The sequence below is a fragment of the Pituophis catenifer genome, unplaced genomic scaffold, assembly GCF_029215685.1.
Source record: "Pituophis catenifer annectens isolate HBS135680 unplaced genomic scaffold, rPitCat1.0.hap2 SCAF_1, whole genome shotgun sequence".
Taxonomy (NCBI): Eukaryota; Metazoa; Chordata; class Lepidosauria; order Squamata; family Colubridae; genus Pituophis; species Pituophis catenifer.
In genome coordinates this window covers 20,821,131-20,965,309 of record NW_027256881.1, presented here as the reverse complement: position 1 = coordinate 20,965,309, position 144,179 = coordinate 20,821,131, and the positions used below count along the sequence as shown (strand labels likewise).

At 41.1% G+C, this 144,179-nt stretch overlaps 4 protein-coding genes across 5 annotated transcripts; 3 read left to right on the top strand and 1 right to left on the bottom strand.

Moving 5' to 3' along the window:
* Positions 1-52,446: 52,446 nt before the first annotated feature.
* On the top strand, positions 52,447-86,762 carry HIP1 (huntingtin interacting protein 1). The gene is made up of 30 exons (XM_070932131.1): positions 52,447-52,527; positions 53,721-53,863; positions 55,214-55,270; positions 59,076-59,156; positions 60,925-61,001; positions 61,484-61,545; positions 63,493-63,633; positions 64,328-64,385; positions 70,083-70,158; positions 71,346-71,480; positions 72,067-72,164; positions 73,008-73,080; positions 73,814-73,997; positions 74,668-74,756; positions 75,665-75,781; positions 75,939-76,040; positions 76,329-76,523; positions 77,271-77,418; positions 77,604-77,690; positions 77,973-78,080; positions 78,597-78,733; positions 78,941-79,051; positions 79,421-79,479; positions 80,062-80,155; positions 80,648-80,748; positions 80,898-81,003; positions 83,032-83,155; positions 83,408-83,469; positions 83,591-83,702; positions 84,203-86,762. The coding sequence occupies exons 3-30, from the start codon at positions 55,256-55,258 to the stop codon at positions 84,211-84,213; spliced, it is 2,763 nt and encodes a 920-aa protein (XP_070788232.1). The 5' UTR covers positions 52,447-52,527; positions 53,721-53,863; positions 55,214-55,255; the 3' UTR covers positions 84,214-86,762.
* Positions 86,763-91,278: 4,516 nt separating this feature from the next.
* On the top strand, positions 91,279-109,677 carry POM121 (POM121 transmembrane nucleoporin). The gene is made up of 13 exons (XM_070932128.1): positions 91,279-91,709; positions 93,980-94,195; positions 94,677-94,844; positions 95,885-95,965; positions 98,491-98,665; positions 99,856-99,968; positions 100,946-101,016; positions 101,635-101,759; positions 102,123-102,225; positions 103,029-103,202; positions 104,411-106,120; positions 106,779-106,901; positions 107,274-109,677. The coding sequence occupies exons 1-13, from the start codon at positions 91,279-91,281 to the stop codon at positions 107,366-107,368; spliced, it is 3,585 nt and encodes a 1,194-aa protein (XP_070788229.1). The 3' UTR covers positions 107,369-109,677.
* A 342-nt stretch (positions 109,678-110,019) lies between these two features.
* On the bottom strand, positions 110,020-127,870 carry NSUN5 (NOP2/Sun RNA methyltransferase 5). 2 transcript variants are annotated; one of them, XM_070932129.1, is made up of 10 exons: positions 127,717-127,870; positions 125,516-125,638; positions 123,161-123,332; positions 122,491-122,599; positions 120,209-120,344; positions 119,233-119,348; positions 116,903-117,081; positions 116,219-116,423; positions 115,148-115,297; positions 110,020-110,215 (listed from the first exon to the last, which is right to left on the bottom strand). In XM_070932129.1, the coding sequence occupies exons 1-10, from the start codon at positions 127,840-127,842 to the stop codon at positions 110,110-110,112; spliced, it is 1,422 nt and encodes a 473-aa protein (XP_070788230.1). In that variant the 5' UTR covers positions 127,843-127,870; the 3' UTR covers positions 110,020-110,109. The 2 variants fall into 2 exon arrangements, with proteins under 2 accessions (XP_070788230.1, XP_070788231.1); XM_070932130.1 differs by lacking the exon at positions 110,020-110,215 and having other exon boundaries at positions 115,154-115,289.
* A 7,174-nt stretch (positions 127,871-135,044) lies between these two features.
* Positions 135,045-143,706, top strand: TRIM50 (tripartite motif containing 50). The gene is made up of 6 exons (XM_070931974.1): positions 135,045-135,449; positions 137,058-137,153; positions 140,421-140,651; positions 141,879-141,901; positions 142,625-142,749; positions 143,102-143,706. The coding sequence occupies exons 1-6, from the start codon at positions 135,045-135,047 to the stop codon at positions 143,704-143,706; spliced, it is 1,485 nt and encodes a 494-aa protein (XP_070788075.1).
* Positions 143,707-144,179: the final 473 nt, after the last annotated feature.

Sequence of the window (144,179 nt, the reverse complement as noted above, 5' to 3'; positions counted from 1 at the left end):
TTGCAATAATGTGACTGAAGGGGGGACAACTGTTAGAACTTTGAAACCAGGTCCTAAGTAGCTCTAGGGAGGTCTGTTGGAACTTCGAACAATTGCTGACTACCTGTAATTACTATGTGCTCATCTGGTTTTTCAGTCTGAGCTGGGGAGGGCATCATTCTTGACCCTTGGAACAGCATCTTGCTCTCCAGAAACTCAAAAACCACTGACTGTCATCTGGTGGCCGCTCATGGATGGTCTGTTCTTCAGCTTTGTTTACATGGTGGTGATTTGCCACATGATCAGAATTTTATTGTCATCTTTTTAATGAATAGTTTTATTGAATGTGTTTTTAATATATTCTTTTATGATGTATTTTTCTTTTACTGCCAACTGTTTCAAGAAGCTTCGGTCTTGTAGTTACTCATGTTGCAAAGAGCAGGAAATAATGTTGTGCTAGTCTCAAGACTTGGGCAATGATGTTTGATGTAGGAGATGCACACTCACTAATCCATGTCCCTCTCCTCAACTTTACCCTTGTATCCTTAACCAAGTCCCCATGAATCATCCAGAAAAGGAAGTTTCTTGCAAAGAACTAGTCCTCTTGATGCCACATCCTGATGCCCTCTGCTGCTATTAAGTCATTTCAGGGGAAACCATTTGCACAACTGATTAGTTGCTTTGGTGCATTCATCACCATAACAACAGAATAACATCAGAATAGCTCTGAGGGATGAGTCCAAGGCTCATCTTAGTCAGCATTTTGTTTCTCCAAGTGACCAAATTTTTCCAACGTGCTTCTGAGCAAAAGATGGAGACAAATGACACTCCCACTTATATTCCCCCTGCAACTGGCATTTTGCGGTCTACTATCTTCCAACAATTCGCAATATGTTCAGTCCAGTGGTGGGATTCAAATTTTTTTACTACCGGCTCTGTGGGCGTGGCTTTGTGGGTGTGGCGTTGTTTTGTGGGCATGGCAGGGGAAAGATACTGTAAAATCTCCATTCCCTCCTCACTCCAGGAGAAGGTTACTGCAAAATCCCCATTTTCTCCCGATCAGCTGGGACTCGGGAGGCAGAGAATAGATGGGGTTGGGGCCAGTCAGAGGTGGTATTTACTGGTTCTCCGAACTACTCAAAATTTCCACTACCGGGTCTCCAGAACCTGTCAGAACCTGCTGAATACCACTTCTGGTCCAGTCCCACCATTTGCTAACTTGGAATAGCAGGCCAAAGAGCAATTGTGTTTAACCAAAAGCAGGCATACCCAGGAAGAAATTAAATTCACATGGTCAGTCTGTTGTAGTAATTGACTTATTGTAGCTGAATCAAAGACCAATTACCAGGTAGTTATTCTGTTTTATATACCTAGTCCTCTAAGAAAAGCAGCTGGAGGAATGGAATCTGAAAAAGCAAGTTTTCCTGAAAGGTGTGGACTCTATTTACACCTAGGTGATTTTTTAAAAATTCATTCATTGCATTTCTGTGCTCCCAGAAGCACCAGTAAGTAGATTTTAGTTTATTAGCAGCAGACTGAATTGTGTTATGAGAAGTGAGTCAGAGTATGTACATTTAACAATATTCTACCAGCAGGTAAAATAACGTTTTGATCTCCATGTCCGTTTCACTCTATGACAGAAAGAGAGTATCCTTCCTAGAGAAGCATTTAAATGTAAGGCATATCAATTCACAGAGACGTTAATAAAGCAAGAGCAATTTGAGGGCATGAGATATATTTTTTTTTACCCTAGCCTGTACCAAGTTGGAATCTTCTTTACAGAATTTATATCCATTGACAATCATAATATCTCATTTTCACTTTAAAATGATGTCTACTTGCTTAGGCAAATAATTCTAGGAGTTACAGTAGGTTCTCAACTCCTGTGGAAGAGTTCAAGTTGAAAAGACCGCTCTAAGACCGGGGTTAGGAGTCTACTGTTTCGGACTGTTTCGGGCGAACTGGTACCTCCGACGATCAGCTGGGAGCGAACCAGTTCGTTCTGATGATCACATCGGCTCTCCCACCCGCCCGTGTGCTTTACTTACCTTTATCTTCTCAGCTGATTGGCATGGCAGAGCAGATTGCCGCGTCTCAGCTGTGTTACTCCCAAGCGGTTAGAAGGTTAGTATTTGTAAAATTGTGCATGTGTGCGCACGCACAAAGCGCATGATCACCAAACCAGTTGTTAAACCAGCAGCATCCCACCACTGTCTAAGACCCAGAGTACTGTATCATCAGAGTGTGATGTCATATCAGATGTGAGAACACATCTACTGAAGGGTTGGGAAAGCATCTTGCCCAGGGGTGGGTTCTATTTACCTTTACTACTGGTTCACAATGGGATGCGCAGATCGCCGATGATGACATCCGGGGTGGTGGGCGGGGCCTCCCACCAGTTTTACTACCTGTTCTTGCGAACCGGTCCAAACCAGGGGCAACCCACCACTGATCTTGCCTTATATCTTGGAGAGCTGTTGCAAGTCAGCAAGTACAGTCACATCAGGTTTTCCTGGCATATAGACACGACTCACTAGCATTACCCAGACATTGTTGTTAATATAAATTCTGTCCTCATTGCCACAGTGAATGTTGGATGATGACTGTTGGATTGTCTAGTAGATGCTATAAGCCGTTAGAGGAAAAGATTTCATCTCTTGTCTTTCTGCATATCAAAAATACACACACAGAGACTTGTGTAAGTTGGTATCATAACTTTAAATCCCTGAAGCAGAATACAGACGTTGGCCAATAAAAGCAAGATCTCTTTCTTATAGTTGCTGCAAATACCTAGAGCTGAAGGTTTAGTTCAGTAACTCAAAACTCTCCAAGCATTAATACATTACCAGTGCTGGGCTGCATAGTCAGCTAAGGGCATTTCCACCTCACTAATTTCTACACCCCAATCTGTCAAAAACGGTTTGAAGCTGACTTGCAACCTTCTTCACTGTCACTGACCTGGAAACACCGAGGACAGAATGAATCAATCAGTTTTTGCTTATAGCTGCTCCCAAGTAGGAGAACGCAAAGAACAGCATTCAGTCTGTGTATACTCCCCTTCTATATTTTAAATTCATATTTAATCCACCAAGACATTCTCCTTGTGTTGTGTATGCCAACCAAACCTCGGTGGGGAAGGGAGAGAATTTGGGTTGATCCCTAGAACTGTAGGTGGGGTGATACAATACTATGATGGCTTTATAAGCTCTGCAAATAGAAAGAATATAGACTTTTTGTGGTTCTAAATTCACTGTATCTGAATTACAAATAAATAAATTGGCTTTGCTTGTGATAACTAATACCCAGAAGGCAGAATTAAAATTAAAAATACATCAGCATATATGCATTACTTCATGCAGCATTACCCAAAGTCAGTAGCGGGTTTCAATGTAGTTTGCTACTGGTGTGCGCAACGCATCTGCACATGCTCAGAAGCTTTTGCATATGCGCAGAAGCCTCTGGGTGGGTGGGCGGAGCCTCCCGCCACTGCTACTGGTTCGCCCAATGTGGGGCGAACCAGTAGCAACCCACCACTGCCAGAAGTCAATTCACCAATAAATAGCAGCTGTAAAAACCAACCTTCTACTGTTAAAATCCAAAATGCTTTTGATATGCACAGAAAAAGGTAGAAGGTAATAGTGTGATTTATGACAGTGCAAAGTTCTCCATTTTAGGAAATAAAAATCAAATGTATCAGTGTAGGATGCTAGATACCTCAGTTGATAATAGTACTTTTTTAAAAAGTATGAAATAACAGTTGATTGTAACTGTTACAAGTCAGCAGTGTGATGAGATTGCAGCAAAGACAATTTTAGGTTGCATCAATGGAAGTATAATTTCCAAATCATAAAAAGCTCTTGTTCTACTTTATTTTGCTTTTGTAGTCTCCATTTTGAATAATGTTTGCAGTTCTAGGCACCACATATTTTAAATAAAGATTCAGAAAAAATAGGACCTATGAACTAGAAACTAAGACTTCTTTGTCTTATTGAGGACCTGGCTATGTTTAGCACTGAGAAAAGACTGAAGGACCTGGCTATGTTTAGCACTGAGAAAAGACAATTGACAGAGGATGCAATAGTACTCCTAAAATATCTGAAAAGATGTGACAGAAAAGGTCCGAACCTATTCTTTCTTGTTCTAAAGATGCAGGGAACACACACACACACAAATGGATTCCAGAGCCATGGTGGCGCAGTGGTTAGAATGCAGTACTGCAGGCTAACTCACCGCTCACTCCAGGATTTCGATTCTGAGCGGTTCAAGATGGACTCAGCCTTCCATCCTTCCGAGATCAGTAAAATGAGGACCCAGGTTATTGGGGGCAATATGCTGACCAGGAGCAGGTTTCAAAACCCTTCGCTACTGGTTTGCATGCGCAGAAACGTCCAGGCAGGTGGGTGGAGCCTTCCGCTGCCGCTGCCGCTACTGGTTCGCCCAATTCGAGGCGAACCGGTAGCAACCCAGCACTGATGCTGACTCTTCAAACTGCTTAGAGTGGGCTGTAAAGCACGGTGACGCAGTATATAAGTCTAAGTGCTACTGCTATTAAATTACAGGGAGAAAAAATCCAATTGAATGTTAGGAAAAAAATCCTAAACATAAAGGCAGTTTGATACTGGTACCAGTTATTCAAGAAGGTGCTGGGTTCCCCTTCTGTGGAATGTATTTACAGAGTAGAAAACCATCTGCTGGGAACTCTTTAATCTATATTCCAGGCTCATGAGGGGATTGACCAACTTCATTCCACATCACTAAAGCAGTGGGTGGTTGCCCCCGGTTCGCACCGGTTCTGTAGAACCAGTAGTAAAACTGGCAGGAGGCTCCGCCCACCAACCCCGACATCATCAAAATGCTTCTGCGCATGCGCAGAAGAGCGCGCATGTGCATGAGCGAAGCGCGCATGTATGTGTGGCCCCGTTGCAAACCGGTAGTAAAGGTAAGTAGAACCCACCCCTGCACTAAAGCCATTCAAATCTGTATATACCTCTAAATGGCACAGTTAGAACTAAACACATGGTATTCCAGGTGATGCCTTATCAGTAACAATAAGATGGATACATTCCTGTAAATTTATTTATTTATTTATTTATTTATTTATTCATTTATTGGTTCGATTTATATGCCGCCCTTCTCCGGAGACTCAGGGCGGCTTACAATGCGTTAAGTAATAGCCTTCATACTTTTGTATATACCTGCTTAGTAAGGCTTTTGGCCCCCCCTAAGCAGTGTTCTTTTTTATACAAAGTCAGCTTATTGCCCCCACAAACCGGGTCCTCATTTTACCTACCTCGAAAGGATGGAAAGCTGAGTCAACCTTGAGCCTGGTGAGATTTGAACTTGCAGTAATTGCAGGCAGCTGGTGCTACTTAACAGCACTTTAGTCTGCTGCGCCACCAAGGCTGTTAAATGCAGACAAATCTGCTGCTTACATTTTTTTTCTCCCTATATCATCCTATTGATTCAAGTTTAGCTTATGGTTAAAGATCCTTTTCATTTCTACCATTGAAAGATCAGATAACTGTTCTCATAGCTGTGTATTTCTTTTATCTCCAATGCAAAACTTTGTATTGACCTCTGTTGCATTTCATTTCATCCTTGGTTTTCATTCTACCAAAACCATTTTGAATTATCTTTTTCCCTCCTGAAGCATATCTCCCCTGTATGAGATGTCAAGATAATATCTAGCATCCATTTCTTCCAGGCATAATTCGGTACCTCAAGACTGGACACTAAATTAATTGCCAGTAGGAAATTTTACAGTTTACTAAAATGTTATATATACTGTGAAGACTGAATTATTGGGATGAAACTTAGAATATATATCCAGAATTCAGCTCTGCATTGTATATTTGAGTACCACTGGAGACATTAAAGCTCCTTTTAAGGGACTTAGATGTAAAACACTATTATTTTCTTCTGGCATTATACAAACCCAATATAGGTGTTTATGGCATTAAATCAATCTTTACATTTGAACACCTGCTCATACTAATCCTTCATGGTGCCAGGAAAGAATATACCAAATAATGTCCAAAATAAGTTTCTTCTCTGTGTAACTAGAGAAGCCATTTTACAGTAGTTAAATAATGTTTATGCTGAGCAAGAATCTCCATGAATTATTCACAAGCACTAGCTTAATAGTCATTTTCTGTACAACTATCTTTTGAAAAGTCCTTGTGAAGGTCAGATGCCCCCATTAGATGGCAGTATAAACTGATGTTATGTCTGGGTACCACTCTTTCTGATCACCCATTTTGCTATTCATTTCCTCTCCCTCTCCTAGAATGAGATAGTTTGCATTTTCAGAGAATGTGGAAACCTCTGAGAGCTATGTTTCATATTTCTCCTGAAGTTGTCAAAGCAGCAATCTCTAAATTGCTGAGCAACTGGATTGTTCTTCTGTCCTACAAGTCACCTAAGGAATTGCCATTTATAAATGGCACATGTTGTTATGAGATGTTTTATTTATTACTCTATTTTAAGTCACTCTGCCTCTTTTTTTAATCAGGAGCAGGTTGCAAATGATTATCTCTCTCCGGTTCTGACACTAAATTGCTATATATTTTATATAACTTAAGACCACTTTCTAATGAGAAAACACATTCCAAGCGGTGAACGATTAAAATGAAAACAAAACTTTCCATTGCATTCAGGGCAGAGGTGGGTTTCAGCAGGTTCTGACCAGTTCTGGAGAACCGGTAGCGGAAATTTTGAGTAGTTCGGAGAACTGGTAATAAAAATTCTGACTGGCCCCACCACCATCTATTTTCTGCTTCCCAAGTCCCAGCTGATCGGGAAGAAATGGGGATTTTGCAGTAACCTTCCCCTCGATTGGGGAGGGAATGGAGATTTTGCAGTATCCTTCCCCTGCCACGCCCACCAAGCTACACCCACCAAGCCACACCACGCCCAAGCCACGCCCACAGAAGGTAGTAAAAAAATTTGAAACCCACCACTGATGCAAAGGACATTAAAATAATGAAATCAAAACCAATTGAAAACTTTTTCATATTAAACCTAAATTTAAAAAAAGCTATGGTGGAGGGAGGGAAAAAAACCCATTCAACAAAGGGGCATAATTATTAAAGGTAAAGGTCCCCCTCACACATGGAATGCTGTAACCTTCCCACCAAAGGTGGTCCCTATTTTTCTACTTGCATTTTTTATGTGCTTTCGAACTGCTAGGTTGGCAGAAGCTGGGGCAAGTAACGGGAGCTCACCCCGTTATGCAGCACTAGGGATTTGAACTGCTGACCTTTCTGCTCCACAAACTCAGTGTCTTAGCCACTGAGCCACCGCCTCCCACTGCATAATTATTAGATGTCTCCTAAATATTAAGAGAGAAACCATTTCAAAACAGAGATGCCACTGCAGGCAAGAATGAAGGCGAAATTAAAACCTCATAGACTTTGAGGGATTGAAATGAGAAAAAGGCAGAGCTGTTCTGGCTAAAAGGGATCTGGCTTGGCAGCACAAATCCCCTGCTTTTGAAAAACCAAGACAGGATAACATCAAGAGGCTCAGGCAGACTTCCTCGCCCTGTTTTCCCTCATTTCTCTGGTACTTTCTATGATCTGAATTATTCAGCATCTACTTTTGTGCTGTGCCAGCTGTGGCTGCATTATTAATTCCATTAGCCCCACATGAAAGGGGCAACTTTCCAACAAACAAATTAAAGACAAGGGAATAGACAAGATGAGGAGAAGTGGAAGCACCATGCAGGTAAGTTGAGTGCCCTTGAGCCTTGAGCCATCTTTGCTGAGATGACCTGTACTGAGAAGAAGACTTTAGGATCAGTTTCCTCCTGTGCTAGGAACACGCTGCTTTTCACATAGTACATAAGCAATATTAATTCAGGTGAGTTTGGATACCCAAAAGAGTAGTTCAACAATAACTGCAGACAGGCACTGTATTTATTAGTTAATAATTATTTGCAACATACTTGTAAATTCTAGCAATAATGGGTTGATTTGTTCATAGAAGATATGGGAAAATGAGGAGGAAATCTTTCTTCTTCCAATTTGCAAAGCTCATTTTTTCACCTGCCGGAGAAAATATTCCATCACAGGTGATTAGAGAGGTTGGGGCTTCAATACTTAATAAATACTAGTTTTGGCTTGATTAAACTCAGCCTTCTTTGTGGGGCGGGCAGGGAGAGTGCTTCATGTCAATACGGACTCCTGGTTGACTGCCTGGACAAGTCCATACAAGAGTTCAGAAGTGGTCTGTCATTCCTCGGCTTCCAAAAAAAGTCCAACATTGGTTTCAAGACTATGGTCAGTGCTCCTCTCTCCAGATCCATCAGTGATGGCTAAATTTTTCTGGACTGAGTGCCCAAAGCACGCACGTGTGCACAAATGCATGCGTGGCAGAGACCCAAACAGCAGCTGGCTGGTGAGAGGCCCGCACGCATACGCAGCAGAGCTGAACTGGGGCAACGGCTTGTGTGCCATCAGAGAGGGCGCTGCGTGCCACCTCTGACACGCGTATCATAGGTTCACCATCACGGCATTAGATAATCACAGCTACTAGCTTTACCTCCTTTAGCAAAAGGATCCACAGCTGCTAATTGGGAAGACATGACCTTGGGGAAGAAATAATAGAGACTTTGCCAGTTTATAAGATTTAAGATGTCACCTCCAAAGGAGCTTATCAAAGATTTGTGTTGGTAAATTTTCCACCTGAATAAGGAGGCAAAGAGATTGGAGGCAGATGGAAGAAAATACCTTTTATCAGCATGCACAACTATAGTGATCATTGGGCTCCCAGACAAAAAGAATGCAAAAGAGATCTGAATAAAGAAGATTATAGGTTATATACCTTGGTTTTGTTACATAGGCATGATAAAGGAAATATTGTAAGCCATACAACTAGAACACAGCATCTGTTGATAATATGGAATGAGAGCCAGTTTGGTGCAGTAATTAAGGCACCAGGCTAGAAACTGGGAGACCAAGAGTTCTAGCCCTACCTTAGGCACAAAGTCAACTGGGTAACCTTGGACCAGACACTGGTCAATGGCAAACCACTTCTGAAAAAATGGAAAGGTTTGGAAAATGTGCTGTTACAGTAGACCTATACTATTTCAGACAAATGGTTGTCCAATCTCTTCTTTAAAACTTCCAGTGTTGGAGTACTCACAACTCCTGAAGGCAAGTGGTTCCACTGATTAATTGTTCTATCAGGAAATTTCTCCTTAGTTCTAAGTTGTTTTTCTCCTTGATTAGTTTCCATTGCTTGTCAATAAAACTCCAAATATTTGGCCAGGTAGTATCAGGAGTCATCACTGACTTGAAGGCACAGAAAGAACCTCTGCTCCCCACAACTTATAGGATCTTCTTACTACAGCGCCTCTATATTCCCCTAAACCAGAGCTCCTCAGTCTCAGCATGTTTAAGATGTTAAGATGTGTGGACTTCAGCTCCAGTCTTAAACTTGCTGAAGTTGAGAAATGCTTCTCTCAGTCAACCGGATTCTATTACTGTCCTGATTACAGATACCAACACCCTGTACCATAACAACAGCATATATACTGCCTCCCTTCACACCAAAGAAAAGACAAACAGTCTAGTTTCAGTTATCTGTCTCTTTTTCCTCCAAGGTCATCTCACACTGCCAGCTTGCTTCTACTCATCCTAGTGCCACATACAAAACCGCAGTACATGTTATTAAACCTCCACACATCAAAGAAGACTGACATAGCTATGTTTTCTTTCTTTTTAAAAGTAGCTGTCCATTCCAAATGTTGATTGTGCAAAAAGATTCTAGAGTGCTGCAAAGAAATTACCAAATATCCCAATAAAATCTAAACTAAATTCACAAATATATTTATTAGCTATGGTCCTAGAGAATATAAACGAAAAACAACACTATTTACAGGTAGTCCTCAACTTATGTCCACACTTAACCAAAATTTATGCTGTTAAGTGAGACATTTAAGTGAATTTTGCCCCATTTTATGACCTATCTTGCCTCAGTTGTTAAGTGAATCATTGCAGTTGATAAGTTAGTAACCTGATTGTTAAGCAAATACAGCTTCCACATTGACTTTGCTTATCAATTTATTTTATTTATTTTTTATTTTATTTTGAATTTGTATACCGCCCTTCTCCCTGAGGACTCAGGGCGGTGAACAGCCAAGTAAAAATCAAAAAGTTGCAGAAGATACCACATGATCTTGAGACACAACAATCATAAATATGAACCAATTGCCAAACATCTGAATTTTGATCACATGATCATGGGGATGCTAGAAAGTCGTAAGTGTGAAAAATGGTCATAAGACACTTTTTTTCAGTGCCGTTGTAACTTTGAATGGTCATTAAATGAACTGTTGTAAGCCGAGGACTACCTGTATTATGATATATGCTAAGAGCAGCACCAATCAGTTTGGCACAATATTGGAAAAGAGAAACCTTGCTATCAACACCAGATTGGGAGACTAAAATTATGCGGCTATGGAAAAATGTATTGGTTGGAGATACTACCTTTCACAATTGGGGTAGCCCAGGGATGAAATCCAGCAGGTTCTAACAGGTTCTGGAGAACCAGTAGCGGAAATTTTGAGTAGTTCGGAGAACGGCCAAATACCACCTCTGGCTGGCCCCCGAGTGGGGTGGGAATGGAGATTTTGCAGTATCCTTCCCCTGCCACGCCCACCAAGCCACGCCCACAGAACCGGTAGGGAACAAATTTGGATTTCACCCCTGGGGTAGCCCTATTATAAAATGCAGTGAAGTAGTGGAGCACATGCAAATTCCAGAAGGAAACAGAATTGTGCTGGAGAAGAAAACTTATCTTGCTTATTTATTTATATCCTGCCCTTATTTTTTTTTTTACAAATAACTCAAGGCAGGAACATATTCAATACACTTTCCTATTTTCCCCACAACAGCTCTGTGAGGTGAGTTGCGCTGAGAGACCATGCTGGCCCAATGTCACCCAGCTAGCTTTCATGGCTAAAGCAGAACTTGAACTCATAGTTTCCTGCTTTCTAACTACATAGATGAAATTGGATCTCCAAGTCTGCTGCCTTCAGCTGCAGTGGGAAAACTACAGCAGCCCTATTAACCCAAAAATGCTTTTCAAAAGGCAATTGGACTTCCTTGGGTTTCCCCCCCTGAAAATTTCATTCTCATCCAAGAAGCTTCTTCAGAACAGTTCTGAAGAAACTTCTTAGAGGAGAAATGAAACATTTTCAAGGGAAAACAAAACCAAGAAAGTGCAGTTGCCTTTTGAAAAGCACCTTTGGGACAATCATGACCTGGATGATTGAGAATCTCCATAGCAGCACTATCAATTACCTCAGGAAGTCAAATCAAGATGATTTTCCTAAGAGGGAGCCTTTTCAGCCTCCCATCCCTTGTGCAGAGTATAATTTAATTAATTGTTTAGCAATAGCATCGTTAGGAACTTTTTACAAGATGCTGCAACCTGATTTGAACGATCTGCTTAGAAAAAGGCTTGGCTTTTACTTTTCTTCTTTTGCCTCATAAGCGTCTCAGATAATCCATGTCTATCCTCATGGTGCTCATTGTTTTCCTCTCCTCTTCCTCCTTTCCCACCTACTCTGGAGAAAAAGATCAGACTTTTCCATATAATGTAATTATGTATAATAGTAACAGCAGTGGTGAAATCCATTTTTTTTTTACTACCAGTTTTTTTTTTTTTAAATTTGATTTTATTATAACATATAGTGATACAATCGGTACATTTTCGGTTCATTGGTGCAATTATATACATATATACATCTATATACATTATTGCTTGTCTTTTGTTGATATTGTTTCTTGAAGCTAGATTTAATTTCAAACACTTAAAAATAATAGTGCTCAACTCTCTAAGACTAAATCTAATACTATTCATATAGATTTTGTTAATTAATTTACAACCAGTAATGTGGGCGTGGCTTGGTAGGCGTGGTGTGGCTTGGTGGGCGTGGCAGGGGAAGGATACTGCAAAATCCCCATTCCCACCCCACTGGGACCAACCAGAGGTGGTATTTGCTGGTTCTCCAAACTACTCAAAATTTCCGCTGCCGGGTCTCTGAACTGCTCAAAATTTCCACTACCGGTTCTCCAGAACCTGTCAGAACCTGCTGGATTTCACCCGAGTAACAGGCAACATTGCTTCTATGTTGTAGATTATCTTAATCTTTTCTCAAAAGTGAAAGCTGCTTCCCCAACTAAGATCTAGCTCTGAAGACTCAGATTATAATAATGGGCTATCATATTCAAAGCATACCTCCATTATATTCTAACCCTATAAGAAAGAGTTTCATAATGGTGAAGGTTGAGATACAGTCACCTCCACCTATTTATTATGCAACTGGCTTGCAAAATATGCCTTGGGGATAGTAATTTTCATGGATCATCTTTTCTAGCTGACAGCTTGAATGAGGGCCAACAGCTAATCTTTAAGAAACAGGTCACAACAAAGGTGCTCGCGTGGCATATTAAAGTATAAACAATTTAGTTTACATGTTGTAGATCCCGTCTGTGTAGTTAGTCTGATTCTACTATATGTGCTGTGCAAATTAGTACTCCATGGTCAGATGAACGATACTTACAGTAAGCATGTTGTGCAGGTAAGACTTTGTGTGAATAAGACTGCAACTTTTTAGATGTAGATAAACTCCGGATACCATCGCTCCCAAAGTTTAGAGAAAATAGTAATAAATTACTACCGTGCCTTGTTGGGTCACTTTTCAGAGGTATTTCCTTACCTAAACTGATAAACAGAATGACCACAGGCAAGTAAAAAAAAAACAAACAATGGGAGCAGGAAGGACTTTTAACTTCCTTTGGGCTTCCTCATTGCCTTTGCTCCTCAGGGGGCAAGAGAGTGTTGGAAATCACAATCAAGTAACTGCAGGGATACTGCAACAGCTACACGTTTGTGGATAAAAAGTGATCTGAAGATCCTTGAAATTTCAATTCATGGGTTTTGCCTGATTGAAGGTTACAAACGGACAGGAAAGTTTTAGCAGTATATAGATAACTCATCCAAACCTATATAATCCCCATCTCATCTCTGACAACAGGTCTCCAACACCGTAAGACAATGATACCGGTAGTTTGTTTATTTATTTATTTATTGGTTCAATTTATATGCCGCCCTTCTCCGGAGACTCAGGGCAGCTTACAATGCGTTAAGCAATAGCCTTCATACTTTTGTATATACCTGCTTAGTAGGGCTTTTGGGCCCTCCTAAGCGGTGTTTTTTTATAAAAAGTCATTTTATTGCTCCCACAATCCGGGTCCTCATTTTACCTACCTTGAAAGGATGGAAGGCTGAGTCAGCCTTGAGCCTGATGAGATTTGAACTTGCAGTAATTGCAGGCAGCTGGTGCTACTTAATAGCACTTTAGTCTGCTGCGCCACTAAGGCTGTTAGAACACTTTGGCATTTTTGAAACTATCTTGCATTACACATCCTTTAACTTGGTGATAATTTTCTGCTTTAACATTTTTATTGAGTTGTAACATAAAATAAGTTACAAAACACAAAAGTAAATAGGAGAATGGTGAAGATGAAAAAGGGGAAGTGAGGAAGGGTAGAAAAAAAAGAAAAGGAAACATTGACTTCCAACTCTCTCTGTTGCAGTAAAATAAGGCATCAAATCACAACTTTTTGTTTTTTCATAATAATATAAACTAGCCATTTCTATAAAGATCTATCAGTCTAATTGGTAAAACCCAAAATCAAAATTTCATACTGTTCCACTTCAAGCACAAAGTTCAGAAGCAGTCTCCATGTGGAAACAAAAGTACTTATATTTTCTTTAATCAAAATACTCAATTTTGCCATTTTAGCCAACTCCATCAACTTCTGCAATCATTCCTTCATGGTAGGAATTGAAGGGTCTTAACCCTAACTTGGTGATAATTTTGAACACGGAATTAAAGAGGAAAGCAATTCGTTAGTAAAGTTACTCATCACAAATGTTTGAATGTCAGCATAACTGCTACTATCTCCAGTTCTTAAAAAAGAACATATATGCTTATGTGAGAACTCCAATTTTCTTGCATATGGAGACTCTCTGTCATCCAGATTATCTGTCCCAAAGGTGCTTTTCCAAAAGGCAACTGCACTTTTTTTTTCTTTGAAATGTTTTCTTTGAAAACATTTTGCTTCTCATTCAAAAAGCTGAAGAACAACAAACCCTAGCTGTATTCTCAACGTATTTAATTGAAGTTCTGAATCCAGTTTTGAATAAAGTATTGAATACACTGAATAATAATCTTTCTGGGGCACAGCATATCCACAAACTAACCCAATATGGAATGAGGTCAGTGGTGATATCCAATTTTTTTTACTACCGGTTCTGTGGGCGTGGCATAGTGAGTGTGGCATGGCTTGGTGGGCGTGACAGGGGAAGGATACTGCAAAATCCCCATTCTCTCCCCACTCTTGGGGGAAGGATATTGCAAAATCCCCATTCTCTCCCCATTCTTGGGGGAAGGATATTGCAAAATCTCCATTCCCACCCCACTCCAGGGGAAGGATACTGCAAAATCTCCATTCCCACCCCACTCCTGGGGGAAGGATATTGCAAAATCCCCATTCCCTCGCCATTCTTGGGTGAAGGATATTGCAAAATCTCCATTCCCACCCCACTCCAGGGGAAGGATACTGCAAAATCTCCATTTCCACCCCACTCCTGGGGGAAGGACATTGCAAAATCTCCATTCCCACCCCACTCCTGGGGGAAGGATATTGCAAAATCCCCATTCCCTCCCCATTCTTGGGGGAAGGATATTGCAAAATCTCCATTCCCACCCCACTCCAGGGGAAGGATACTGCAAAATCTCCATTTCCACCCCACTCCTGGGGGAAGGACATTGCAAAATCTCCATTCCCACCTCACCCTGGGACCAGCCAGAGCTGGTATTTGCTGGTTCTCCAAACTACTCAAAATTTCCGCTACCGGTTCTCCAGAACCTGTTGGATTTCACCCCTGAATGTGGTTACACAAACAGTAGTTTAGTTTAGGTATGCAAACGCAGCAGGCAGACCTCAAGCAGCCACCGTTTAGGCTATGTGGAAGCAACACTTCCACCGCGCAGCATTTAAAGCGCTCCCTCAGTGGGCGGAGTTGGCGCACGTGCAAAAACCAGGCAGATTCTGCAGGGATAGCCAATCCCATCCGAGCAGACGCTCCTCTACCGCTGCCTTTCTCGCGACAGCATTCCTCCTTGGAGACGAGGCGTAGCGGCAAGGGGAGGGGGGGAGGAATACGGGAGCGGGAAAGCGGGCAGGGAAAAAAAATTAAGGGGGCGTGTCCAGAAAGTTCGCCTCTTTGGACCCGAAGCCCAATTAGCGGCGTGGCCAAATGAATGGCAGCCTTTGAAAGCCAACCGGAGGAGCGGCATTGGCTAGTCCTGTCAAGAGCGCAAAGCGGGCCTTCTTCCACGCCGAGATGGAGCGCTCGAGTAGTTCCATCAGGGACGGCTCCAACCCGCTCGCCAAGAGTTTGCGGGGCCGCCGTCGGCTCTCGGTGCCGGCCTCGGCAACAGCCTTGAGCGGCGGAGGTGGCGCGGCCGCGCGGGCTGGTGCCGGAGGGGCCCTGGTGGATGTTGCCGAGCGCGACGCCTTCGAGAGAGGGCAGGTACCCGGCTGCGGGAAAAGAGTTTGCCGTGGGAAGCGGCGTGGAAGAGGAGGGAAAGTTGCCGGGGAAAGCGGAGTGGGTGGGTGGGGTGGGGTGATGCGTGTGTGTAGGTGGCACAAGGGGGGTCCGAAAGGATCAGGATGTGGTTGGAACTTTTTACCAACTTTTCAGCTACTTTTGCACACTTTCGGGCAAAAGTAACAAACTTTTGTTACGCGCTTTCATTGGCGGGTAACAAACTTCGACGGATTTTTAAGTGGGAAAGGGGACTTAATTTGTCATAAACCGGAATAAAGAACAAGTTTGAGTTTGGATGGAAATGTTTCAGTATTAACAGCTTCTCTTTCAATCCTTCCCTGCGTTTTGCCAGTGTCATTTTGGAGACTGGCTGTCACCCTTCAAAAAAGACACCGCTCCTCTTAACTAAAGGAGGAACATGGCTAGAAATATGGTAAAAAAATCACATAATTTTTCCCCCCATTTAAAAAGCAAATAGCCCTACGACACACTTAAAAGGCTGGGCGGAGAAAGCTTGTACAGGTAGTCTTTGGCTTAGGACCACAATTGAGTCCCAGATTTTTCACTTTTGCTAAGTGAGACATTTTTTAAGTGAATTTTGCTCCATTTTACCACCTCATGCCACAGTTGTTAAGTAAATCATTGCAGTTGTTAAATTAGTAACACGGTTGTTAAGTGAATCTGTCTTCCCCGTTGACTTTGCTTGTCAGAAGGTCACAAAATGTGATCACATGACCCCAGGACATTGCAATGGTCATAAATGCAAGTCAGTTGCCAAGCATCTGAATGTTGATCATGTGATTATGGGGATGTTACAGTAGTCATAAATTTGAAAAATGGTCATAAGTCACTTTTTTCAGTGCCATTGTAACTTCCAACAGTTATTAAATGAACTGTTGTAAGTCGAGGACTACCTCTAACTCCTTAGTGCAATGGATTCATTGCATGAAATTAAAGATCAGGGGGCTGGAGAAGTGGATGTAACTTAAGGAGACCATTTTAAAAAAATGTTTTAACCTATCTAAGAAGGTTAACAGTACAGCATCAACAAAATCACAACATTTATTTGTAAGCATTAATGGATGTGGCTAGAAATTATTGAATAACAGTAATACTTTTTTCAATTCTGAAACAGTACTGTAACTATTCATCTGTTGCTTCAGAAGTTCAAAAAGAGCCCTATGATTTCTTGAAAATCAGTACTAGATACTGTTGTGATATGTAGTGAATAAATACCACCAAGATAGGCAATGTAATGAACACTAATAAACTTTCAAATGCTATAGCCGATATTGTTACTTATGAAAATTAGTTGCCAAAATGGTGAAATGTATGCTTTCCTAATTCAGAGCATACTTTGGTGGGCAAGTTAGGCCAAGGCCAAACCACACAAGAGAGTTTTGTGGACCAGAGCACAAATGAATACAAGTCTGTATGTGGATGACCTACTTCTGGCTAGAAACAACTGGTAATGTTAAAAATAAAAAGATGGATTGTTTATAATGAGACCTTTGCTCTAAGTCTTTTTTAGGTTGAGAGTGTCTTTGTCAAATTTTCCAGGTGGCTGGTTATGGGTTTTGGCAGACCAGATTGACAGAGTGGGAGTAGAGGTTACTCTTGTTTTACAGAACAACATTTCATATAACTGATGTTTTTCCCCCCTCTTGTATAAGAAAGTCTTCAGAGTTTGTGTGTGAACAAAAAAAATAAATTATGAAACAAAATCCACTTTATGCTTTCTATTCTCCTAGTACATAGGGTAGTATGCTAAGCCCTGATGGCATTTATGCTAAACGGAGGAACTTCATTCAGAAGTGTTGTGCTGCTATAGTTATATGGTTTACTTTTCTTGTATTACATATCTTCACTTTTTGGCTCTTCAGCCTTTGAGCAGAGGAAATAATTAGTGAGAGACCATAGAAAAACCATAGAAGCATGTTGCCTTCCTAGAGATTAATAAAAAAACCTACAACTAAATAAATTTTATAAATAAAGAAACTACAAATAAATAAATAAAAGCTTTTCTATAGGTGTACAATGGTTAGTTGCACACTTCTTTTTTTGTTTTCTAGGGCTTGGTTTCTCTCAACTAAGCAGGTATTTATTTACAGTGCTAACCGTGGTAGAGAGCTGGCAAGAATCTTACTTATATCAGGAAAGCTGTTGCTCATGTCTCCTGTTAAACATTCTTATTTTCTGTTAGAATATCTAATTGTAAAGTTGCAGGATCAGGAATCCCAAACCAGGTGCTCTTTAAAGTTATTAGAATACAGTGTTTATCATTTGGCACTTTCAGCACTTGAATGTAGTGATAATCCAACATAAATCAAAGCACCAAGTTACAGACCATCGTAGTGGCTAAACACCAATTTCTATAACAGCCTTTCTCAATTTAGGAATGTTCTTTGGGAATTCTGGAAATTTTGATCCCAACATATAGAGATTAAATCTTCTTGTGGGAGCCTATATTACAGTTTATTATGATATATGAAGTTAGCTGTTCTGTTGGCAGCACATCTAACTGCTGGAAACAAGCTGATTTCCTTGGGCAATGATTATTAATCCCAAATAACAAATATGTGAGGAATTTGATATGTTTGCTGTGACATGTATTCTGTTTACATCTTGTGGTATCATTGCTGTTGTTCAGGGACTGCACAGAGGTGAGCAAACTCTCTTGGTGCAATCTGGGAAGGTATATTGAGTGTGTGTGTGTGTGAAGTCTTCTGAAGGAGCTCTAAAATAAAGAAATAGGTATAGAAATAAAATTATTATTATTATTATTATTATTATTATTATTATTATTATTATTATTATTAAAATATAAAATGAAGTTTGTAAGAGTGAGTTTAAGAACGGTTTAAGGGTGGGCTGGCTTTTTCATGCTATAGGTGCATTTACTCATGCTGGTCTCCATAAATATTTAATAAACATGGATGGTCATGTATTAAAGGGGAGAGGTTACCTGAAAATCCACACAAATAGGTGGGATAATCTTATATGTAGAAGTCATTTCTACAATAGAGGAATCCTTTCACTTTTCTCAGAAGGGAAACTAAAATGTTTTAATTTATTTTGCTTTATATAAATACTATTACCAGTATTTTTGAAGATTTTTTTTCCCTGTTAGGGAGTCAATAGTTGTTTGTTCTAGATTTATCTAGACAATACAAGATGCACATTTTGTTTGGCAGATACCCAATGTGTTATCCCTTGCTATATCAGCATTAAAAGAATCGTGCACAAATTAAACAGTATTGTTAGTTTTGCTTAAATTTTAGTTTTCTAAGTGTTAAAACTTGAGGACACATGTTTCTTACTCCTAGCTATCTGTCAATATATATTGATTTGCTCTGAGCTCCTTGTGCAGTATGGGTGGCCATATAAGTCAAACAAATGTTGTCTATAGAAATCTGGCTTCTTTTAAAATGCTCTAACATTTAAACGGTTGTTTTAAACAGCTATTTAGGGTTTTTATTAATTTAATTTAATTTAATTTAATTTAATTTAATTTAATTTAATTTAATTTAATTTAATTTAATAATTTAATTTAATTTAATTTAATTTAATTTAATTTAATTTAATTTAATTTAATTTAATTTAATTAATTTAATAATTTAATTTAATTTAATTTAATTTAATTTAATTTAATTTAATTAATTCAATTTATATGGCGCCCCTCTCCGAAGACTCAGGGCGGCTCACAATACATTCCAAAAAATCATTATAAAAAAACATTTAAAAATTAAAAACATTAAAAATATTTAAAACTCATTCACGCCATTCATGGCCGGATCTCGCCAGATCACAAGAGCGAGATCAACTGCCCCAGGCCTGCTGGAAAAGCCAGGTCTTCACTGCTTTTCGGAAGGCCAATAGGGTGGGGATGGTCCGGACCTCAGGAGGTAACTGGTTCCAGAGAGCTGGGGCAGCCACAGAGAAGGCCCTCCCCTGCGGGCCCGCCAGCCGGCATTGTTTAGCTGACGGGACCTGGAGGAGACCAACTCTGTGGGATCTTACCGGTCACTGGGAGCTATGCGGCAGAAGGCGGTCTCGAAGATAATCTGGCCCTTAAAAACAATATATTTTTAAGAGAATAAAAACATTACAAATTTTGAAAGAAAAAAGTAAGGAAAGTAAGATAATAAGTAAATGAAAAAGTGCAAAGAAATAGAGAAGCTGAAGAAATAAAATAAGAAAACGAAGGGAAAAGTTATAAAAAGACATCTTCCTATTTTCTTGAAGCAGTTACAAGTACACATATATTTTACCCTCTTTTTCTAAAGTTACAATATAATTTTCTTATTTTCATAGTTTATCCTTTCTAATCCTCAAACCCATAAATCACAAGTTCAGTTTTTTTTTCCCAGCAAAAAACCCATAAGGGATTTCTAGTCATTATCAAATGTAATTGTCCTTTCTGTAATCAAACAAGTCAATTTTGCTATCTTTGCTACTACTGTCTTCAATAGGCATTAGTCCACTCTGGGTATTAGAGTCTTTCCATTTTTGTGCATATAATAATGTCACCGCAGTTATATATAAAATCTTCTATAACTCGCTTCTAATTGTCTCTCTAGCAATCCCAACAAGAAAAGTTCTGCTTTCAATTGAATATTAATATTTAAAGTTAATTGTATCACTGTGTGTATTTGTATCCATTTTTTTGGGCTTTTTTGCAAGCCCATCAGGCATGCTAAAATGGCCCTTCATGTTTCCACATTTTCAGCATACATTTGAAGTAATTATAAAAGAGTATCTTGTAATATGATATGGTAGAACTATGTAATCATTTTAGACCCAGAAAACCTGATGAATCTGGATGATTTCCTGCATTTGGGGGGGGGGGGGTTGGGGTTCATTCATCCTCTACAATATTGTGAAGTCTTGATTGACATTATTGTTCCTAAGCATTTACTGCCCTCTTACAGAGTTCCGCCAGTCCCCTTTACTAGAGAGCTAATCTCAATGAGGAAGATAGAACATCAGCTATAGTACTTGTGAATTGTCTCAGGATGCAGCAGATTGAGCACACAGTCTGTTTAAATAGAGAAAGCAATGAAGAACGTATTACTTCACTGCCTTCATTGCTTCTGCATGGAACAACATGGCATTGCTTTTTCATATTATGAATCAACTCCTTTACTAAAATTTTAAGCGGAGGACTGAAACAATTTATAATCCATCATGGACAATAAATTAATAAATTTAATTCTGAATAAATTGGCCTTGGAGTCTAATGTTGGGGGAAGTCACAGGAATATAACTTGGCAACCACTTATGCGGTTATTTGGATTCTTTGGGGCTTGTAAATCTCAAGGAAGTCAGCAAGATGTATAGAGAAATTTGGACTGCCTTCCTACTCAACACTTGCTCTGCCTAGTTGTTTAATTTGACCAAGATGAGACTGGCCCCTTGAAGAAGGAGACCATCTATTCCCTTGCAGATGGATTACATTTACCCAAAAGATTTATGAGGTTGTAGTTCAGCTTCAAATACTCCATTTACTGGAAAGATCAATGAGAAGGCAGTGACCTTGCAACTTCAGACCCAATTGAATGATATTGATTGTCTGATTGCCAACTGAAAAGGACAGTTCGAGTATGTTGCTGTTGTCACTTGTTTTATTGTATGGGTGAATGGGAGGACAGTCCTGCTAGTTCATTCTGGTGGCTTTCAGTATGGTATACAGCAGTGGTGGGTTGCTCCCGGTTCGCAAGAACCAATAGTAAAAATCTGTAGTAATTTGGAGAACCGGTAATAACATTGGCTGGCCACATCCCTGAACCTGTCCCTGGCCCAGTTGCCGCTTGCTTACCCCGCCCACCTCATCAGAGGCTTTTTTTTTTTTTACTTTTAAAAGCATTTTTTCTACAACCTCTTCGGTCGAAAAAATACTTTTAAAAGTACCCAAAAAAAAGCCTCTGGTGATTGTGCAGCTCAGCTGGGATCGTCAGAGGCTTTTAAAAGCATTTTTTTCTGCAACCTCTTCGGCTGAAGAGGTTGAAGGAAAAAAAATGCCTTTAAAAGCCTCTGGCGATCCCAGCTGAGTTGCCTGATTGTCAGAGGCTTTTAAAAGCATTTTTTGCTGCAACCTCTTAAGGTCTTAAAAAAAAAGGTTGGCCATGCCCACCCAGTCACATTACCCCCACCACCAAGCCACGCCCACAAAATAAGCTACGCCCACAGAACCGGTAGTAAAAAAAATTAGAACCCACCCCTGGTATATAGTATCAATGCAAAATTGCTAGGAAATTCAGAATTTTGCAAAATTGTGAAATTTGGTGAAATTCAACTCAACTATGGTCTATTCCAGGAAGCAATCAGTACACTAGTATTTTGTCTAAGTTTAGTAATGAGCCGGATGAGGAAAACAAAGTAGTATTAAATTTGGACAAGATGGATGTTGGTAAATGAAAAAAATGGACTTGGAAATTGAGGTTTTGCCTGTTTACATGCCTCCAGAACGAGCAGTTCCATAACCTAGGAGTTCTTCATCCTCATCTGTCACAGGTTCTCAGGTTCATAGTAAGGAAGATATTTGCACCACCTATGTCCCTTCCTAGGCTTGTTGGACTTGCTGGCAATTATCCATATCCTGGCTATATTATGCATCAACTATTGCAACATATATCACATATTGCCTTAGTGTCTAAAAGTGTCAATAAGTGAAAGATGCAGCTATGCTTGTAAAGTTGTATTCCACAAACAACATAAAGAAACAAAAAAATCTACCTCCCTTAACTGTAAGTTGCTTACCGAGCATTATTTAAGATGTTGACATTTCTTTAAGTTGATATACCACCAACTATCAGAAGTTTACAAGAAACAAACACTTTTAAATCAAAACAATAACAGCTAAAGTGACAAAACAACAAAGCAAGTAAAAATCAACAGTTAACACTATAAGATTCCTTGACTCTGCAGGGAGTGCATTTCAGAGATTTGATAAGGCAAGAGTGAAAGCTTGATCCAGAGTCACATCTGGTCCAGATGTGCCAGCTGCAACATTTGCAGATCTCAATACAAAATTATATAGAAAGAGATGCTATTTCAAGTAGTCCCAGTCTAAGCCATACTGGGTGTTAATTGTAATAAGCAAGACTTTGTATTCTGTTCAGAAGATAATTGGCAGCTAGCTCTGTACTTTATGCCTAGGTAAAGTATTGCATGGGATTTTCTTATTTCTAGGAATAATCTGGTTGCTGAGTTTTATATCAATTGAAATTTCCAGATGCTAAACACAAGCAGTCCTATTTAGAGCAGGTTACTATAGTCAAACCTAAAATCTAAACTACTTACAAACTGACCAGCCAAGAGATTGCCTTTCTCATTGTGAACTTTCCTGGCTTTAGGTTCTGCAGGACGGGTTACTTAGAAGATATCCCAATTGCTAGACAACCTTATTTTTAGTATGAAGGACCATATTCTTGGCTTTTCTTATATTGCTCCTGGATTATGGAATGGGCTCCATGGATGTTGCATCTTTGACTCCAGACTTTTAATCATAGATTAATGTTTGTACTTTGATTTATATTTTACTATTTCAATATATTGTTAATTGTCTTTGTTTGTTAGAATAGAAAGATAGGATATGTAGTACATTGGATATGAAGTTAAAAATAAAAAATCATCTACAAATAAATCACAAGGTACTTCATCCAAGATGGTATCTCTACTTAAGTAAGCAAATATTAATTGGCCAACAAGGAAATATACCAAAAGAGAAATGCCTTTAAAAATAGTTGATCAATTGACTAGATTTTGATTAACTAATTTGGATACCACTGAAAATTAATTATGAAGTATGGCAGTGATCTGAATTGGGAATGGGTATACAGATGGCACAGGCTTGCTAAAGGACAGTTAAGAATAGTTTCATTAAGGATGAATGGTATTCTCATAGTAGTATTTTCATTTTTTGTGACTTTCACCACATGTGAATATAATAAATCCATTGCATGTGAGGATAAGCTACTTCCTTTAAGGCATACAGATTCTGAAAACTGAAGTTATAACTTCTGATAAAAATAACTCCATTATTGTGGCCACTATTGACAGCCATCAATTTGTGTTCAGAAGATAATACATTAAATATTTATTATGCAGAAATAAAGCAGCTTTTAACAAACAAGAGAGGGTTTAGTGGTTTTTTCCAACAAAGATAGCACTATGTTTTCTAGAAAGTGCATGGGGTTATTCTGACTTTTATCTACTTGAAAACAGACCAATACAATGATTTTGGAGAAGCTAATACTGTATCAGATGATGGGATTTATGTAGTAAATGTGTTAAACATGAAGTATTTGTTATCTTCGATATGAAAGAGTGCGTTGCTCACTGATCTTGATGGTCATAGTGCAGAACTATTACAGGCACACTACCAAGCGGATTTATAACAGGTAAAATTTTCAGCACACGGAATACACAGAAAAGGATCAAACTGTGGCTAAGGGCAGTTTTATATTGAAGTCCAAACTAAAGGAAATAATTGTATAATTTCATCTTGTTAGAGCATTTTATTTAATTTTCTTAGAGGTCTAGTGAGAGGAGTACTCTGTAATTCAAAAATTAGGTTTGCACATTATGCTAGAAACCATAATATGATTAGTTCAGCTTTAGCTTTATTACATACATATACATTTATATCTTTTTTCTGAGCACTAAAGGTGGGTGTACTTAGGGCCTCTCCACAATATTATTCTTCAGAGATTTGTTGGGCTACAAGAGTATAACTGGTACAGAATCAAATAATGAGCTCTGTGGCCAAATGGTGTCTTGATACAAGTCTAACAATTACAATTATGGTTTACATAATTGTTTAGTGTTAAGTGTCTTTATATTCAACAAGCTATGTGTAAACAAATCATGGCTTATCATGATTAATGAACTTCAACCATTAAGCATCACAGTCACTCAAACAAATGTGCTGTTAACAGAGCCATTGAGCTGGATAGCATCTACCATCTTGTCAGGTGCCTCACCCCCGAACCCCAAAGCAGATGAAAAAGACCAAAATGGAGGCAACAGCACCTCCAAGAATCAATTGATCTACACCTCATGGGAAATATTCGTTCCATCAACCAACTCCTCTAAGATCATATCTGATGCAGATGACAAATGCTACAAGACAACACCATCCCCCTCCTGCCCTTTCTAAGGAAGCCTCATGGGGAAATGGAGTGAAACATCTGCTAGAAGCCTGCTTAATATGTCAGTATTTATCCCCTAAAGTCTGGAGAATTTGACCACAAAGTATGTGCAGTACAGCAAACCTGGACCATCTTCTGTTCCAAAAATACATAACCTATTGGGTTAAATTGAGCTATGCCCAATTCGTGTTTTTTATCAGGTTTTTGAAGATTATCTTGAGAGTCCCTTGGCTGAAATGAGAATATTGTAATCATGAAAGAAGGCTACATTGTTATCATTAATGGAAGAACCGTTAGAAAGAAATAAGAACAAGTCTGGGATTTCATGAATTTCTATATGCTGCTCCTACAGAATTTTGGATTGCAAAATTGGAGCTTTATTGTGAGATTGGCGGCTATATAAATGCAAGAAATAAGTAATTTTTAAGCATGCTGTTGATCACTTATTTTTCAAAATTCAGGGATATACTGTTTCTCATACAGGCTATCCAGAATGCAATTTTTGGACAACTTGTTCAAAAACTCTCATGTTTCTGAAGTCTAGGATGAGCAAAGAAAATAAGTACAAATAACTTTCAGAATGGAGACAAGTATGCGAGCAATAGCATGATACATATGTTTCTTTGTTATGCATTGAGAGTAGGCTGCATTGGCTGGAGTTTGTAGTATTCTGAAATCGGTCTTTATACTTCTGTATTTGATGCTAAATGTCAAAATTTCAGATGATCCCATTTTTTTTTGTTCAAGGCAGGTAAGTGTTCGGTCCTGGTCACACTCATTAATTGAATGTGTGGTGATAAACATTGTCCCAATAGAAGACATAGCAAATGCTTCAGAAAATTATTGAAAACTGTTCTTTCATAATATGATTTAAAATTTCTCCTTTCTTTTCTTCCATTGCTCTCCCCGCCCCCCCCCCCCCAGAATAATCATCATGTGTGTTTCCATTTAACCCCTATAAATTCTGCATTCAGCCATTTGGAGTTGTCTAGTAGACTCCAAATATATTTTTCCTTCCTGATTCTTTTTTCATTATTAATGAAACATTAATGTCCATGGTTCTGATTTTTATAAATAAAAAGCAGTAAGTGAATGCTGCTGATTTATTGATTAAAGGTCAGATCCCCCTAATCGCTGAGATTTTCTGGGTTGGTAACTGAAAAGACAGTTTTGCTCCTCATTACATCCTCTATTGAGCAAGTAGCCCAGCTTGACATCTGTCATTTTTTCTTTCAGAAAAAGACCATTGAAGAAAATATGGTGACTAGCACAATGCATTTTGATAAGTAGCGTTAAAGAGGCTTTCATCTGGAACGTTTCTTGACATAAAACATAAGCTAAAAGCCAATGGCAATCCTGAGAAGCAGAAGCAATATTTGGGAGCTATAGGCATCTCTGCTATCACTTTTTTCTTAAAGCTTGTTTTTTTGCTCAAATATACAGCTACAACTTAATAACATTTTTAATGTTTTTATTTGATTTGTTTGATTTAAGCAGTGGAATTCACATACTGTTGACATCTGTTTTCTGACAAGTTAATCCTAATACTTTTGAAGGAAATTAAATATAATTCATGTCTGTTTGTTATAGTCTTTTCTAATACTTTTGTTTTAGAAGCACATTAATTGTCTGGAATATTTTTGGCAGGAGTTTGACTTTATGAAAAAATAAGAAAAAGAGAAGAATTCAGATAGGGATATGGTAAAGAGAATATGCCCTTTCATTACTGTTTAAAAACAAATTTTGGTTGCTCATGCATGTTCTACTTGCTGTATAGAGAAACAGTCTTCATGAGATTAATGCTTTCTAATTATTTTGAAATGCCTTCGCCCCCCCCCCCCCGTAAACTCCATTTTTTAGGACTTATGACTGAGGTATGTTCTTCAAAAAATGCAAGTAGCTAATGCTAAATAAGTGTAACATTAAAAATAAACTAATGGTATTCAATACATTCATGTTTTTATACAATAAGGGTCCCATAAAGATAATATATGGTATTATCATATAAACAATACTTATATATAAATAAGTATTGTTTAGATGGCGAGAGAAGATAACTGTTTTTTAATACAGTATTGTAATGGTGAAATGACATTCTAGAGAAAGAAAAGAAAAGAAAAACAAGCCTCTGGAATAGGCAAAAAACCATCCTGATTATGCAACCTGCACACAGATTAGTAGGGCCGCTTTGTTGCAAAGCATTGCCTTAGGAACAGAATCAGTTTACTGGCAGTGATTGAAATTATGGACTAAGATTGGGAAAATCCAATTATGGAATCTCAAAAGGCTATACTGGGCCTGAGAATATTTCTTAGCCTAGGCTACCTTATAGGACAATTGTCATGATAGAAGTGTTATGTATATTATTTGAAGTACCAGATGAAAGGAAGCAAATAAATTGAGTAAATAAAAGCACAACTTATTACTCATACCAGTTGTGTACTTGATGTTTGCTTAGATAACATGCACTGAAAGGTTGCAGGTAGCTGTTTAAGTTGTAAAATTGGTAGCCTATCAAAGCAATAATTAACTCGTAGCTTTAATAGGGTTAATTAATGGGAAAAGGTCTATTAAGAGAGAGAGTCTTGAAAACTAAAATCTACCTCCATGTTGGGCACAGCATGCTTCTAAAATTCAGGTGCAAATGAACAGTTGCAGAAGAGTGATAAATCTTTCTTTCATTTACAAGCATCCCTGAGTTAGTGACCAGTGTGAGAAAATACTGGAGTAAACCTTGTACAACAGAAGTTTTCTTATGTTTTTATTTAAGAATTTACCAGGCATTTGTTCCCTTATAAGACCAACAGGATATTTACATTAACATTTGAAAAGCATGCATAATGTATTGAAAAATAAGCATTTTGATATTCATTTTGTAGTACATTATGTGCCTTAATATGTAGACAGGATAAAGTAATTGACGAGGTAGTGCTGCATGATGGCTCTGTCAAGTCCGTAATGTCCTCATGAGTAGGAGCTGAGTGGTCTATCTCAGGCCATGTATTCACAAACATGCAGAGGATTTTGCACAGTTTACTAGGGAGTTTTCAAGCAAATGAACAAGTGGCAAAGGAAAGATACATACAAACATGCATGCATGCATACACATGTACAAGAAATCAAGTCCCCAAAAGTACAGTAAGCTTGCCTTGAGAGAGAGTCCCAATCCAAAACAGCAGGCACAAGAGTGGTCAGGCAAAGTCCAAATATTGTAGCAGGGTCATCAGCCGATCTATATCCAGAATCACAGTCAGAAGATTTCAAATCAAGACATAAGACACATGGAGTCTAGGTTAACTAAGGGTTGTTGCTAATGTCAAGCGAGCTTGAGCTCGCTTCTCTTCTTATCTGGAAGCAACCCTGGTGTTGCTCATTTTGGAAGTGTGAGGGTCTTTCTTGCAAGGAACCCTTGCTCTGTTCTCATGTCCTCACAGAGAGCCCTTGCACTGGGAGGGGGTGGCAACTCAGACTCCTCATCTGTGTCTCCTGGCTGGGAGGTGCCCCCCCTCCCACTCATTATAGAGTGAGGTGGCCATGACACTGAAGATCTTCTGGAGTACTAATGGTGTTTATAGCATGGGTAGACTACAACATAGTTAGATTGGACATGGTTAGTTGCTTATGTTGCTATCCAGAAAAAGAAAATCTAAAGGAAACATAGTAGAAACATGGAAAAGCTCAACACAGTGAAAGACTGAGTAAATTGACTATACATTGACATCTTAGGCATCAAAGAAAAGAAAAGGACTTTAAATCAGAACATCAGACTGATTACTATTCAAGGTACAAACATAATGAAGTAACAATATTGTTTTTCAGAATCAGGAATAATATAGCAAGAAGACTACTTGGGTATAATACCATCAGCGATCAAATATTATCAATTATACTTTGCAAATAACCCTTGAAAATGATGTTTATTAAGAAGGAAAATATATTTGGATTGCAGAGTTTAGGAACCTGAAAAGAAGTAGGATTTTTGCTAATCCAAGAATTCCTTCAACCCTAACACAATCTTCCAACAACTAAAATGCCTATATGCATGGACATTACCAGGTTGGGTACACAGAAATCAAACTGGCTATATTATTGGCACAAGGAAGTGGAAGAGCAGAGTTACAACAGCAAAGAAATGGCTAAAGGTGTACTGTGGAACAAAACACAAACTGGTCACATGCTTGTTCCAAATCAAGCTAAAGTGGAAGAAGGCCAATCAGTTTCCAAATATGTTGAGCATACACCTACCATTTTCAAGAAGAAGAATCATTTTGAAGTCCTAAACTTCATTGATAGGGAAACAGAGTGACTGGAATGAAATTAGGGAGGGGAAAGTTAACTCTTTCTGAAGTTAAAAAAGAGTGAAGAGATTGCCAGAAACCAAAGTATACATGAAAGGAAATTGGATGTCAGACTAAATAGAGAATTCCCAAGAAGACAGAAAGATATTTCAGAAAATAACAATTTCAAAGAGCTGATAGACAAGAAAATAAGCAGTATTATGATGGTATCTGTAATGACATAGAAGATTATCTGGAGATCCAGAAAAACAAGGAAAGTATTCCAAAAGATCTTTGAAATCAAATGGAAGTTCCAATCTCAAAGTTAAAGGATGCAAGTGGATAAACAGCAACTGGTTCAGATATCAGTTAAAGATAGGAGTACACTAAAATTACGAACAGAAGAAATGACACTTTAGAAGATATTATTTAGAATGTTGGAGGTATTAACTAGATAGAATATTTAGTGCTAGGATGTGAAGTTAGATTAGCACTCCAGTCACTACCAAGTTGGGAGGCTACAGGAATTTGTACAATGTCTATAGAAATCTAGTAAGCCATTGAAAAAGAATCAATAAACATTCTAATCAAACAATGCCAGCAAACCTGAGATTGGAAGAGGTCAGTCTACTCTGAAATGGGCAGTAGGAATTACCTTAAGGAATAAGAGGAGGGAAGGAAGAAGGTAGCATATTCAAATTTGCAAGAATCTGTTACTGTAACCTTTGGTTTCCTAGTCTGATCTACCTCAAAGGGCTGGCATACATGCCAATACTTGAAGAAAAAAGATAGCATAGTCTTTCATAAAATATCTTTAATTTCCCATGTCAGTAAAAATAATGTTTAGGATTATCCAATCCAGGTTAAAAATGAAAAGGGAGATAACCTCGGTCTTTTAGGATTGACTATTAACAATAAAGGAAGTAGCAGTCCAGAAATATGCTGCACAGTGGCACTTGGTAAAGTAGCAATGAAAGCCTTGGAAAAGATACTCAGATACTCAGTATGCAAAGATGTTCTAACATATCTTTGCCTATAGAGATCAGAATAATTCGCAATAGGCAATGGTTTTCTCTATGACACACTATGGAAGTGAAAATAAAAGTTGGACAGAAAAAGGCAAGAACATAGAAAGAGAATTGGCATTTTTTAACTATGGTTAAAACTCCTGAGAATGTCATGGACAATCAAGAAAAATAAATGCTTTGTAGAATAAATCAATTCAGAATTCTCACTCAAGGCATAAATGACCAGGTTTAAATGACCATATTTTGGACACATTATGCCTAGTTCTCTTGAGAAGTCTATAATGTTGGGGAAGTCTATAATGTTAGGAGCTGTGGTGGTGCAGTGGTTAGAATGCAGTATTGCAGGCTAGTTCAGCTCACTGCCAGGAGCTTGATCCTCACCGGCTCAAGGTTGATTCAGCCTTCCTTCTTTTTTTTTTTTTAATTTAAAAAGTTTTAACAATCATTATAACAATTTTTCCCATTTTTAAACTGTTTCAAATAATGAAATATTTTTCTCCTCTTTTGTGGTGAATTTAGGCCATTAACATTCCAGGTCAAAAATCTAGTTGCCATTCTTGGCCCCCTGAAGCATTTGGAGCATATGCTGGAAATCTCCATGCATTTTACTTTTTGGCCTTGCTCCTCCCATTGCTTCTGTTTTTGTAGTATCTTGAATCATTTGAAGTTGCTGCATTCTTAATTCTTCTTGACGCTTGGCTGCTGCTCGGGTCTATCTTTGATCCTTAGGTTCTTCTATCTCCAAAGCTTGAACAGTAGTCGAAAATTGTATTAATTCTTCTTGAATAATCAAGTCACCCTTTTGGGCCTGTACCAACAATTCTTCTTTCTCCCCCTTTCTTGCCCCCTCTATTTCCGTCTTCCTTCTAGCTTCCTGGGGCTGTGGGCATCCAGCCTTTAATACATTGGTATAGAAATCTCTTGCCTTCCACACTGAATTGAGATGATATCTTTCTCCTGAATAATTCACCACTAGACCAGCTGGAACTTCCCATCTATACTGTATCTGACGGTTTCTCAGTTCTTCCACCAGAAAGCCATATCCTTTCTGGCTCTCAACATTTTGGGGGGAATTTCTTTCAATGTTAAAACCTCCTGCCCCTGCACTTGAAGTTTATTTTTAAAAGTGACTTGTAGGATTTCATTGCATAGTCTCCTTGTTGTAAAATAAACTACAATGTCTCTTGGTAGATGTTTCTGTCTGGCCACCCATGAATTGACACGATAAATTTTGTCAATTTGCCATTCAAAATTTGCTTTTTGATCTCCCATTATCTGTGCAAATGCTTCTGAAAAGATCTCTCTCAAATTCTCTTTCTTATTTTCCTTGAGGCCTCTTATTCTCAGAGCAAATTCCATGTCTCTATATTGTATCATTATCACCTCAGCCTCTGCTCTTTCCATCTTTTCCTGGACCTCCTCCATTTTATTTTCCAAGTTCTCATTAGACTGCTTAATTTCTTCCACTTTTTCATCTATTGCTTCAATATGTCCTGCCAATCCTTGTACTGCCATGATAATATCTTCTCTAATTTCTTGGTTTCGTTTTTGAATAGTCTCTTTGACTTGAGCTATCTCTTCAGCAACCTCTCGAGTTTGCTCCTGAAACATTGAAGCAATTTTTTTTTCCTGTAACAGAGGCTTGTGTTTTGAGGGCTTCCTGCAATAGACGTTTGAGCTGGCGAAGTCCCAGCACTTTTGGGGACAATAGTCTTAATTTGTTTTGAAGCCATTTTTAGTTTCCAATTTAAATTTAATCAGCTGCCAGAACGATTAATCCACCAAATCCAGAAATCAGTCTTTAAATAATATCAATCCTTTTTTAAAAAATCACTGCTGTAATCTTTGATCTCCTTTTTTTTTAAAGCACAAATCTCTAATTTTGAACAGGGGCTGCCAACACTAAATGAAACTTCCTTTTTAACTTTCACTTTCACGCCCCATTAAAGCTCAATCGCCATCTTGGTTTCACTTTCTTCCTTTAATAAGTCAGAAGGAAGTAATACACATTTGGAGTTAAAGTTCAGTACTTGCAGATCTAATCTCTCCTGAGTTTGCTCAGCCTGCTTCCGAATGATGTTTATTCCAAGCATTGTTTGCAGGGGTGGTCGCGGCATCTTCTTCTGCTTAAAGCAGAAACGTCCCGGATCTGGAGCTCTGTCAGGCTTCCAGGGAGCTCTCACCCTTCGAGCCCCAGAATTGTTCCTGGGGCTCCTTGGGGAGCTCTACCTACGCCCGTCTGTTCTCTTCCTCCCCTTTTCCCGGGGAGAAAGTTTCCAAGCCGCTATTTCCAACAGCTGATTTGCGCTGTTCTAGCGGCTTAACAAGATCGCGGGGCTGGGGCTCAAGAAAAGAGCGTCCTCGGCGCCTGCGGTGCCACCGGAAGTCAATCTGGCTCCTTATTTTACCAACCTCAGAAGGAAGGATTCAGCCAGATTGTTGGAGGGCAATATACACTGCAAACCACTTTGTAAAGCACTATGAAGTGGCTTATAAGTCTACGTGCTATTACTATTGCTAAGGTGGAAGAGAAAAAGATGATCAACAAGCAAGGTAGATAGAATCGAATACAGTGGTGATGGACGCACTGTTTGAGGATTTGAAAGGCCAGGTTGGGAATAGATCATTTTCTAGTGCGCTGTTCAAGCAGGAAATCCATTTCAGACAAGTGGTTTTCCAGCCTCTTTTAAAAACTTTCAGTGTTGGAGCACCCACAACTTTTGCAGGCAAGTTGTTCCACTGGTTTATTGTTCTCAGTGACAGGAAATTTTTCCTTAGTTCTAGGTTGGTTCTCTCCTTGATTAGTTTCCATCCATTGCATCTTGTCCTGTTCTGTAAGCTGAAAAACTGCCACAAATATTTAAAAAAACACAAAAGCAAACAGAAAACTATCGTCCAATCTATTAATATTAATTTTGGAATGGTGAATAATGATTTGTTTTCAGTTGCAGACAAAATTACATTTTCAGGTGTGGTTTTGCTACAAGTTATTCTGGCCTTTGGCAACATTCTGTGATTACATATTTTGATGCATGATGTAGCCTGCTTTTAAACATGTATTTAAGTGGCTACTTCTTTAGAACTTGGCAGTCTACTTGGAAAGTCCCCGTGTGGATCATTTTCTCAAGAGTGAATTAATTTGTCCTATAAGATGACTATTTCTTGTTTTCCTTGCTGGTAAGCATAACAGTACCTTTCTTGTTTAAAGTTGTTAAAGAAGGAAGATATTTTTTCCATAAATAAATGTTGGGAAATAAATAAAACAGGAAGGCAATCTTAGATTCATTCAGAATGTAGTAATAGAAGTAAAATTGGATAAACTAAGCTTTCTTTGTGGAAGGACATCATTTTAAATTCAGGGGAACTTTTTATAGTTAATATAGGACTTTGAAAAGAGGAGGCTCTTAGTGAAAGGGAAAGAGTTGCTAAATCCAAGATTAAAAGGAGGGGGGAGTAAAATTGTAATTCACTATTTGCATGCTGTCAAGTGGACAACGGGCACTGATAGAACAAAGTTTTCTTTATGAGCCATACTTCATATCACTTACTTTCTCAAATACCATACGTAGTGGGCTTTCAGTAAATTTTCATTCCTGGCTATTAGAAGATTTTTTTCCCCCTGTTATCAGCAGCCTCACTACTTGTGTTTTGTTGAGAGGAATGCAAAGTGATACTTAATGAAAAGGATGGTTTGCCTTTAGCATTTTGTTACTTCTGTGTGTTTGTGTGCATGCACATAGATTGATAATGAGTTGAGGACTAGCTGTAATCTCTCACATTTGCCTTTCTAGTTCTTCCTGAAATATATTGAAGTATTTTGTAAACCTGATTTTAAGGAATGTTACCCAAATGCATTATGCATTTGCAAGGAAAAATTACTCCTGTATCAGACTGCCCATTTAAAATGAAAACATTAAAGTTTGTTTTATTTTTCATTCTGTTGTCTCATGTATGATAGATATTAATTGTAATATAGACATTGGGGTGGATTTTTTTTTAAAAGCAAAAAAAGTCATTTTTAGGAATTGTTTAGTAGTTTTCCCTATTTTTTATTGTATAAGGTGAGCCACCAGAATTGTGAATTTGAAGCATTTTTTCCCCTGGATTGTGTACTACTTTTCATTTCATTTCATTTCATTTATTCGAATTTCTATACCGCCCTTCTCCTTTCGGACTCAGGGCGGTGAACAGCCAGATAAAAAACATCTATACAAACATCACAGTTAAAAATAAAGTTAAAATAATTTATAAATATTGGCCCACAATTTAAAACTTGTCAATTAAAATAAATATTAAAATTTTTAAAACTAACCCTAAAATCAGGACAGACCGGCTAGCTGAAAAAAATAAGTTTTTAGGGCCCGACGAAAAATCCGGAGGTCGGAGATCACTCGTATCTCTGGGGGTAGATTGTTCCATAGGGTAGGTGCCACCACAGAGAAGGCTGCTCTCCTGGGGGTCGTCAGCCGGCATTGTCTGCCCGACGGCACCCTGAGGAGGCCCTCTCTGTGGGAGCGAACCGGCCGGTGGGAGGCTATTGGTGGCAGAAGGCGGTCCCGTAAGTACCCTGGCCCTAAGCCATGGAGCGCTTTAAAGGTGATCACCAACACCTTGAAGCACACCCGGAAGTCCACCGGAAGCCAATGCAGCTCGCGCAAGAGAGGAGTCACATGGGAGCGCCCCCGCGCAGCCGCATTCTGCACCAGTTGGAGCCTCCGGGTGCACCCCAAGGGGAGCCCCATGTAGAGAGCGTTACAATAGTCCAGACGAGAAGTGACGAGTGCTTGAGTGACCGTGCGTAGGGAGTCCCGGTCCAGAAAGGGGCGCAACTGGCGTATCAGGCGAACCTGACAAAAAGCCCCCCTGGCCACGGCTGTCATATGCCCTTCTAAAGACAGCCGCGCATCCAGGAGGACACCCAAGTTGCGGGCCCTCTCCGTGGGGGCCAATGATTCGCCCCCAATAACCAGCGATGGCATCAGCTGGCTATACCGGGACGCCGGCAGCCACAGCCACTCGGTCTTGGAAGGGTTGAGTCGAAGCCTGTTTCTCCCCATCCAGACCCGCACGGCCTCCAGGCACTGGGACATCACTTCCAAGGCATCATTGGGATGGTCTGGGGTGGAAATGTACAGCTGAGTATCATCAGCGTACTGATGGAACTCCACCCCAAAACCACGGATGATCTCACCCAGCGGCTTCACATAAATGTTGAACAGGAGGGGCGAGAGGACCGACCCTTGCGGCACCCCACAAACAAGGCGCCTTGGGGTTGACCGCTGCCCCCCTGTCAACACAGATTGCGACCGGTCGGAGAGATAGGAGGAGAACCACCGCAGAACGGTGCCCCCCACTCCCAGTCCCTCCAGCCGGCGCAACATGATACCATGGTCGATGGTATCAAAAGCCGCTGAGAGGTCTAATAGGACCAGGATAGAGGAATAACCCCTATCCCAGGCCCTCCAGAGATCATCCACCAACGCGACCAATGCCGTTTCCGTGCTGTACCCAGGTCTGAAGCCGGACTGGAGCGGATCCAGATAGACAGCTTCATCCAGGTACTGGGGAAGCTGTCGCGCCACCACACTCTCAACAACCTTCGCAATAAAGCGAAGGTTGGAGACTGGACGATAGTTAGCCAAAACAGCCGGATCCAGGGATGGCTTCTTGAGGAGAGGCCTCACCACCGCCTCTTTCAAGGCGGCCGGCAGGACACCCTCGCTCAAAGAAGCGTTAATAATCCCCCGGAGCCAGCCTCGTGTAACCTCCCGGGAAGCCAGCACCAACCAGGAGGGACACGGGTCCAATAAACATGTGGTTGCGTTCAGTCATTTTGCATTGTAAATATGCTTTGGGTGCAGACATTGGTCTTTGGGCCTTCCAAGGGAGGATGTTTTGCCAAGACTGTTATTCTTAGCTGTAGAGAAATAAATAATCGTGGTTCTGTATGTTTCATTAGACCTTTCACTCAAATTTCTTGGCATATTCTTAGTTCTTCGTTCACATGAGATGGTTCTTCCTTCTCGATTTTGACTGCAGGAAAGTCTCAACTAAAGATAAATTTCATGCCTGCTTTTCATTTGAAATTGCCCATCTGTTCCCACATTGACACAGTGTCTAAGTCCCAGTAGCCAAATCCATTAGCTGGGTTCATCCCTTGTACCAATATGACCTGTATAAGTCACAAGCAATGTGAATAAACTAGTTTATGGCTGAGTAGGATATATTCTGCTCAGAGTTTGAATACTTTTCTGTTTTCTCTTAAGGTAGGGTTCCATTAATCCAAACTGATCCTAGTCTTCTAAATCAGTTGCTGTAAAATTTTGATAAGAATGTGCTATCTTAGTTGTTGCCTTTGGTGTAGGCAGGGTATGCTGAGAAATGTAAATCTTAAGAACAATACTGCAAAGACTTTCAGCTACAGGTAGGTGGTACTTCTCTGTACAGATTAACAACAGTTGTTTAGAATCGTAGTTGATCTGCAACTGCTGCTTTTCTTTGTAAATTCAGCCATGGATGAAATTGCAGAAGGGTAGAGGACATGTCCCTTACATTTGGTCTGAAATTATCTGTATCTAATTTTACACAGCCAGTTCCATCAAGGTTAAGTATAGGCAAAATTGTGAGGCAAATAAGAGAAAGAGGATTTATGTAACAATGGGAAAAATAGATTGTCCAGTTTTTTTTTCTTAGCATTTAAGAGAAAGGCTGCAAGGAAACAATTCTCTCTTCCTTTGCTTCATCCATTCCATAACCTTTATCATTACTTAGATTGGAAAGAACCTGCCTACTTAGTCCTCTTCCTCCAGGTAAAGAAAAAAACTTGACTGTTATTTCCATATCTCATAACTGACAAAGGGCAACATACTGGAATTGGAAGTGATTTGGAAGTTGTTCCTTTTTTGTTTTCCCTTAAGAGATAGTGAGAAACAAGAATTATTGTTTGAGAAGAGATATTCCTGTAATTTTTGCAGATTAGCAACTCTACAGTGATAAATAAATGGAATGATTTGAGACTATTTGCATGTTCCTATTGGGTCAGTTGCTGGCAAGACTAAATCTGTATGATATAGTGAATATTTCAGAGAAGAGACCAACACACTAATGGCTTATATAATTTCAAAAGTCTATATATGATATAGTGAATATTTCAGAGAAGAGATCAATGCATTAATGGCTTATAATTTCAAAAGTAACCTGGCACTTATGAATAATCATTGTCAGTTTTTCAGAAGGTCGTTTCTTGCCAGCAAAAAGTAAAAATAGAGAGGAAAAGCAGAAAAATTGAGTCAGTCAGTATTTTATAGTTGTATATTTTATCAGATAAATCAATTTCCGATTTCTCCTCTCCATAGTTCAAGAACAATTGAAACACAAGTTTTATAGATTTGATAAAATGTACTGCTTTTTCCAATTCTTCTACAAATCATATTGAGAAAAAAGCTCTGTTATAATTACGATAGAACAACTTGCATCTTGCTTTCATTTCTGAACTCATGACAGGAAGTAATTTCCAAGTTCCTAAAAACTGGGTTTATAAAAAAAAATTGTATTTTGCTGTTTCTCCAAGCAGTTTGAAGCAGCTTATATATCATTTGCAGGCAACTATAAGTCCTGCTTATCTGCCAATCAATTTTCATTCAAATAATTGTGCCAGTGGCTTAGAATCTGACAGTGTTACACAGCCTATTCATAAGCTTGATTCCTAAAAACTCTGGTGCAGTCTTGGTCCAAGATGTGGTGATGGTGCCTAGAGATGTGAAATATGCCTCTAACACATTTGTTTAATCATGAACACAAAGTTACACCAGAAAATACAGTAACTCAAGAATTTTTTGTATTGGAGAGCTAAGATAACTAGGCTTTACTTATTTGTCCAGCCCTTTTGGTAGTTTGTACAAAATTTGATAGTTTGTGTTGCTGAAATGGCACCATTGTTTTTAACATCTGTTGTCCAATCTTAGCCTTTGTGATTTTTATTATTTTTAATAATAGTTTTTTTTATCTGTTATCTGTTTTATAATCTTAGGGTATGCTGCCTAAAATAACTTTTTAGGGAGATGTTGTTACTTGCGAAGTCGTGTCTGACCCATCGTGACCCCATGGACGTTTCTCCAGACTTTCCTGTCCTCTACCATCCTCTGGAGTCCATTTAAGCTCACGCCTACTGCTTTGGTGACTCCATCCAGCCACCTCGTTTTAGGGAGATAGGCTATATAAATTTGACGTATAATTAATTAATTAAACATTAGGATGTTTCTTCATAAAATAAGCCTCCTATATAATGTTTTGGATCAGCCTGTACTGAGATGAGATTTTTCGCTTCTATTTCTGGAGGAGTTGGCTGTTGGCCAATTGAGATTTAATTGTGAAGGAAATTGCATATCCACCCAAACCCCCATTCAACTCAGCTTGGCGTGGGCACTGTGGAAGCTTTCTGCTCTTGTTCAGTGTTATTTGGACAATTTGTTCCTGTTTGCTGCATATTGTAGCTTCCAGCTATGCTTTTTCAATAAAGAAAATTTGAGGTGGGAGACATTGTTGAATACCCTAATACTTTAGTTAAATAATCAAGTTGAGGTTGGCAGTCTTTTATGAACATATACTCGGTATTACTCTTTTTCTAGCTGGTTTCAAAGCTGTTGAAGCTTTTTCACTGTTTTAAGCTTATGGAATCATAATGTGTTTCAACTCTCTCTTCTGAATAACAAGGACAAAAACATATACTTCTGTCTTCCCTGTGAAACATATTTTTTCTTTTGACTTACGGATTCATACAATGTACATACATAACAGCCTACATTTTCAAAGGCTTTTCTTTTTTGTAAGGCATCACTCCCCCCTTCCCCTTTTAGCTTTTTATTAACTTGTTTTAGTGACTTGCTGACTGTTTCTGCTTGAAATTATTTTCAGGTATTGATGTTGTGGATTGTGTTAATTTAGGCTTTAAAGATTGATTAAAAAGTAAGATGCTTATGGTCAGAATAAGTAAAACTGTGTACTGTAAAAGCATTTGTAAGAAACAAATATGTGCTCTGTAGAAGATACCAAAAAAAAGAAAATCGTACATTCCTATATGTGTGTGTGTATGAATTAACATATTGTACGTATTACAAGTCACTCAAGATTTAAACATCCTTTTGGTGGCTCAGTGGCTAAGCTTGTCGATTGAAAGGTTGGCAGTTCAGCGGTTCGTATCCCTAGTGCCGTGTAACGGGGTGAGCTCCCATTACTTGTCCCAGCTTCTGCCAATCTAGCAGTTCAAAAGCATGTAAAAAATGCAAGTAGAAAAATAGGGACCACCTTTGGTGGGAAGGTAAAAGTGCTCCATGCACCTTTGGCATTTAGTCATGCCAGCCACATGACCACGGAGATGTCTTCGGACAGCGCTGGCTCTTTGGCTTTGAAACGGAGATAAGCACCGCCCCCTAGAGTCGGGAACAACTAGCACATATGTGCGAGAGGAACCTTTACCTTTACCTTGTACATTCACATTAAATTCAAGTAAATTTCATTTACTGCTGCAGGATGGTAATAATGGAAATATATTTTTAAAGATAGATTAAAGATAGATTGTGCAATTTGTCTCATTGGTAAAGTCTTATTTACAAGATCGTGAGAATAAATGAAGGAAGTAGGCTTCCCAAATTTTTTGGGGGAGGAGGAGGGCTAGTTCCTAGCAGGGTGGATAAAAATCAATGATTTTTTTAAAAAAAATCAAAAAAATCAGATTTTTTTGATTTAAATTGGATTTTTTTTATTTAAATTGGATTTTTTTGATTTTTATCGAATTTATTTTAATAAAAAACTTTTGGGGTAAAAATCTATTGTAAGATAGTTTTCTATTTAAGATACATAAATAATTTAGTTTATTCAGCATGAAATGGAGCTTAGTTATGTAGCATGAGGCTGTATATTCTGCAACACTGGGACTATCGGTGAGTCAACAGTGGGTCAAAGGAGTAGCAGAGATGACAGTTGCTCTTTAAAAATTATGATTTAAATCGAGTTGATTTAAATCAAGCCTTTTTACTAGTGATTTAAATCATGATTTAAATTGTGATTTAAATCAACTCGATTTAAATCAAATCCACCCTGGTTCCTAGATCCAATTTGTTTTTGTTAGAGGTAAAATATTAATCTCAAATCTTCCAGTAGCAATGCTCAGGTATTAAAAATAGCACCCAAAACCTTTTAGTCAAAAATATTAAAACCCATATAATTGTACTAAATTTGCTTGACACATACCAAAATCATATTCTTTTTGGCCAGGGTGAGAGCCTGAATCTTTCCTGTCATTTCTAGATTATTTTTTGGGGGGGTGGGGGGGGGAGAGAATGACTTAGCATTTGATGAGGGAGAGGAAGTAGAAATAAGCAGCCATGTGCAATTTTTGCAAGACTGCTTTTGCAATCAAGTGAGAAATCTGTACAGATGGGAGCAGAGGAACAACTTTAGGGCATTGAATCTGTCACTGCAGTGCAAAAAATTGCAGTTAGTAATTAGCAGGGCTGTAGGTCCAAATCGTTATGTAAAATTCAGTGGGATAAGAGGAATTAGCCCCTGGGAGTTTTCTTCCTGTGAAGACAAGAGTCCTGCTTCTTAATTGCAAGTGCTTCCCCCCCCCTCAATTCTGCTCTGTGCTGCTTCAAAATTCTGGCTGCCTATCTTTATTTCAGTTTTCATCTGGTAACTTTGAAGAATCTTTGATACCTTTCTGTGTTTAGTCAAACTCAAGTTTCCAATGTGATTTACAAGTCAAAATCCAATGAGCCTTTTTTTGGAAATTTGCAGCCCTGTATGAAATCGGTGTTTGGCACTTATGAGTTAGCTGTTACAGTTTGTTTTATTCAAATTACATGATCCACATTCTGTTTTCATCCCTGAAAGCGAAGACTGTCGCTGGTGAAGTGAGGACAGCTCTATATTGGGAAGTTAGGATGCTGTTCCAAAACAATCATGAGAGCATCTAGACACAAGGCCTGGTGCAGCTTTGCCCGAGGCTCCCTCCCTCCCTTAAGCTTCAGAGGCCGTGGAATTTGATGGGCGCGAAGGGGGCGTGTTGGAAAGAGGCGGGAATTACTACTTGTCAAGTCAAACATTTCAGCGCCTTTCCTGACGGCGACCAAGACCGCTCGGCTAATTGATGTGGAAGAAGCGTGTTTGCTGTGACGGAGCATTGAACGGGACGGGGGCGGGAAAAAGGGGGGGATTTAGCCCCTTCGGACGTTCTGAAACCCAGAAGAGTCACGCGCAACCCAGAAGAGTCACGCGCACACGGGTCTCTGAGGAGGTCTTAGGCTCAGTGGCCGCCAGCGGCAAAAACCCAGCCACCCACCACCCCCTTCTTTCCCGCCAGTCAGCGGCCATCCCTTTGCGTGCAAAAGTGGTTGAATGTGGCATTAAACCGGGAAGCCGCTCTGGCGATCCCTCCAGGCAGGAAAATCCTCCCTCTCCCGCGGGCGCAGCAAAAAGAAAAAAAAGAGGGAGAAAAAAACAACAACTCCTCCTCTCTCCTTCCGCCGGGTTTGTGACGGGGCCTCGCCCGGCGGTGGCTTCTGCACGGTGCCTTTGTGCCGCCTGAGCATCTGCTCGGAGGAACCCTCCCTGTCCTTCGAGGGAGGAGGGAGGAGGAAGGGAGGCTCAGGCTGGGCGGGAGCGCCAGCGCCTTTTGTCATTCCGAGCACACAGGCAGACGCGTCCTCGCTCGCTCCGGCGCTGCGCCTGGCCAGGCGTCGCAGTCCAGCCGTCTCCTGGTCGCCCGCACATCCGCCACCTTCCCACTGCCTCTCTGGAAACCCCGGTCCGGAGGGAAGCGCTTGGCGGAGGGGCCGAACATGTCTATCTCGGCGCTGCGGTAGGAAGATTGCGAGAGAGACCCGCCCCGCCGGCCGGGGAGGCGCGGGGCGGCGGGGCCCGGGCGACAGCAGCCCTCCCACCATGGAGGTGGGCAAGATGGTAAGGCTAAGGGCATGGCCCAGGAGAGGGGCATCCTGGACCGGTCCTAGAGGACCGGTGGCCAATGGAGAGCGGGATAAATGGCGTTTGAACTCGCCCTGCCTGTGCAGGTGGGTGATCTTGGGATGCTCTCCCAAGTGGGGCACAGGCAGAAGCTCTGAAAAGGAGGCAGGTCGGCTAAGCTGGCTACAGGATTCCTAGCTGAGCCTCCTTTCCATAGAAAACCTGGTATGATCGCTCCTACAGCGGTTCCTTCGGGCCCTGGACCAAATCCAGGAAACCCGCTGGAGCGCTCTGCTTTTCCGTTCGTTGGCACTGGAGAAGGGACTTACGAGCTTGTCGCTTCCCTTCCATTTCCCGGAGAGAGTTTGAGGGAGCCAAGGTTGGGATCACTCACCGTTTTTAATTCCACTCCTTCCCTGTAACATTTTTCTCTCCCTAAACGCCAGACTGTTTTTTTTTTCCTCTTTATAGAAGGATCCTCTTATCCATAATCATTCCTGGCACATCCACTATCATCCTTTCTCACTCTTTTTGCCAATGGACTTTGACTAGGATGGGAAGAGCATTTATATTTAGATAGAGATAGATAGATAGATAGATAGATAGATAGATAGATAGATAGATAGACAGATAGACAGACAGACAGACAGACAGACAGACAGACAGACAGACACAGAGGCATGAAGTTTGTAAGAAGTTTGCAGTTTGTTTCTACAGTGGAAGATTGCCTGCTGCCTTCTTTTTGAGACGCAAGGCTGCTGTGGAAAACAGAGGGAGCATTTTCTTCTCTATATCCCCAAGAGAGCATTTTCTTCTCTGTGTCCCCAAGCTAAAACTGAAGTCAGGCCAGTGCTGATTTTGGGACACAACATGCAAATACAGGTATTGAGATCTCCCTACCCTCCCTAAGAGAAATGGGAGAAGAGTCCTGCTGCAGCTTTCTGCAAGGATTGGAGCTGCTGTTTCAAAGGCTCCCAGAGACTTCTTGGGTTTGTGGGGAAAAGAGTGGGGGTGGGGCACAGGAATAATTTTCTCTCTTGCAATCAAAGCAGATAAACCGGGGGAATCAGAACTGCTCAAGCAACAAAAAGAAGGCAGGTTTTATAGCATTGGGGGCCGTTCATATTGTCCATCATAGTATACATGAATTGTAAAGATTACTGATTGGTGGTTAGTGACATCATACTATTGTGGTAATTAAAATTATACTCCTAATTAATATTTTAAGGATGACTGGATACTATAGCATGGTGTTGACTAGGCAGAGAGTGTCTTGGTTAAAGCCGAATGAAAGTGAGTTGCTGGCATGTAGCTTCAATGGATTACCTTGGGCAAAAAACCTGATGCATTAAGAAGTGGAGCTAATGGAAAAGCATTGTGCTTCATATTCTACTTGCACATTCTGATATTTTCAAAAGGCAAAAATACTTATTAAATTTAGAAGATAGAACTGGATATCTGTTGCTTTCTGGATATTCTGTTGTAGTTCAGTAATGCTTCCTTCTTATTAGCTGTATAATAGTAGCAATATCAACATGATTCTTTTAAAGCAATGTTCTTTATTGAAAAGACAAAACTCCAGCTGGTCCTGATACTCAATACAAATTTTTAGATTTATAAAGTCTAGGTGCAAGCTGCAAGGTTTTGGACTTTGGAATTCTGATTTTAAAACAGGTGGATCCTATAAGCTGACATCACAATGTAACACAGGAACTTACCTTAGCAACAGAAAGTCACTTGACTAATAGGATGTTGCAGTGTGTGAGATCTTTTGCAGGGTAGAAAACATATTTGGCAAAGGGATGCCAGAAAGGTACTTTTCCATTCCTATATCTTGATTTAATATATATATATATATGGACATAATGAGGAAGATGTCTGTTTTTTTTATTTAATAGCTGGATATTATTTGAAGTAGAGATAATACCTTATTTAGCCGTTCAGGATTTTCTAGTTAGCACCAATGCCTTAAAATCTAAAGAACAAAAATAGATGGTTGGCTTGTCAATGTAATTTCCTTAGGGCATCACAGCCTTAATCAAAGGGACCTATAGAGTTTAATGGGCGACTAGAAATATCATCCTTTAAATGATCATAGCTATAATGTTATCAGATTTAGACAAGGCATTTTATTTATGGTCACCCAATATGTGTGACTCCAGGCAGCATACCAGCCACAATTTAAAATAAAAACAAACAAAAACCCAGCCTCCTCTCCCCTGCAGCTGTGACAGACAAAATGGAGCAAGCAACTTGATCTGCTTTATATCAGTTCAGGCCCCCCCAAGCCCACTTACAGAATCATGTCTTCAGGGCTTTTCAGAAAAGTAGCAAGGGAGAGGAACAATTTTATCCCCTTGGGAATGATGGTCTGCAAGAAGGGAGCCAATACAGAGAAGGCACTTTTTCTTGGTCCTACCAGATGTACTTCCTTAATAGATGGAACATGCCCTATCTTCCCATTCTTGTGGGCCAGGTAGATGTAACTGGGAAGAGGTGATCCTTCAGATAACCTGGCCCCAAGCCATATAGGGCTTTAAGAGTGATAACTAGCAACTTGAATTATATGTGGAAGCAAATTGGCAATCAATGCAGCTCCTGCAGAAGAGATAACACATGTACAAATTTAGGCTTGTGCAAAACTGCAGCTTGCTGCATTTTTGAGCCAACTGAAGCTTCCAAATGCTCTTCAAGGGCAGCCCTGTGTAGAGCACATTACAATAGTCCAAACAGGAGATGACCAGAGCATGAATGACTATGAGAAGGGTCCATTGATCTAGGAATGGATGTAAGTGGCGCATAACATGTCAGTGTTGACAATTTTAATCGTTCATTCTATGATAATTTTAATCATTTATTCTATGCTCAAAGCATAATTTAGCACCGTTATTCAGAAGTTGATACTAAGTCTTCAGATTAGGAGCCATGAACCTCAGAGGTTGAAATTAATATGGGAGATGCTTTCTCTAATTGCATATTTTTTTCTTAAATTTACTATGGTCTGGATGAAGCAGGATATAAACTGTTGGAGTTAGGAAAAAAAAAACCTGGTATAAGGCTAGATTTTTTTTTTTTTGGTGTTTTAATATGTAGTAATAGAAAAGTAAAAGAAAGAGCAAAAATAGTATAATTCATATATAAAAAACAGCTCAGTTTTAAACACAGCATTGGACCTTAATCACATGGAGTAATATTGATTAGTCCTTCCATTTGATCAATAAAGGACTAATTTATAAATAGAAAGTGAATCCATATTATCAACCCAGCATTGTAAATATCAGGTAGTACTGTCCATCAGATAGGGAGGCTTCATCCTGACATCCTTCCTAGATCTGCCCATACTTATCAAATAATCCTAGTCTTCAACCCTTTTGAAGAATTTTGTTGACAGAATTGGGGGGGAGGGGCCAAGAGGAAATGAATTATCCAGATTTTTTCAATCAGAATTTAGGTCTGGGCATCAGATGGGAGATTGTAGTGACCTTCAGTACATTATTGCCTACCAGGATCGGGACAATGATTTACAGTAGTTTTACACCATGGGCCATTGCAATAGTTATGGGGCAGGAGAAATTGGCATGTATATGATGGAGTTATTTTTAATATTTAACATTGTCACTAGGAGAGATCATTTTTTGGTTCAGAATATGGTATCATCCATATGGTTATTGGTTATATGGTTATGATACCCAGTTGTATCTAGGTCGAGGAAATGATGCAATTGAAATTTTGTCCTGATGTCTGAATACTTTTAGGATCTGGATGGGATGAAATTGCTGAATTTGAATTCAAACAAGACAGAGTTGCTGTTTGTTCATCAATGTGTTTTCTCTGCTCCAAAGTTTATTATTATATAAATCTCTTTAAAAGAAGCTGGAAAAAAAACTTTGTTCAAAAAGCCATAATGATAAACCTCCAAAGCATATAGAAGCAAAACAAATCAATATATATGTCTTATATTACTCAGGTCCAAGACCTTTTCCTGTTTTCATAGATTTAACAGTATCTATTATTTCCACAAGAGAAAAAAGTACAGCCATATAAATTACTTAGTCTGGTGTAATCTTTGGAACAGCTTTTTTTTTTTAAACCCAAACAATTTCTCCAGTAACCTTCAACTCAATATTATGAAGTTAAAGGCACAATTGAAGAATTTTTTTAGATCAGTATCATTAGATAATATGTTCTGAGGCCTGGTAATAATAGAGATGACATTACTTTGTTGCTGTTTAACTTAGGAGGCTGATAATTTACTAGGGCTTTTTACTTCCTCCAAATATCTTTGCTTGTTCCAATTCAGTTAATATTCTACAGAATGTACACAAAGGAATGAAATTCTAGTATAGGAAACATAAAATTTCCAGTGTCATAGTATATGTTTCATATATGTCAAAAGTTTCTTAATTTCCTTCAGTTCATTTTCCTCAATAAATTGGTTGACTGAGAAAATAATGAAGCAATGTGTTATTGAATTTATAAAGAAAAATAATTGCAGGTGAAACTAACTCAGAGAAAGAAAAATAGGAGTAATTATAACATTTATGCTAGGTTTTGAACAAGCAACCTGCTGTTTATAAGATAAGTGTTTTAACTATTGTGTTGTTATGCATTCCTGGTAAAAGTAGCTCTGGAAGATGCATGGTAACAAATACCACTGATACAGTTGAGGATGCATTCCTGCTTCTGTAAAATAGGCAACGAACTGCTGGGTTTAGTCCAAAATGAAATGGCCAAAACAGACAGGAGTGCTTGAGGCAAGGTGATGGTTGTGATGGGGGACACTTTTTGTCCTTTCCATGGGGCAATTGAGCTTCAATCTTCTCTTTTCAGAGCTAAATATTTCCAGTTCTTTCAGTCCTCTATACCTATCATGCAAAAGCTACTTTGATACTATCTATCATGCAAGAGCCTTGGTGGTGCAGCGGACTAAGTGCTGTTATGTAGCACTTAGCTGCCAGCTGCCTGCAATTAGTGCGAGTTCAAATCTCACCATTCTCAAGGTTGACTCAGCCTTCCATCCTTCCGAGGTAAGTAAATTGAGGACCCAGATTGTGGGGGCAATAAACTGACTTTGTAGAAACACCGCTTATGGGGGGCCAAAAGCCCTAATAAGCAGTTATATACAAAACAATGAAGGCTATTGCTATAAGTGCATTGTAAGCCGCCCTGAGTCTGCGGAGGAGGGCAGCATATAAATTGAACTAATAAATAAATAAATAAATAAATAAATAAATAAATAAATAAATAAATAAATAAATAAATAAATAAATAAATAAATAAATAAATAAATAAATAAATAAATAAATAAATAAATAAATAATACTTTGTATCTGGATAAATTGCATTGGATCAAATGGTCAATTTCTACTTCAAATAGGTGCTATTCACTTTCTGTGGTGCTGTAGCAGGATCAGGAGCATTTCTAAAGATTGATGTCTAAAAATTATACTTAGGGAGTTGGTGCACCTTTGAGATGATTTGGAAGCTAAACATGTATATCATCAATACCATCTGTGTTTGGTTTCTTTGTGTTCTTTAAGTCTGCTTTTCTTCCTGCAGACATTTCATTACCAGGCTTGGTAACATCATTGGGGCATAAGAAAGTAGAATTCGGTGGCTGTTTATCTATGGTAAACTATCCCTCTGTGATGTGAGCTAAGCCTGAATGAAAGAGGAGATCCTGAGGATGTGGGCCTCTTCCATCTGGCAAAGACTGGAGGTGTCTGGAAATGAGGGTGGATTGTGTACACAAAAAGCTCCATACTTATCAACCTTACTGTCTGGCACATGATGAATATTCATTCCATTACTCAAGTTTAGTTTAAATGGTATCAATAAAATATTCCGGTTTTCACGTCTGCTTTTATATTTAGCTTTTTTTAAATGTCCCTTTTAGATTATTTCATTGAGATACAATGTCTGTCCTGGAAATATTTTTTTACAAAAAATAATTGCCAAAGAATTTGCTTTTACTGTCTTTTAAAATCAGATCTGGAACATAATAAACACTTTTCCAGATATTAATATCATAAAATCTGGATCCATGCTGGCATTTTGTTTTTTTCTTCTGTCAGTTACATTGTAAACTGGGCCAGAAATATTCAGGCTGGATGATTGGACAAATACTGTATGTTCTATGTGTCTGAGCCCTAAATAAATTATTGTGTGGGCAAGCATTATTATTTGAGAGTACAGTGACATGTACTTATGGGTTCAGGGGTATGTATGAGATACGTATGTCCTCTCATTTTTCAGCCTATGGACAGTTCTACTATACTCAAAAATCAGTAGTCATTTCCCATCAAGTTGAGGCAGGAAATCTAAAATATCATGCATATAAAAGCATCAAAATGGGTAGAATAGAGGGTATTTTTTTTAAAAAAAGCTCTCAAAAACTCCAATGGAAAAATACAAGAAAACTCTGACTTCATTTGTATGTGTGAATGTCTATCTCTCATTATAGCTCCCAAGCACTCCCAATAATGTTAATATTGCCTCCAAAAGGTTTCCTACATCACATTAGAAAGTTGGAAGAATAGAGAAGCATCCAGTTAGTTTATCGTTTTCCACTGCATTGCTCTTAACAGCCCAGTTATTAGCCAAGCTGTCCACTTGACAGCTTGTGTGTCACTCAGATTTGGCATTGGAGAGAAAAATTCTTCTTTTGCAGGATTGGAATTTCCACCTGTTCTTTGATTAAGGCCATTTTATAAGTTAAGTGTACCTTCTATTAGTTCGCTTGGACAGTTGGAAAGATGGCAGAAAGGACCTGGATTATACTGAAATGAAACCTGGAAGTATAACCAAGCTAGAACTGAAAAACAGTCCTCTACATCTGAGGTTCCACAGGCTCTATTCTTAATAGCTTAGGTACTCTGTATTCTATAAAAGGAAGCAGTCTTCTCTGTTTATTGTCCCTGAACTTAAATTTAATCTGCAGATTCCCCCTTACTATTTCTGAGTCTACAGACAACCTCAAAAGATGTAATTAGCTGACCCAAGATTGTCTGCTTCTAAAGCCAGTCACTTACGAGTTTAATCTTTGTATAGAGCCAGTAGTAAATGTGTCCCTCCTTGACCCAACTCTGTCTAATTTTCAGCTTAGAGTTCATGAGCATGGATTGGAAAGTAAGCCATGCAATAGAACTGGCATGGACAACTTTTTGGTGGCTGAGACACATTCCTTTTTCATTTGGCAGCCAAACTACTGTGGGTAAGAAATGGTTAGATGATGCAGATGGTTGGGTTTAGCCTTCTCAATGCTATTTGTATCTGAAAATCAGTAAGAAATTGCACCTTGGTTTATTGCTGCTTTGCCATTTAATTTTCAGGGGTTTCAGAGCAGTAAAAAAAAGGGGGGGGGGTTGGCTTTTCCATGAGAGATACTTGGCTCCCCTCTAGGATTCAGGAGTGAACTTATATTTGGGTCCAGACTTGCATGTCAAATTATACATATGATATGGCTAGAAACTCAAAAAGATTTAAACCAAACAAGGCTTTTTTTTTTTTTTTTTGCAGAACTTATAATTAATAGCAATGCTTCAAGATGTTTCTGTAAAGAGAAAGAGGCAAAGTGCTGGCATTTTGACAGCAGAGATTTCCATATTTGTGTTATACTAGGAACTCTTATATAGCTTTACTCTGTTTAGGGAGGGATAATTGAAGAGAAGGAGGAATATCCAGTGCTTGGTTTTCTATTGCTGTCGTAGCTGTTGAAGGGGAGGTACATGTGTGTCACCTAGCACACAACATTGTGCATGTTGCAGCTGATAATTGCCTTTTTGGAACCTGTTCCATACAGAGTTGTTGAAACAAGAAGTGCTAAAGAAGAAAATTCTTTTGGCTGAAGATTGACTGTTTCCCTCCTTTGTGAGTTATGGAAGCTTTCAACCCTGAGAATGTCCAGTTCTGTATACAAATCTAGGAAAGAGAAGGCTGGCTCTTCAGCTGGTACAGCAGGAAGGAAATGAGGCTTCAAAATTCGGCCTTGCACCCCCTAGTCCCTCAGTTGAGTCAGAGAAATCTCATTCACAATTCTGCAGCTGTGATTAGAATTCCTCCAAAGGAAACCTTTTTCTAAGTTGCATTTACAGTATTGGCTGTCGACTTGGTTCGCCAATGCAACTTCCTTTTTCCTTCCTTCCTTCCCTCCCCCTCCAATTGATAATGTTCCTTTGTAAGATGTCAGGAGAGGTTTAAATACTTCATAACAAGGCAAAGGATCAAGATCTCTGTGGTTTTAAAAAGAGAACTTGATGACTTTCCAAAGAATATTTCGTCTGAGTTTAAATCTAGACTCCACTTGGCAGAGCCAGGAAAAAAAACATTCTTAGCTCCCTAAGAGGCAGGATCCGGTTCTCAAACATTGCAAATGCCCAAGGGAATGTTTCAGATTCTCTGCATAAGCACAGTGGCCCAGCATTAGGAGGGCTTTGGTTAAATGTTTTAGTTTTTCAATTTTCCTTCTTGTGGTTAGATGTTAAAATAAGAAAGATTTTTATAATGTGCACTTTGGATTTCTGAGTCATGACTATTTTCTTCCTACGTCAGAATCCTAGAAGTTTGTTAAAAATGGGAAGTTACCCTCCATTCTTCTTACTTGGTGGTAAATTAATCAGTTATTCATCTTTCCACTTCCTCCTTGGTTTATAACCACCTATGCTGTCAGTCACATATTAAAATCATTTTTGAATATCCCAAAACTAAAGACTGCATCTCCCAATACCAGAATAGGACATGGTGGTCCTGATACCCTATCTTTGTCATTTCCTAAGGCCTTCTGTTTTGGGCTATTCGGAATAAATTCTCCATATACTGTCGCTTATAGCACAGGAGGTAATGAGTAGATATTTTAAGGACAGGTAAGTGTAGCAATAAAATGATGCAAATTGGGGAGAACCGTGTTATGCATATGGATACGGTTAATGTTTTCTGTCTTTTTGTCTCCTGAGTTATACATACCTTAAGGGGGCATTTTCACTATGGAAATCTGATTTAGGATGTACTGTATATTGTCTATGTTTTCCTTAAATGGCAGGCAACCATGCCATCGTTTTTTCAATCATTCTTGATTAGCAACTGCTTAGGATCTATAAAATAATAATAATAATAATAATTTTATTTATATACTGCCCATTCTCCCGAAGGACTCTGGTTATGAGTCTGCTTACCAACTATGACATAAATGGCTGAACAGTCTGTTTTGATCCAATTTAGCACTGCAGATATTGAGGGTTGGGAGTCCATTCGACTCTAGATTAGATATACTGATCTGTGAACTGAAACAGTAGATATCCAATGTGACAATATGATGTTTAAAACAATGCAATTTTTTTTTTTACAAAAGATGAAAGCAAGCTCCAGTTCCTTTTATGATATCCAAATATGGAGCAAAGTAATGGACAATGCTGAGTCATTTGGGGTGATAGCCTTGACAGGATACAAAGATGGCAAAACATATAATTACTCCTGTGTTTATCTCCATCGAGAGACCTCACAAATAGGAGAGTTGTTTTCTAATTGTTGAAATTACTTGTTTTTTTTCTAGGAGCTACAGTATCTACACTAGTGAAAAATATCCCTTTATTCCATTTTTGTAAAAAAGTAAGCCACTTTAAAGTGAGGTGATTATGAGATTTTCCAAGGTCTCTTGCAGGGGTTTTCTTAATGGAAACAGCTACTAATGAATTAAAAAAAAATCTATCAAAATAAAGTTACAGTATTTTATAAAGGCAGTTTAAATTTCTTTGGAACTGCTTTTAATTGTATTTAAGTCCAAACCTGCTAGCTTACACATAAGCAAAATTGAGAGTCTTTCTCTCATATCTCAGCATAGTTCTCTCTTCACCCAATTCCTTGCTTTCTAGTGGCAGTTTTCAGCACATCATTGGACTACCAGTAGGTAAGCAGGTCTTCCTACATATTACGGTAGATAAACAAACTAGTGCAATCTACTATGTGGTTCTTCCACTTAAAATATGCCATAAATTTGAAGTTAGTGTCAATTGGTTGTCATGTTGTACCCCCAAAATATTAGTATTCATTCATCAGTTTATGAACCAAACACAGCTAACTTTATGTTTTTAACAAGTGGAAAATATGGCCCTATAAATTAACAATTTGGTAACAGTTAGAGCAATAATTATTATCACCCTGACAAATATTTGCCTCTATGCTCTTGCACCAACCAAGATGGGCTGATTTTGCCTTCTTCCAGCCTAGGAATTATTTTTTACTCTGACTGGAATCTTTGCATTGTTCTAAGCGAACATTTCTTGGCACTTGCTATATATGGCAGCCTGCAGTTGCTTCCCAAAAATGCGTCCAGGAATTTGCAAGATTATGGAGGGCTTGGTGTGAGGATGGGTTTCTGTCTTGATATGATCATATTCTCTCTTACTAACATTTGTCTCCTCTTCCTTCTCTCTCTTTTAAAGACTGTCAGCATCAACAAGGCCATTAATGCTCAGGAAGTTGCTGTCAAAGAGAAACATGCCAGAAATATCCTTTTAAAATTAGAGCTCTGGAAAAAGGATGCTGAAGCTGGAAAGGTGGGATATATCTGGCTGGAGTCAAATTCCATCATGACCTGCCTGTGACAGACTGGAATGAAATACCTTATAGCAGGGGTCAGCAACCTGCGGCTCTGGAGCTGCATATGGCTCTTTTATCCCCCTGCTGCGGCTCCCTGTCGCCGGTCGGCTCCACAATTGATAGGGCTTTCGGTTAGGACAGGTAGAGGAAAAAGGACGCCATGTTAGGAGGAGACTATGGTGGGGGAATTGGACTTCCGGTCGGCTCCAGAATTGAATGGGAGGCTTCCGGTTAGGACCTTTGTGGCTCTTTGAGTGTTTAAGGTTGCCGACCCCTGCCTTATAGCATTATAGTATGAAAAGGAGCTTGCTCCTAACTTTTCTTTGTAGAAGAGTACATGTTGTGACAGTGTGCCCCCCACACCTGAAAAAGAATATGTGAGCAAGGTTTGAGTTTTAAGACAAGTACACTTTTTTTTTTTATTTGATTTATATGCCACCCTTCTCCGGAGACTCAGGGTGGCTTACAATGCGTTAAGCAATAGCCTTCATACTTTTGTATATTTATACAAAGTCAACTTATTGCCCCCACAAACTGGGTCCTCATTTAACCTACCTTAGAAAGGATGGAAGACTGAGTCAACCTTGAGCCTGGTAAGATTCGAACCTGCAGAAATTGCAGGCAGCTGTGTTAATTACAGGGTGCATTAAACCACTGTACTACCAAGGCTCCATTTAAGACGAGTACAACATTTTTCTCCAAGATTCTTAGCTTGAGTATAGCAAACCTAGTCTTTACCCTGAGAAGCCATCAGTTCTTGGAATAGTTGAGATATATTCTCACGTCTGGAAGGATAATTGACAACTCCTAATGAAAGAAACTCCAGCTTGGTATGGAAGACATAATAGCTACAATAGATCAGAGCTTTTCCCCATGTATCTTCAGGCTAGTTTCCCATCTGGAGTTCTGTAATTCTTATCATATTGCTGGAGAATGAAAGAAAAGGCTATATCTGAATTCAGTTAAGTAATATTAAGACAGATTTGGTAGAACTTGATTTTCCAGGCCTCACTTCCCTCCTGCTCATTGACGCTCTTTCTTCACATTATTCTATATCCTTCGTGCTGCTTTTCTCTCATTTTCCTTAGCTTGTCTCTCACCATGCATCCTAGGAACACACCATGAAAAAGGAGCCCACACCTTCTGGTCTGTTGTAAACCGCCTACCCCTTTCCAGCAATGCTGTCCTGTGCTGGAAGTTTTGCCATGTCTTCCACAAGCTTCTCCGTGATGGACACCCAAATGTAAGGCCATACCCTTTTTTTCTGTAAAACTTTTGCTTTTTTTTTGGTAAGATGAAATAAGTTACGTATCTCAATATAATGTCACCATTAAAATCCTAAATAAACCTGGTAAAATGTGTAATCGAAATGTCTTTAAAAGATAAAAGATAGTAAGGACATCTTTAGATCAAATAGGAGGAATATACTGATTAGGATAGGATGGGATGGGATGGGATGGAATAAAATAGAATAGAATAGAATAGAATAGAATAGAATAGAATAGAATAGAATAGAATAGAATAGAATAGAATAGAATAGAATAGAATAGAATAGAATAGAATAGAATAGAATAATAGAGTTGGAAGGGACCTTGGAGGTCTTCTAGTCCAACCCCCTGCCTAGGCAGGAAACCCTACACCACTTCAGACAAATGGTTACCCAACATCTTCTTAAAAACTTCCAGTGTTGGAGCATTCATAACTTCTGGACGCAAGTTGTTCCACTGATTCATTGTTCTAACTGTCAGGAAATTTCTCCTTAGTTCTCAGTTGCTTCTCTCCTTGATTAGTTTCCACCCATTGCTTCTTGTCCTGCCCTCAGGTGCTTTTGGAGAATAGTTTGACTCCCTCTTCTTTGTGGCAGCCCCTGAGATATTGGAACATTCCTATCATGTCTCCCCTAGTCCTTCTTTTCATTAAACTAGGCATGCCCAATTAATTTTTGAACTTGTTGGTTATAGAATATGTTCAGATTTAATATCATAATTTATTAATGTAATGAGCCATATTGCTTTAACAATTTGTTTTGCTCCACACAAACCTTATTTTTCAATTCTTGAGACTTCACTTTATGACAGTTGCAAATACTAATACAGTAAAGACATAATGTTTAATCATGGTTAACACTAACTAATGTTGTTGTCTTGCTCCAGATTGTAATTCTAAATTCCAAATCCAACAAAAAGAATATTATTTAATTATTATTAAACATATTAAACATTATTGAACATATTGAACAAAACTATCCCTGATGACACCAAGAAACTTCTGTACAGTGAAAAGTACAAAGCTGGTGCTCTGGTCATTTTCCTATGTGCCAATGAAATATTTAAACATACACATTATATTTACAGTTTACAGTTTATAGCCAATCCTTAACAGTAGCTCAGATGTGGGTATATACGGTAATAGGCATATAATAGTTATTGAAGCAAAGCCAACCATTCTTCTCTCTACATGCCTTCCCCTTTTCTTTCAGTTGACAATACCAGACAGTTGATCAACCTCTTAGATTCATTTTTTTCCTGGTGCTTCTGTTGACCTGGGGGCATTTGATAGCTGCTCATATAGGCTATTTCCCTTCTTTTTGCAGGTCTTGAAGGATTCTGTGAGATACAAGAGTGAGCTCAGTGACATGAGCCGCATGTGGGTAAGTATGATTTGGGCCTACAAAGAACTTCTTCTCTTAGTAATAAACATACCTTTCAAGTTCTTGTTCATTTTGAAATCAGGAGGGCACAGAGATGTTTTAGGTCATTTGGGTAATGTAATGTATTTTCTGAAAATTTAGGTTAGACAAGGTCCACAGATCAGTGAATTGAATTTAGACAAACGTGGCAAACTTTGGCCACGTTGAGGATGGAAGCGGATAGAAGATATGGCATTTCTTGGTGTGTTTCTTTTGCTGTCTTTTTTGTTGAATCCATACTGAATGGGAAGCAGTATTTACATTGCATATACTAGCTGGTAATAGTTTCCTAGCTTTACTGGTCTGCTTATCTTTTTCTTGCTGGCCAGTTTCTTGAGTGTTTAGTAGCTCTGAAGAAATGATAACTCAGGTGAAGGAAGGGACTACACATAAGAGTGTGTGTTTTTTCCTTTAAGGGACACTGAAATTTTAGGAGTGAATAAATTTTGTTATTTATTTTTTTTACATTTAGAAACAAACGGATTAGTTTATTATTAAACTAGTAAACTAGTAAAAATGAAATCAAAGTTCTTCTTGGAAAGATGCACAAACTAGTATTCAAAACCTCTCTTCCTATCCCTGCTCTTAGCAGGTATGTAGAGGTCTGTGTTTGCCAAGTTAGCATGTAGACTTTTGTCAAACATTGCAAGTGATAATTGCCTTCTGGATATTAGTTGCAGCACTTTCTCCATTGTGGGTGGAGACAGCAGCCAGGATGGGGTATGCTCGTCTGTTCAGGGCTAGGTCCGCTGCATCGGGGATTCGCGCGCCGCTAACAGCTTTTGGCACGAAGATTGTTTGCCGCAAGTCGGCCCTGTCAGCGCTTCGTGCTGCCTGCCTGACGTTGCTTTTTGCACCAACGTCCTCGGAGCGGCAAATTTGGTTTTAGGAGCCTTTGGTGGAGCTTTGCGCTCCCCTTCCTTGCGCGTTTCTTCGCGCCTATGGTACTGGCGTGTCGCCTCTGAGTTTGAGGAAGCTTTAGTGGAGCTTCGCGCTCCCGCTCACAGCATATCTAGCTATCCAGCGAGGCGAGCAGTTTTTTCTTGTGAAGCTTTCCACGCTCCCCCATTTATGGGCTTCATTCGGCGACCTAGGGAGGCGGATACATTATTGTGGAGCTTTGCACGCTCCCTCTTTAATGAGCTTGGCCTGGGAACTGCTCCAGTGGACTGCATTATTGCATTATATCTACTGTCGCCTCTGCCTCTGGGCCTCCAGGCTGTGGCCTGTGCCATCCACGTACATTTCTTTGGCGGTACATTCCACCTGACCTTTCCGTCACGCTGACTTTAGGCCTCCAGGCTTTGGCCTGTGCCATATAAGGGCTTATACCTGCCTGGGCATTGTTTATTGTTTGGGCCTGCAACTGCAAGCTCCCTTTTGGGTTTATTCAAGGTTTATCAATCCTAATTGCAGGATGCCCAAGGCCTCTCACAAATCAAAACATGGCCGGAAAGCGGGGCGTTCGGGGAGCCCCATCACCAAAAAAACGGAGCATCTCCCACCAGGAGGGACCAGGATCTTGTGCCTTCCTCCAGACCTACAACTTCAGGGTCCTCTTGGTCTCATCATAAGTCATCCCTTTCTGCGCCTTCCCGGACCGAAGCCCCACGCGATAGAGTGCTCACTAAGCTCTGTGCTAAGGCGAGCTGTCTGCAAGCTTCAGCACAAGAGGCTGTCACCACCTCTTCCCGAACAGCTGCAGTACCTGATTCTTGGGCTCTACCTGACCAGGTATCCCTACACGATTGTCCTATAGTTATCCAGCCTACAGCTTTGTGGGGCCCGGAAGCGGCTCCAGCTCCAAACTTGCCGTCAGCCCCTTCTCCGGCTCCAGTCTCGTTGACAGATTCCCCCAAGACGGCTTCAGTCCCTCCTCCAGAGGGTTTGGGTTCGATAGCTCAACAAATCTTTCTCTCACTGACCCAAATACAACAAATGATAATGGCAGCGGTTCAACAGTCATTGGTTTCACAACATCTCTCTGCCAGCGCGGCGGCCTCAGTACGATCTGACATCTCTGCTAATCAGCAGCTGTCGCTCAGGAGGATACCCTTTCCATTGCGGCCTCATGTTCCCCCTTCGGGCCTCTGTTGTCAATATACTGGTTTTCCTTCAAGAGGGTCTCTCCAAGGTCCTTTCTTCTAATACATTGCGGAGACAGGTGGCGGCAATCTCGTCGATACTTACCTTCAGATCATTGTCCTCCTTGGCCCAGCATCCCTTGATTCGTTGCTTCCTGTGGGGCGCTACCAACCTATGACCTCCGGTTCTACACAGGTACCCAACATGGGACCTGTCAATCGTACTCAATTCTCTTACGGGTGAACCGTACGAGCCCTTGCGGATGGCTAGCCTGCGGCTGTTAACGTGCAAAGTTGCCTTTTTGGTGACTATCATGTCGGCTCGTCGCATCTCGGAGATTGCTGCCCTCTCCATTCGGGATGACCTCTGTGTGTTCCATGCGGATCGCGTGGTGCTTCGATTGGACCCTACCTTCGTCCCCAAGGTCAATTCCACCTTTCACCGCATGCAGGAACTTATCCTGCCCAACTTTTGCCCTCGCCCGACTCACTTCATCAACCTGAACAGACGAGCACACCACATCCTGACTGCTGTCTCCACCCAACGAGAAGGTGTGTCTCAGGTAGGACCAACGCCCCATTTCACAGGTTTTTATTTTTATAACTAAATAGGATACTATATGGAGAATAAAAAATGTATAGCTTTATTTTAAAATATACTGTTGTAGTTTTAACAGCTGTTTGCACAAGAATTTGATGGGTGAAAGGTAGCTAAGTGGAGAATATGTGTATCTTTTTCCTCTGAAAAGGAGGAAAGTATAAATGCTGAGGAAATTGACCCATTGATGGCAGCAGTAGACCCTTGCTTCTGAGTTTGCCCAAAAATGCTGGCACTTTGTAAGATTCTTAAAAAACTATTTCTACATGGCTGATAAATCCCTATTAAAATAGAGTGCTTTGGTAGATGTGGATATGGCCTAATCAGCACAACATATGTGGAGATCAGTGACAGACACTCTCAATGATGCCATACCAGTGTGGATAAGAAAAGAAAAAGTAAAATATATATTCTCCGAATGGACTGCGGAATGGTCCAGAAGTGGGTTTGATACAGTGCAATCTGCCCTGAGACTGAGTCGTAACTTTTCGAGCCACGCCCCCTCTTGTGATCGTTGGGCCCAGTTCTCGACTCAGTCTTCTGACAGAGACACCATTTCGCAGTTGCTCCTGTTCAACACACTTCTGGACATTCTGTCTGGTCACTGTCAATGATGCCACACCAGTGTGGATAAGAGAAGAAAAAGTAAAATATACATTTAATATATGTGTCCTGAAATAATGGTCAAGGTGGTTATGATACATTTTTACACAAACGGCTATGAACTACATTCTCCCCAGTTTAAAACATTGTGCAAGTAAAGCTATTAAGACACAGTTCTCCAACCTTTCCAGTTTTGCGGATCAGTGGGGGGTAGGGGTGGGGAGAGGGGATTGTTCTGCACGAGCGGCACACAAGCGCACACGCTGCTCCATTTACACGAGTAGCAGGCATGTGAACCCACCACTCGTGTAAGTGGAGCATATGCGTTCACCTGCTGCTTGTACAATTGGGGATGCACACGTACTTGCCCACCGCTTCAGTGAATAGCTCATGGCCCAGTAATGGGGCCAGGGGTTGGGGTCTTGAGGACTCCTGTATTAAGAGATTACTCCAGCCTTGTTACTTTATTTTTTTTCCTTAGGGCCATTTGAGTGAGGGTTATGGACAGTTATGTAGCATCTACCTCAAATTGCTGAGAACCAAGATGGAATTCCACACAAAAGTAAGTTTTTCTTTATTGCTTCTGCACTTACCAGTTTCTTTTTCTCTGCAAAGCACTTTGGATAGCTGTAGAGACCATGGGATGAACAGTAGCCTGAACTTAGTGTCCAAACTAGGTTAGAAGTAGGAGCAACTTCCCTGATGAAAACTGTAGAGTTAAACTAATTTATAAATAAGATTCCAGAGTTTTTAAGAGTATATTATAGGCTTTATGCGTATCATTCATTTTGAAGAAAATAGAATATTCTGGAGTATGTCTGTGTAATTTGTAGTCCTGGTTGCTTTTATTGAAGGATTGGTACTCTTTTTGACTGCCCTGAAGATTGGTAGTACAGTACTAATTTATTGATCCCATAGATAAAGTGCTAGGCTAGAGAGAATGGTCTGCTATATTTTAAATGTTGTTTTTTAATCTGATTGCTATTTTTACAGTATACTCCAGGATCTGATACAGGCTGGTCTTGCTAGCATTTTAATATCAGAATTGTCTAATCAATATCTCTGCCTGCTTGAGCAGGATTTCTTCTTTGCCAAAGAAAGAAACTTTCCCCCAAATTTCTCACCGTAGTATTGCCTATTCTCATGATTAATACAGCCAAATATATTTCCCCTATATATTTTAGAGGAAGATATGGATCAGCCATTTCAGATTCTCTGATCTGTAAATTTTGTGACTCCAGGTATGTGAATTTAGGGTCAGAATGGTTGATTATAGGAGGATAAAGTGATACATCCATATGTTTGTATGTCTATTCACTTGTAAATAAAGCACATATGAGTTATGCATAACAATGTGGGTGGATTCCCCCTCTCCCCCCCACACACACATTATCTGTCTCTTATCATTGGTATATAGCCCTCTTAATGTTATTTTATAGGCTTTACTCCACTTCTTAACTTGCATTGTAGTTTATATTATGATTAGCTCCAGGCCATCCCATTTGACTCAAGGCTGTATCACACTTGGGAGTGGAGATGGCAGCAGGTATTTATAGAATGGAATGTGGCTAGTTGGAATAGGAAGCTTGGATTATATGAGCGTCTTCATGAAGGCAGGCCTCTGGTTTATAAGCAGTTTCATAGGCTAGCAAAGTGCAGCTTACATGTATGTGTGAGAGGAGGTAATTCCCTCTTGTGGTTGGAGGATGCCTGGTGAATAGAAAAACAGTAATGAATTACTGCTTTTGAATCTCTGGCAAAGCACCAACATATCCAGCTGCCTGGATTATTTAATTCTTTTGAGATTGTGTTTCCTTAAAGCCCGCATTGTAGGCAAGTCTTCGTTGTTACCGTTCTCTTGTTTCTTTTGGAGTTGCTGTTTATGATTCCCTATCATTAAGAAATATGCTTTTTTGTCTCCTCTGCATTCCAGAATGAGATTCAAAGATGCACTCACTTCAATTTAAGAGTAGAGTGAGGGAAGGAGATATGTATGCTTCTTCTATATATAAAGCCTTATACCAGGGGTCCCCAAACTTGGCAGCTTTAAGACTTGTGGACTTCAACTCCACAAGCATAGCTGGCTGGAGAATCCTAGGAGTTGAAGTCCACAAGTCTTAAAGCTGCCAAGTTTGAAGACCTCTTCCTTATACTATCCACAGTGATTTAATTGCCAGGCAGAGTTACTCTCATCCCAATTATCCTCTTTGCTTTTTGGGCACTGAAACTCAGATGACTCTGAGAACAGTATCTGGCAGGAGCGTATTATCCAGACCTGCCTTGATCCAGATCCTTAGTACTGTTCTTAATCTTTGTTTCCTTTTGTGTAGAATCCCAGATTCCCTGGAAACCTCCAGATGTCAGACAGACAACTTGATGAGACGGGCGAGAATGATGTGAATAACTTGTAAGTGCTACTTGGTGCGAATTATGGAGCAGTTGTGGATTTAAGGATGCACAATTAGTTTGTGGGGTTCTTTCTCAGGTAAACCAGAAAGATTAAAAATTAGGTTGTATGCAGCACCTGTGGGCCAGTAGTGGGTTCTACTTACCTTTGCTACCGGTTCGGAACTGTGAGCGCGCGCATGCGCACGCTTGCTTTGCTTGCTGCGCTTCTGCGCATGCACAGAGCATCCATGATGACGTCCGGATGGGTGGGCGGAACTTCCCGCCGCCACCACTACCAGTTTGTCTGAACTGGGGCGAACCGGTAGAAACCCACCACTGCTCTGGGCTCTTCCAGAATTTTCCTTCTCAATATTGTTGGATTGCTATGTAGAATATTGTTAGTTTACTCTCTTGGACAACAAAGCTACAAAGTGATTCTGCCAAGTTGAACTTCATTTTATTTTATAGGAGTCTCTATTCAGTCTCTTCTTTCCATTTTAGTTTCCAGCTCACTGTGGAAATGTTTGACTATTTGGAATGTGAACTCAACCTATTTCAGACAGGTAACGTTTTACAGAGGACAACCATTTTAAATATTATAGCAAGATACTTTCCAGAAATTGTTTGTTCACTCTTTGTAAGTTCTGACACACACTCATTTTTATCTCTCTAATGGGGATTATGGCTCATAAGAAGTTATCCTAAATTTTTCTTCTGTTCCAGTGTAGACAAACAAGCAATTTAGTTGATGATAGAGAAAACTGAGGTTAGGAAACTAGTTATGTGACATATGAACTCCAATTCCCAGCATCCACAAGAAGATGATTAATTCTGAGGTATCCGGAGAAGTTTAGGGACATTGTGGGGGTTATGACTAATATGAAAAAAATATTATGTTTTTGCTCATTGGTTTAAATGTAACCTAAACAATAAAATTCACATACTCTTAAGGCCAGGCAGTTGGATTATACAGCTTGGCATATAACGCATCTTGTCTGGCTTTTTTCAACATAACTCAAAGCCTTTTTCAGATGCAGATTTTTGTGATGCTTCTGTGCTTATTCTGCAGATAAGCCTAACATTAAAAAAAAGAATATTTTAATTCCATTAAACTGAAGGAAAAACTGTAACATCAGTGTTTCATAATTTTATACACTCCAGTCCAGACTAAGAGGAGTAAATACGCCCTTTCCAGACGTCTTAAGACTATCAAGTAGGCTTCAGGCTGGGAAAAAGGCCCTTCCCCTGTTCTCTGTCTCCTCCTGCTACTAAGAGGGGTACCTTGTGTATCTTGGTTCATGACATAGAATTTACCTACTTCTGATGTGTGGCCAATGTCTGCCCCTTTCCTCATTCTTTCAATCTTTCTCTTGAGCAACAACTGTCGCTGCAAATTACTTAGCACTCTGAATCTCATGAAACAGGCTTTTGCTCTCTGGTACTATAGACGGAGGGACGTGGTGACTCAGTGGCTAAAACACTGAACCTGTCGATTGAAAGGTCAGCAGTTCAGAGGTTTGAATCCCTAGTGCCGCGTAATGGGGTGAGCTCCCGTTACTTGTCCCAGCTTCTGCCAACCTCGCAGTTCGAAAGCACGTAAAAAAATGCAAATAGAAAAATAGGGACCACCTTTGGTGGGAAGGTAACAACATTCCATGCACCTTTGGCATTTAGCCATGCCGGCCACATGACCACGGAGACGTCTTCGGATAGTGCTGGCTCTTCGGCTTTGAAACGGAGATGAGCACCACCCCCTAGAGTTGGGAATGACTAGAACATATGTGCGAGGGAAACTTTACCTTTACCTTTACTGTAGATAGTTCTTTAGAACTATGAAAAATGTTGTAATAACATCTTGTAACTTAGTTCTTGTCTTTAACCGTTTAGGAATTAAATCAGTTCTTCAGTTTTTAGTGTCAGTAAATCCTTGCTCTTGGTTGCCATTTTTAAAGCTCTTTCTGCTCATTGCTTGGACCCTCCTTGTGCTGCATAATTTCCAGGCCCTTGTGGGATTTTTTTTTTTTTTTTTGTATTCGTGTTCTCATTTCTTGCTTTCCTTGTCATGTACATTCAGTTGTTCGAGTGCAGGTTGGGTGGCCCAGGGTCTATCCATTAACCTGTTTGTGTACCCCAAGTGTATAATTGAGACCCAATGTATTTTGTTTTGGAGGGCTTTGACAGCTAAAACAAGTGTCTTTAACATTTGCAGAGAGGTAAAGGCGCCATAAGATCTCTAGCTCTTTCCCTCCTCCCCGCAACACCCTAAGTCAATTTTTCCCTTGTTTTTAACTTCACCTTTAACCTTTTACTCTCTTTTTTTGGAGCAATTTTCCTCAAATTTAACTTTGTTAACTTTTGTTATGACTACTCTGTGGCCCTCTTTAGAATATTGTTAATTATGGCATTTCTGGAGGGTTCCTCCCCCCTCCTCCCCGTGATTAGAACATGAATTTATCCATCCTGTCAAGATAATTGAAATAATCCATGGTGCTGGTGTGGTTCCCCTTCAGTGTTCAGTTCCTTGGACATGTCTCGCTCTGTGTCGGTCACAGCTGCCGGGCAGTGCCGCTTGGCCCCTCTGATTCAGGTCATTCTAGACTGCAGCCACCTCTATGACTACACAGTAAAATTGCTGTTCAAGTTACACTCCTGTAAGTACAAATTTATCTATCCTTTTTTGGCCTGAATTCCATCACCACTTTCATTCTTTTTAGCTACTGTAATTAGGATGACCAGGACACTCTCCATCTGATCACCTACAAGGTTGTATTACTATACAGTAAAAATGTCCTGGGAATAGTATATTAATTCATAATATTTTGGTTTTGTTTTAATCTTGAAATTGTTTCACAAACATATTTTAGAAACACAGTCTCACAGTATTATTGTTTCCATATTGGATTTGTTTCTTTCCCTTTTTAAAAAATTCCAGTGAGGGCAGAGGAAAGATGATAAAGTAAGATGTAATTGAATATGATGGGAATCATTCATTCAATCCTTATGAGTGTCTTAGAACATGAGGTATAATGAGCTGAAGAGAAAGGGTTTTAAAGGCAAAGGATGTAAAGATCCGTTGTGGCATTGTGCAACCTGAAAAGACAGGCATTATATAGACATTAGTAATGTATCCATCCTGTCAAGATAATTGAAATAATCCATGCTGCTAGTGTGTTTCCCCTTCAGTGTTCAGTTCCTTGGACAAGTCTTGCTCTGTGTCGGTCACAGCTGCTGGGCAATGCCACCTGGCCCCTCTGATTCTCTTGTTTGCATGTCCACACAGATACGGCTAGCTGAGTCATCCAAATATTCTGCTGTTCACTCTCTTTCTTGATATCTTTTCTCTAGGTCTCCCAGCTGATACACTCCAAGGCCACAGAGACCGTTTCCTGGAGCAGTTCAAAAAGTGAGTGGTGTGGAGAGGGGGGGAGTTGTTTGTTGAGATGAGGAGGGAATAGAAATTATGTCTGTAGGAAAGTGGTCACTATGCATTTACGGTAAATTCAATAGGCTGTTTATATTCAGCCCACTGAATATAAATAGTCAGATGTTCTGTCTGATTATTGGATATGACACAGTTCTCAACTTTGCAGGATGCAAGGTGTTAGAATGAGAGAATTTTAGGGAAATATTATGTGAAAAGTAGAACTAAACATAGAATCAGAACTAAAACACAGCATTATTCCATTTCAAGATAATTCCTGCTCTTGCTTCAGCTACCCTAGCAATCCAAAGAATTGAATAAATTGGATAAAGAATAATGAATTCTCTAGCAATCCATTACAGGTACCCCTCGATTTACAACCACAATTGAACTGAAAATTTCTGTTACTAAGGGATACAGTTGTTAAATGAGTTTTGCCCCATTTTGTTTGTTTGTTGCCAGAGCTGTTAAGTGAATCACCGCAGTTGCTAAGATAATAACACGGTTTTTAAGTGAATGTGATTTCCCCATTGACTTTTCTTGCCAGAAGGTTGCAAAAAGTGACCATATGACCACAGGACACTGCAATCATTGTAAATATATCAGTTGATCACATGAACAGGTGGGGATTAGAGGTGGGTTTCAGCAGGTTTGGACCAGTTCTGGAGAACTGGTAGTGGAAATTTTGAGTAGTTCGGAGAACCAATAGTAAAAATTCTGACTGGCCCCACCCCCATCTATTCTCTGCCTCCCAAGTCCCAGCTGATCGGAAGGTGTAACGTGTTACACACACTCTGGCCCCTGGATTTGAAGTTTTCTACTTTCTACTTTCTGATACTACAAATCTTTGTGTATTAACAAACTGATGTTTTGAACCATTGATGTTAACAATGGTCCTTAATAAATTGATGTTTTGAAGCCATACAAGATCTGATTTATACTTATGATATTATCTATATTTGGTTATTGAGTGTAAAGTGGTATTGAGTTCAGGGGGTTTTTTTTGTTTTTTTTTTTGAATCACAAAATTTCCAGGGATCTCCTGTTGCAGTTATGCACTCTTATTGGTAACACTATCATTGGACTATCACTATCCCCTACTCCTAGCTTCTGAGTCCAACTTACACGTTGTACAGCAGCTGCCATAAAGCTACTCTTCCCCATAGAGGTTCAGCATCCTGTTCCTAAAACTGTTCCAATCTCTTTTCATTTTTGCATTATCTAATACTTATACCCTCCCTCCCCCAATTGGCAGAGTGATGTGCAGTCTTGGTCATAGCCAAGTACCTGGATGAAAAATTGCTGCTTGCTGTCCTGCCACCTTTGTAAATCACAAGGACGTTGACTTTCCCTCCACAGCAATTTCAGAGTTATTGGTTTATTTTGGCAGACCATAAAAATGTATATAAATAGAATTGTGAGATATGTTGCATACAGATGTCCCAAATAAATAAATAATATGTGCAAAAAAATAGAGGTCATAGAAAGGAAGGCTTATTTCTTTTTGTGTGATATGGTAAGGAGAATTTTATTTTTCAAGACGTGGTAATTCAGGGAGAGGACACCAATTTAAAAATATCGTTTACTTTCTTCTATTGGTCAGCTAGAAGGAAAAAGGGAGAGCACTCATTGGATTATGTTCTCTGTGATCATCCAACTTACAAGTACCACAAACATTGGTAAATGTTCAGCATAATTTGATGCTGATGCTGATTTGAGGATGATGTTGACTATGCATTTAATTTCAAATTGCCTTGTGAGGGAATGGGTTGTGTAAATTCTGATGGTGTGGATATGCTCTTTCATAGCACTATCTCACGGGTGTCAAACGCGATTGTGTCACGTGACATATGACTTTTTTTGCCGTTGCGGAGTAGGGGTGGGCGTGGCTTGTGCGTGATCAATCCGACCTGCGGGCTGCCAGTTTGACAGGCCTGCACTATCTGATTAAGGAATCTCCTTTGAACTGTCTTCAGAAGGAATCAGACCTGTCAAAATAGGCTGCGTACTAATTCCCAGATGAGCAAGTCCCCTGATCAACCCCACTTCTCATTTTGATTGTGTTTTTGTTTTCTCCTCATTCAGCTCCTTATAGCCATCAAATCAACAGTTAGGAGTTTTTATCTTCTATTAACAAATGTGTGCCTTGAAGTTATATCTTTATTTTGGTCATTGACCAGCATATGGAGAGTGGGATACAAACAGCAATTTTAAAGAAATTATTTTAAAAAAGATTAAAATGTACACATATCAGAGGTGGGTTTCAGCAGGTTCTGACCAGTTCTGGAGAACCGGTAGCGGAAATTTTGAGTAGTTCAGAGAACAAGTAGTAAAAATTCTGACTGGCCCCGCCCCCATCTATTCTCTGCCTCCCAAGTCCCAGCTGATCGGGAGGAAATGGGGATTTTGCAATAACCTTCCCCTGGAGTAGGGAGGGAATAGAGAGTTTACAGAATCCTTTCCCTGCCACGCCCACCAAGCCACGCCCACAGAACCGGTAGTAAAAAAATTTGAAACCCACCACTGACACATATACCCCAATATAAGGAGGGTGGAGTACACACAGGATTAAAAAGCATAAAAGATACATCAAAGTCTAATTTAAAAGATGTTGTAGTAGGATTAGTACTATATCTTCAAGCAGCAGAGAGGTATAGAATTCTCCTGTTTGCCCTGGGTCCTCCCTCCCCTCACAGTGATGGCGAGGGGAGGTAGTACCAAATCAATTTTGACTCCTGGCAATAGCCCTAAAGTACTTTGCAGTTTTTTGGGCAAGATTTTTTGAAGTGGTTGTTATTTCTTTCTTCCTAGAACTGAGTGAAAGTCACTGACCCAAGGTCACTCAGATGGTTTTGTGCCTAAGTTAGGAACTCATACCCTGGTTTCTAGCCTAATGCTTTAACCACTATGCCAAACTGGCTCCCCGCCCCCTTATTTTTATAGGATCTAATAAAAATAAGAAATTGTATGCTTATTCTGTGATTTCACTTTCTTGACATCCTCTTTATGGTTCTAGGTTATGTCTTAGAGACCTGACCTCCTTTTCATTTCCTATATGTGTCCTTTTTTGTTTCAATATTATTTTTGGCTGTTTCTTTCCTTATTTTTTCCCTTAATAGGATTAGTATTTTCAATTATGCTTCTAGTATGTTTAGAACCTCTCATATATCTTGAACTCTTTCGTATTTAGTTTCTCTAATTCTACTTGTGACTGCTGTTTTTATTAAAGTCCACATTTTCCTATACTTCTTTTTAGTTCTACTAAAAATCAAGAACTCCAGCATTACATGGTCACTTTCCTACAATATTTCTGTTACTTCCGTATTAGCATAAGGACAAATATAGCTGATTCTTTATTTTCCAAAATAGAAAATGATTAACAAGCAACTCAGGAATTTCCTGGAGGGACAAACTTGGCAGAGTGTTTCCCAACTGGTCAAAATAATTAAAATTTTCTAGCACTTCTACGTTATATCTTTTTGAAAGATTTTCAAAAGCATTATTGAAATGCTTCCTCCATACCTTATCCTTAACTGGGCATATCAGTATGATAGCAATGACTTCATTCATTCCCCACTTATTTTAACCTAGACACTCTCTCCAGTGCTGCCATATAAATTTACTTGGATGTTTAAGGAGGACATGTCAAGGATTTATTTTTATTAGTTCTGTTCCTTTTTAAACAAATAGTATTCTTTAACTATATTTGAATTGTGGGCTCATCCCTCTAGAATTTGTCAATGACAATTCTGCTTTAATTTCTAAACTATATTATTATACCAATATGCTTTTGTTCTTTTATGTTTGAATAAGACAACACTAACTGCTCACCAAGAAATAGTGGTTCTTACTCATATTTAGAAGTTTCATTCCTATGCTGAGTTTACTAGGGCTTTTCCAACTGAGCAAGGCCTTGGGTTCAAGTTATGTTCAAAGAAGAACCCAAGAGAAACGCTATTGGTGGATTTGTAAAAATCCACTATGGATTTGTACAAAACTATAAGCAGGATATATGGGCAATGATCACCTACGGTTGTTGATTGTGACAGCTGATATTCAAGCTACAGTTCCTTTTTTATTATTATTATTTTGATTTATATGCAGCCCTTCTCCGGAGACTCAGGGTGGCTTACAATGCGTTAAGCAATAGCCTTCATACTTTTGTATATTTTATACAAAGTCAGCTTATTGCCCCCACAAACCGGGTCCTCATTTTACCTACCTTAGAAAGGATGGAAGGCTGAGTCAGCCTTGAGCCTGGTGAGAATTGAACTCGCAGTAATTGCAGGCAGCTGGAAGCTAAATACTACCTTTAACAGTAGCATTAGTCTGCTGCGCCACTCAGGCTTTTAATTTACTTGAATCTCATTAGGTGATTTTAGTTATAATATTATGAAAGAGGGAGAGCAATATCTATTTATATCATATGCCCGTGATGGCGAACCTATGGCACGTGTGCCCGAAGTGGCACGCGGAGCCATGTCGCCTGGATGGCATCACCCGTTCCTCTTCCAGGTTTCTGGCGTGCACATGCGTGTGACGATCAAGCTGGCTTTTTTGCATGCGGCAGTGCCAGAAACTAGATTTTCTAGCTGGTCTTCCATTTTCCTATGTGACTATGTGCACCGGCCAACTGATAGTTGCGTGCACATGCGCACCAGAAACCCGGAAGAATAGCTGGCTGACACCGGAAGTTCAGTAGCTGAAGTTCATTTTCGGGGGGGGGCGCATGCGCCCTGGGCAGTTCCTCTTACGGGTTGCAGCCCAGATGCACGCATGCTCCCTTTTTGACACTCAGTACCGAAAAGGTTCGCCATCATTGCCATATGCTATAGTATTTATGTTTATACCACATGAAAGGAAGAACAATTAATCAATAGAAGAGCTTGCCTCCCAAGAGTTGTGGGTGCTCCATCACTGGATGTCTTCAAGAAAAGATTGGACAGCCACTTGTCTAGCATGAAATAGATTCTCCTGTCTTGGGCTTGGGGATGGACTAGAAGACCTCCAATATCCCTTCCAGCCCTATTATTCTATGATTCTATTTATTGACATATGCATGCACATATTCAATTTATATGACTGCACACATTTCAAACAAGTGTTTCTGGAGGAGCTAACAATAATTTTAAAAAAGCAAACAAACAAACAAACCTGCAAAATAAATAGACAGGTGGAAACTGAAATAAGAATAACAGCCATAGATGCAAATACAACACCAAAAACTCAAAAAAAAAAACCGCCCACTCTAATGCACAGAGTCCAACACACATTGTTTTGTATATTATGGATTTAATTCATTTTTCCATTGGCTGCTTTCTAAACAATCTTGAATCTAGTACAAAAAATTCCCAGAAATTTGGATTCAGCTTAAATAAACACAAAATTCTATCGATAGGACAACATTGGGCCCAGTGCTGTTATTTGCTGAGTATGATGAGTTGTTTTGCGAATCTAAATATTACAGTGAGTGGTAGGATGGGTCAATATGCCTCTACAGCAATTGCTTCGCATTATCATTTCTTCATTGCTGCTATTTAATGTCTCTTCTCTGACCTTGAATGACCTTCCTGGTTCTGGATTGCCATTTCATTTTGCTTCCCTCTGAGTCTGACAGACTGCCCAGATAATTGTTTAAAGTTTGCTAGACTTTAATGTATCTTTCCTTAAATTTTGCAGGCTGAAGGATCTCTTCTATCGCTCCAGCAACCTGCAATATTTCAAAAGGCTGATTCAGATCCCACAGCTGCCTGAGGTGAGGACCCATGAGTTTCTGTAAATGTCATCCATAAAGTTGCTTTTGTTCATAGTGTCTATGCTGAGGCTGCTTCAGCTATGACTTAAGGGAACTGTATGTCATAACCAGGTTCTACTTACCTTTACTACCGTTTCGCAACAGGAGTGAGCGCAGATTGCCAAATATGACGTCAGGGCGGGTGGGTGGAGCCTCCCGCCGCTTTTACTACCGGTTCTCAAGAACCGGACAGAACCGGGAGCAACCCATCACTGGTCATAACTGAACTATGACATTTGGATGTATGAATAACAGAATAAAAGGGACCTTGGAGGTTTTCTAGTTCAACCCCCTGCTCAAGCAGGAGACCCTATACCATTCTAGATAAATGGCTGTCCAATTTCTTCTTAAAAACCTCCAGTAATCAAGCTTCCACAATTGCTGAAGGCAAGCCATTCCACTGGTTAATTGTCCTCACTGTCAGGAAATTTCTCCTTAGTTCAAGCACTTCTTAGTTTTCCTTTCGGTCCTTCCTATGGCTAATGTTGCAGTAGAACTTAAATGCAAGTGAGGTTGCTCTCTAGATATAATTTGTAACCCACAGATGTATTAAAAATGACAGATGAATAAAAGATGAAGAGTAAAATCTCAGCTGAAAAGAAAAAAAATAGTATCAACTGAGAGTAAAAAAATGAAATATTATCTTGTATTTAGTGTAAAAGATTATAGAAAATTAGTAATCTAATAATACTGAAGAGGTTCTTTCCTGTTGTAGTTTTTATAGTTTGTAATCCACAGAAGAAAGTGGAGGGACAATTGCAGCTAAATAGAATCTTCAGTGTCTTATTGCAGTTTAGGGCACAGTTTTACAATCCTCTACAACCCTCGTAAATCAGTTTATAATCTCATAAATTTGCAGTCTTTCTTTGTGGTTAGTGTAAACAGCCTTGCTTTTTAATAGTCAGAGAGTCTATAATTTAAGCAGCTAATCTAAACAAAAATTTGAATAAATTAACTGGTATATAATTGCAAATGAATTAGGTGCAAATCTGTTTGCAAAGGTGGTTTTTTTTCTCCAACCACAAGTAGTTTTGGAATGCTAAAATGGGCAATGAGGAATAACGTTGGGCACTACAGTATTGTCTTAGTATATGCGATATGCTTCTTCAGTGCAACAGTTCTGTATCATTCTTCATTCCATGCGCTAGAATCCCCCCAACTTTCTGCGGGCCTCAGCACTCTCTGAACACATCAGTCCTGTTGTTGTCATCCCGTTGGAAGCTTCATCCCCAGACAGTGAACCCATCATGGATCTTGTTGAGATGGAAACTTCCTCACAGCAGGTGAGCGGAAGGGCAGAGTTCCTTTGAAGAATAGAAAATCTAGGCCCATCCCAAGAAAAAGGTATTTGTTCTGGTTATGATGATGTGAAATAGTATTTCAGTTTAGCAAACTTTGTCACTATTCAGCCTTTGCCTGACTTGTTGACAGAGATTTTCAAGAGTTGGAAAATCAGTGCTAAGATTTTTTTTTCTAGGCTTTTCTGCTTTGGGTAATAGATGGAGAGCTGTTTTCTATGAAATAAAAAGATCTGATTACCCTCTCTCTCTCTCTCTCAAAAAAAAGGGGGGGAAGCAGAGTGGAGAAATCAAGTGGATTTGAATGGTTTTCCTGGTGACAAAATAATGGGGAGATTATCTTCCAGGTTGCTGATTTAGAAACAATGCCTGCTCTCCACTATCTGTAAATTGAGCTCCAGTATTGATGCTTCAGTATCAATAATTGTTGTTCCCACCCTCTCTTTCTGATTAGTCACTCTACTGAAAATTCCCTGAAATTTAAGTCAAGTCCCTCTTTCCTTGAGTTAGGATGGTGTGCAAGGCAAGTTTATCTTTTCATGAAGCTAACTGCTTCCATCTTATCTTCCAGAGTCTCTTTGACAATAAGTTTGATGACATCTTTGGCAGTTCTTTCAGCAATGATCCCTTTAACTTTAACAGCCAGAATGGGATGACCAAGGATGACAAGTGAGTGATTATTATTCATTTCTTACTATGCCCTTTATTAATTTAAAAGGAAACTTTACTTTCATTATTGCTGAACAGATACTTTTTCATATACAATGAAAACACCAAAAATAGCTTACCAGGAAACATCTTCATAATCTCTGCTTTATGTATGGGACAGTGACAATTGCAAGACCTCCTTTTGGGATGGGAGTAATTTCTAAATATAATTACACAAATAAGTACCCTGTTCCTCTCTGCAACATGGAATATGTTTGTAAAGTACAAATTAATATAGAAATTTGTTTTCTTTTTGGGTTTATGTTTTCTTGCTTCAGAATGTGGAATTTTTTTTCTTCTGCACAGTATTCCTGGCACTGGCCATGCTCTAAATCCCCACACAAAGAGCATTGTGATGGAAATAATAGCATGACAGCCAAGCATCTGTAAGCTTTATTGCCTTTGACAGAGAACTTAATGTGTTTACTTTGAAGCATCAAGAACCTCTTCTTAAAATATGATGGCATAGTGGTTAGAATGCAGCACTGCAGGTTACTTCTGCTGGCTGCCTGTTGCCTGTTCAGCAGTTCAAATCTCACTGGCTCAAGGTTGATTCAGCCTTCCGTCCTTCTGAGATCGGTAAAATGAGGACCCAGCTTGTTGGAGGCAATATGCTGACTCTGTAAACTGCTTAGAGAGGTCTGTAAAGCACTGTGAAGCAGTACATAAGTCTTAAGTGCTATTGCTAATAATTCGACTGCTTTCTTCATCTGCATGTAGTCATGAGGTCTGACTTTGCTTTCCTCCCATCCAATTTAAAAATATTTATATCCAATTTGCCCAAGTGTTTCTCCCTCCTTCCAGGGACAGGTTAATTGAACAGCTGCACAGAGAACTCGACGCCCTTAAGGATGAACTCAAGAACTTCAAAGCTGAGGTAATTTTTTTTTTAAAGTCTATTATTACAGGGATGTTTTTTCTAAGCCCAAATACAGAAACTCACATTTGCTTTGGACTCTAGTTGGGAGATGAAAGTATGTAGAAAAACCAGAAAAATACAAAATCCCAAGAGATACAGAAAAGAGGGATCTGCTGTCCTTTGCTTTAATATACAGAAAGAAGTCATAAAGCATTCCAGAAATGCAAAATGCTACTTAAGCTAGAACTGAAGATAGACTTTCATTTTTGCTGTCATAATAGTAATCAGAAGCAAGGGCCAGGTATTTCCTTTTAACCTTCTCTGCTCTCAATTACATTAGACCAGGATGAATTGATCCATAGGTATGCAGGCTAAGAATACGGTGTTTTGCATTTGTTATCACTTAAAGCACCATTGATAGCCTACATGTATACTGCTAGGATGTTAAGACTTCCCTCACAGACCATTGTTCCAAAGCAGTAACCAGAAATATTGATGGTAGTTACCTTTTTCTGTTTGTCTGTGTTGTCAGCCTTTCTAAAAAGAAAGTTTTGGAATGTCATTTTTAAAAAACTAATAGTGGCAGAGTCCAAAGTTAAGGACCAAGCTCCAACTTGATATGCAGTCTTGATATATTTGTTGTGGTGTGTGCTTAACTGTGCATAGCCAGAACAATGTAATCGCTTCAATACCATGAGGTTTTCTCAGTGATCTTTCCGTTTCACCCTCTCTTTAAACATGGTACCTGTAGAGTCACCGCCTGGTGATGCAGCTGAAGGGGCGTATCAGTGAGCTGGAAGCTGAGCTGGAAGAGCAGAAGCACCTAAAACAGCAGGCACTGGACGAGAGTGACTTCTTGCACACAGAACTGGATGAATGGAAAAAGAGGCACGAGGACACAGAGAAAGCCCAGCGAAGCCTGACAGAGATTGAGAGTAAGCAATGAAAAAATTTGACAACTGGGCCTTTTTTCATCAGAGATAGAAAGATTGCAGTTTAGACATCAATCACAAATTGCAGATATGTGGCCCATTCACTGAACAGTCATTTTACTAGAAAGCAGTTAAAATTAATTTCTTATAGAAGTCACATAGACCATGATAGCAAACTAATTGATACCTATTTTGGCTCTAATTTTTAAGGAACATTTCAGAATGTACTAAAACAGGCAGACTAATAATCTGTCAGCCTCCTTAACAAATAAGCTGGTTCACTCTGGCTGCCTGGCCTCAGTTTATAGAAGCAGGACTTGTATTTGGATTGAAAATGCCATAATAACCATCCCAGAGAAGAGTTTAATCAGTTCCCAGTGAGTTTTCTTTGGGCTATCCAGATGTGGCACTCAAACTGTTCTGAAGCAGGGCTTCAGTTTTAGAATTGATCTTCCAGTTTAGAATTGGAGGATGTGAGAGAGGAGGATTATTCAGATATTCCTTTGGCAGAGGGGCTGAAGGAAAAAGGGCCCAGGCCCCAGTCCTCCCTAGTTTTGGGCTGAAGTGAGAGCTGCACTGGAGGGAGGTGGTTGGCTCAGCTTGTGTTAGGAAGTGATCCTCCCTCCCTCCTTCCTTTCAGTCACAGGCCAGGTCCTGTCTCTTTCTGTTATAGGGAAAGCACAAACCACAGAGCAACGCTATGTGAAGCTAAAGGAAAAGTACAGTGAGCTGGTACAGAATCATGCAGATCTCCTGCGCAAGGTAATGCTTTCCTACTTCCCTCCATTGTTCAATGCTAAGAGAAAACTAGGGGTCATCTTGCTTGGCTCTGCACGTTGAAATAGGATTATTCACTGATTGCAAAGCAAAAAGCCTTTGAAATGAGTTAAGGTTAAACCCTTATTAACAGTTGACATACTGACACAAGAGATTTGAGATTGTCTGGGTCAGCTATATGCTTCTTTGCCATCCTCTGTAGAAATATACACTAAGTAATATATTTTTCATTCACTTAGACAACCAGTTACAGTTTCAATTAAATCTGTTCAAGATAGTCTAGAAAAGTAACAGTCAGGCAAAGATGGAAAGAAGGAGGAATATATTTTTGAACTGGGCTAAGTAAAATTATTTGGTGTGCCTGCCATTTTGAAGAGATCTGCAAAATTTTCCAAGTATTAATCAGAAATTAAAAGGACTCAAGAAAAAGCTATGTTGAATATTAGGCTTCTCCAGGAATCTTCATCATGGCACATGTGCTCCAGCCAGAAGAGTTGCTAGAACTCCCCCCAAAACTTTTACGAGGTGAGGAGGCAAGGAGAAGTTTGTTTATTTGTTTTCTGCCTTTATTATTTTAATAAATAACTCAAACAACGAACATACATAACACTCCTTCCTCCTCCTATTTTTCTCATAACAACAATCCTGTGAGGTGGGTTGAATTAAGAGGGAATGATGGGATCAAAATCATCCAGCTGGCTTTGATACCTAAGGCAGGCCTATAACTGATGGTATCCCAGTCTCTAACCTGATGCCTTAACTACTAGGCCAAACTGGACACTCCCTTCAGAGTGTCCCATAAGGTAGGAGGACTCCACTTTATTAGGACAATGATGGCCAGTGGCTAAAACCTCCCTTTCTTTCTTTCCTTGCCTTCCTGTTCTGTCCTTTAGAATGCTGAAGTCACCAAGCAGGTGACTATGGCAAGACAGGTCCAAAGTGACACAGAGCGTGACAAGAAAGAGCTTGAGGACTCCTTTCAGCGGTTGAGTGAGCAAGCCCAGCGAAAGGTAAGAAGATGCCAAGAGAAGTAGAAGGATCGTCATTTCTGTTGGAAGAGAAATGAAATGTAGGATGACAGTGGTAGGAATATCAGAAAATGGTAGAGGGAGCTGTTTGAGAAGAGCACACAATCATTTTTTGATGCTCCTATCATTTTCTCTGTAGACACAGGAACAGGCAGAGATCTTGGAAACATTGAAGAGAGAGCTCATTGCCAGCAAACAGGAGCTTCAATGTCTCCAGAGCACTGTTGATTCCACTGCACAGGTGGGTCTTTCCTTACCCTTCTGTGATAAATATAGCCGTAAAAGAGCAGGACCCCAGCAACCATTTGAAGAGTAGAAATGAGCAGAAACAAAAACCAGAGGCATGTGGAATGAAATAGAAAATTAGATGATTCAGTTGGAGAGAGAGGACCAAATGCAAATAGCCAATGGCATCCCTGGAGATAAATAGAGTTATGGCTGCCATTTTGTATGCTTTCTTTGGAACTGGTACACTCCAAGGGAAAAGAAGATTCCATTTTTCCTTCACTCTCCTCCCTTGCCTATCTAGTCTGAAGAAGAGCACACCACTCATCTGGCTGTCCTGAAGCAAGAGAAAGACATTCTCACTGAGACCATGGCTCAGCGTGATCAGCAGATGGCAGCTTTGGAAGCTGCACTACAGCAGTTAAAGGCTTCACTTGAAAAGGAAAAGGAATACAGCAGTAAGACAATCCAGGAGTTGCAGAACCGCTTGGGGGAAACAGTAAGTTGGCTGTGATTACATGGATAGTATGTTACTGAGAGAGTCCAGAACCAGCTTTCCTTCAAACCATGGAAAGATCTGAAATGTTCTCACCCTCTTCTCAGTTGGGATCTTAGGTTCTTTCCAGACCCAGGAGAGAAGATGGTCACCAATAGTCTCTTCAACATTCTAACCTTCTAGTGATTTTTCTGACTAATTGAGCCTTAGTCTTGAAATGCACCAATATTTTAGTCCCGTTTCCTATTGTGAAGTGAATGGAATGTGTATTCCATTCCATATAATTTTAAATCAGTGGTGAAATGTAAAATTTGTTACTACCGGTCCTGTGGGCATGGCTTGGGGGGGGAATGTGACTGGGTGGGCATGGCCAACTTTTTTTTTTTTTTACTTTTAAAAGCATTTTTTCTACAACCTCTTCGGCCAAAGAGGTTTTAGAAAAAATGCTTTTAAAAGTAAAAAGAAAAAGCCTCTGATGATCGCACGGCTCAGCTGGGCATGGGGGGGGGGGGGGCGGCAGCAGGGATTTTTGCTACCGGTTCTCCAAACCACCCGGCGCCATCGCTATTGGATCAGGCGATCCGGTCCGAACCGGGAGCATTTCACCCCTGTTTTAAATGCAATTGTATAATTCTATCTCTTCTATGAGCCTCACCAACCACAATCAATTTAATTTGCAAACCGTCCCAACAGAAGACATACATGGTTCACTGATACTTTGCATCACTGTGTCTCTTCATTTGCTCTTAGGAAGGCAACACACAGGCTCTTCAGCAGGAGCTCCTGGACAAACAATTTGTGCTCCTTCAGTGTGCTGTGAAAGAGGCTGAACAGATGGTACAGGATGCTCTCAATCAACTCGAAGACCCCACTCATATCAGTAGCACAAGCTCTGCAGGTTAGCAGGCAGGGTTAAATGACGTGTAGAGCCAGTTGCTGTTTCCTTCATTACTAAAATGTCTAATTTTTAATTTAAAAATGGATATAGTTGTGTGTGTATATATATATATATCACATCAAATTGTGCTTCAAGTTATACTTCTTAGAAGAGCTTATGTAATGTATACTTTTGTTGTTGCATAGATTACCTTTTATCAAGGACCCGTGCAGCTTCTGAATGTGTGGAGCGGCTACAGGAAGCATGTAGCCAATACCTTTCTGACCAGTCAGGTGAGACATTCATAACTACACGAGTTGAACAGCAGTGTACATAGCAAGCATGCAGATAGAAAGTCTTGACAACATACACAATTAATGCATTCCTGAATTGCTGGACTCTTTTGTCTGTAACATTTTGAAAATGGAAAATGGAAAAAAGCATAGGTCACTGTCATTCATGTGGCATTAAAAAGCCTTGGTGAGCATGTGTTTCACCCTTATCCATTTTGGTTCAAAAGGTTCAGGGTTTTGTTAACGTTCCTTTAATTTGCGTGCTCCCTTTTTTCCATCTAGATGTGAGCAGTTTGTTATCATGTGTGCCTCTTTTTGCTCACCTGATTGGTGATGCCATTCTGCAGGCGAGTGCCACATCACACATGGCCCCCATGGAATCTGCTGATTGTGAGTATACATGGCAGGGGGCCTGATTATTTAAGGGGCCATCTGTCTTCCATTGTTTTTTACAGGCCTGTAAAACTGGGTAGAATTGGCATGCTTCAGGTTTTTCCATTAAGCAGTGTTGCATGATAGAACCTGGAAAACATACCTTCTCTGTCATAGCATCTGCCTTCTGGAACATCTCTTTTGAGAAACATCTGGCCCCCACCCTGGCCATGTTCACCTCTAAAAACATGGCTTCTTTCTCAGGTCCTGAGTGGTGGGTCCTGTGTGTTCTATTGTTTTTGAATGGTTGTTCTTCCAGATGTTGTGTTTTTAATTATATATCAGAAATGATTTACTGTATGCTAGCCAGAGTTGTTGTAGACTGGGGAGATACACACACACTTGCTGATTGCATGCTTACATGCGTGTATGCATATACACACATACCCATATCTATGTATATCAGGGGGAGAGAGATATAAGCATCTTCTAGGTCATACCAGTGAGAATAATCCTTTTCTTGCCTGCTTCCAGTGCTGTTGGAGACCAGCAAGCAATGTGGGAATGAGACCTTGCACTACCTGGGAATGCTGAAAGATAAAGCTACCTTGGAAAGTGCTGATTGCGCTGCTGTCAGGAATTGTCTCAACCAAATCACTTCAATTGGACAGGTGGGATACCTCATGACATAAGGAAGAATGAGAAGCAGGAGTCCTTGTCTGATCCAGGGGCAGCTATCCAGATCAGTGAGCCACTGAAGAGAAATCTCTCTTTGGGGAGTTTTGAGGTCCTCTTTTGTTACAGAGGAAGATTCATGTGAAGACAAGAGGAACAGGAGAAAAAGAGGATCAGTTTGTGCATTATCTTTCAATCTGCAGGATCTGCGGCCCAAAGGCCTGGATGTTGAGGAAGAGAAACTGGGGGATCTGGTCGATGAAGAGATGGCAGCAACGGCAGCCGCCGTTGAGATAGCAGCTGCCAGGATTGAGGTGAGATGCTGAAATGTTAGATTCTCACTCTGCCCCACGCCCTTATGTGAAATTACTTTAGAAAGAGAATTTCTAGATTGAGAAATTGGGAGTTTATTTGCAGTTCCATGTCTTGGAAGAATGGATTCTGGGGTTAAGATTTAAGTCGGGGGTATCGAACTCGCAGCCCGTGGGCCAGATGCATCTCGTGCTGGCTCCGCCTCCCGCCCGGTTTAGCAAAGGCGGGAAAAAGTCTTGATATGTCACATGACGCTGCTGTGACTATGCGAGTTTGACACCCCTGGTTTAAGTGGAAATGATTTTCCATTGTTTGAGATATTGGATGTGTTAATCTGAACTCTGACCCACCTCTCCCCCTTGTTAAAACAGGAGATGCTGAACAAATCACGAGCAGGGGACAGAGGAGTCAAGTTTGAGGTTAACGAGAGGTTGGTATTAAAGGCTGGCACTGATGCCTTCAGATGCTAGTTATCTCCTGCCGTTTATAAAGAAGTTTGAACCTGGTGAATTTAAATGTTGGGGAAAATTTGGGTGAGAGGGAGAATGGCAACATCTGCCATGCAATTTTCCCCCACATGGCATCGACAGTATTTGAAAACTGGGCTGTATTGCTTTGTCCATTTAGCATTGCTTATTTGTGTGCTTGTGTAATGGATTGCAGACCCACATGTGCAACCTCCTTCTTATATTATCATTGGGACACCAAGGAAAAGTCAAACAAATGCAGACTTCCCATAGATTAAAGCAGAGAGTTTTAAAAACATCACCAGCTCATTTCCCACTCACATATACACAGCTTTACCAATTGCATTTTTTAGGATACAAAGTTCTAGAAGGGAAAAGATAAGCCTCCTGCTGTCACTCTAGTTGAAGAATGGAAACTGTGTTAATTGCATTACTAAAGTGATGCAAAAAGGCGCACAAAAACATCAGAAAAAAGCTTTTGGGAATCCTACAGTGAGATTACTCTGTTTGTCTTCTCCTGCTACCATTGGTTTTGTATCTTGCAGGATTTTGGGGTCCTGCACAGATTTAATGCAGGCCATTCAGGTTTTGGTGTTGGCTTCCAAGGATCTCCAACAAGAGATTGTGGAGAGTGGAAGGGTGAGTCTGTACCAGTCTTGTAACAGGATAACTTTCACTTCCCACCTGCTGTGCTCTACTGTGACTACAACATATTTCTATGAAAAAATATATCAGCAATTATGGTAGTGCTGATTAAAGGTAAGACAGGCAAACATACTAATTCTTGCTTAAAGAGAGAGCGAATGAAACCTCCTGCTGTTTGTTCGTTTATTGAATCATGTAATAAGATTGGGTGGCAGATTTAAGTATTTATTAATATTTTAATTTATATTAGATTTTTATCCCATCTGTATTTGGTCAACACAAGGTGACATACATACCAAATACTTCTATTTTCCCCACAACATCATCCTTGTGAGGTGGGTGGAGCTGAGAGAAAGGCACTGGCCCAAAGTACTTGCCTAAGGGAGGACAGTCTCCTCATTTCTAGCCCAGCTCCTTAGCCACTAAACTGGTTGCCTCTCTATATTTCACTTATAACACTTAGATGTAATTCCTTTTCTTCTGCAGGGAGCAGCATCCCCCAAAGAATTCTATGCCAGAAATTCCCGTTGGACAGAGGGCCTGATTTCTGCTTCCAAAGCTGTAGGCTGGGGAGCAACGGTGATGGTGTAAGTTTCTGCAGCATGGTCCCAGCCAATTGTGGCATTGTCATGTTGCTGTTCACGTTATGTACAAACATCTGTGCAGTGTTGCTTTGAGTCATGGCTAGAAGAGTAGAAGAAAAGGATTTACTGTTCATTTGTATTTGTTTCCATAGAGATGCTGCTGACCTTGTAGTTCAAGGGAACGGGAAGTTTGAAGAACTCATGGTTTGTTCACATGAAATTGCAGCAAGCACAGCTCAGCTTGTTGCTGCTTCAAAGGTAGGCTTTTTCACAGAGATAACCCTTGAAATTTGGTGCTAGAGGATGTAATTAATGACTGTTCATAGTAATGAGTTTTTGATAGGTGACGGAATCATTTCTTGAACATCAAAGGACTTTTAGCCTGGGAGCAAGCTATTCCATTAGTATGCAATAGTTTCTTTTCTTTTTTTAATCTATTGTCAGAAACAAATTGAAGAAATTTGGTTCTGATGGTTTCTTGGCTTACAGTATGGTCTTATAACTCCATGCCAATCTTTGGAAGGATTCCCCGCTATAACCGTTTTCTATGGAGTAGCCTTCCACAACTAGGCATTCTCTAGTTGTGAGGACCAACCTCCAGAACTTCCATTAATGGTTATAATGACAGACATTCTGTGAGTAGAAATCCCCATGTTCTGGATGTTGCCAAAATTGAAGAAATTTGTTGAATAAAAACTGTATTAGAGTTTTCTGGAAACACAATTTGGGTATCTTGAAAACATGGAATTTGGGATGGACAGAAGCATTTTTTTGTCATTTTATTTTAGATAATGGTATTGCCATCATTTGCCATTCATTGGCAACCTTCAGTCTCAAGAGACTATGGTATCGTGCTCTGGAAAGAGGTCCTAAAACAGCATCTGGTGTGACTAAAAAGGCCAATTCGAGAGTGGCAATCCCTTCCACAGTGAGGGCAGATACATTCTGTCCCCTGCCCAGCCCCCAGATTTCACTGGTTCCAGGACTGCCTCTTTGCCTCAGCCTGCCGAACAAGTGTCTCTTCGAATTGGAGGAGGCCATGCTACGTCTTTAGCCTCCAGGCTGAACGATCAGAGGTCAAGGTTTCCCAGTCATATTAATGTCCATTCCCAAGGCCTTTAGATCCCTCTTGCAGATATCCTTATATTGTAGCTGTGGTCTCCTTCTAAGGCGCTTCCCCTGCACTAGTTCTCCATACAGGAGATCTTTCGGAATCTGACCATCAGCCATTCTCACAACATGCCCAAGCCAGCGTAGACATCGCTGTTTCAATAGTGTATACATCAGGGATGGGTTCTAAATTTTTTTACTACCGGTTCTGTGGGCATGGCTTATTTTGTGGGTGTGGCTTAGAGGTCATGTGACTAGGTGGGCATGGCTAGCTGGTCAGAGTCATTTCTGGAAGGTCCTCGCACTTACGACCAGTCCTCGCACTTACGACCCGACTCATTTGTTTGCTTTTAACACTGATCAGCTGTAGGACGGCCCTTTGAAGCCCCGCGGCAAGAGTTTAAACAGTTTTTTTCCCTCTAGCCATCAGCTGGGACTCAGGAGGCAGCAATAGATTGGGGGTGGGACCAAATAAAAGGTAAGAATAACGTGGGTGGGAGGGCGGGGAGAACCGGTTTGGTGATGTCATATTGTCACCGCTACCGGCTCGGCCGAACCGGACCAAACCAGGAGGAACCCACCACTGGTATACATGCTAGAAACTCCAGCACGTTCCAAGACTGCGCTATTTGGAACTTTGTCATGCCAGGTAATGCCAAGGATACGTCAGAGACAGTGCATATGAAAGGTGTTCAACTTTCTCTCCTGATGTGCGTAAAGGGTCCAAGACTCACTGCAGTACAAGAGTGTGCTCAGGACACAGGCTCTATAGACCTTTGTATGTTCCGTCAGCTTCTTATTGAACCATACTCTGTAAGTCTGGAAAATGTGGTGGCCGCTTCAGCTCAGTATCTAAAGAGAGAGTATCGGATATAGTTGAATTGAGGTACACAAAGTCATGGACAACCTCCAGTTCTTGGTCAGGATGTGGATTTATCTCCCTGGTATTGCCATAATATCATCCCATATGCTTGTGATTAGTTATTGAATATTATTTTCAGTACCTGTCTGTCGCACATCTTTGTCTGCAAGAGCTTTTTTTTTCTTCTTTTAATAGGTTTTGAATTTTCTGTGAAGGCGCATGTTATGGAATGTCTATTTTTTATCTCATTTGTACCATATAATTTTTTTTCTCACCTGGAAAGAATTATCTGAATCTCCCATTTGATCTCACAGGTAAAAGCAGACAAAGACAGTGTAAATCTCAGCAAGCTTCAGATTGCCTCTCGAGGAGTCAATCAGGCAACAGCCAGAGTAGTGGCTTCCACTAAGTCAGGAAAATCACAAATACAGGAGAAAGGTAATTTTCTTCACTGCACAGGTAGATGGCAAAAATCCCTTTCCTTTTTTGAGAAGTAATTTTATAAGGGTGAGTGGTAAAAGATCTCTAGCTCTCTCTGAATACAGTTACTTTTCATATTCATCCAGTGGCTTATGGTCCATTGGCACAATTATGCTTGCCAGCTATGTGGCAAGAAACCTCAGCCAATTGAGGGAAGGGCTGGGGAATGGCACCTTTTAATGAAAATAATAGTGAGATATTCCCCTACAGATAGCATGGACTTCTCTGACATGACACTAACACAGATCAAACGGCAAGAAATGGACTCTCAGGTAAAGTGGGCAAGTAACAGAAGGAAGAATGCTTGACCAATTGGAGAAGAGACAAGATGACAGTATAGGAAGGGGTCAGAAAAGGGCCTGGTACTATGGAAAGTAATATCTTTCCTGCTAGGTCCGAGTCTTGGAACTGGAGAGCCAACTGCAGAAGGAACGCCAGCGCCTGGGTGAGCTCCGTAAGAAGCACTATGAGCTGGGAGGCGTAGCTGAGGGTTGGGATGAGAATGGTAAGTAAGATCTGATAGCTGTCTTCCTGACTGGGTGATTCACAAGCTCATATATTGGCTCCAGAAACAAGGGTTCATTTATTGCTTCAGACACAAGTTTTCTTCTTCAGTTGCAAGGCTTTAGCTGTCCTTGCAATTCTTATCTCCGCTGATATTGTGGAAATTAAGAGGAAAAGGAACATTATTGGCATTTCTCCCTTAGCTTTTTGAACTAGAACACTTTGAGATGACACAGGGCAGAGATCCAGAAATAATTCATTCCAATCCGAAACATCTCTAATTCCAAGACCATAACAAGGAGCAAGTTAACAGGCACGGAGACTGAGTCCTTGAACTTGGCCTATAAACATGGGATGAGATAAAGTCAGACTTTTATTTATGTAAACTAAAGCTGGAGATAAATGAAGTAGATTGTGACTGAATGCTAGGATTCTTTGTCTACATAAACAAAGATAATTTCTGATAGATCTGAAATGATCATTGTTCCTCTTGTTCTTCAGGAGCAGATTAGAATCTCTGAGAAAGCATGCAGAGAAGAAGACCCTTCAGTTGGTGTGACTACTTCTGAATATGAATGATGAACTCATTTGAATATACCACAAAGCCTGTGCTCATCAACAATGCATTCATACTTGGGGCTGGCCCTGCAGGGTCCTCTGTTGACTAAGAAGAGAGCAGCAAAGCTGTGGGGGAGAAAAATAGTTTCCTAGCCACAATAGTATCCATAGTATTGCCCTGCCATAGCCATAAAACACAAATCCTGCATTCCTATGTCTATTACAGCATTTCTGCAGAGTTGGATTTCCTCTTGCCTCTTCCCAGGTCACTTCCTTATTTTGCACAGCCTCTGATTTGTTAACTTTGGCTCTATACCATACCAGAGATAGTGCTGATCTTGCTGCTCATTCTCTTTGGTTGCCTTTTCTCAGACCCAAGATGGTGGCAGGATGTTGGTTAAAAGTCTGAGTCTATCTATACACATAAAGGTACCAGTCTCTCCGAGGGCCACTTCAGTCTCTACAGAAGAAGGGTTTATGTAACCTGGTCTGCCACATCTCAGGAACTGTGACTTTCTTCGTTTCTCATTCTGCTGCCCCATCCTGCCTTGCTCCAACAAAGTGGGACATTGTCCATTGCCTCAGAGTAGTTCACTGTGCTTTGAGCAGCAATAAAGAACTGAGAATCTAGACGTAGGAATTGCTAGTGGGGAAGAGAGGCTGAAGGGGCCCAAGGAACTGACTTTATATTTGACAATTGTTAGGGGCACCAGCTGTTAGTCCACATACCAGCCAGTTGGCCTCTTGACCACCTGTACTCCATGAGCAAAGCAGAAGCTGCCTAGAGCCAGATGACCTCAGCACAGCTTGTTAGCTTTCCTTCAACCATCTAAAAAATGACCAGTAGCACTAGGCAGCTGTGCCACCTGGAAGGTGAACTGGATTCTTTTATAGATGATGTGGTTTCTCTTCCCACTGCCTTCTATACCACTGCCTTCCATGACAGCTGTCTCAGGCACCTCATGATCACTGTGAGCCTCTAAGGAAAGAAAATGCAGAAGAAAGAAGAATAAAGATGCTGTTGCCTATAAATTGGATATTTCCTTTCAGTCTTCTTTTGCTGTATAGGGAAGGGCCTGAGGACTAAGCTCTTCCACCAGCATCAGGCAAAATGTTATACCAAAGGAAGTCCTGAGTGAAGAACATCTATAGTCTGGCATTAGATTAGTCAAAGCTGTCTTAGTGGTTTTCAGATACGGAACATTTTATTTACTCCCATCATACTTGTGTGGACTAGTACCATTGTCAGCCAGACAACAGAAAAACGAGCAGCAAAACCTATATCGTCTCGTAAGTGAAGCAAGACTGCTGAGGGAACAATCTAACCAAGTCTGCTCCATATCTCAGATGGGGCAATTAGCCTGAAGCCATGTATCTTTCTGGTGTTTTGGGTAGGGCTGCCTTACACCTGATTTTTGCAAGCTGGCTGATGTATGTCAGACATATGGTTGGGGGCCTTCAGGATGTGATCCAAGTAGAATAATTTGGCTAACTCATGTTGCCTAAAATGCCTCCGAAGTGGTGCTTATGTTTAGCAGGTGCTGCCAAGGGACCTGGGGTTTTTTGAAAGTTCAACATTAGAGGAAGCCATGAGAAGGCTACTGAGTCTGGTATCAGCTATTTTATGGAGACTAGAGGCCATTTTGGCTTTGCCTTCAACTAGAGAAGCTCATAAATCTCGTTCCTGAATGAGCTGCCATGGCCTTTGGCATACCCAACTCCTTGCCAACCTCTTAACTCTGTCTCCCAACTAAGATAAGCTTATCTATTGCACACTGCCATTTGGGGAGGGGGCAAAAGACCTAGGGCTTCTCTTCTTTCTCAAAGGGTCTGTCCACCTATCTTCTCTTCTCCCCCACCCCAAGTTCTTTTCCTAAAAGCACTGCATAGGCCAACCAGCCTATCAAATACTGGTGCCTGTTATGCCCCAGGTCGCCTTGCCATATGGCTGGCAGCCCAAATACCAAATAGCACTTCTCCCACCGCCAGCTTGAATGAGGCCAATCAGCTGCCTGTCTGCCTCGCTCCAAAACATCAGGTACTATCCTGTTGCCACAGCACATGAGGCATTTCCTATGGCGCTGAAATGTCCTTGCTCAGCCTTTCCAGGGACATCCCTTCGACGTCTGGTGCCCTCCCCAACTACCTCAGGTTTTCAGGCTGACTGGCCATGCATGTGGAGGACAAAAAGGAAGAAAACTAAGAGTGATTTAATGTGAGACTTGGATAAGAACGGTTTTGTTGTGCTAGAACGTGATTTCCTCAGTGCTTGCTCTTGGTTGTTTTTTTTTAACTTTTCCTAAATTGAGCAGGTGGTAGTGAACAAACTTCCATTAGAACAGTTTTCCTTAAAATGACAAAAAATGCTACCTTGGGCCCAATCTCCAACAACTGACCCAGGCAGCCAGCTCTTTTCTTTCCAAGAAAACTTTTAATTATTGTATTAAATACATTTTTCTTTGTATAATATGTTACATGTGTGTGTTCAATTTTTAAATAAATATTTCAATCCATTCGTATTGGGTTTTAACTTTTGGAAGTTTTAAGAATTGTAGTTCTGTCTTTCGTATACTTTTTAACTAGCTATGAATCCTGCAAAATGCCAAAAGCAGCAACCAAATTTAAATTGGCTGAACAAGATATTATATAGATCAGAAAGGCACAAATTGAGGGTCACACATTGCCCTGTAAAATCTTAGCCATAGATTTTCAGTTTATTATCCAATTGCATTTTTAATGTAATAGGTGGGAGAAATGACTAAATATATTTCAGACATACATTTAATTGTTATTACATGTACATATATTATCAAATGTTTTTGTTCTGACCCACCAATTTTCAGGGTTGACCTTCAATACATTGCTTAAAAATCAAGGGCAACCTCTAACCTATAAAAAGTTGCATTCATCTGAGAAAGTGACAGTTTCTCATTGCAGATTGCAATTCCCATACCTAAAAATTTGTGCAATTGGGGTCAGAATTATGTAAATTCATAGCAACTGATTTTGTTCTCCTATGTTATAGCATAGGAAAGCCAGCACCTATTATAATCCCCTGGACACCTTATCCATGACTGAATATGAAAAGTGAGGTGCAAAAGCATTGCCTCACTACCATAATAGAAATAGCTTGTATAGCTTTAAAATATTGATTTTAGTTGTGTGTGGTTCAAATGAAAAAAGATTGTAGAGAAACAATGAATTCTTTATTTTCTATCTTCACAGGAGAAAAACGGGGGCACACCCAATTCTCCGGAAGGGGATCAGATGAAATGAGCCATATAGGGGTGATGAGAACTGTGGTAGGCTTTATTGACAAACTGATCTTCAACAAAGCCATCCAGAGTAGCCCCACGGTGAGATGAGCGGCAAATAAATTTAACAAATAAATAAAGCACCAGACCCCAGTGGCATCCACCCAAGGGTTATTCAGGAGCTTAAGATGAGATTGTGGACTTTCTAATTAAAATATGCATCCTGTCTCTACACTCGGCCTCTGTAGTTGAAGGCTGGAAGATGGCTAACATAGCACCAACTTTTAAGAGCTCAAGGGAAAATCTAGAAAATTATAGGCCTGTTAGCTTAATGTCCATCCCAGGGAAGACTGCTATTAAAGATTAAATAGTCAAACATTTGGAGACAAGCTTTGCTCAAGGATACCTGATATGGCTTCATTAAAGGGAAGCTTCTGCCTAACTACAATATTAAAAAATTTTGAGGGTGTTAATAAACTTGTGGGTAGGAGTTTGACTTTCCAGTAAATTTAATAACCATGCAATAAAAAGACAGTGACTCTTGTGAATAAACAACTGGCTAAAGAATAGAAAACAAGAATAGGAATAAATGGAAATTTAAATGGAGCATGTAAGTAATGGGGTTTCCCCAGGGTTCTGTCCCAGGACTTGCTTTTTAACCTGTGTAAATGATCTGGAATCAGGCATGACTAGTGGAATAGCCAAGTTTGCTTATGACACTAAAATGTACACAGTGGTAAAAATAAAAGACTGCAAGCATCTCCAAGGGATCTCTGCATATTGGGCATCAAAGTGGCAGATGTCATTCAACACTGCAAGTGTGCAATGATGTATACAGGTGCCAAAAATACTAATTATTCATAAAACTAATGGGATCAGAGGTAGCAGTGACTGATGAGGAAAGTAATGGTAAACAGTTCAGCGAAGGTAACAACACAGTGTGCATCTGCTATAAAAAAAGGCCAAGAGCATGTTAGATAATAAAGTATCACAATGCCCTTATAGAAATCAATGGTAAGATTGCATCTGGAATACTATGTGCAATTCAGGTTGCCAGGCATAAAAAAGGGTATAGAGGAGCTAAAGACGGTTCAGAGAAGGGCAACAAAGCAGGGGCTGGATCCAGGAGGGCATTGTTTATCCTCATGTTTTATTTCCTGCTACTCTTTCTGAAACTCCTACTAGTTGTCTAGTCTCAACGGAACTCAGTCCTAAGACTGAGTTGCCCAACTGACAAATATCCATTTATTTGCCACAATTCAGTTATATGCTGGAGAACTTCAGTTATCTAAGCTTTTTATGCCATTTTAATACAAATACAAATGGTTGTTTCTATTTAAGAGCAGGGATATAATTGTCTCTGTATCCCAATTCCCAGGTCAATGGGAAAAAAATGAAAACAATTCCTTCAACTTAACTATGCTTTTTCAATTAAAAAAAAAACCCTGAAATTCCAAATGCAAAACAAATTTTCCTCAAAGAGGGAGATCTTCGTATCCTTCTTCAAAATTTAACCTTGGTTTCCTTAGTGTCACAATGTACCATGGCTTGCACAATTCTGATATCTGTAGGTATAGACACATCATGGCACTTGGATACCTTTTCCAAGGATTTTGCTCTCCCAAGGACTAGTCTGTTGTGTTATTTCTTACCTACTTGTTTCTTTGCCATTGATGGTTGATCCTAAAATGCAGAAGCTCTTCAATATCTTCATTGACAGTCTAAGGCAGACTGTCCTACCTGTACTCATTAGTTCAGTCTTTATATTTTAGTCCCATTTTTTTCACTTTGCTCCATGACTTTCATTATGAGGGCTTGCAGATCCTTTACATTTTCAGCTATCAGGGTTGTAATCAGGTGTCATCAGCTATCATCAGCAAAGCATTGGGGTTTCTTCCTCCAACCATGCTCATCTTCTTCCAACCCAGCTTCCCTTAATATATACATTGAATATAAGTTGAATAAGCAAGAGGAGACTATACAGCCTTTTCTTCTTTGCCAAAGTGAAGTCAGTCTGTTTCCCTATGTCCATAGGGAAGCCCCAGTCCATATTGGGGCTTCCTAACCTATACCTGTTTCTTATGACGACAATGAAATATTCTGGGATTCCCAATTTTCCCACTTTTCAGAGTTTTAATATGATTGATGCATTGTTATTGGGCTTTCTCAATTATCAAGTGTGCATCAACAGCAATGTCTCGTGTTCCTTGGCGCTTTCTCAAACCAGTTTTGAACATTTTGCACGCTGAACCTTTGCACATTATTATCTCTGAGAATTCTTGAATTGCTGTTGAAGTGCCTTTCACATCAATAACTCCTTGAAAACACCAACTTTGCCCTCGGCAATATCATAAGCTGCTCTTTATATTAAGATAAAGCGCCATCAGCAGGTATAATACAAGATTATCACTCCAGTATTCCCCATCGGAAAAAAGTGAGAGAAGAGATAAACAGCACTCCTTACTCAGAATGATGATGATGTTACCTAGTTAGGGTAATGAAACATCTGGAAAGAAAACAAACAAGCTCAGAGAGCAGCAAGGATCTCCTCAAAAGAGATTCTGCTTGTGCAGTCCCTTTTAGGGTGACATGAGTTGTTCCTTCCCTTCAGAAGTCCCAAAGGTGCTTTTTCAGGAGACAAATGGACTTTGTTTTTTCTTTTGAAGACGTTTCACTTCTCATCCAAGAACCCTGTGTCCTCAGGGTCACCAAACCTCCAAGTGCTTTAGTGACCCCTTAAAAGGATGCAAATGACCAGCTGCCTGCAAGGAATATAAATCCTTCCATTCCCCACTATCCTGTCAGAACTGAAGAAGCTTCTTGGATGAGAAGTGAAAGGTCCTCAAAAGAAAAAACAAGAAAGTCCAGTCGCCTCCTGAAAAAAGCACCTTTGGGACAACCATGACCTGGATGACTGAGAATCTCTGACAGACTTTTAGCTGTACAGTTTGGGAAGAACACCCTTTGAGTGGTGTGGAAGGGATTTCCAGAGGAAAAAAAATATTTTATTTTATTTATTTTAGTCAAGAACATATTTGGTAATAAGTATAAGCATGGATTGGATACATAAAATAGATACAAATAGAAGAAACATTAGGACAGGGACGGTGCGGTGCTCTTATGCACGCCCCTTATAATTGCAGACTACAGGAACCAGGAGCACCACTCAGGTGACCCTGAGGACACAGATAAACATCCAAGTGCTTCAAGGACCCTCTGAAAGGATGCAAATAACCAGCTGTCTGCAAGGAATATAAACTCTTCCATTCCCCACTATCCCTGTCAGGGCTGAAGAAGCTTCTTGGATGAGAAGCGAAACGTCTTCAAAAGAAAAAAAAAACGAGAAAGTCCAGTCGCCTCCTGAAAAAAGCACCTTTGGGACAACCATGACCTGGATGACTGAGAATCTCTAACAGACTTCCCTTCAGAAGGAAATGGGCGGAAAGAGAAGCCGCACTGACTGAGGCCACCTTTTGGTCAGGTAGCTAGTTCAGACACCAGTCAGTGGACGGGCGCTCCCCCTCCCCCGCTCCCTCAAGGTCTCTCTGGCTCTCTACGCCGCCGGCAACCGCCTCCCCCCCAGTCTACGAGACGCCACGCCCCCTTTCTCTTCGCGCTAATTCCTTCAACCTCGAAGGCCACGCCCACCCCCAGCTCGCCTGCCCGGCTGCCCGTCGCTCGCTCTTCTTTGGCGCGCGGTGCATGCCGGGCAAGGGAAGGGGAACCGTGAGAGGAAGGGAGGGCTAGACAGCCGTCGCGGCCTCGATGTCTCGGGGCGGCTCGGCGCCCGGCTGGGGCTGGTGGCCTCCGTCGCGGCGGCGGGGGCGGCAACAGCAACGGGCCAGGAGAAGGGTGGCTGCCGGTCCCGGCTTCCTGGAAGGAGCGTGGGCCTTTCCCGTGGCGGTGCTGGCGGTGGCGGGACTGGCGGCGGCGTCGCTCTCTTTGCTGGTGCTCGTGTTGGGCCTCTCCGGAGCTGCGCTCTCCCTGATCGTGGCAGCGGCGGCTGCGGGATCCTGGATAGTCTCCTCGGGAATAGGCGGCGGCAGCAAGGACCGGAGGGGGACCCCCTTGCTGACCCACCGCATCTCCTTTGCTTCCAAGAGTAGCGATACGGTCCTGGCCAACGGGGGGCCCTCCATGAGCTACTCCTCGCCCGGACTGCTCGTGCCTGAAAGGAGGCGGGGGCAGATTTACGGGTAAGGGGATTCACTGTACAGGAGCCCCTCAGCTTTTTTTTTCCTTCCTTCCTTCCTTCCTTCCTTCCTTCCTTCCTTCCTTTCTGTCTTTCTTTCTCTTTCTTCCTTCCTCTTCCTTCCTTCCTTCCTTCCTTCCTTCCTTCCTTTCTTTCTTTCTTTCTTTCTTTCTTTCTTTCTCTTTCCCTTCCTTCCTTCCTTCCTTCCTTCCTTTCTTTCTTTCTCTTCCTTCCTTCCTTTCTCTTCCTTCCTTTCTTTCTTTCTCTTCCTTCCTTCCTCTTTCTTTCTTTCTTCCTTCCTTTCTTTCTTTCTCTTCCTTCCTTTCTTCCTTTCTTTCTTCCTCCCTCCCTCCCTCCCTCCCTCCTTCCTTCCTTCCCTCCTTTCTCTTCCTTTCTTCCTTTCTTCCTTCCTTCCTTCCTTTCTTCCTTTTTTTTCCTTCCTTCCTTTCTTTCTCTTCCTTCCTTCCTTCCTTTCTTCCTTCCTTTCTTTCTTCCTTCCTTCCTTCCTTTCTCTTCCTTCCTTCCTTCTTTCCTTCCTTCCTTTCTTTCTTTCTTTGTACCTTCCTTCCTTCCTTTCTTTCTTTGACGAGCCCTTGCTGGGATTTGCATTGCAATCTGTACATGCTCGTGTGCCTGTGGTGCCGGAATGGAGGGGGCACTTGGAACAGCGTTGTCTGGGTTCTTTTTGGGTCCTCCCCGTTGTGAAAGGGAAGAAGAGCATAAACTTGACCAGATAGATGCTTCTCCTTCCTTTGGGCACCGGCTAATATTCCAGTGACAACGCTTACACTTCCTTCAAACTTGGTTAAGGAACCACTGGAGAAAAATCAGGCTAGAATCTGCTTCTCTTCTCCCCATCTGCTTGTACACAATATGGGAAAACGTAGCTGTATACATTCAGACTGTATACATATATTTGCGCAGCTCTTATTTGAGTGGGTATGTGTATATAAAATTATAAATACACACACATGCACACACACGCATACGTACAAAAACATACACGCAGAGAGTTCTTAAAGCATATTTTGGACCAGGCAGTTGAGCTTAGTATTTGAACCTCTTATATGCAGAATGAGTCATTTCTTCTATAGAAGTTGAACTACTTTTTGCTGTTCATACCCGGCATTCTTTTTGTTCTTTCTGCTTTGTATCTTCTCCCATTTTATGGGCTTCCTATAATTAATGGTAGGGTTGGAGTTTTTTTGTAATTGTTAACAATTTCATTCAGTCCCTCAGGTTAGAGCCAGGTTCTCATCCCATCCTTTTCCCTTTACTGAGGCTCTTTTCCTTCCTCTCTATACACGTTTCATTTTGTTTGTCAGAGGTGGTTACTGTTTTGCTTGACCTTGGTTTTAGGGAAATGAAAAGCAGAGGTTTGGAGAGATTGGGGTGCTTTATACTGCCTGGGGAAGAGGAATAATTTAATCATAGCATCTTCATCATACTATATTTGATCTCTCAATTCATTCTGATATTAAACGTAGCTTGATTTCACTGCATTCTCCAAGACGCTGTTTTGTCCTTTCCCTCATCCATTACTATTGCCTTATCAGAGCTCTTGTCAGTTTCCTCTTCCATCTGTGCTCTGGGTTTCCCTGGTAGAGAAGCACAAATTCCCTTGCTGCTGCATGTGTCTATGACACGTTTGCCACCTTTCTCATATTGTATTCAGACAAATGTGATGGAACGGAGAGAGTTGGAAATCTAAGTGGATCTTGCTAGTAACTAAGAATCAAGGTTTTTCTCAAGGTTGTAAGCAAGGCTGAATGTATTAGCCGAGGTAAACAGCTATTCTGTGTGCATGACAGATGTTCTGTCCTTATTGTAAATCGGTATTCTCCAGTGATTCAGTTTTCACTTAAATTGGGTAATTAGATAAAAAATTCAACTCAAAAATAAGCAAATGAATTCCATGGCTGAAGTTTGCTGCAAACCATCTTGAATACATAATGCTATCACTTTCTAGATTTATTGATCTTCATGTTGATGTGCTGAGAATAGTGTGATAGATTTTCTATTTGCACTTTAAAATAACTTTATGAACTGATGGGAAGTGATATCTTTCTATTGCTGAATGAGAAAACAGGACTTAAAGCATTTTGGTTTTGTGTATCTATTCTTTGCTGACAAGAGTAATAAATGAATATAAAGGATGCTGTATATTTAGTCTGAGATGCGTTTCCTGCTGGCCTTTTGAACAGGAACAGTTTTGCTGCTTATATCATTTCTTCATTTTCTTTGATTACATGTTTTATTCTCCATTCTTTCTAGGGATCACCTGAGTCCATCCACTCGTTTTACACTGACTCCTCGGCGGCGCTATCCTATCCAGCAAGCCCAATATGCTGCGTTGGGAACCTTGCCTTCAATTTGCTGGGATGAGTATCGGCGGAAAAACAGGCTATCCATTCACCATTCTAGCATTGCCCACAGCCCTGTAACAGTGAAGATTGCTCGGCCAGAAAGCAGCATTGGCCGTTCTCCGCTGTGAGTTTGCTTCAGTAATTGCTTTTGGGCAGTTTTTAGGTTTGCAGGCTTGATTGCAGAAAGGGTCTTCTCTTGGAGTGATCCCATTTCTCTTCCTGATTTATAGTGATATATGTAAATGTTGTGGAAAGCCTGGCGATCTCAAGCTATTTCCTTGTGGCCCAGTTACTTAGGACACATCTTGGTTAGTTGATTGGTGGAACTGACTGAGCTATTCCTCTTCCTGTCATCAGCCTCCACAATTCTTGGCCCTAAAATGTTTTCTTAACCACTCATCATATTACCTTAGAAGTATTTTGTGAGGTCACAAGTAAACCCTGAACTGATGTGAACAGACTGCCTATATTCAGCCAGATTTCAACTTGAATCCCATTGGATAGGTCCTGTGGGCATGAGGAATAGGTAACTTAGTTCCTGGGGCATCATATGAACAATGAGAGGAAATTCACATTCTTGTGACTGCTGTCATTTCATCTGACAGGTTGGAGCAGTTGGTTTCTCCTGTGGCTTTCTCTTCAACGTCTAATACTATCCTGGATCCATGTGCAAAAGAAACTGTCTTGAATGCTCTCAAAGAGAGCCGGAAGAGAGCTGTGGAGGAAGAAGAGGAGGACCAGAACTTTCCAAATGGTCAAGAGAACAAGAAGAGGTAACTAATGACTAATGGTCTCCTGCTGCATGCTGCAGAACAAGACTCCGGAAAGTTAGCACAGTAGTTAAACGCTTTGGTTAAAGTTGAGGGGAACTCAAATTAATCTGAACAAAACACTCTCTGAGACGGATCATAGCAATACTGATTACATAGGGGCATGTTTTAGTATTTTAATCCTCAGATCAAGATTCTTCCACATTCCTTGTAAAAGTTCTGTATGAGAAGTTTAGCAGGGTCTACACTACAACAAACAGATAATAGATTTGCAGCAAACATAATTTTGTATGTAAACAAATTGCGGCCAAGACTTGTTCTACAAAGCAACAGGGCTTAGAAGAATTAGAATGCTTGCACCAATATTTCCTCCAATACCTTCTGTAAATTAATATCAGATTACCCCACACTTTGACTCTAATTACTCTGTGACCATATTACTACCATGCTAATAATTGAAAAATCTGACAAAGGCAGGCAGGAATGAATATACAAAATATGCACCTTATTATGGTTTGGGACATCTGATATCTAATGTTCTCTAACATCTGGAACAATCATTTTTGCCCATTATTTTTTGGGATATTCTTTTTATTTTGAATACAGATAACTTATTTTCAGAAACTGCAGTTGTATTTCTTGATCTTTTGATATAAAGCCAATAAATTGTTTCATAGACTTTGTACAAACTATTTTCAATAAGACTGCTATACTTGGAGAATTTTTTTCCCTGCGATGAAGGGTTATAGCACGTGCGATAATAGTACTGGAACTGCTACCGTTACTCATGGCATTTTAAGTTTAAGTTTTAAATATTTTAAATATTAAATAACTTTTTCAAATTGTAATCTGTTTCTGATTCATCTTTGAAAAAATGCCAAAATGTGTTTTCTCTTCCTCTGATCAGCCTCCCTATAGATAGAATTGAACTTGCTCGTTATAGTGAGCTAGTTGAACCAGAGATCTTTGGGAATGCTGGTAGACTGAATGTGTTCTTGATCCCACTTGAAATCATTCTTTTAATCTTTTTTTATTTTCTGCAGGCGCCATGATAGTACTGGAAGTGGTCATTCTGCATTTGAGCCCTTGGTGGCCAATGGAGCACCTGCATCTCTTGTGCCCAAGTAAGTGCCAGGAGCTCTGCTGTGAATGAGAAATGTTTCCTTTTATAGTGTTAACAAATGATCAAATAAATTCTGGAAAAGAGACAGAATATTTGCTTGGGGGACATGTTTAAATCCTTTTCTCCCTATTTGTTACTTCTCTTGTCAGTTGAAGGATTCAGATTATTGTGTGTGTGTGTGTGTGTAATTCAGTTAAATAAATTAGAGAAGTAGGTGAAGCAGACATTTTTAGGAAAGGTGGTAGAGAAAATGGGGACATTGCAACTCCAGAGGGTCTTGGAAGGAACAGGTTATCTGGATCCTTTCAGTCAGGTTGCAGGCCTGGATACAGGAGTGAAACTGTATTGGTCACGCTCATGGATGATCTCTGGCGGGAGCAGGATGGAGGTGGTGCTTCCATCTTTATTCTCCCTGTCCTCTCAGCTGCTTTTGATACCATCAATCATGATGTCCTTTTGGGCCAACTTGAGGAGTTGGGGTTGGACAGCAAAGTTTTGTGCTGGTTTACCTCCTTCCTTCAAGGCTGGTCCCAGTCGGTGTTGATAGGGAGTGAGAAGCTCCAACTCATGGCCCTTCCTTTATGGAGTGTTACAGGATTTGGTGCTCTCTCCGCTCCTTATCAACATCTACATGTAATTGCTGGGTGAGATCATCTATCTCCATGGGGTGAGGTATCACCAATATACTGATGACACCCAGTCATATATCTCCGTCCTGGGTGAATTGAGTATTGCAGTGGACATCGTTTTACAATGGCTGGAAGCCGAAGGATCTGAACGGCAGACTTCAGCTTAACCCCGGTAAGTCCAAGTGGCTGTAGGTAGGCCCCTCTGTACCCAGGAGTTTATCATCTTTGGTCTTGGATGGGATTGTACTACCCCAGACAGACCTGATGCTTGGAGAGCTGATGGCCATGGCCGGAAGGGCTTTTGCCTAACTACATGTTGTGCTCCAGTTATGCCTTTTCCTGGACAGAGGGTCTCTATCTCTGGTCATGTCCTGATTGAACTATTGCAATGCACTCTACATGGAACTACTTCTGAAAAGTATCTGGAAGCTTCAGCTGGCACAGAATGCAGCTGTCAGCGTTCTAAGAAATGCACCCATAGAAAACAACTCAGCGGTAGGCAGGTTCTTCAAAGAACAGTTTATTGGATATTTCATATTGGCACAACTGGTGGAAGCCGACTCTGGAATTTCCCGCATTATTCACCTAATTAAAAGTAAAAGTTTCCCCTTTCCCCCCAAGTCACTGGTCACACTGTCCATTCCAGGTGCTGGCCGGTTGCTGGGTTAGTTGCTCCTCTGGCCAGCCACCTGTGAGAATGTCTTTGGTTCCCACAGGAAAACTTTATTGTTTTGGCTACAAAACCTTATCTAACTATTTCCCCCCTCCCTCCGTTGTGTGGCAACTCTGAAGCCTCCAAGATAGCTTCAGCCAGGTTCACTTCAGGGTTGACAGCAGCTGCACAAGCCATACTGGGTGCCTGAAGAAGAGCACATATAATACCCCTGCTCTGCAAACTGCACTGGGTACCATTTTGCTTCTGGGTCCAATTCAAGGTCTTAGGTATCATCTATAAACCCTGCATGGCATAGGACCAAAGTACCTATGGAACTGACTTCTCCCAATCTCATCAATGCATCGCAGGCAGGCAGGCAGGCAGGCAGGCAGGGAAGGTATGCTACAGACCCCATCAGTCGAAGAATTTTGACTGGTAGAGTCTAGGAAGAGAGCCTTCTCTGCCATTGCCCCTGCTTTATGGAACATCCTGCTCCCAGAAATGAGGAAAGCCCCCAATCTCTTGGCCTTCTGCAAAGGGATCAAAATTCTGTGAACTTGCATGGTGGGGCACAGAGAACCATGCAACCATGGGGCTGGCTAGTCCCTTGAGAGCCCCTCCCTCCTATAATAATCCAACATTAAAAGGCCATTTTAGATTTGATTTTTAATTTTAATATTAATTTTTCTATGTCATTTTACTTGCCAGTTATATTGTACAGCACCCTGAGTCCTTCTTTGGGAAAGCTTGGGGGAGTCTAGAAATACGAAAGATGAATATATAAATAAGATTTTAAATATCTGGTTAAAGAGATTTAGCTTCACAGATCTTTCAAAGGTAGGGGTGTGAGCTGAGCATTTTTATCTTTCATATTTCTAGAAAACATATAAAAATATATTTATGAAAGATAAATACATATATAAGATTTTAAATACCTGGCTAAAGAGAGATAGCTTCACTGAGCTCTTGGGAGAGTGCATTCTGTACTTTGAAGTTATGGAAGAGAACGTGATTTCTTTTGAGTTGGATAAATGGGCTCTGAAAGCTGGAACATAATTCCAAGGGCTTTTTCCTGGAGAGAAGATTCCAGTTTGGCTCTGCTGGAAATGTATTCTGTAGTCTTTGTGCTTGTAAACCATAAGAAGCAAGATAAGTTTCTTCATTGCACTTTGGAAGTTGTGCTTCTGCAAAATGCATCTAATTGTCTTGCAGCAAACCTATAACAGCTGTCTCTTTTCATAGGCCTGGCTCTCTGAAGCGGGGACTTGTTCCTTCCCACTGCCTAGAAGATTGCTCCTCTAAGAGATCGCGCACTTCTTCCCTCAGTTCTGTGAATAGTCTGTCTGTGGGTGGTATACCAAGCTCCATCCGCAATGCTATTGCCAGCTCATACAGCTCCACCAGAGGTCTCTCACAGGTACATTGTTAGATGATTAACTCCTTTAATGCATAAGATACTGTAGGTATTTCCCAGTTGTATTTCCCAGAACAAAGATGTGATGATAACTTGCTGTTCTCTTGAACAAAACTTGATTAATCTGCATACAAATATTAGTTTCTGTGTTCTCAAATTAGAAGAATAAATATAGCAATAAAGGGATTTTACTCTTAAAATGTAAAAATATGACTGCAGATCAGTGAAGTTTAGTTTGCCAGTTTTCATAAATTATTGTAAAATGATCTATGAATTCAATCCAAGATTTTCATGGGATCTGATATGGAGTATGAATGGAAGGTATCAGAAGAGGATCTGGAGTTGCCTACTTATTTGGTGGATTTATCAGAGGTGGACAAACCTTGCTACTGATTTGTATGCTGAAAGTTACACTACTCCATTAAATCCTTTCACGTAGTCTGCTAATTGTTATCCAGGTTGTTTACTAAGATCCTAGTGACTTTGACAGTCCCAGTTGGCAGCTGAACCTGCAGGGCACATATGGATATCCATACCTGGTGATATCTTCATCACATATCCATCCAAATAATAGAAGTGGAGTATGTGCAGCCTCTCTTGAATTGTTCAAAGGTCCTTGGTTTTATACCCATCAGCCATTGCAGAAAATGATCAGGGCTCTTGTAGGCAAGAGACAGAATTAGAAAAGCCCATTAGAATCAAACAGCCAGGAAATCTGGCAATCTAGCTGACAGTTCCACAAAACCTGAAGGTAGCCAGCTGCTATGGCTATACTTGGGCAGATTCATCAGGGGAGTAAGTCTAACTTTTTCCTCACAACAAACAAGCCTACTGAATGCTGATCTATCCAGGCAGAGTTTACCAAGAGACTGAGACAAGGAGATACAGTTGAGTTGGGGAACCTAGTAGAGCAACAATATTACAGGGGCCAGCAGTTGGATAGGGTTTGAAGAATAAAAGTGGCATGAGGGATTCCAAGGCAAGTTTATTATAACTGTATAGGTTTTAGATGGCAGTGTTTAATCATGGAAAATCCTTTTTGCCATTCACTTCCCGTATAAGTAGATCTCAAAAGGGATTACATTAATTTAATTTCCTCTCTATATAAATGTTCTGCTTAAAACCTAAATAAGATATTGAAAATATTCTTCTTGTTTCCAATAGTATTTCATGCTTTATTTTCTCTCCTTTAGCTATGGAAAAGAACGGGACCAAGTTCCTCTCCTCTTTCCAGCCCAGCATCCTCTCGGTCTCAGACACCTGAAAGGCCTAACAAGAAAGCAAGATATCCCAGTTCCAACATCACGTAAGGGCAGCTTTTCTTTACCCTTTTTGATATTCCTTAGACTTACGGTTATCAGTAGCTGGAAGGATCAAGTGTGATGCAATTCTTTTGAGGCCTCTTTCTGGTAGATACTCTGGTTTCCATAAACTTGCCTTTTTTTGTGTTTTCAAGCCAATGTTGACTTCTGGCAACTGCCTGCAGAAATCCATACAGTTTTCTTGGCAAGATTTAAAAGTGGTTTTGACATTGCCTGCTTGCTAGGGCTGAGAGTGAGTGACTGGCCCAAGGTATCCAGTTCACTTTATGCCTAAAACAGCACTCAAACTCAGAGTCTCTCAGTTTCTAGCCTGATGCTTTAACCACTATATCAGCAGTTGGTGCTCTCTAAATATATCTACGGCATATGTTTCATCCCTCCCCTTGTTTAATTGCAAAGTTAACCAAGACATCTTTCCTGCGTTTAAACATATTGTGAAGATCAGTCTTCTGCAAAAAAGAGAAGATTTTTGCATGTGATTTTTAATAGGCAAGATCCTGTCTGAGCTTTTATGGGGTGGGGGGTGTATTTATTGAAAAGAGAGTTGACTATTAAATAAAAAGCATTTTCCATGACATTTTACCAAACTGCATTTCTGAACTTTACCTAACCATTAGATAAATTGAAAGAGCTAGCAATGATTTGGGTTGTTGTCTTGCAATCTGTTGCTTGAAATTTTTTGTTACTATGGGGTCTTCAGAGCAACACACTCGGGCGACTGCTTTCATAAGATGCCTGCTTGCATTACCCTGAGAATCTCCTCAAACCAACATCCAAAGGGTAGATGGCCAGCTACTGTCCATAAAATGAATGACAATAGTATATGGGAGGAAGAATGGTAGGGATGAGGGAAGCAGATCATCCTCCTATCTCTGACTGTCCCTCTGCAAATCTTCGAGTCAGAAGTTCAAAAGAAATTGCTTAAGCATTCTCTTTCACTTGCTTTCTCCTGTTGCTACAGTGAAGAAGAGCCTCAGAAATCCAACTCGCAAATGCCTGTGACAGCAGACAAAGAGACAGAGGAAGAGAAGAGTAAGTTCTGGGGGTGGGATGGGCCAAGAAGGATTGGAGAGCAAAATGGAGGGGCCGCTTTGAGTCTGGGGTGTGACGGGAGGATCCTAAAACAAAAAAGGTAAATAAAAATTACATTGTCAGTAAGGCGGGAGAATGCCTCTGTTTCACAACAGAGTGACAAATGGATTGACATGACTTTGCAGCTGCTCAGAATTTTAAAAAATCACCTATGCAATAATGGCAAAGTAGTGTTTCAATATTTCAGTTCTATATTCTGAGTCCTGGTTCTTTACCTGTGAAGACTGCTAAGAGATCTTAGCACTGTATTTTTCTTCCCTCTGTTGAATGCTTTCTAATCAATTGGGAGGTTTTGTTAAGAACACTTATAGAATATATTGATATCTCTGAGGAAATATTGAAATTTTAATTGATAATACTGATTCATATAAATATTCTTACCGTACACCAGCCTAGCTTCGTTCTATTTACTTTTTTGAAGCCTCTATGTTCATATTATGCTTGTCTGTTTTTAAGTCTTCAAAGATGTTGTGTTTAGACATAGATCATTACTACTGCAGAAGCCTGAGCTGCTTCTGATTGGGAAGCCACATGCATAACTTGTCAACTTGGTCTCAGTTTCAGAATCACCCTTGAAGAATAAAAGCAACTATGTGAGTTCACCATCTTCATCAGGAAGCAATGGCAAGCGCAAGCGGAAGATTCAGCTACTTTCAGCTCATCATGGAGATAATTTTGCCTTGGTATGACTCTTTAGGGACTTCTTTCTTTCCCTCCTTTTTTCCAGGAATAAGAATTGTTGAGTACATAGTTGAGTTGACGTACGGAAGACACCATATGGCAGGTGATAAAGTATCCAGCCAAGAAGACAAGATAGTTAGATTGAGTAGGATGGGTGTTGCTAAGCTTTTGACTTTAGTCAAACACACCACATCCCTTGATGCCTGAGAAAAAAGTGGGAAGCACTAAATTCATGTAATCTTTAGGTTTATTTATACATTCCCAGAGCTAAGGGAAGAACACCTCTGTCTTTTGTTTGGTGCTATTTATGAAAGTGCTGTTTTGCGCCTTCAGAACAAATGCTTAAGATGTTGTTTTCTTGGCAGCCTCCACCACCTCAGCTGGGCTATACAGTCACCCCAGAAGACTTGGATGCAGAGAAGAAAGCAACACTACAGTGGTTCAACAAAGTCTTAGAAGAAAACATTGGTAGGTGTTCTCGTTGTCTGCTCCAGGCTGTCCTTTGGGAGTCTGCCCCCCAAATAAGAGATTTATACAAACTAAATAGGGGGTGCGATGGCTCAGGGGTTAAAGACACTGAGCTTGTCAGCTGGAGAGCTGATAACCTGGGTTCAGAGATCCAACAGAGTGAACTCCTGTTACTTGCCCCAGCCCCTGCCCGTCCAGCAGTTCGAAAGCATACAAATGCAAGTAGATCAATAGGTACCACTTTGGTGGGAAGGTAACAGCGTTCCGTGCATCTTTGGCATATAGCCATGCTGGCCACATGACCACGGAAATTGTCTTTGGACAACACTGGCTCCCTCATCCAAGAAACACGGATGAGCACCGTGTCCTAACGTCAGTTTAGTTTAGTTTAGTTTATTTGATTTGTATACCGCCCTACTCCCGAAGGACTCAGGGCGGTGAACAGCCAAACAATAAAATACATAGATACAAAAAATTTAAAAACCAGATAAAATCAAATTAAATCATTTTGGCCCAGACAGATTAAAACACCCCAATAATTTAAAAACAGATTAAAATTTACATATTTAAAAAAGGGAAGAGATTGGGAAATCACGACTGATTGGGAAATCTTTACCTTTACAAACGAAAAGTGGGTAATGATAGTGACTTTCTTTCTGTGCAGGTCTCAAAATGTCTTCTTTGCTTGTTCTGTTGGTTCTTGCTAGTCAGATTCATTAGTTGGCTTTAATGTCAGCAGATGCTAGATGGTGGATTTTAGTGACTTTGAAATTGCCAGAAAGCTCTGATGGTTTTCCCAACAGATTCTACCCCAAGCCCACCCGTGGAGACCACCTCTTCATCCCAAACTTTGAACTTTCCACTGATCTCCACCAAACCAACACCTGTGTCATTGCCCATCTCTACTGCCGCAACCAATCCCCTTCTGGAGAGCTTGAAGAACATGCAAGAAGGAAAGAGCTCTTCAGCACAAGCAGGTGAGCAAGTTCAGAGGGAAAGGGGCATCCATTGCCTGCCTTTGAAGAACATTGGAGTGCGATAAAAGGCCTGTGCTCTGAAACTTGTGGTTCTGAAGCTGTTCTTAAGTATTCAGCAGCTTCCTATAGAATTGGATGTTGATGAATGAATGCAAGGGGATGAGGACTAAATTTCCTGTAAATAATCTAGGCCTAACCTGGTGACTCTAGAGAAGGATAGGGTTAGAGTTTTGATTTATGTTCATTAAAATATGGATGGTTCCATTAAAAAGTTTATTCTGAGTATTCTGTGTCAGAATACAGAATCTTGCTTCCCTCTCTTCCTTTACAAAGAGCCAGAAGCAGGCTGAACTTCATAGCCTTAAAGCTTAGCTTTAAAAAAAAAATCAGATGGTCCCATAAATTCATGAATTCCTTGTATTTATAATGCAGGAACTATTCAGCTAACATGTTTAACTGACAAGGCTGTTCCTTTCTCCTCTTTAGCCACAGGGGAAAGGCAGAAGCAATTTAAGCTGGCAAGTATGCATTTTTCCATACAGAAAAAGGATTGCTCCTCACCTTCTTCATAAGGAAAAATGTTCTCTTTCTTTTAAAATATTTTTTCCGGTTATTAAGAGAAAAGAGATCTTCTCACCCACCAAAGTTTCTGGAGACCAGAATGCAGGCTTTCCCTGAACTCAGTTCTTTACTCAGATGTTGGAGATACTTGAACTCCTCAGGCCTGGCAAATTGCCAGCTTTGTTTTTACTTTTGAGAAATTCCTTCCTCCAGGGACCTGTTCAGTCCATTCATTGGTTTTCTTTTAAATAACTGGAGTATGTTCTTTTTAGGAGACATTTAGAGCAGTGAGGGGTTCTTGGTGCTCTCTGATCTTGGTTGTTTTCTTGCAGACATTTCATTACCCAAACTAGGTAACATCATGATATTCAGGTATTTAATTCTTGAGCATCTCCCCTGGTTGTAGTGACAGATTAGATTGTTTAAGAGGGTTGAAGTATGGAAATTTCACCCTTTTCCTCTGTCTATAAAAAAGCGAAACAAATTCTTTTCTGCAGTAAATACAGAAGGAGGAGAGAAGTTAACATTTATGTATTCCAGATTGTCTGATGTAAATAAATAAGTTTTCTTAATGGTTTACTGTGGAACAGTGTCTCCTAATTACAGTAATGGAGTGCTTTCTCCCTTTTCCCTTCTCTCCCCTCCAGCCAAGACAGTTCCAGGGACTACAGGCAGCCCTCAGCTACCAGCTTTCTCTGCCTCACTGGATTTGAGCTCCTCTGTGACAGTGACATCCCCTAAGCCTCTGGCTCTCAACGCACCTGTTTCCACTGCTGCTCCTCCTTCAGGCACTTCCCTCCCCACCAGTAGCACAGGCAGTTTGGTGACAGCTGCTTCTGAGCTGGGCCATACTCCAGCCAGGCCCTCGTCTGCTCCAAAGCCCAGCATCCTTTTTGGGATCCTCACAAGTCCTTCAGCCGACAAGCCTCCAGCTGCAACAACGCCATCATCTTCTGTGCCCAGCACAGTGCCTGTTTTCAAACCAGTGTTTGGCAGCCCAGCAAAAAGTGAGAACTTTGGCTTCTCAACAAGTGGCACAACTGTGGTTTCTGCCACTGCGCAATCTGTGCCTTCTTTGGCACCTCCTGTTGCTCCCAGCGGCATATTCAAACCCATCTTTGGATCACTGTCCACACCAGCAAGTGCTGTCCTGCCTACCACCACATCATCATCTCCCTTCACATTCAGTCAGGCCCCCCAGCCAGCAGCATCGTCTGGCCTTCCTGCCATCAATGCCTCGAGCAGCTTAGGGCTCCCTGTTCTCCCAGACGCCACTGTTACCACCTCGGTGTCACCCCCTGGAACAGCAAGCGTGACATTTGTCTCCATGAGCAAACCTGTGTTCAGTTTTGGGCCAGACATCCCACCCCCTGCCACTGCCCCCAACAACAACAGCAGCAATAACACTCCTGCCACTGTTGTCTCCACGCTGGCATCCCAACCCATGCTATTTGGGGCTGCACCCAATGCCAGCACAGCTGCCATGTCCCTTTTCCAGTTTAGCAAGCAAGCTGCTCCTACAGGCGCCGCTGTCAATCTCTTGGCGCCCTCCAGCACCACTAACTCAGCTCCCACTATTGCTGCTGCTGCTGCTGCTGCTGCCGCCGCCGCCACCACCACAGCTAATACTTCCTTCAGCATTTTTAGTGGCAGCAGCAGCAGTTCCACGCAGGCTTCTTCAGCACCATCAGCCACCACACAAGCTCCACTGACATTTGGATCTTGCACCTCTGCGTTCAGCAGTACCTTTGGGGCTGCCTCAAAACCACCCCCTCCATACCCTGCAGTTACAAGCCAGCTGGCTTTTGATTCAGGTGTCTCTGAGGGCCAACAGGCAGCTCTCAAGCCTCCGGCAGCAGGACCCCTGAACTTTGGGACTCCTTTCAGCTTCACTGGTTCAGTAGCCCAACCTGCAGCCCAGCCAGCATTTGGTAGCTCTTCGCAGACCCCTTTTGGAGGGGCTGGCCCCTTGGCATCTTTTGGAGCCAAAAGTACTTCCCAGCCAGCATTTGGAGTTGCATCGTCCATCTTTTCTTTTGGGACAGCCACCACATCCAGCACTCAGACTACAAGCAGCAGCACAGGAAGCTCTGTGTTTGGAGGGTCAGCTCCGTTCACCTTTGGGGCATCGAATCCCCCAGGTGTGGCAGGCAGTGCTTTTGGTGTTGGTGCCAGCGCTACAGGCACAGGAGTGCCCACAGTTGGATTCAGTTTCGGCAGTGGGCAGAGTGGAGCTGCAGAGGGAGTGACACCCTTTGGAACTTCCTTGGCACAAAACCCTCTGGGTGCCCAGAACCAAAACTCTGCCTTTGCTTTCAGCATCCCAAGTACACCTGAGAGCAAGCCAGCATTCGGAGGTGAGTCCCCTTTGCTTGGCCTCTTGCCTGTTCAATACTCCTACTTATTATTCCGGGGTGGGGGGGGGTGTTGCTCAGGTTTTTTTTGTAGTTTTGCTATTCTGGTGGGCTGTTTTGATTCCTAGGGCGTGGTCTAGAGAGGGCATGAGAGTAGGTGAATTCGTATTTCTGCTCAGGAAGACACATGCAAAGATTTTTCAGCTCTGACGCAGATTCTGTTTCCATTCTGTCTCCTAAATCCAAGTCTTATTTCCTTTGGCTCTTATTTGTTTCCCTGTGCTCACTACAACAAACATTGCTTTAAGTGCAGGTGATTGAGATGAATAGACTTGAGCCCAATTTAGGCGGCCATAGATTGGACCAAGTTGCAGGTGAGGAAATGAAGGAAAGGCAGGCATTTCTGGGCCGACAATGCCTGTATCCTTGGCTGATTTTGGGAGGAAAGTAGAATGGAGGCGAGAGGAAAGGGCTGATAGACTCCTTTGGTGTTCTTGTATTGGGATAAAACAATCATCTTTTGTATAAAACATTCAGAGAAAGTGGTTCCTGTCATTCAAGTGTGTCTGACAATGTCAGGCAGGGATTGGTGATCTTGTTTCTCCATAATGTGACTTTGTTCTCCAATAGACACTTTGCTTTGCTACTATTTTGTGATTAGGAACTCCCACACCTACATTTGGGCAAAGTACACCTACACCAGGTGGTGGCACAGTAGGGAGCTGCAACCTTTCCTTTGGAACACCCATCACCCCCAACTTTGGAGGAGGGACACCTGGTTTTGGTAAGGATTTGGAAGTTGATTCTATTACAAGTCTTTTTGCAACATTTAGAATGCAGGGATCAGACAGTAAAATACTTAAATCGCTGCAGAACTATTTTTGTTTGTTTTGTGGGTCGGGGGATGAGAGGATTTAAAACAAAATGCATTATTAATGCAAGGGTTAACATCATAGTTCTAAACCCAAAATTATTGTGGCATTATCATGGATATTGCCAGATGTTGATGGCACATTCTTCGAAAGAGGCTAGAGATTAAAAATCATTCATGAGTAGCAAGTTATGCAACCCCACAAGTTACTTGGCGTACTTTCTATGCCCAAACAGCCTCTGTGAAAAGGCTGAAGGGAGACCTTTTACTTTTCTGTCCCTCCAGGGCCAGCGACAGGCTCCTTCTCCATTGGAGCAGGAACCAAGACAGGAACTCGCCAACGGCTGCAGGCCCGGAGGCAGCATACTCGTAAAAAGTAACCGGGAGCAGCTTCCTGCCTGGATTTCAACTCCCAGTTGATCTGCTGACAGATCCTCCTAATACCGTACTACCCAAGGAAGACTTATTCAGCTGGACTGTCCTGGGAGTCTCTTTTTCTATAACAACCACGGGAAGCTATTCTGGATCAAAGAGTGATTTTTACCCCTTCAAACGGGATAGGAGAAACTTAAGCCCTTTTTACTTGAACAGTCTATGGCTGAGTCTGGATGAAAAATTTGTACATATCCTCTATTTTCCCTTCTCCCTGTGGATCTCTCCCATTAATCTTCCCTTCTTTCTCTGCTCTTAACTTCATTCCTTTTTGGCTGCTTAGTGAAGGGTGTCGGGGAAAGTATTTGGCTTGCAGCCATATAAACATTTCTGATTGAAACCAACTGTTAGCTCCCATCCTCAGTTTCTTCTCTCTTTGGGAGCCTTTTCCAGAGAATCTTCAGGGCTTCCTTGATCCAAATTCACATCAAAATACGGCCCACAGAAAGACCCCCTCTGTCCTATTAGGATAGCCACCCTGTCTTGCCAATGCTTTTTGGCTTCATGTGGTTTTAGCACTGAGTTGGGATGTTAATCATTGTTAGCTGTGGCTACAGAGCCTAACAGCAGAGATGTAGTTGGAGAGCAACATGAAATGGAGAAACATCTTGGTATCGGAGATCCAGGGGGAATCTCCCTCACTGGTCTGCTTCTTCCATGACCGTTTGGTGAGGAAGATGGTGCCATTCACCCCTACAGCTTTTCATTTCTGCAGCCTTTCCTTTCCCTCTGCCCTCCTCCCCCCCTTCAAATGTCTGTGTTTTGCTCACAGTATGTTTGTGTTCTTTTTTTATTGCTCTGTGAATTGAGTTTGGAGGAAGAATTGAATTGTATGTGTGGCGGCATGTTGGTAATGCCGGACTTGTTGTAAACATTTTTCAGGGTACCTGTCTCCAACGGAGACGAACCCTGCCTAATTGGGTGTGGACAGTCACTGCATGGCTACATGTGCTGAATGAAATGTGAAGACTTCAACTTTGGAAGGCTGGAAGTGCCACCTTGGGTCTGGACCCAAGGCCTTCAGAGGAAGACATACCTCCCTGATGTTTGGTGGCTCCAGGACCTTGTGAAAAGTTCTCGTTCTGTGCTGAGCTTTAGAGTAGGGAAGAAAAATGTTTGTAAGGTGGAAGAGTAAAATCATAAGCCCTGTGGGGCTCTGGCTGAAATCTGATTTTTTTTTTTCCAACTTAAAAGAGTCACAGCAGTCAGCCATTGCGGGTAGACAAGCAGCTCGGCAACAAAAACGGTTCTTCTCAGCCAGTTTTGTTCTTGGAAGTCAGGCCAGCTGCCAGTGGTGTGAATGTATGCGTGAGCCTGCCTAATTCTAAATTTAAAAAAAAAAAATATTTAAACATTTTTTAACAAAGTGAAACTTTATTTTTATATTTAAGCTAAATTGCCTTTAAATTCCTTCAAGCTTGGTTCATAGAGGTGTGAAAGTACAAAGTTGTTCATTAGCAATTTGCCTGTGCTGTTACGAGACAACAGGGCTTATAGGGAAGTGGGGGGAACATCTGCTTTCTTGCCACCACCCCCTCAGGCTTCACAGGTCAGTGTTTCATGTGTTTGTTGAATAATGTGAGTGTGGCTCGGTCTGTTCCATAATGCTTGAGAGCTCTTGCACGTTTAAGTCGGGCTGGGAAAGTGAATCTGAGTCGGTGCTTGTCACTTGGAGGGAAGGCAGATGTGTGGCTTGTAAAAGAACGGCCATTTTAGTGATAGCTTGGGACAGGGACTAACTTTGTTGGGGAAAAGGGCCATCTTCAAGAATCCCATCCATTATTTAATATATTAGTTAATATTGACCAGTTAACTAATATTCTTAATAACAGCTCATATTTCATCTCTCCACATATGGCAGTGGAAGGGGTGGGTGGTTAGTCCTCTGCCAGCAACGTGGGGAGGTGTTTCCTTAGTGCCCTGAGTCTGCAATGAACCGGTCATTTCTCCAGCTGGGAAGCAGCTGTCCCCACCCACCCCTATAAAGGTAGAGCACCTTTTTGTTACCAAGATATTGCTGTGTGTGAATGAAATGAATTACGTAAAAATAAAAAGAATGGGCTGGCTTTTTTAAAAGTTGCAATGGAGACTTGGATCATTCCTGTCAAGGGTTTTAGTGTGACTGTGCAATTTCTTTTCCTTGCTTATGTTGATTTAAAATAAAACTGCTTGAGCCAGAATGTTTTTTACTCTGTTTTTTTGGCCAAATAGCCTCCTGGAGTGGCTTGACAGATCAATAAAAGATGCTAGTCTCTGTTCCAGTGGTTTTCACTTTCCTTTCACACTTGTTTCCTACAAACATTAAAAAGGGTCCTCTTCCCACAGGATAGGGATGAACTTTCCAGCTCAGTTTCTCTCAAGACATCCATAGAGGTGGTCTTCCACAGATACACCCACCCTCCCCCCAAAGATAATTACAGCCTGGTCCCAAGTTCTGGTGGCTGCCCCAAGCCCCAGGGTCATGACTGCATTTTGGGCGCTCAGTAGCTGCCCCACATTTATGGGCATTGTAGTATCCTGTGGTCACATGATCTTGGTTTACAATGTTTTTTTGCCAAAACCCGGTATTCTGCAAGTTCCCATTTCAGTATGTCCACACTGACAGACTAAAAAGTTGACTTTTATTTCCATCCAAGCTCTTTCTCTTGCAAACGCCACTGATAAAAGACCAGTAAGCTGCTGAAGAATTTCACTTATTTGGAAAAGCTGTTTGTTTCTTCTTTTTTCGTTTCCTGGTTGCTGGGTTGGGATTTATTTCTAATTTACTGCCAGCATCTGAAAGCAGCACTGCAGCACTATGAGCAAAACCACAAAGAACAGAAAGCTATTTCCTACATATCAAAATGCAATCATGACATAAATATCTGAAACATATGTTAAGACTTAATTCAAAGTGTGCAAAACCATCAAGCAAAATAATAAAAACTCTGGAGATAAAAGTTAGGCGTAGAGTAGAAGTAATAACATGAAGGGAGTCTGTGGCCATGCAAATTGAACTTTTATCTAGTGCAGAGATAATGTGAAATTACACCAAGGACTCTCCCATGATTGGGAAGACAAGCACATGGATTTTGGCTCCCTATTTCTAGAAATAGTATAGTAAGTATAGTATATATTAGTATAGTAAGTGGGAGGGGCAGATATGACGGCTGCAGGGGGCCATATTATGTTTCGGGAGTGCGCACTCGATGTTTATGAGCGATTGCCCACTCCGACCCCCAAAGCACTGCTCGTTTCCCGGGTTGTTCAGAGTCTCAGACCCTGGGTCTACGGCTGATGTTATGTAATGCCAGGTCAGTGGTAAATAAAGCCCCCCTCATTCATGATCTTATTTCAGAGGGGGGTGCTGACCTGGCAGGGATTACGGAGACCTGGTTAGGCCAGGAGGGAGGAGTTCCCCTTGTGGAAATGTGCCCGCCAGGTTTCCGTGCATTCCATCAGCCAAGGGCTCAGGGAAGGGGTGGGGGAGTGGCAGCAATCTTTAGAGAAAGTCTTTGCCCGAGGGAGGCCACTGTTCCTCAGATAGCCGGATGTGAGTCCCTCCTTGTGAAGTGGGGTCAGGGGATTCAGATGGGCCTACTGATTGCGTACCTGGCTCCCTGCCACGTAACAGCGGTCCTGCCTGAGCTGCTCGACATTATAGCCGGGGTGGCGGTGGAAACCCCCAGACTTATTGTTATGGGGGATTTTAACCTGCCATCTGCTGGTGAGATGTCGGAGACGGCTCGGGAGTTCATGGCTTCCATGACGGCCATGGGCCTGACCCAGGTAGTTCAAGGCCCCACCCACTTGGGGAATCACACTCTGGACTTGATTTTTATCTCTGATCAGTGGCTGAATGATCTAAGAATAGGGGATATAGACATCAAGCCCTTGTCATGGTCTGATCATTCTCTCCTTCACATGGACTTTCAAGTCACTTCCACCCACCGCAGGGAGACGGAACCAACCAAATGGTTCCGTCCCAGGCGCCTGATGGACCCCGAAAGGTTCCTGATGGAGCTTGGGCCATTTCCTGAGACTCTGGCTCACGACTCGACTGAGGACCTGGTGGTCGCCTGGGACAGGGCGGCTACTGGGGCCTTGGACCGCGTCGTGCCTTTGCGGCCTCTGACCCGATGCCGATCTCGTCTAGCTCCTTGGTTTTCCGAGGAGCTGAGAGAGATGAAGCGTCGGAAAAGACGCCTGGAGAGTGATTGGAGGACAAGCCGATCTGAATCTGACCGAACACAGGTGAGATCTTATATTAAGATCTACCTAGTGGCGATAAGAGCGGCGAAGTCTAGCTACTTCTCCGCTCTTATTGCATCTGCAGAGAACCGCCCAGCTGCGCTGTTTAGGGTGACCCGCTCCCTACTTCAGGTGGGGGTACGGGAAGATCCCTTAAAGGGTCGAGCTGAGGATTTTGTACAATTCCTGCATGATAAAGTCGCTCAGATTCGGGAAGGCCTGGACTCCGATTGGGTAGATCCAGGGGAGGAGATGGGGGCAGGTCTTGAGAGCGTTATCTGGGAAGAGTTTGACTCTGTGGCTCCTGAGGACGTGGACAGGATTCTGGGCAAGCTTAACGCTGCCACATGTTTATTGGACCCGTGTCCCTCCTGGTTGGTACTGGCCTCCCGGGAGGTTACACGAGGCTGGCTCCAGGGGATTATAAATGCTTCTCTGAGTGAGGGTGTCTTTCCCGCCGCCTTGAAAGAGGCGGTTGTGAAGCCCCTCCTCAAGAAGCCTTCCCTGGACCCGGCTATATTATCAAATTATCGTCCAGTCTCCAATCTTCGCTTTGTTGCGAAGGTTGTTGAGAGTGTGGTGGCGCGACAACTACCCCGATACCTGGATGAAGTTGTCTATCTGGATCCGTTCCAGTCGGGTTTCAGGTCACGATACAGCACAGAAACGGCATTGGTCGCATTGGTGGATGATCTCTGGAGGGCTCGGGACAGAGGTTGCTCCTCTATCCTGGTCCTATTAGATCTCTCAGCGGCTTTTGATACCATCGACCATGGTATATTACTGCACCGGCTGGAGGGGTTAGGAATAGGGGGCACTGTTCTTCGGTGGTTCTCCTCCTTCCTCTCTGACCGTTCGCAGTTTGTGTTGGCAGGGGGGCAGAGGTCGACCTCGAGGCACCTTATTTGTGGGGTGCCGCAAGGGTCAGTCCTCTCACCCCTTCTGTTCAACATTTATGTAAAACCGCTAGGTGAGATCATCCGTGGTTTTGGGGTGAGTGTTCATCAGTATGCTGATGACACACAGCTATACATCTCCACCCCAGACCACCCCAATGATGCCCTTGCTGTGATGTCCCGTTGCCTGGAGGCCGTGCGGATTTGGATGGGGAGAAACAAGCTCAGACTCAACCCCTCCAAGACCGAGTGGCTGTGGCTTCCGGCGTCCCGGTATAGTCAGCTGGTACCATCACTGACAATAGGGGATGAGATCTTGCTCCCCACAGAGAGGGCCCGCAACTTGGGTGTCCTCCTGGATTCACGGTTATCTTTAGAAGATCATTTGACGGCTGTGGCCAGGGGTGCCTTTTATCAGGTTCGCCTGATCCGCCAGTTGCGTCCCTTTCTGGATTGGGACGCCTTGCGCACGGTCACTCATGCCCTAGTTACCTCCCGTATGGACTACTGTAATGCTCTCTACATGGGGCTCCCCTTGAAAAGCACCCGGAGGCTCCAACTGGTCCAGAACGTAGCCGCGCGGGTGATTATGGGCGCAGCTCATTACGCCCATGTAACACCTCTCCTACGCGAGCTGCACTGGCTCCCGGTGGTCTTCCGGGTGCGATTCAAGGTGTTAGTTATCACCTTTAAAGCGCTCCATGGCTTAGGACCTGGGTACCTACGAGACCGTCTTTTGCCACCAATAGCCTCCCACCGACCAGTTCGTTCTCACAGGGACTACTCAGGGTACCGTCAGTCAAATTATGTCGACTGGCGACTCCCAGGGGGAGGGCCTTCTCTGTGGGGGCTCCAACCCTTTGGAATGAACTGCCCCCGGAGATACGGAATATCCCTAATCTCCGTGCTTTCCGCCGTGCCCTCAAGACCCTGATGTTCCAACAGGCAGGGCTAAACATACAAACATGCAAATGATTTTTTAAATGTTATCTAATTCTGGGTTTTATTTAATTGACCAAACTAAGTAACAATTTTAATTAGCAATTTTATGATGTTTGTGTGTCTATATTTTTCTTGACTGTACACCGCCTTGAGTCCTACGGGAGAAAGGCGGTATAGAAATATAATAAATAAATAAATAAATAAATAAATAAAATCTGTTTCCAGCCTGTAACATTTGACAGTCTTGTATTATATGGAAATTACTGTTTCTTCCTAACAAGATGCGCTTTTGACAGAATCACCTCTGCACCTGAAAAAAACTCAGTTTCTATGTATGCTGTGCCTATTGTCTGATTCAAGACTGATCCATTCAAGATTGGCACAAGGCTGTAGTACGAGCCTGTAGTACAGTGGACTAAAGCACTGTTATTAACATCTGCTGCTTGCAATTACTGCAAGTTCAAATCTCACCAGGCTCAAGGTTGACTCAGCCTTCCATCCTTTCTAAGGTAGGTAAAATGAGAACCCAGATTGTGGGGGCAATGAGCTGACTTTGTATAAATATACAAAAGTATGAAGGCTATTGCTTAATGCATTGTAAGCCGCCCTGAGTCTCCGGAGAAAGGCGGTATATAAATTAAAGCAAAAGGGGAAAAAAAGGCTTATTGGGCCCCACAATGCAAGTTTGTAAACAGATAAATTGAAGCTTATCTCAATTGTGAAAAGTAGGATCCCGGTGCCAGGGTTGAGGGCAGGGAGCCACAAATTTCATAGGTTTGGCTTCCAGAATCATTTAAGACTTTCTGAAAGGTGGGAATCATGCCTTTTTGTTAATAACACAGAAATATAGAGCACAGAGAACATATATAGCCGTGATGGCGAACCTATGGCACTCGTGTCAGAGATGACACGCAGAGCCCTCTGTGTGGGCACGTGTGCCATTGCCAGCTGCTCTGGTTTCCAGCGCGCACATGGCCAGCTGGTCTTCGTGGGCGCCGGAAAACCACTCAAAAATGGCCAAAATCCAGGCTGTTTTCAGGCCGTTTTTTGGGCCAAAACAGGCATGCACACACCAGCCAGCTGGTCTTCAGATTTCCAGCACACACATGCACCCGGCCAGCTGGTCTTGCACGCACATACACACACATTCCAGTTTGGGCACTTGGTGCTGAAAAGGTTCACCATCACTGATAAAAAAAAATATTTATGCTATACAGCACACAGGTAATCCTTAACGTACAACCACAATTGAGCCCAACATTTCGGTTGCTAAGCAAGACAATTGGTAAGTGAGTTGTGCCTGATTTTGCGACTTTTGCCACAGTTGTAAAACAAATGACAACAATTATTAAGTGAATCATGCAGTTGCTAAGTGAACCTGGCTCCCCCCCATTGACTTTGCTTGTTGGAAGCCAGCTGAGTAGATTACAAATGGTGACCCCCCCAGGACAGTGCAACTGTCATAAATACACGCCAGTTGCCAAGCACCCAAATTTTGATCACATGACCATGGGGATGCTGCAATAGAGTTGTTAAGTGTGAAAACTGATCCTAAATCGCTTTTTTTCCATGCTGTTGTTAACTTCTAACGGTCACTAAACCAATAGTTGTAAGTCAAGGACTACCTGTATAGGACACACACAGAGAACATTCTTTCACCTTGCTGCACACGCTTTGTGCTTCCTTTCCAACACTGCTACAAAGAATCCATTAGTCAGTGTTTCTTCTGGCGATGCTCGGAGAAAACACTTGGCTTCAGGAAAAACAGGTAAGCCACGAGGGGTCCAGGATGGCAGGACTTCTACCAATCTCCAAGGAAGAAAAGCAGAGAAGTGCTTTCAGAAATCAGTGCTCCCCGGTTCTTTCTACACTGCTGCCTTACTATCTTGCAGTCGAACTCGGGCTGCAAATTTCCATCTTTCAAAATCGTTTAATCAGCAGCATCTAACACCCTGGCTGATCTCCAAAAGCTAAGCAGGGTCAGACTTTGTTATTACCAGGAAATACCAGGTAGCCTCTAGACTGGGAAATCAAACAAACGTCCTAGAAAATGGCCATAGCAAACCACTGCTATGCTGCTGCCAAGGAATCGACATGGAATATCCCCGAAGTTGCCAAGAATTGTGTTTAACTAAGAAGCTTTAGTTCTTAATCACTATGAAACTAAAAAAACGTTGTTCCTGTCCCCAATGGCTCCAACCCTAAAATAGAAGAGAAAGAGATTGCTGCTTTCAAATATATTTGTCATGAACTGCCAACAAGATGAAAGCACTGGAGAGATCCAGTTATTATGTTGATTATGTTTGGGAACCTGAGAGAAATGTAGATCTACACTCCAGGAGGGCATCAAGTATGAAGAGGATGAGCTATATTGATTTCCAAGAGACTTGTGGCTTTATACAGTCCTTTCCATCGGCAATCCTTAAATAGCAAGGAAGACGTCTATGGAGATTCTCGGTCATCCAGGTCATGGTTGTCCCAAAGGAGCTTTTTTCAAGAGGCAACTGGACTTTCTGGTTTTCCTTTGAAGACGTTTCGCTTCTCATCCAAGAAGCAGAGCTGAAGAAGCTTCTTGGATGAGAAGCGAAACGTCTTCAAAGAAAAACAAGGAAGTCCAGTTGCCTCTTGAAAAAGCACCTTTGGGACTAGCGAGGAAGAACCGTCCCACTTTGCAGCCCAAACTCTACCAGCTGCAGGAAGGCAGACCCTGCTTTATCCACCTTCTTATACCTGAAGGCGCTTCCCTCCTGCTCCAACACATCCTGCACCACATCTTCATTCTCTTCTTTGTGCACCGAGCATGTGGAATAAACCAGCCGCTGAAGGGCAGGGAACTGCAATGCGTGTGCCAGCATTTTTCGCTGGAACCCAGCAAGTGCCTGTAGTCGCATAGGCGGGGAGGTGCTTTCCTCCTCTGCCAGGCGGTTGACCATACCTGCAACAGAAAGACATCACACGCATCATTAGCTGTTGAAATCTGGCTGCCAGGGAGGCAGCACACTGGCATATATTGGGCTCTTAGTCTTGATACATACCTAAAGGCACCTGTCTTTACTTAGCTGGAGAGATAGAAATTTGGCTCTGGAACCCTAGCATTCTATTTTTAAATTTTACTATGTATACAAACCCAAATCAGCTCTGTTCTATCACACTTAATCTGGAAAAATCACCATTATATCTGAGAGACAAATGATAAATGGCCCTCTTCCTAAAAACCATTTCCAACTGTTCTAATTAGCTGTCAACTTCCTATCTTGGATAAAAAGGCACAATGCATGGCTTTCAGGATACTCTTGACTGTTCCAATTCCAGGCTGCAGAGAAAATATACCTTGATGGTCTCTCATCCATTTCCCAATAAACTTGTATTTAATGTTAAATCCAAGCTGGAAATCCACCTCCACCCTTTATTCACCTGAGCCGCTGCATGAAGGATCCAGGAGAATGTATCTCACTTTGCTGTACTTGGAGTCAGTGGGATCTGTTGCTAAGAAGTCTTGGTGTGCCAGCTGATGGCAGGTGACCCCTGCCCGTACCAACATAGTGCTCATGGTGGCCAGCCGCTTGGCATCGAGATCAAAGGCAAAGATCTGCCTGCATTTCAAGAGACAGAAAGGAAGTTTTGAGTGGCCATGGACACATCAGATATCTCCACGGTGAAAAACAATAACTTCGCCACAAGCAGCTCTTCCTCTCCAAGGTTTATCCAAAGCTTAGTCATCTACAGGATCTATTTTCTCTAACCTGGCTTCTTGGAATTTTTGCTTTCTAATTGGAAGAATCAAATGAGATCTATCTCATCCTGAGATCTACAAAGACTGGAAGCTTATTACTTCAAAGTTCATCCCTCTGTCTGGAGGGTGTCCAGGGGTTATATTACAAAAGGTAATAGTAGTTTTGCAGCTAATAGTTACTTTTGTCATTAAACTGCTGAAAATACTCAACTGGGTTCACACAGAGTATTAATCCACAATATGCAACGACCGCATTCGTGCAACATACTAAGCCAATTAAAAACAAAATTCATATTACATTTTAGAATGATTTGTGTGAATCCAACTATAGTCACGTTCCTCTTGAATACAAAAGTAAACTTTCTAGAAATGTTGAGGCCATGGTAAAAAAAATTTAAGATGTTAAATTTAAACAACAGAAACTTTCTTAGCAAACCCAGACTTGTCTTTTTTTAAAAAAATTATTTATTTATTTATTTATTTATTTATTTATTTATTTATTTATTTATTTATTTATTTAATTTTAATTTGATTTATATGCCGCCCTTCTCCGGAGACAATGCGTTAAGCAATAGCCTTCATACTTTTGTATATTTATACAAAGTCAGCTTATTGCCCCCACAAACTGGGTCTTCATTTCACCTACCTTAGAAAGGATGGAAGGCTGAGTCAACCTTGAGCCTTGGAGAGATTCGAACCAGCAGTAATTGCAGGCAGCTGTGTTAATAACAGGGTGCTTAGACCACTGTACTATCAAGGCTCTTAATGCTCTTAATGTGTCATTTATAAACAAGTAAAATGTTATGTGTTATTTGGTACATTTTTAAAACCTCTAGCAAAATCCAGTGATTTTCTCAAGATGAGCACAAATGTATGAATATTACAAAACAAGCGTTTCATCAAGTACGAGGTAGGTAAAACAGATGATTTTTTTTGTTTAAGAATTTCTTGGAGGGAGACTGTTTTGCATAACTATGATTATTTACATGAATTAAACTGTGATCATAGTCTATACTAAGCAAACAACTGCAAATTGTGGAGCGACTTATTTAGCCAAGCACAGTTATCTCAGGGTTTCTCACCAAAATCCAAAAAAATAAATTGCAAATGGAAATTGCAAATTTGGGAGTAAACAAAAAATACTGTAATATTTATGACAGCGTGCCATACATTCTAAAAAAATCACTAGCATATTTAGGTAATAATTTAAATTTCAACATAACTGAAAATAGTTGAATATTATTCAGAGAATATAGAGAACTACTATTTTTCCAGTAGCTGAAATTACTTTATCTTAAATGTAAACATCTAAATGATATATTTGGAGTAAATTAAACTTTGCTTTGGAAAATTCCCATTATTCCAAAAGAAAGCATGGAAGGAAAAAGGTTGCAGAACCGAGAGCTGCTGGAAGAAGAAAGCAGATCCTAAGCAGCTAAGAAATGTAGAAAAGAGCTTCGAAATTGTCCTTTCTCATACCAGTCAACCACAAGTGTTTCTTTTGTAAAAAAAAAAATCAACCTGCAACTGGGATGAAATTTAGGTAACTATAGCAAGGAGATCTGCAAAAGGAATATATTGTCGGGGGTGAGGTGGGGGGGGTTATTTGAAGCTGCAAAAATTCTTCACCTCTGCTTCCGGAAAGAGGAAATGAAGGAGACTGCCTGGAGCAAAAGAATTGTAAGGAAGATGGAGAGACAGATACATAATGTTAAGCAGTACCAGAGGGAGTAACCTTCAATTCACCAATCAGATTTGCAACATTGACCAGATGAGAGGTGAAAATTGGAGGGGGGGGGGGCTTGCTAATACCATGCAAACCTAGAGAACAGATGCTCCCAAAATCTATTCCAGATCTTTCTGGGAGCCTAATGCAAATGCTACTTTGGCTACATTATCCTTATCACCCAGATCTTTGTAGAAATTACTGTTGTGCTGTGAATTGCCACAGAGGAGTCTGTAGCCTAAAACATTTCCATAAATAAATGGTATTGCCCTTAATTTTCCTTACCCTTTGTTCTTCATGATGGCAGCCAGCTGGCTGGTTTTGTTGCCAGGAGCAGCACAGGCATCAATCACCTGGGACCCTGGAGTGGGGTTCAGGACAAAGGCAGGGAGGCAGCTGGCCTAGGGTTAAAATACACGCACCTGAGATAAATGCACCTAATCCACATATGGCAGGCCCATCACCCACTTTCCATATTCCCCAGACTCAATAGCAGCTTCTCAAATATATTGTCAAGAAACATTTAACGCCCGCAGCATTCATGCTTATAGATTCTTTTTTAAAAAAATCTCTGTCTCTCTTTTTGGCAAGTAAACAGCTTATTAAAGCTAAGGTGATATTTCTGTATTTCACCTGGAGAATTTATCACAAAAGGAAAAGTTATCGCAAGATAGCAATAGCACTTGGACCTATATACCGCTCAACAGTGCTTTTACAGCCCTCTCTAAGCGGTTTACAGAGTCAGCCTATTGCCCCCAACAATCTGGGTCCTCATTTTACCCAATTCGGAAGGATGGAAGGCTCAGTCAACCTTGAGCCTGGTGAGATTCAAACTGCCAAGGTAAAATAGGAACCACTTCAAAACTGTAGTATAAAGCCTGAAACCAGCCAGAAGCTGCACTTGGAAAGAAGAGGGAGCCCATCAAAGAGTCTGACTGTGTTGGACAACATCATCAAGGCAGGTCAGCTGCAGTGGTGAAATCCAATTTTTTTTACTACCGGTTCTGTGGGCATGGCTTGGTGGGCGTGGCAGGGGAAGGATACTGCAAAATCCCCATTCCCTCCCCACTCTGGGACCAGCCAGAGGTGGTATTTGCCGGTTCTCCGAACTGCTCAAAATGTCCGCTACTGGTTCTCCAGAACCTGTCAGAACCTGCTGGATTTCACCCCTGATCAGCTAAGCAGATCCACCAGCTCTTCCCTCTGGTCCAGGTGGAGAAGTCCTCGGGCCACTATCCCAGCCTATCCCAGCCTCACTCACCTTGTCCTGGAGAATGATGTGCCCAGCTTGATAGAGTTGATTCTCATGAAGGTCTGTCTGAGGAGGGAAGATCAGCAGGTCAGGAAGATGGAGGTCCAGCAGAAATTTCTTCCTGGATAAGATCGCTTCCTCCATGCTGAAAATGATAATAATAAAGATGGAAAGCTGTTGCTTCTTCCCCAAGCTAAAAAAAAACTCCAAACCTGACTCTGCACCAGATATGCAGAGCCAGAAAGCAGAGCTCTCTGAATGCAAGCAGCATGACACAAGTAAGCCTGTCCATCAATGAAGAAAGTGTCTGTAAGGTAAGTGTGGATGTCAGGGTTCCAAGTAACACCCCCAACTAAAGAAGACTCCGAGGCTTGCAGTTCCTCAAAGTTCCATTTTATTAGAGATGTCATATTGGCACATCTGGGAAAACCCGAATCTGAAAGCTTCCAGTTTTTCCCCACCCAAAGTAAAGTCCAAGTCCCTGCCCCAGCACCCACGTGTCCATCACATGGTCCAATCAAAGCACCGTCCCAACTGGAGATGCCTCCCAGCCACACCCCTCCAGGTGCAGGGCAAGCTGTCCTTGACTCTCTGAGAAAGGAATGTTATTATGACTATATATCCTCCCTGCTCCATACAATCCCCCCTCCCAGTTTCCCACAGCAGTAAATGTGGCAGGCCTGAAGGCCCAATATAAAAGAGGGCTTCCAGGCCTGACAATGGAGAGATTTCAAGGGCCTCTTGCTCTGCAGCAAGTAAGCAGGATCAGAAATAAAAGAGCCAGCAAAAATTGTTTCAAGAAACGGCTTATGGGAGGGGGCAGAGAGACTTGGACAAATTGATGCAGAATTACAAGCACAAATGTACCTAGTCTACTTTTGTACTATGAGGATGAAACTATCTCCCCCCCCCCAGACCCCAAATCTTTCTTCCTCTTTCAATCTGGGAGTAAGGGTGCCAACTGCAGCATCTTATGTTACCCTTACTGGAGTAAACTCAGCTTAACTATAGCTAGTGATCACAAGCTACTTTTAAAACCAACATAAGTCTCCTTGTCCCAAAGGTGCTTTTTCAAGAGACCAGTGGACTTTCTTGTTTTTCTTTGAAGACGTTTCGCTACTCATCCAAGAAGCTTCTTCAGCTCTTGGATGTTTTGCTTCTGATCCGGCCCTTGAAGAAAAAGCACCTTTGGGACAACTATGACCTGGATGACTGACAATCTGCATAGACAGTAAGTCTCCTTCAAGCCAGGTTTGCCTCAGTTACTACACAGGCATGTCTATGTTGTCTCCTTGCCAATGGTCTGACGGTGATGTGCTACTGCCTACTTTTGGGTTGTTTCTCAAAATCCCTCTAGTCCAGGGGTGTCAAACTGGATTTCTTCGAGGGCCAGATCAGCATTGTAGGTCTCCTCTGCGGGCTGACCGGGGAGGTGGGGAGATGGGACAGACACCTCCTGCAGCACCTTGGCAGTCAAAATGGGGCCCGGGTGACACACGCCCCCCCCCCCACATCCCATTTTGGCCGACAGAGTGCTGCAGGAGGCCGTCCAGGCCAAAAAACAAGGCGTAGGGGAGCCACATGCAGCTCTCCACGCCAGAGGTGGGTTTCAGCAGGTTCTGACCAGTTCTGGAGAACCGGTAGTGGAAACTTTGAGTAGTTCGGAGAACCGGTACTAAAAATTCTGACTGGCCCCTCGCCCATCTATTCTCTGCCTCCCAAGTCCCAGCTGATTGGGAAGAAATGGGGATTTTGCAGTATCCTTCCCCTGGAGTGGGGTGGGAATGGAGATTTTACAGAATCCTTCCCCTGGAGTGGGAAGGGAATGGAGATTTTACAGTATCCTTCCTATGACATGCCCACCAAGCCATGCCACACCCCCAAGCCACACCCACAGAACCGGTAGTAAAAAATTTAGAAACCCACCACTGCTCCACGCCCCATTTTGGCTGCCAGAAGCACCACAGGACTGTCCTTTGCTATTTCCAGGCCGTCTCTGCGGTCCAGATCTGGCCCATGGGCCTTGAGTCTAACACACCTGCTCTAGCCTAAAGTTCTCACATTTCCTGGTTGTGTGTCTCATCCATTGTAACCAGGCTGGACTCTACTTAGGGTTTTTTTTTTTTTTTTAGGATAAACTGCAGATATGCCAGAATGAAAATGGATGCTTTCAGTCTCTTCCTTGTGGCTGCACAGGAGAGGAGGAACAGTGAGCAATTGTGGATTCCCAAAAAGTTTGCAACACTACAGTCTGGAGACAGAGAGCCTGCCTGTTCCTGAGATATACTAACCGGGTTGCTTTGCCCTGGTAAGAGTAGCCCTGGCGTTTGAAGTAATCAACGACATCATCCACACATGTCTTCAATAAATTCACTCGGACATAGCGTGGTATCTGAAGTGCTGGGGGAAAAAAGAGACAGGGATCTTCTGAAATCAAGTTCCCGGGTTTTCCATAACATGTAACTGCTTTGTCCCTTTGTATTCATTTTGACCCGGCAAGAACAACATCTCACAAAGCCAGAATAGAGATTGTAGCGGCATTGCCCTCATTCACACATTATACTTAATTTGTTTCATCATGGCCTGAGTAAGCTCCAGTTCTCAGAGTTCAGTCAGCACAGTAACTCATATATCGTATTTTATGAACCATAATGGCTGGTTCACACAACACATGAAGCCAAACCAAATACATTTCATGATGATTTAACATAATATGCAAATCCAACTTTGGCTGGCTGACTAGCTGTCAGTTAGTTGCAGACACATAGCATTAAAGTTGCAGACACATAGCATTAAAGCCTTCCCAACTGCTGCCAACAGACACATTTGGCCAAACACTTTAGACAGGCTTTCCAAAAGCTGCAAAGTTTTTATTCCTATTTTTTCAGTTGCAGCTGATGTAACACTGCCGTCTATTTAAACTCGACCCTCTGACCTCTTCCAAAAACTCCAAGCATCTACCTTTGTCAGAGTCTCCAGCTGGTGGCAGAAGATCTTCATTGCGGCTCACTTTTTTCTGGACCTTCAAGCGGGCAAGCTCAGCCTGGAGACGCGCATGATGCTTCAATACCAGGGCCTTCCCACGTCCTCCACCATGGAGCCCCTTGCCAATGAGTAAGTCATATACTAACACCTAAGAAAGGAGAGGAGCAGGAGAAAACAGCTTGGATCTGAGCCTAAGAGTGGAACATCTGGCTCTACATCCAGCTGGACTGGATTGAGGAGATATCAGCTGTAGAGTATCCAGGAAAGCTTTTTAAGAAGCCGCATAGGCCACACCTGGATAGCATCAGCAAAGAAATAAGAGCACGTCTTCAGTAAGACATGTCAGTAAGACAGAATGAAAGAAGGCATTGAAAAGGCACATCTAATATAGTTTGAGTCATGGATATACCGTATTTTTTGGAGTATAAGACGCACCTACCTTTTTGGGTGAGGAAAAGAAGAAAAAGGAATCTCCCTCTGCTCTGAGCAATTTTGCTTCGTTGCAGCAAACAGCAAACAGCCTGCTTTACTTTCATTTTCTTGTGCTTGATTAGCACAAGGGGGAAAAAAATCTGCACCAGCAATTTACCTCTTTGCAGCAAGCAGCAGAGCCCTGCGCAAAACAGCTGAGAGCAAATCAGCTGAGAGTCGGAAGGCCGATGGAATCAACTTGTGCTAATTAGGCTGTGCTGAAGCTGAAAGCTGTTTTTTCTTGCTGTTTGCTTGCAAGGAGGTAACTGCTGCAAGGCAGAGGCCAAAGGGTGGGGTCCAGTGGGGGGGGGGGGCTACATTCGGTGTATAAGACGCACCTAAATTTTCACCCCCTTTTGGGGGGGGGGGAAAGGTGCATCTTATACTCCGAAAAATACGGTATTTACTTGTCATAGTTAAATGTATTTTTTCTCCACAAGCTCAAGATGTATTATACGGGCATTTATCTTGAATATAATGATTGAATTATCTATATTCTCAAATTGCAAGCTGAGCTGAGAAAGAAAGATGCGTCCAATGGCTTTCTATGGCTGAGGGAGGACCCGAAGTTGAGTGTCTTCAATCCTAATCCAACACTTTTTACCACTATACTGCACTGATTATTCTACCCATTGCAATGATCTCCTAGTAATATGAACAACACATTTACTAATCAATGTGTGTTATAGGAATCCCTACAAATTCCTGAAAAATGCTTGGGTGAAGAAAAAAAGAATACAGAATAGAATGCAGAATAATAAGAGTTGGAAGGGATCTTGAAGGTCTTTTTTTCTGACCCCCTGCTCAAACAGGAGACCCTATACCCTTGATGGCGAACCTATGGCATGCGTGCCCAAAGTGGCATGCCAAGCCATGTCGCCCGGCATGTGCGGCCTTGCCTGTTTGTCTTCCGGGTTTCTGGCACACACGCACGCGCAATGATCAGCTGTCCTTCGCATGCGTGGCAGTGGCAAAAACCAATGTGCACATTCACGCCGGCCAGCTGATCATTGGGCGTGCATGTGCACTAGGACTCGGAAGTTCAGCTTTTCCAGAGCGTGCGTGCATGGCATTTCCATGCCTTATACCAGTGATGACGAACCTTTTCAGCACTGAGTGCCTAAACTGGAATACACATGCATGTGTGTGTGCCGGAAACCCGAAGACCTGCTGGCCAGTGCACGTGTGTGCCAGCCAGCTGGTCTTCGGGTTTCCAGGGCCAGCTGGTCTTCACGCGCACGGGAGCACCAGAAAGCCGAAGACCAGCTGGCCGGCATGTGCATGCCTGTTTTTGGCCATTTTTCGGGCTGTTTTCAGGCTGTTTTCAGGCCATTTTTCCAGCATTCCTGCGAAGACCAGTTGGAAACCAGAACAGCAGCTTGCGACGGCACATGTGCCCACAGAGAGGGTTCTGTGTGCCACCTCTGGCACGTGTTCCATAGGTTCGCCATCACGGCCCTATACCATTCCAGACAAATGGTCTAATTTCTTTTTAAAAATGTATAGTGTACTTAAAACTTCTAAAGGCAAGAGAGAACAGCGAAAGAGGAAAAAATGAATAGCTGACATTACATGCTTTTTCTACATTCCACCCCATTCATATTGTGAGACCTTCCCTTCTCTCATTGTTCCACTCTCCATTTCCAAAGACCTTATCAGGTACCAGAAAAGGGGCCTGCTGTTGCAGATTCCCCCAAATCTGTCCACATGAGCTGAAGTCATCTACAAGCCAACAATTGTGCATTTCCAAGCATAATGATCCATGCAGTTACCAAATGCAACACAACTCCAGGTAAGGAGTTGTAGATTGTATGAAAAATGGCTTCAACCTTCTCATCAGGAATGATCACACCTGTTCACCTTGGCCAGATGTGGCTGCAGCTTTTTTTCAGCACGGAACAAACCAGCAGCATCTATGATGGAATCCAGTACAGAAGAATAGCGACGTGTTTCTGAAACAAGGGCATAGAGCAGCCGGGTATTCTGCAAAAGGAAAGAATGTTGTTGATGGAATCAGAAACATTGATAACGATACTAAGCAAACAATGCCAACAAATCTGGAAGACCATACAGTGGAAAACATATTGGAAGAGGTCAGTTTATCTACCAAAACCAAAAAAGGAGACTTAACAGTTTGTGGAAACTATCACACAGTATCCTTAGTTTCACATGCTAACAAAATAAACTGTAAAACTATGGAATGTTCTTAGCAAAATGGGAATCCCAAAACATTTGGAAAGCCACAGTTCGATGGAACATAGCAGAAAAGACTGAGTCTTTTCCAGGTCAGCAAAGGAGTGAGATGAGATTATATACTCTCTCCTTATTTATTCATTCTATATGCTAAAGCATATATAGAGGGAGCAAGTGTGGTTTTAAAATTGGAAGAAAAAATATCAATGACTTGCACTATGCTGATAATACTACTCTGATATCTGACAATGCAAATGGTCTGCAATCTCTTCTAAGGAAAGTCAGTGAAAGTGTAAAAAACTGGATTAACACTATTTATTTAATGTTTCACATTTCTGAACCACCCGTCTCCCTCAAAGATTAATATAAAGAAGATGAGGACAATTAAATATAAAGAAGACAAAACTCAAGTCAATAGGTACAGCAACCAGACCTAGAGTTGGCAACCGAGATACTGAAGTGATAGATAGTTTTGCTTTTTAGGATCAATCAATAGTAAAGGAACAAGCCAGTCAAGAAATGAAGCACAGACTAGCGCTTGGTACAGCAGCCATGAAGACCTTAAAAAGATATTCAGGTGCTGTGATTTGTCAAAATCTAGAAAGATCAGAATGTGCAAGTGAAAGCTGAACTTTGAAAAAACAGGACAGAAAGAGTATTGACACTTTCGAATGTTGGTGCTGGACAAAATTCTGGAGAATACCATGGATAGCCAGGAAAAACAAAATCAAAGCATCATTGAACAAATCAACCCAGAATTCTCACCTGAGGTACAATAACCAGGCTCAAAATATATTTTGGACACAATATGCTAAGCCTTTTCTGAGAAGCAGCAGCCTATTAGATACAAATTATACACTCAATTATAGTACTGATGTGTACACAATTAGAAGACCCAGAAAGGCCAGATTGGATAATCTATCTGGCTCTTCAGAGTCCCTATTAACTGGCATATATTTCATCACATGAAATTATGGATGCAGATTTCTTTTAAAACAAGAGCTCAATTTGTGCAATGTTTTTAATCAAAAAGAAGCTACCGTACTTCAGCCTGCAAGTACTATGCGTAGTAAATATTTTATTCAGAGTATTGTGCAAATTTAGGAAAACGGATTAATTCCATAAACTATGGTTGAGTTAACTAGGGTATGGCAAATGTGTTGTTTGTCAAAACACAACAGGATCTGATCTTTTCTGTACTAAGATTAAACAAGGCTGGAGTGGTTTACATCTGGGATGGGAGACTACCAAGGAATTCCAGGTTTGTAGATGATGCAGAGAAGTTGAAAATATCCTGGAAGAGTTCAGCGCAAGCTACCATCTGTACTGTGCCAAGAAACTGCATAACATTACCAAGTGCCGAGTTCAATTCGAGGACATTGTTAATCTACGATAAGCATATTACTGTATATCCAACGCGTTTTGGTATCCTCTCTCCTCGTTTTGAGCATTTAAAAAAATTGTTTTTAAATTACACCCAAAATATTCATTGAACTCCTTTCAAAAAAAAAAAATTCCTAAAAAAAAATTCCTGACAGTTAGAACAATTAATCAGTGGAACAACTCGCCTCCAGAGGCTGTGAATGCTCCAACACTGGAAGTTTTAAAGAAGAGATTAGATAACGATTTGTCTAAAGTGGTGTAAGGTTTCCTGCCTAAGCAGGGGGTTGAACTAGAAGACCTCCAAGGTCCCTTCCAACTCTGTTATTCTATTCTAAAACACAGGTACACACGAAGGTAACTGGCGTCCCGCGGTGTCTGTAGCTAGCAATAAAAAGATAGCCTGTCCTCACACGTGGAGGGTCTATTCTCCCCTCCACCCCAATTATTTTTTTAACTCTTAAATTGTGCAAAGACCGTCAACTTGCCGGGAAGTGACTGCCATAGACGAGAGTCTTAAGGGAACCTTCGCGACGCTCCAGTTTTGCCAGGATAGAAGCAGCGACACCATAGAGACCAAACGCCGCGCCGCTTCCCTGCCTGCGCTGCCTCATCGTGCTCGGGTTCTTTGGATCAGGACTCTGGCAGCCTCCGGCGCGCACGCGTTCAGCAAGGAAATGAACTGCGCGTGCGCAAAGCAAGGGGAGGTTTTCGTAGAGCTATACTACCGTACGTAAAAACTACCGTAGTACGTAAAAAAAACAAGGGTAAGCTGCCGAGTTTGGAAACCCCCGATGTAAGGCTACCAGGACTGGTTACAAGAATCAAGCCCATAGATGGCACTAAGGACTTAGCGCAGGGATGGGCAACTGTGGCCCTTTTACAACCTGTGGACTTCAGCTCCCAGAATTCCTGAGACAGCTTGGCTGTCTCAGGAATTCTGGGAATTGAAGTCCACAGGTTGTAAAAGGGCCACAGTTGCCCACCCCTGACTTAGCGTGTTTTCTTTTCTATATGCCTTGATTCCCATCTAGTGGCCATCGGATATTTGCAACTCAGACCTGGTCCCCCTCAGTGGGAATAATGCAGCCATAAACATCACTGAAGATGTTACCTAGTTTGGGGAATGAAACGTCTGTAAGAAAACAAGCAAGATCAGAGAGAACCAAGGACCCCTCATTTCAACCGAGAAATACAAGTATTTATCGAAATATCAAGAGTGCTGGGCTGCAATACCTTGACTGAATTCACAACTTATAATGGGAAGATATGTTCAGACAATATTGCTACTCTGCCTTACCCCAGAGCCAGGATGATGGAACAGGAGTGGGAGTCAGAGTTGAGGGTGTGGGGTGAGTCATCAGGTCCAAATCCACCTTCAGACAAGAAAATTGCCTGGAAAACTGACTAGTTCCTCCCTCTTGCATACAAAGTTGTGTGAGAAAATAGGCCAGGTTTAAATACAAATTACATATGTCATCTTTAATAGTGGTAGAGATATAAGTTGACTGTACTATGGGGAGGGAGAGCTATAATCTATTATCTTTAATGTTCTGTTCTGATTTTTTGAAATGCAGTGGCTATTCAGACAACACGCTCAAACAGGTTAGTTAAATACCTAGTGCCTTATTTTCACAATATACCAAGGTTGATTAGTGACCACCTTGGTTAAGGGTTTGTCATGATTTAATCTATTGGTTTACAGTTCAAACCAGTAAATTGCTTGATTCAGCAACCAAGGTAAACATGTTGCATCAAATAGCCCTTCTGTTTCCCATGGTTGGTATTTGGTTTTTTTTTTTTAAATCAGAACAGAGCAGAATAAAAATGGGGCAAAGAAGATACTTTAAACATCGAGCAGCATGAGCCGCTGCTGCTAGTAGCATCTTTTTCCCTGAAGAGGACTCACAGACTCAGCAGCTTTGTAAAATTTGAAATGAACACCTGAAGATTTCCTTGTTCCAGATAGATTGGTCATACTATGCCTCCATTTTGATCTGTTCTTTTCCCTCATATGTTCAAAATAAAGGGCATGAAATACATGAGTGTTGCCCCTGAAGACACCCTAGATCAGGGGTGTCAAACTCAAGGCCCGGGGGCCGGATCTGTCCCGTGGGGCTACCCTAGAAGCAGTGAAGAACTGGGCCATGGTGCTTCTGCCAGCAAAAATGGGCTCCCGAGTTCCATTTTTGGCTGCCACTGCCTCCTGCAACCCTCTGCCAGTGAAAACGGAGCTCGGGAGGGTGGCCCTCCCAAGCACTGTTTTCACTGGCAGAGGGTTGCAGGAGGCCATGGCAGCCAAATATGGAGTTTGGGAGCCTGCTTTTGCTGGCAGAGTGCTCGGGCCATCACAGGCGCCACTTGACAGGAATGGCATTGAACTGGCCATGCCTACCCTAGCCATGCCCACCCAGGGCCCCCAAGGTCAAACACAATCTTGATGCAGCCCTCAATGAAATCTAGTTTGACACCCCTGCCCTAGATCAATGCAAATGGAGACAGCTTTGCTGATAAACGGACCCTGCCATAGCACGGGAATAAAGCTAGGAAGAAGATTCAACATAAAGTTAAAAATGCAGAGAATATTAAGGCTGCAACATAGCTAAATCATTGTGACAAGCACATAATGCCATCAAATCAACAATTGATTTTGATTTAATGGCATATAAATAAAATTGATCTCTGCTGGATTAGCACACACAACCAGTTAAAATATTAAGTAAAACCAACCTGAAGGGGTATCTGTGGAGGGAAGGGTCAGAAAAATTCAAGGTGGTGGCCATTATTGAAGCCCTGCTCTTTTTTGATGTTGGTTCTATATGATGCACATATACTAGGTATGTGTGGGTCCATTGTGTGATGGTGACTACCAATTTGACTTTTTACGTCTTATATTTAATTTCATTTTAATAGATATTTGAAAACACAATAAAAAAGGAGTAGAAACAGAAATAGAAGAGCAACCAAAAAAATGGAAAAGAGATTTACCAACAGTATACATGAATTTAAAAATTCAAAATTAATATTAGATTAGCACTGAATATGAAGATGAATTTATTTATACTAAATCAATCAAATCTTTATTACTGTCACAGACTAGCATAATGACATATCAATTTAGCATTTTAAAGCCATTGTTAAAATCATTTAATAATTAACAAAGAACTATCAAGCTAATAATAATTGAGCAAAATTAATAATTAGTAAGAGCTACATGACTCCCATTACTTGTCCCAGCTTCTGCCAACCTAGCAGTTCGAAAGCACGTAAAAAATGCAAGTGGAAAAATAGGGACCACCTTTGGTAGGAAGATAACAGCATTCTGTGTGCCTTTGCCATTTAGTCATGTCGGCCACATGACCACGGAGACGTCTTCGGACAGCGCTGGCTCTTCGGCTTTGAAACGGAGATGAGCACCACCCCCTAGAATCGGGAACGACTAACACATATGTGCAAGGGGAACCTTTACCTTTATCTTTAAGAGCTACATTAAATTCCATATCGAACTGTCATCTTGATTTTCTTGACCCATCCTATGGATGCTCCTGCATCATGTATTAGGATTGAAAAGTGTGCCAACTACCAAAGGAGTTTTGCCCATGATATAAGCTAAGTGCCCCTGTAAACACTTGGAATCAAAATTCCTCTTGCATATATTCCTGACACTGACTGAACATGCAAGTTGGCAGCACTATTTAGCTCTTTAACTATACATTGGTTCCACTCGAACCCTGATTGCCTCAAACCATAAAGGCTTTTATTTAACTTCCAACAATCAGACTCTTCGCCACGAATATGGACAAGCTGCTGGTCACCCAGTGTTAGTCCAATAATGCAAAGAGCTCGTTCATTGTCTCTGTTAAACTTGGCTAATTTCTTCTCCTCTTCTTCATCAGCAGGATTCCATGCTGTTACATCCGGTGGATTATTAACTATGTCCCACAGTCCTTCTCTACGCAGAAGTAGAGTACATTTTGCAGACCAGGATACATAGTTTGTTCCATCCAGCCGGGTTATCATGGAAAAGTTTGCTGCTTGTTCTAGTGCCATCTTCACTTGGATTGTTTATCACAAACACAGTTTCTTCTATTCACATTAACTCTCAGTTTGGTTTTTAACAATCCTTGTTAGTTATGGTTGGCTCTGGGCCCATAACCAATGTTAAGGATATTGGTGTTGTGTTACCAACCAGCAGAGTAAATGCACAAGGAAACGTTGCTGAGAGCAATGAATAAGAGTTATGCAAACTGGTTTATCAAAAGCTTACTTTATAGTAGAAAAACAGTCTCATAGTCTTTAAACAAATTCCAAGTCTTTGCCAGTAAATCAGTCCAGTAATTACAGAATCTTCTTACCCAACAAACAGTAGTTGGTTAGAATAACAAACTCACTCTGGTTCACAAACCACGATGGTTGCAGATCCATCAAATGATGATTAGCAGATAACAACTCCTCTCAATGGTAGCTTATCATAGCAGCTTCATCATCAATGGCAGCATATCATAGCAGCAACTGAACATGTTACAATACCTTGCTTAAATACTCTCACAACCAGTAATTATGTAATTACAGCATGACTCAGCATTAAAGTCACATAATACATTTACAGATTAAAGTTACAGTACACATATATTGCCTGGACAACTGTTAGGCTCAAACCATATCCTAACAACTATGCCCAGCCTACCAGTTTCTGTAGTATAGTCAGAAATGCCTCTGCTACTGTCAATCCAATAGCAAGGGTTCCCATTCCTTGGTTTGCCTCAAAGTCACAAAGACTGCTGAAAGCATACAAAGGAAAGGAAGAAGTCATTCAGTGTAATTGGGATTGGCCTCTTGGACAGAACATATGCATACAGTAGCCATCTCCAATCATATAAATGGGCCAACTCCCAAATGTTCAGCAATGACAAACTCAGGCTAATACACCATGTCAGGGAAGGCTGGTATAGAGCATCAAGAGCTCCTATATGATTAAAGTCTTATTTAAGGATATAAAAGCATTTCTATGAAGCCAAAAGGCAGGTCCTAGATATGCAAGATTGATAATATCAACCCTTTTTGTGAGGGAGAGGGGGATCTTAAGGAATGTACATATTGTAAATGTAAATCTAAAGAAAGTTAAAGTCCTTCATTAGTGTGGCTTTTCAACCTTCAGAAGTATGATGACTAAGAAAGGGCATATGAATATCTACATATATTATGGTGAAGAGGACAAGGAAATCTGTTCTACAAGGTGAACATTCAAGGAAAAGACTTGTGTGTGGTTTTTTTATCTCCAATTTTCCAATAATACATTGGTCAGTCAGCGATGTAGCTGGGAGTTGCCTCTACAAGTGCCAAGGATTAGCACATGACTGAAAAGGTGGCTGTTACTCCAGTTTGCTTTCTGGAGAGCTTTCCCTGAACAGAGGGCCATCAACTCCAGAAATTCTCTTTTTGAAGAAGTAAAGGCAGAGACGCTTTTCTTCTCACTTTTGGTGGTGAAGTCCAAAATCTGCCATAGTAAAAAAATTATCCAACGGGAAGTTTTAATGTAATGTACAGTGTTTTGTCTAGAAATATTCTGATTACAGGAGAAGGGAAGTGGCAGAAAACTAAAAGGAGAAGAGCAGCTGAACTGTAAAAGGTAGGAATATTTTCTTTGACTACTTACTCTAATGGATTTAGAAAATATGAAAATTAAGAAAGATGTGATTTATAGATGGATGTTCCTCCTAGAATTCCACTGAAATTTCAGCAAAAACTTTCTACCGGTAATAGATTCAGACCACTGACCTGAACTATTATCAAAAGTTAGATATCCTTGGATATTGGTCTTCAGTTTGTACGACGTAAAGAGGCAGTGAGACTTGCCTGCCCTAGGAATTATGATGCATATAACAAAGCATCTGTTTTGAGTCATGTGCTCTGAGCATTCAAGAGTTAATATAAATAGAAATGGTGGGATACCTTGATAGAAAGATTATGAGCAGATCTGGTCTATGTGAGTGTTGGGTTTTGTTTTTTTGCCATATCAGAACCCCTTGGAAGGTACCTTCTTCAACTTCCACTCCTCATGGTACAACAAAAAAGCCATTCGCAACCTTTTTAGCACCAGTGACAGGTTTCATGGAAGACAATTTTTCCACGGGTTGAAAGGGATGGTTTTAGTTTTGCCCAGCGCTTACCTCCAGCTATGTGGCATGGTTCCTAACAGGCCATGGACAAGTACCGGTCCATGGCCTGGGTTTGAGAATGCTTGCAATAAAATATTGAATAGCTATTTTCCTTCTTGATAATAATTTGTTCTTATTATTTTGAAGTTGGTCACATTTATTTTCAGTTTAGTTTGTTCCAAGAACTGATTTCAGTGCCAGTGGTTGTTATGTACCAAGGTTTCATAAATAGAAACATTTATGTAAGGGGGGGGGATCTATAGGAGCAAATGTAATTCAAACAGCTTCCAAATATGTCTGTGGTTTGGTGCAAAGGACACATGCATGATTCACAGAACTGAATTTGGTCATCAACAAAATGTACAACATTTAAAACATTATCTCCTTCTAGTACCTGATTAATCTGTTATGCAAAAGAACCTAATTCCTCTCCAATATTCCTTTCTGGACATTTATTCTCCCAGATCATTTATATTTTTGGCTGCAATTTAAATGTCCTAAATAAATCATACATTTATCAACAATATAAGCAAAACATATGGTAGTCCTCGACTTAAAACAGTTCATTTAGTTACAATGGCACTGAAAATAGTGACTTATGACCATTTTTCACACTTATGACCATTGCAACATCCCAATGGTTGTGTCATTTACATTCAGATGCTTGACAACTGGCTCATATTTATGACGGTTGCAGTGTTCAAGTATCATTTTGCAACCTTCTGGCAAGCAAAGTCAATGGAGAACCCAGATTCACTTCACAATCATGTTACTAATTTAACAACTGCAGTGATTTGCTTAACAAAGGTGGCAAGAAAAGTCGTAAAATGGGACAAATTCACTTAACAACAGAAATGTTGGGCTCTGTTGTGGTTGTAAGTTGAGGACTACCCGTATTTTATCAAACCTATAGCAGAATTTCTCAGAATACTTAGGCATTACTCTTTGGCAACTAGCAGTAGCCGATGAGCCCCCAAAATAATTCTTTTGATGTTTCCAAAATAAAGTAGCAAAGGAGGGCAGAAGTTGTTTTGTTCCTCTTAATAGCTATGGAATAGCAGTTTATTTATTTATTTATTGGTTCGATTTATATGCCGCCCTTCTCCGGAGACTCAGGGCGGTTTACAATGCGTTAAGCAATAGCCTTCATACTTCTGTATATACCTGCTTAGTAGGGCTTTCGGGGCCCCCTAAGCGGTGTTCTATTTTATACAAAGTCAGCTCATTGCCCCCACAATCCGGGTCCTCATTTTACCTACCTCGGAAGGATGGAAGGCTGAGTCAACCTTGAGCCTGGTGAGATTTGAACTTGCAGTAATTGCAGGCAGCTGGCAGCTATAAGTGCTACTTAACAGTTACCTGAACATTACGCTTTCAGCTTTCTTCCTCCCAAAACCTTTGACATCCAGAAGTTCTCAAAATTCCTTAAACTTAGTTTATTATTACATTCCTCAGTGTATGTTCTAGAGTACTTTTTTCTTCCTGTGCCCTAAGATTGTATTAATCTCTTTATCCTTTCTTTTATTGCCTATTGCAGGAGATAAGAAGGAAGAGCTACTCTTATCTTCTCCTCAGCTGCATCCTACATCTGGTGTCTGTTCCTTCTGGGCATTCATCTTCCAGGATTAAGCCAAGGAAAGAAGAAGTAAATCAGCCAAATGGCCCGGAAATTAAGCATTGAGCAACTTGAGGACCAGTTGATATGCCCCATTTGCTTAGATTTCTTCAAAGAGCCCTTGATGCTACAATGTGGACACTCTTACTGCAAGTCCTGTGTAGTATCTCTCTCAGGTGACCTGGAGAAGCAGATTCTTTGCCCAGTATGCCGAAAGGCTGTGGACTATAGCAGATCACCACCCAATGTCAACTTGGCTCGCATCATTGAGGCCATTCATACCCTAGGCAACTCACAAGATAACCAAAAGTCTTGCCCTGACCACCACAATCCCCTCAGCCTTTTCTGTGAGCAAGACCAGGAAGTGATTTGTGGCCTCTGTGGCACCATTGGCACCCATCAGCAGCATAAAGTCATGCCCATCTCCACTGTCTACAGCAGGATGAAGGCAGGTGCTTGGAATGTGTATGTATGTGTATGACTGCACAATTGAAGTGTGGGCTTAGGCCATAGGCAGAACCAAGATGATTGGCAATTTTGGGTGGGCAATTTGTGTCTGTTAATTAGTGGATTTGGTGAATCTTGGTGTGATCCAAACAAAGTAATTTCCACATACCAGCAATTAAGGAAAGTTCTTTGTAAAATTAATGGAGCACATGAATTCTAGTAAAAACTGGTGTAGCTATTATGAGGCAGAAATCTATACTTTTCTTAACAGAATTTTTGTAGCTCTCTCCTCACACCATATATCCATGATGGCAAACCTATGGCATGTGTGCCACAGGTGGCACACGGAGCCATATCAGTTGGCACACAAGCATTGCCCTAGCTCAGCTCCGGCGTGCACATCTGATTTTCAGACCTTCCGGGCCCACCATAAGTCGGCAAATGGGCCATTTCCGGCCTCCAGAAGCTTTCTTGGAGCCTGGGGAGGGCGAAAAAACGGGCCTACCGGGCCCACCGTGCCATAGCTTGCCAAAAGCGGGGGTCATGTGGAGGGGGTCACGTGTGCATGCGCGGGGGCAGGGCACATTGAATTATGGGTATGGGCACACGTGCACACAACCCCCCCGTGCTCCCCCCACTTTTGGCACGCAACGGCAAAAAGGTTAGCCATCACTGCCATATATCCTAAGTCCCTCTTTGTGTGGGTAATGTTTTCAAAGGGTGGGAATTATGTAAGCGTAAGGATCATGGACGATAGTACCCTGCGATCAAGGGCAACAATAGAAAACAATGGATAACACTGTTACAATGAGGGTGATTCACAGAAATCTAAAAACCAGGTGCAGCACTTCCAGTGCCCATGAGTGCCTGATACTGAGTGAGATAAGAGATAAAACTTCCTTTCTTTTAAATGTAAGCTATGAAAAAGGAGCCACTGATTAAATACTCCCTTGCAGAATTCATATTCTATAATAAGGCACTATAGTTTCATGGTAGAAAGATTAGTTGTGCATATTTGAATATTAAATATAGCCCAAATCCTGCATATCCAGTTTGAAGGATCTGATGACCCTAGACTGAGTGAGTCTCTGGGGATTTGATGATAGTCATTAATATAGACGATTCAAAATCTTAGTGGAAGGTTACTTCATGTGATCTCTTTTTCAAATCTGAATGTCTCCTAATAGCTACTGTAATTGAGCAGTCACATTTTTTGGGCCCTCCTTATAGAATAGAATAGAATAGAATAGAATAGAATAGAATAGAATAGAATAGAATAGAATAGAATAGAATAGAATAGAATAGAATTTTTTATTGGCCAAGTGTGATTGGGCACACAAAGAATTTGTCTTGGTGCATATGCTCTGTGTACATAAAAGAAAAGATACATTCGTCAAGAATCATAAGGTACAATACTTAATGATAGTCACAGGGTAAAAATAAGCAATTAGGAAACAATATCATAACAATAAATAAACAAATAAATAACAATAAGTAATTTTGAGCTTTAAGAAGCATTTGGCGGTCATCATTAAAATGGATAAACTTAGGGTTTTTTTCTCTTACATCCTTTCCCCACAAGTTAGCTAATGCAATTTTGCTTTTTCAGGAGGAACTCTCCATGTTGATAACAGATGTGCAACAGCAGAAAAGAAGCCTTGATGAACATGTCAGCAAATTGATGAATAACAAAACTCGCATCACGGTGAGCTTAGACAGGAAGATCACATTATGCCAGTGACTTTCTTGGCTGCCTTTCTTTTCATCCAACTTTTATGCATCACTGTGGGTAATATTATGAGGTTTATTTTCTTTGTACATTTGTAACTGATTCCCAGATCGGTCTGGACAACTATCTGGCCAAGTCCTTGCAGTTTTCTTGGCAAGGATTTTCAGTAGTGGCTTGCCATTCCTTTCTTCCTAGGGCTAAGAGAAAGTGAATGGTACAAAGTCACTCAGCTGGCTTTGTGCCCAAGGCAGGATTAGAACTCATGGCCTCCCAGTTTCTAATTTGATGCCTTAACCACCATGCCTAACTGGCTCATAAATACTATTATTACAATAAATAAGCATACTGAAGGGAAGATATGGATCTTTAGAAATATTTTACAATTAATTTTAATTTTCTAGTGATTGTATGCTGTATATTCTTGAGTGTTTGGAGGGGTGGCTCAGTGGCTAAGATGCTGAGCTTGTTGATCAGAAGGTCGGCAATCCCTAGCACCGTGTAAAGGAGTGAGCTCCCGTTACTTGTCCCAGTTTCTGCCAACCTAGCAGTTCGAAAGCACGTAAAAAATGCAAGTAGAAAAATAGGGACCATTTTGGTGGGAAGGTAACAGCGCTCCGTGCTCCTTCAGCGTTTAGTCATGCTGGCCACATGACTTTGTTCAGACAATCACCAGGAGTCAAGATTGATTCAAAGGTACCAAAAACCCCATCCCACACTGTTGCTTAACTGCTCATTTTAGATTTTTGACACAAAACACCCTGAATCCCCAAACAAATCAAGGTGAAATTACCCTTATGTATATCCAGCACTTTACTAAATTCTGAAAATTATCCTCCTATTGCTAACACGTCCGGGGGGACGACCCTAAATTATTCAATACATATTGTCTTTTTTCTTTAGTTCCTACACTCAGCTAAATCTCAGGGCTGAATGTTGAATTACACGAAAGAACAAAATATAATTGTTATTTTTTCTGAGGAAGGCCAAGTCAAGAGGGTATGCTTAATATACTATAATAATTTCAAACCAATTAAGTAATAGGAAAAGCCAAAACTTTCAGATGAAAAAAGGAAAAATTTAGTTTAGTAAGTTGACCAGCATCTTTGCCAACAGAATTCTAGATAGACTTAAAAGAAAATACCTCCCAGGAAATTAGCTCACAATAAAGTCACCCTTGGAATTTTTTTCAAAGCACCTGACATTTATTGTCAATATTGATTTTGTTGGATTAGTGGCAGTAGTTAGGTGCTTTTCAGATCCTAATCTGGCTCTAGAGGACATTAGGTCACATCTGAAAAATTCTAAATAAGTGCACAACCAACCACTATAGACATACAGTAGAATGCCCAATCAGGTAGTCGCTTTACTTGTCACAAGTAAACTCCCTGGAAATAGCCAACTGACTTACAGCAGACAGTGGAGAGGATCCCAGAAGCAATTCTATAGAATAAAATAGCTAAATTGCTACATATTACATTTCATCCAACAGGTAATATTCGGAAATGATTAAGTGCCCTCACATAATTCCAAGAAATTCTGATAAGTAATCTGTACTGAAGTAAAGAAATCAATATTTAGAAACACTATATTTAGAAACAATACTCAAATGTTTTTGCATGTTTCTTGTTCCCACCTCTATGAAAGTGACTACCGTATTTAGTAATGGTTTCTGTCTCTTTTTTTTGCTTATAGTCAGATGCACTATTGTGTTGCCTTTCACTGATGAATGAGAATTCTTCTAATACAGGTAGTCCTTAACGGACCCCCTCCAAATTTGGAACAACCTAGTTCCAAAGTTTCAATGGCTGCCCCCCCCAGTCACATGACCAAGTGCTCAGCAAGCAGCCCACATTTATGGCCATTTTTTTTAAATTTGATTTATATGCCGCCCTTCTCTGGAGATTCAGGGCGGCTTACAATGCGTTAAGCAATAGCCTTCATACTTTTGTATATATTTATACAAAGTCAACTTATTGCCCCCACAATCTGGGTCGTTTTACCTACCTTTGAAAGGATGGAAAGCTGAGTCAACCTTGAGCCTGGTGAGATTTGAACTTGCAGTAATTACAGGCAGCTGATGTTAATAACAGTGCTTTAGTCTGCTGCGCTACCAGGGCTCTTTGCAGCATCTTGCAGTCACATGACATTTTACAATGTTTTTTCTCCCAAACCTTACTAGTTTTTGGCAAAAACAGCCCATAGCAAACAATGGGTTCAGTTTATTACCATAGCAGTCTTTGTGACTGCAACACTCATTTTACAACTGTAGCATTTGATCACTGCAAAAAAGTTCGTAAAATTGGTTCAACCACATGGGTGACCCACTTTACGACTATAATGGGCAGGCTCCATTATAGTTGGAAATTGAGGACTACCTGTACATGCAATCTACCTCTCTCATTCATTTCTATCACCAGTTACTCATCATTAATTCAGTTTGGCAGGCAACTCCAGATTCGTAGACTGGAAACACATTACGCCAAACTGTGACTAATTTAATAATAGTTCGTTTAATAAATCACTGTTTGCATAATTCACCAACCCATAAATCATGTGTTAAAAATAATAGTTGAGTTTTCAAAATATGCTAGGTCAAAAAATTAACCAGCCACATTATGGTTTATATTGCAACATTTGGACTCAATAACAGAGTATTCAGAAATAAGAAAACACTAGATTGTGTTCACATCAAGACTTTTCTGGCCAAAAGATTAGCTCATTAGTCCTTGTGTCCCTTTTTAATGCAAACTGTGTAGCATAAGCTAAGCAGTTTAGGCTGCGTGGAAAAAGGAGCACAAATTGTTCCTGTAAGCCGGAATTACAAATCCAAACTAGTCCCATAATCCAATTAATAATTGTTGAGGGGAGGAGAAATATTGGACAGGTATGTAACAGGTATGTAAAAGAGGGAAATAAAACTGTATCAAATTCTTTAGTGTGCAAATTGAACTTATCTCAGGATCAACATATCTCACGCTAGTTTGACATGAACGACTGACATAAAGATTTTGTCATATTTCTGCCCATTAGAGTTATCATAACTGATAGCTGCAAAGCAATTGACTCCTGAGCTAAGACTGCAAGGCAGAAGTGGGTGACAGCATTAGATATTAAAATTGAGATGGTCATCAGATTTCTCACATTTTAGTATTATAATAATGCCCACTCCAACCCCACATGGGCCCAACTCAAACTAAGTCTTGCACTGTTCTGGTGATACTTGTGATATTTTGTCCCATACAGAATGAATCTGATGTCTTCAAGTGGGTAGTCAGAAAGCAGTTCCAGGATCTGCATAGATATATCGATGAAGAGAAGGCCAAATTCCTGGGGCAGATAGAAAGGAAAACAACCCGTATCATTGCCTCTATTGAGGTTCAGGTGAGGCAGAGAGCAGACACCCTTCAGAAGCTAAAGGAGCTGGAGAACTCCCTGGAGAAATTCAACAATGAAGACCAGCTGGATTTCATACAGGTATGGTTGTTTATCTGCTTCCTGTAAATAATCAGGGACATGCTAAGATATGCTGCCAGCAGCAGAAAATCAAAATTGCTAAAGACCCCGACTCAGAAGTAAGAAGCAGACCGAAAGAGACATACTGGAATCTGAGGAACCTAGAGAGGTTTAGCATTAGCATTTAGACCTATTAAGAATCCAAAATTGTCTCGCAATTTGTTGGAGCGTAAAGGCCTAGACATATGGAAGAATAGTGTCGCCTATTAGGAGACTAAATCTTTGGATGATTGAACTACAGTACAGGTAGTTCTCAATTTACAAGAGTTCATTTAATGACCGTTTGAAGTTACAACAGCACTGTAAAATTAATTTATCACCATTTTTCATCCTTACGATTGCAACATCCCCGTGGTCACACGATCAAAATTCAGACACTTGGCAACTGCCTCATATTTATGACGGTTGTAGTATCCCAGGGTCATGTGATCACCTTTTGCAACTTTCTGACAAGCGAAGTCAATGGGAAAGCCAGATTCATTTAACAACCGTGTTACTAACTTAACAATGGCCGTGATTCATTTAACAAATGTGACAAGAAATGTGATAAAATGGGGGCAAAACCCACTTAACAAATTTCTCACTTATCAACATAAATTTTGGGGTCAATTGTGGTTGTAAATCGAGGACTACCTATGAAGGGCCAAGAGCCCTAGTAGCAGAGCAGAGTAGGCAGGCGTACATCACACAGGTGACACAGATTAAGGATAGGATTTCTCATTTTCCTCAGATGGAAGAATTTGGAGGGTTTACTTTTGTATACTTTAAATGAAACCTATTTTAAATTTTCATATATTTCCTTCTTTAAAATGGCAGAGAACTCTACTGTTCGCTTTTGCAATTATGGTTAGAGCAATCAATTATAGCTGATATTAAAAAAGACCATCCACCCTTGATCTAAGAGTAGGCATAATTCGAGACACTAATTGAAGTTTTAGGTGCTTCTTTACAGCCTAGATTTTGAAGAGTACATGCAAATAAGGACCTGTAGTTCTGTTGCAGTTAAGGAATGTATACAGTAAGTATGCAAGAATTCCAAGGTTTACAGGAGTAAATATGGATTCCAACTGCTCAGAGAACTCAATAGTCCCATTCATTTTCTCCCATCTTCCTCCCCTCCACACAGTCTTCAGTATACATTTAAATAGCACAAGTGCACTAAATCTGTCTACATCTATCTCTTTACAGAAATATGGATCTCTTCCCTCCAGGTATGTAAAATAAGAGTGTATAAAAGAGAAACAAAACACTGTCATTCTAAGATGAGTTGTAAAGAAAATGCCTTTACAGAAAAAGTGTCAAAGGAAGAGTTGAGTAAACGCATTTGTTAGCTTGTTCAAAATTCTTATTAAGAAGCATGGTAACAGAATCCATGCTTTTTTAAAAGCAAAGTATGTGTACAATATTCCACATTCTCAGCAAAGACTGAGACATGTTTCAGCAATTCCAATGTGCTGAAGCGCATTTACTCAAAAGTAAGCTCTGCCATGTTCACCAAAATTTAATGAGACAGATATGCAATGGATTGCAGACTTCTGCAAAGTTGATGGCTCTGAAATTATGAGAATTTGAAGAAGCCTTAATATTATTAATTTCCAGCCCCAAACTCCTTAATTCCAGAGCATATGGCTTTCAGACAGAGTGATTTTATGAAGTAATCTTTAGGCTTCAAGACTGGAGAGTTATTTCCCAGATCTAAACGGGATTCTTGAGATATGTGCTTTCTGTCTTCAAAATTATTCAGTATATTCTGCCACAACGTTGTCATACATATACACCTTCCTGCGGAAGGATAAAGTAATTGCTTTTATGTTCTGAGTTCTTGCTCAGAATTTTCAGTCCCATCAATTAAGATAGGAATTGAATATTTTAAAAGAAGATTTATGAAGTATTCGAGATTGGGAAAATATTAATGGAAATTAATACATATCCAGGTCTGAGCTTCCCTATCAGCACCCAGCTGAAGGCATGTACAGTGCGGTTTGTTTCAAACCTGACTTCCACCAAGAGGATGTAAAGATGATGGTATGGAAGCGTCTGCTCCGTAAAGTTCTTCCAGGTATGGCTGCTGTTGGAGGAGACGAAGAAGAGAGGCTGTTTCATGACCACTTCCACATACAGCACTTAAAACATTTGTGAATCTGTCTCTTCATCATGCATTACTGCTTTTCAGATATCAGAATTAAGAGAAATGGGGTTGAGACTGTAAAGCTAACAAATGGCAATGGGTTTTTTGAGAGTGCTGTCTTGGTTTCCTGAGTTCTGCAATCACTTGTCTATTATGAAAAATTGAGGCCCATTCATAATTCTATTGAGGCCTATTCTATTCTGTCCATATAAAGGAGGCCTGATCTTTCTGAATATTACCCAGGGTTCCTCAAAGAACTTTGATTTTTACCCCTTTCTCATAGCTCCAGAAACGCTGAAGCTGGACCCAGTGAGTGCTCACCCTATGCTCGAGCTGTCCAAGGAGAATACCATGGTGAAATATGGCCAGTTCTTCCAACGGCGAGATAGCAATCCTGAGCGCTTTGACTACAGCAACTGTATCCTGGCTAATAAGGGCTTCTCCTGGGGAAAGCATTACTGGGAGATTATTGTGGGCTCCAAGAGTCACTGGCGCCTGGGCATCGTCAAGGGAACAGTCAACCGCAAAGGCAAACTGAGTAAGAGTCCAGAAAATGGGGTGTGGCTCATTGGCTTAAAAGAGGGCAAAGTATATGAGGCCTTCAATACCAGCAGACTGGTTTTGCCAATTTCAGCCCGACCCCAACGAATTGGGGTCTATCTGCACTATGAGAAGGGAGAACTAACCTTCTACAACGCTGACAGTCCAGATGAGCTGATACCAATCTATACTTTCCAAGCAGAATTCCAAGGCAAGCTATATCCCATTTTGGACATGTGTTGGCATGAGCGGGGTATCCATAACAACTTACCCATTATAGTACCTACTCCCAAAATGCTGCAGACTGAGGATGACTGCACCAATACTGATGAGCCCACCAAGTTATAATAGGAAGTTTCCATTTGCTACTATTGTGTCAAGTTATCGTCTTTATGGGAGCAATAAATGCAAACCAAACTGAATAGAACTCATTCAATGTAAAGAATTTCTAAGAGACTTGCTTCAGGACTCTGTTTTGTTTTTTAGTGCACCTGACTATGTGAGGGCATCCTGGCTTTAAGGGGCCAAATCAAGACTACATATATTTTTTTTTTCAATTTATTACAGTTATAGAGACCAGAGACTCTGGTCTGGATTACCTATAAAGCAACAGAGCGAACTCCATGCCAAAATGTAGAATCTCAATTACATCTATACTTTCCACTGTTTAAGGGTAGTTAAGTCCAAAAGGAGAAGAGTTTAGTCCAAAATTACAAGAACTCAGTTGAAATGATCACTATATTTCCATTATTTTCAGTGGGCTTTTCCAGAATAACTTCCTTGTGATGCATTGTTTGTGGCCTATGGAGGAGTTCCACTGT

Excerpts from the sequence above, each read along its gene's own strand:
- NSUN5 (XM_070932129.1), bottom strand. The coding sequence starts at position 127,842 with ATGAGGCAGCGCAGGCAGGGAAGCGGCGCGGCGTTTGGTCTCTATGGT. Across the intron at positions 122,600-123,160 it reads AGCTGGAGACTCTGACAAAG|CACTTCAGATACCACGCTAT; the intron begins GTAGATGCTTGG and ends TTTTTCCCCCAG. Across the intron at positions 116,424-116,902 it reads TCCTTCATGCAGCGGCTCAG|GTATGGTCAACCGCCTGGCA; the intron begins GTGAATAAAGGG and ends TTTCTGTTGCAG.
- TRIM50 (XM_070931974.1), top strand. The coding sequence starts at position 135,045 with ATGGCCCGGAAATTAAGCATTGAGCAACTTGAGGACCAGTTGATATGC. Across the intron at positions 137,154-140,420 it reads ATAACAAAACTCGCATCACG|AATGAATCTGATGTCTTCAA; the intron begins GTGAGCTTAGAC and ends TGTCCCATACAG. Across the intron at positions 141,902-142,624 it reads TATGGATCTCTTCCCTCCAG|GTCTGAGCTTCCCTATCAGC; the intron begins GTATGTAAAATA and ends ATACATATCCAG.
- POM121 (XM_070932128.1), top strand. The coding sequence starts at position 91,279 with ATGTCTCGGGGCGGCTCGGCGCCCGGCTGGGGCTGGTGGCCTCCGTCG. Across the intron at positions 91,710-93,979 it reads AGGCGGGGGCAGATTTACGG|GGATCACCTGAGTCCATCCA; the intron begins GTAAGGGGATTC and ends CATTCTTTCTAG. Across the intron at positions 106,902-107,273 it reads AGGAGGGACACCTGGTTTTG|GGCCAGCGACAGGCTCCTTC; the intron begins GTAAGGATTTGG and ends CTGTCCCTCCAG.
- HIP1 (XM_070932131.1), top strand. Across the intron at positions 61,002-61,483 it reads GAGAATGATGTGAATAACTT|TTTCCAGCTCACTGTGGAAA; the intron begins GTAAGTGCTACT and ends TTTCCATTTTAG. Across the intron at positions 76,041-76,328 it reads CTGTTGATTCCACTGCACAG|TCTGAAGAAGAGCACACCAC; the intron begins GTGGGTCTTTCC and ends TTGCCTATCTAG.